This window comes from Electrophorus electricus, chromosome 12 (assembly GCF_013358815.1).
Source record: "Electrophorus electricus isolate fEleEle1 chromosome 12, fEleEle1.pri, whole genome shotgun sequence".
Classification (NCBI taxonomy): Eukaryota; Metazoa; Chordata; class Actinopteri; order Gymnotiformes; family Gymnotidae; genus Electrophorus; species Electrophorus electricus.
Genome location: NC_049546.1, coordinates 13709099 through 13820665, shown reverse-complemented (window position 1 = coordinate 13820665; position 111567 = coordinate 13709099). Strand labels below are relative to the sequence as shown.

General features: G+C 39.1%; 9 protein-coding genes and 1 long non-coding RNA gene across 22 annotated transcripts; 6 read left to right on the top strand and 4 right to left on the bottom strand.

Moving 5' to 3' along the window:
- Positions 1-12622: 12622 nt before the first annotated feature.
- ogt.1 (O-linked N-acetylglucosamine (GlcNAc) transferase, tandem duplicate 1) lies at positions 12623-27267 on the top strand. Of its 2 annotated transcripts, none has more exons than XM_027008614.2 (22): positions 12623-13070; positions 14794-14944; positions 15458-15701; positions 15783-15851; positions 19315-19431; positions 19541-19620; positions 19904-20099; positions 20257-20397; positions 20502-20602; positions 20725-20878; positions 20974-21075; positions 21328-21507; positions 21616-21774; positions 21873-21962; positions 22062-22187; positions 22333-22503; positions 22610-22726; positions 22822-22986; positions 25402-25554; positions 25687-25939; positions 26024-26147; positions 26244-27267. In XM_027008614.2, the coding sequence occupies exons 1-22, from the start codon at positions 13034-13036 to the stop codon at positions 26422-26424; spliced, it is 3111 nt and encodes a 1036-aa protein (XP_026864415.1). In that variant the 5' UTR covers positions 12623-13033; the 3' UTR covers positions 26425-27267. The 2 variants fall into 2 exon arrangements, with proteins under 2 accessions (XP_026864415.1, XP_026864414.1); XM_027008613.2 differs by having other exon boundaries at positions 14764-14944.
- A 612-nt stretch (positions 27268-27879) lies between these two features.
- gcna (germ cell nuclear acidic peptidase) lies at positions 27880-32668 on the top strand. The gene is made up of 14 exons (XM_027008662.2): positions 27880-27937; positions 28253-28348; positions 28488-28641; positions 28757-28820; positions 29153-29205; positions 29294-29360; positions 29441-29520; positions 29742-29879; positions 29996-30133; positions 30352-30511; positions 30756-30900; positions 30976-31111; positions 31679-31883; positions 32128-32668. The coding sequence occupies exons 2-14, from the start codon at positions 28259-28261 to the stop codon at positions 32357-32359; spliced, it is 1662 nt and encodes a 553-aa protein (XP_026864463.2). The 5' UTR covers positions 27880-27937; positions 28253-28258; the 3' UTR covers positions 32360-32668.
- A 539-nt stretch (positions 32669-33207) lies between these two features.
- cetn2 (centrin, EF-hand protein, 2) lies at positions 33208-35724 on the bottom strand. 2 transcript variants are annotated; one of them, XM_027008663.2, is made up of 5 exons: positions 35366-35724; positions 35002-35160; positions 34369-34497; positions 34148-34285; positions 33208-33971 (listed from the first exon to the last, which is right to left on the bottom strand). In XM_027008663.2, exons 1-5 carry the CDS (start codon positions 35366-35368, stop codon positions 33882-33884), a joined length of 519 nt encoding a protein of 172 aa, XP_026864464.1. In that variant the 5' UTR covers positions 35369-35724; the 3' UTR covers positions 33208-33881. The 2 variants fall into 2 exon arrangements, with proteins under 2 accessions (XP_026864464.1, XP_026864465.1); XM_027008664.2 differs by lacking the exon at positions 35002-35160.
- Positions 35725-36089: 365 nt separating this feature from the next.
- nsdhl (NAD(P) dependent steroid dehydrogenase-like) lies at positions 36090-46254 on the top strand. Of its 2 annotated transcripts, none has more exons than XM_027008671.2 (8): positions 36090-36162; positions 36385-36444; positions 36582-36743; positions 36825-36971; positions 37923-38051; positions 38296-38438; positions 43970-44072; positions 45370-46254. In XM_027008671.2, the coding sequence occupies exons 2-8, from the start codon at positions 36424-36426 to the stop codon at positions 45700-45702; spliced, it is 1038 nt and encodes a 345-aa protein (XP_026864472.1). In that variant the 5' UTR covers positions 36090-36162; positions 36385-36423; the 3' UTR covers positions 45703-46254. The 2 variants fall into 2 exon arrangements, with proteins under 2 accessions (XP_026864472.1, XP_026864473.1); XM_027008672.2 differs by lacking the exon at positions 36090-36162 and adding an exon at positions 36163-36188.
- Positions 46255-47664: 1410 nt separating this feature from the next.
- znf185 (zinc finger protein 185 with LIM domain) lies at positions 47665-74886 on the top strand. 9 transcript variants are annotated; one of them, XM_035532026.1, is made up of 48 exons: positions 47665-47751; positions 48973-49025; positions 50547-50661; positions 51272-51304; positions 51389-51448; positions 51606-51653; positions 51826-51906; positions 53075-53155; positions 53495-53551; positions 53663-53758; positions 55331-55441; positions 55638-55682; positions 55816-55914; positions 57015-57113; positions 57316-57402; positions 58766-58858; positions 59451-59543; positions 59807-59899; positions 60160-60252; positions 61229-61321; positions 61578-61670; positions 62323-62415; positions 62891-62953; positions 63249-63311; positions 63898-63981; positions 64142-64213; positions 64442-64534; positions 65019-65081; positions 65377-65439; positions 66032-66115; positions 66276-66347; positions 66430-66504; positions 66776-66859; positions 67070-67138; positions 67311-67394; positions 67559-67624; positions 67798-67881; positions 68010-68081; positions 68667-68702; positions 69454-69492; positions 69756-69824; positions 70626-70658; positions 71483-71554; positions 71646-71708; positions 72093-72149; positions 72818-72874; positions 73168-73270; positions 74191-74886. In XM_035532026.1, the coding sequence occupies exons 2-48, from the start codon at positions 49016-49018 to the stop codon at positions 74287-74289; spliced, it is 3492 nt and encodes a 1163-aa protein (XP_035387919.1). In that variant the 5' UTR covers positions 47665-47751; positions 48973-49015; the 3' UTR covers positions 74290-74886. The 9 variants fall into 9 exon arrangements, with proteins under 9 accessions (XP_035387919.1, XP_035387920.1, XP_035387917.1 ...); XM_035532027.1 differs by having other exon boundaries at positions 67556-67624; positions 71486-71554; XM_035532024.1 differs by having other exon boundaries at positions 67556-67624.
- Positions 74641-78810, bottom strand: fut11 (fucosyltransferase 11 (alpha (1,3) fucosyltransferase)). 2 transcript variants are annotated; one of them, XM_027008624.2, is made up of 5 exons: positions 78722-78810; positions 78369-78419; positions 76683-77363; positions 75671-76293; positions 74641-75524 (listed from the first exon to the last, which is right to left on the bottom strand). In XM_027008624.2, exons 3-5 carry the CDS (start codon positions 77361-77363, stop codon positions 75377-75379), a joined length of 1452 nt encoding a protein of 483 aa, XP_026864425.2. In that variant the 5' UTR covers positions 78369-78419; positions 78722-78810; the 3' UTR covers positions 74641-75376. The 2 variants fall into 2 exon arrangements, with proteins under 2 accessions (XP_026864425.2, XP_026864426.2); XM_027008625.2 differs by lacking the exons at positions 78369-78419; positions 78722-78810 and adding an exon at positions 77886-78322.
- On the top strand, positions 78757-82547 carry rab9b (RAB9B, member RAS oncogene family). Its single transcript, XM_027008626.2, has 2 exons — positions 78757-78842; positions 79860-82547. Exon 2 carries the CDS (start codon positions 79901-79903, stop codon positions 80507-80509), a length of 609 nt encoding a protein of 202 aa, XP_026864427.1. The 5' UTR covers positions 78757-78842; positions 79860-79900; the 3' UTR covers positions 80510-82547.
- Positions 80783-88565, bottom strand: plp1a (proteolipid protein 1a). The gene is made up of 7 exons (XM_027008623.2): positions 88558-88565; positions 86622-86808; positions 86105-86261; positions 85639-85807; positions 85212-85285; positions 85000-85065; positions 80783-84568 (listed from the first exon to the last, which is right to left on the bottom strand). The coding sequence occupies exons 1-7, from the start codon at positions 88559-88561 to the stop codon at positions 84488-84490; spliced, it is 738 nt and encodes a 245-aa protein (XP_026864424.1). The 5' UTR covers positions 88562-88565; the 3' UTR covers positions 80783-84487.
- A 10808-nt stretch (positions 88566-99373) lies between these two features.
- Positions 99374-102409, top strand: si:dkey-27i16.2 (regulator of cell cycle RGCC). Its single transcript, XM_027008646.2, has 5 exons — positions 99374-99545; positions 99800-99973; positions 100347-100427; positions 101214-101279; positions 101846-102409. The coding sequence occupies exons 1-5, from the start codon at positions 99524-99526 to the stop codon at positions 101851-101853; spliced, it is 351 nt and encodes a 116-aa protein (XP_026864447.2). The 5' UTR covers positions 99374-99523; the 3' UTR covers positions 101854-102409.
- On the bottom strand, positions 99994-100429 carry LOC113576534. The gene is made up of 3 exons (XR_003410523.2): positions 100340-100429; positions 100125-100191; positions 99994-100006 (listed from the first exon to the last, which is right to left on the bottom strand). It is a non-coding gene; the product is annotated as an uncharacterized LOC113576534 (long non-coding RNA).
- Positions 102410-111567: the final 9158 nt, after the last annotated feature.

The following is a 111567-nucleotide window of genomic DNA, read 5'->3' as shown; positions in this document are numbered from 1 at the left end:
GAAGACTACTTGTGTGGCAAGAGTGATCACACAGTTAAAATTCAAATGCCAGTGCCTCGTAAAGGAAGTCCTCTGAAGAAGCTGACAACGCCCATCTGACGCACAATAGAACATTGCTAAATGGCCTATGTATAAAGCAAAGAGAGGGAGGGCATTAGTAGTATGGTCGTGTATGCAGTCCTCGGGGACTTGTTTTACATAGATTACACCTCCTTTCCAGTAACCCCATCCTAACAACCTCCTTTGAAAGTGGTCAGAACAAAGCACAGATAACTGAAAAGTTGATATAACAAAGCCCAATAAAATGTTTTAGTAGTTAAAAAGTTGCATCTATGCTGATCATATCTGTACCTCATAATTCACTGATTCATTTAATTTCTCACTTTTTCCTGTAACCTTCTGGACTCCATCAGTAATAAAAGCACTAGTTTGGGCCTTCTTACTAAGTTTGGTGCTTCCAAAATGGAAAAATCAATATTAGGTACAGTGAATTGGGGAGAATACAAATGAGACAGAGATGATCTTTAAAATGCCATAGCACTGCACAGTTTGATCACTGCAAAGAACTTAATATTTAGTTGGTGAGCTGAATTATGTGTTAATACATGAAAACACTAACCATTGCATATCAGTATCATTCCTCACATTAGGCTTACATGAGCTTCACTAGACTTTAGTATGTTCATACTAAATTTGGTGGTGCTGTAAGGAAAACTACAAAAAAGGTGTTTGAAAAATGAAGATAAATATTGAAGATATTAATCCCAATTAATACACTTTAAAGGAAAGCCAAGCACATGCTTTGAAAGCCCTGGTAGATGCTTTTGAGGCAAGCTTGGAATCACAGAACCTTGAATGAATGCGTACAGCAGTGTTTCCCAGGTGTACATTTATGCTGGACTGCAGTTTAATGTTTCCACTAGTCTAATTTGCAGGTTGAAAATCTTTATCTGATTATACTTGATTATACTATAGTTGAAGAAAATCTGGGGCATTTGTGTGGTATATGGTCTGTCTACAATCTGTTAGTTCATAAAAAATCTTATGGAAGTTCATACAAATCCGCTTATCTTTTTAAAGTTTTTGTGTGATCTGCCAGGGGAGTATGTATTTCATGTTGGCCATATCGCTACTCTCACAAACTTCAAAATAGAGTAACACTATTCAATACAACCCTGCAAGAATAGAGGGGACAAATTTATGTGTTTTTTCATCACATAAAGCTTCATTCCTTTTTTATCTACCTCAGCTAACACACTAATTCACATTCTCCATACACAAGCTCTATTGCCTTACCATTTCCAATCAACTACCCATGCACGCCAAGTGGTGATGTCAGCCCTCATGAGGCTGTTGGCAAGATGCCTTGTTAAGGCAGGCATATTTGGGGGAGGGCATCCAACTAGGGGAACATAGCAGGGTGTTTTGGAATCAGTCTGCTCCCAAGCCTACAACATTGGAAAGGTTCATGATTTACCATCTCCACCTCAGGTAGTGCCACCATGTTTACGAGTTTATGGGAGATATGCAATAATCATGAGTCAGGCATAGAAGGCATTGATTCTGTGATGAATCTCCTTATCCAAGGCCCCCATTCATTAGCACTATACTGCTATGTAACAATACAGTCTGCCTTTTGCCTGGGTCATCATTCACACCTCTGTGACTGTGATTACGATACAGTTTTCCCCAATCTGCACTGGCACATTGGATATATATCGCATGTCACTGACATTCCACTGTAATAATAATCTTCATAATCTTCACTGATGCAAGAAAGATGCTGTGCCATGGCAACATCTATTTCAAATCCTGCAGTGATTGTTGCTTTCTTGATGACCACCCTGCAGTGATTGCCACTTTCTTGATGATCACCCTGTTGTAACCATAAGTTGCAATATTTTGTTCAGTGTGTCAAATGGCACAATTTAGCATTAAATACTGAAAGCAGGACATTAGAGGAGGAAATGAGTCCACAATAACATTCTGTTGCTTGAGTCAATAAAGTCAGTGACAGTGCCTGGGCGTGGGGGTTTGGGTCAAGCTATTTGGCTTTTGTGAGACTGTGTACACACACTCTCAGCAAAGAAAAAGAGCTCCAGCGTGCTTGGCATGACCAGAAAGGAAACATGCACAAAAGGAGGGGTAACCAGGGTGGGCAGGGTGGTGATGGCTAGTTCAGCGAAGTGGGCTAAAGCAAGCAAACTGGACATGCTGTTGCTAGGCTGCTTTGTTTAAGGCTGAGTAAATAAGAGACAAGCCTCTGTTTAACAACAGAAGAAACCCCTTTCTCACTAGCTAGCCCAAATTACACTTATTACCAACTATTAACACCCCCAACCTTGGTGCATACAGGACTGTGTTTTAAATTCAAGGCCATCACATCAACAATGAGATTAAAAAGGATCTCTGTAGTACTTCCAATCTTCTGTTGCACTATCAATCACACAAAGTTTCCTCAAGATACTCTGAGCACTGCAAATTGAGCTTAACATGAATCCAAACACAAAATGGTTCTTACAGAACAAAACAATTCCTCTGTATTTCAGTTTATCAGACAATAAAATCCAACAGCAAGTTTTAACTTAATGAGAGATAAGACAGTCAGTGTATGATATGTCTACTGCAGTGCTGTATCAGTTTTAAGCAAAGACCAACCAGCTGGTATCAGTTTAAATAGAGCCATGTGGCCATGATTAAACCTCATGTGCACCCATCAAACCCTCTTGACTCTCTGTCGTGAAAATTCAGTGCTGATCCTGTGAACCCAAATATGCAAAATATTATCTAGGCTTTAGCTTTGATCAAAGCTTATCTGAAGCAAAAAGGTTCAGGATGACCAGTCAAGTCAAATCCAGGGTCAGTTCCCTGCAGCTTTAAGTTATCACTGATAACTTAGATCACTGTTTGTCTGAATGGCTACTTTTCCTATGTAATCATTATCCTTGATACATTGCAGTGATAAACCAGCACAGGAGAGTTTGTCCCTACCCATCCCCCATCAGCCCAAAAGGGATGCTCTCTGGGCAGGTCAGTGGGAGGAAGTCAGCAGGGAGCAAGGGAGGTGTTGAGGCTTGTCATCCTGTTGTTGATGGTCCACACCTGTCTATTGATTCTAAAAGGAGACCGTGTGGGGAGTGTCTGTTTGGGATGTGACAAATGAATTGAGTCAAAGTTAAATGAACCATATTGGTAGTGCTTAAAGGAATCCTTCACACAAAAATGGTAACATCACAAAGAATGAATTTAAAGTTAATAGAAACCTGTCGTTCTGATTTGTCTTATTCTAATTGGCCAAAAAGATTTTCTTCATTTTCACTAGTTTACATTTTTGTAAATGCATGTACTTGTAATAACATTTTCTAGTTTCACTTTTTTGGTTCTTTACCTGTGGTAAAATACATAAAATGTATAAGGTTTTCCAATATATACAATTTTCTAAGATTGTCACTCTAAGCTTTTCAATGGCACACATATTAACATTTGTTAAAACACAGAGGTATGCTCTCTGATGTCATCACAGACTGGAGAAGGTGTTTGCACCCAGACTTCATTCAGTCAGTTTTGACTGTTGGTACTGGTCCATCTAAAATCAGTGCAGTAAATTGAACTAGGTAGAAACTGAAAACTAAAAAATGTATTTTAAATGGCCATAAGTCATTTATATGTACAAACCATGTTAGTCTTTACAGTCATAAAGAGATAGGATTGATGAATGAGAAGACACTGTCATCACAAACGCGGATAGGTCTAATGCCTTCACTTCATAGCGTGGCAATTTCAAACAGAGTAAAGAAGTTCCTTTGCTTGATTAGGTGATAAAATCTGTTTCTGCTGGCAAGCCTCAGTATCAAAGAGATTCAAAGAACATTCTAGTGTGCTTAGCATTGGGAAAGGACTTAGCTGAAAATTTCCTTTGTGTGTTGAGTTATGGTCAGTCACAATTAACTTCGGAGAACTGAAAAGGGGACCAAACTAAAGTTATGGCTTGTGCAACCATTTAGGTATTGAACAGGCCATGCTTGATAAACCCCTATAACAATGCATCCATTAGCATGGGACCTGGAAATACTGGATAAGGCCATATTGTCTGTCCTCAAGTGCTGTATAGACTCTTTAATCTTGGCAATCAAACCCAGCATGGTCAATCTCAAACATTTGTATTTAGGTTAAACCTTTGCTGCTGATGAGGTTTGCCAGTATGGCAGTGGTGCAATATACGTCACAATTACTTGCTGCATAATATAAACTATAATGCTACACCATAAACTATTTAGCATAGCTTGAAATTCCACTCGTAAATTGTAGGTTTACATATCACTTTGTAACTATTAGTGACAAATAGAGAATAAGATAAAAGAATGTCAGGTTCTTGCCAAATTCCTGCACTTCCTTTTTCATACAGCACACTGGACATGAAATAAGACCAGCAAATTATGTCAGTAGATGGATTCTATAATAATGTTCCACATCCCGCTTTTGGTGGTGTCTCTGTGATATAGCTATCCCACCAGGCTAATTCTTTCCAAATAGGCCAAGAAATGATCTTTGCACTAGAACTAAAACTAATTTATGGGTCTTTGATGAACAGCCTCAGTTGGTGTTAAAGACAAATGGACTGAGTTTGTTGCAGTGACAATGTAAATCACATGATTTTGATCATGACACTCTGATGAAATTTCAGATGATGTTGGAAAATGACTTATAGATCAAGCTAATTTTACTGAAAATACCCAAAATCAAATATCTTTTCTTGAGTCTTGGGCTTCTCTCTTTAGGAAAATGCCCTAGTTGCTCCTTATCAGACCAAAACATTCCTGGAAAGGCTGCAGCCAACAGCTTCATCTTGATTAATGTGGCTAGTAAAAGGCTCTTCCCCTGTTTGTAACTGCTTACATCAAAGGTACTCTGCCCAGCTTGCAAGGCCAGAATCATCAACTCCTTCACAATGGGACAGGTTCAGTTAACAAGTCCCGCAATGGCAAACGTGCTAGAGGGGTCTTTTCTGGTGAGTCACTTGTGCGTAGAAAACAAAATCTTCATGAGGGTAGTGTTTATGTGAACCTAGATGTCCTATAGGTGAGTGTGGGCATTGCAAAGTTGATCTGAAGACAATTCTAAAGACAGGAGAGTGGGATGTTAGACTTTGCCTGGATATACTTGTTATAACCTTAACACCTAAACCTAATCTTGACTTCCAACAAAACATTAACTCTCTCTGAGCTGTTTGATCTTTAAGGTTCTGAATGTCATTCTGGTTAGTCCAAACAATCACCTGGAACAAAGTTTAGAAGCTCATCACTCATATAACTCTGAAGCAACATTTATGTCCAATCACTGTCAGGTAGTCTTAATTAGATCTATGGCTTTTGCTTGGAAGATATAAAAATATTTGTAAGAGCTCTAAAATCATTCTGGTGTGAGTAATGAATAAATTGCTTAAGAAAGTTAATACCAGTTGGCGTCCATATTAACTACAGAACATCGGTACTGCTGTAATCCAGTTTGCTGTTAAACAGACAGATTTAATTGTTAATCAGCTTTCTTAATCAGTTTCCTATGAAGAAAAAAAAATGTAAAAATTAAATATTTCAGAGATCCAAGAATGCTGAAGCAACCAGCAATGGGAAATTGGTCAAGAAAATCACTTTCAATATTATTAGTGACTAGCAACTCATTTACAACAGCTAACTTGAGAGTGGCAAAGGTCCCTTATATCATAAAAAGGAAAGCCCCCATAGTTCTAACAAGAACACAATCGTCTAACTACTTGACTTTGTTTCACAGCTAAAACTAAAATATCTTCAGTTTGTTGATAAAAAAAAGTGATCAGCTTTATGCTCCAAGATGGAAAAAAATCAAAGAGATAGTCTCATTGTATTAGCATTCTTTAGATCAAACACAGTGCAGACCATTTTATCTGACAATCCCCAAGACATCAGTGATAGTGGAGTCTTCATAATCTTGCTTATCACAAACAAAGATAATAATATAACAATTCAACAGAGTAGAGACAAAACTGAATATTAAGGTCCCTTAACATTGTCTCCCACATAAGCTCTCATATCATCATTACTGTTATACCCATAAACAAGATAAAATAAACAAATATAAACAAGAGTAATCATGTAACTTTATGGCTAAACAAGAGTACAGTATGTAACAAACTGTTTTCATAATGAAATTATTACATCCAAAGTGTAATGGTTGAATGTAATAAGGACACTCGTGGATTATGGTGTTGAATAACGATTTACATATGGAAAGACAGGGGCAAGACATGATCCAAAATAGGGAGTAGTCAGAGGTGATGCAGATCCTGAATAAACATGCATCATTTTCCAAATCAAAGTCAGGTACAGTTGTGAGCTGAAACCAGAGTAACAATAAACATGAGATGTGTAGACAGGGAAAAACCAAAGTGTCATAATTTAAAAAAACAAAAACAAAAAAAAAAAAACAGTCCAGGTAGAAAACGTGAAAAAGGCAATCAAAGATAATGCTCAATAAGCATAACGAAATGGTAATACTTCATACCAAGGAATGGTTATAGCTTTACTTAAATCTTAAGTGGATAATTGTAATTGTAATCAGGTGTAATCAATATTCTGTAGAGGCTGGTTTCCGGTGTCCTCCTGAGGCCATTAAGCGTGACATTAAGCGCTTTAACATTTTTTAATTGAATTTGTTTGGCTGAATAAAAATATATGATTATTAATTTATAGACTCAGAACACTCTTTTCTAATGGTATTTAAATAATTTGACTAAATGGATGACCAGTATTGGGCTAGTTTTTAAACTGGGCAGTGAAAGTGGAAGTGACCCATCCCACCCCCCATCTCAGCTGCTGGCAGCTGTGCTATCACACATCTTGACAGTCTTAGAAAGCCCATTGTACAACCTGTGTCTCCTGCGCAGCCCGGGCCACACAACCTAAACCCCTATCCACAGAGTTTTACCTATCACTAAAGACCAATTATAACCCTAGACCACCAAAATTGGAGCAGTTGAGCTCAGCATGTAATAAGAGATATGGTGAACTAAATTGCATTCATAAAGACTGCTCAACCAATTTACTATAACAGATTTAGAAAGAGAGAGGTTAAATATTGTTTTGCAACAAACGTTTCATAGATTTCTTAAAATACTGCTTCAGATTTGATATCTTAGCTTTACTCTTCTATGAGCAAATAAGAACCTGTCTGCGGTAGTAATTGTACTCTGGTTGGTTGGCTGCTTGGCATGCTGTTTACACACCTTTTCCTGTAGCTTCCTCTATAGGCACTTCCAGGGCTGGCGTCAGTCAAGCCTGTTTCTGCTTCTCATGGGCACACAGGAGCGGGATGCACTGCCCCTAACACACCAACACACATACAGACACATTCATACATACACACAGACAAACACATACACACACACACACAAACACAAACACAAATTCAGCTTCTGAATGTCAACCAGACACCACAGGGACAATCCAAAACAAGCAGAAAAGAATGGAAAAGAGAAGGATTCGCAAATTGATTGGACTCCAAAATAAGATGTAAAGCTTACTATTGAATCTTAATACTGGAAGTGACACATTACAAGTTTTAATAATTTCTTTCTTTTAAACACATAATTAAGTGCATAAACACGGAACATGGAAACTGAATTATTCCCCACCCTTCATTTCAAAGTTTTGAGTAGAGTTGTGCAGTTTGTAAAAGGGGCATCTGATTTGAGATCATTTGAGACCATCGTCTCTGGTCTAACAGGTCTCCATAGGGTCAAGGGAAATTAAAAGGAAGGGTGATTTCTGCACTGCAGCAAGACAGTAATGATCCATGATCCACTTGTTGGACAAGCTGTTCTCACCCATGCTACCCATAAGATACACAAGGTGTCGTTACAACTGATGGGCCCCATTTGGTTTTTTATGGGCTTTTTTTCATCTGTAAGAGGAGTAAAGACCGATGACGTTGAGGGATAACGCAGGCCTCACTTCAAATGATGGATAACGCAGGCCTCTCTATACAAGGTTGGACATGAGTCAAATATGCTGTAATTGCTGCTGGCAAGGAACCTGACACTCTGACTAGAACCACCTAAGGCCAGATCAGTTATTAGGGTTTTATAATCTTTTCTCATCTAAGCCATTACAGAGAAACTAAATACAAACGTAATTATTACATGGTTATGATGAAAGGGAAGAACATTAACACACACCTGCCTTGGTACTATAGAAAGAATCACAGAAATTAAATGTACAGTCAGTCACGCAAAAACACAATTAGATGACAGTTTCATGATATCATGAAAAACATGTCCAGCATTACTCTTTACAACATCTTATGACCTCTTGTAATATCTTTTGCATATCAAATCATGTTTCTATGATATGTCTAATGCCACAACTGCTCTGGATTCTTTAATAAATACATGTCAAGTGACAAACAGGAAAACAAATAAAATAGAAATTTACACTGTACACATATATAGATTCAAAGGCACAAATATAACTTCTAATCCTCTCCCCTCGGCAGGTTTGCTTGCCTATACAGCTTTATACACTGCTCAACTGTTACATAAATTCAAAAGAGAAATGGTACAGCCAAGATTAGCAGGAGTTCCATCTGAAAGCATGTTGCATAAAACCAACAATCATCCCTAGTGCTTTGAGTTTGTGTTCCAGTGCAGATGTCATGAATGAATTCTAAAACACTTCTTAAAGTGGACTACAATAATAAGCCTCTGAATCTTCTGAAAGTTGAAACACGGGCATAAGAAGAATGAATACACTGAAGAGGGTTAGATGTTGGTTGAGTGCACTCTGCAAGCCCCAACGACATTATTCCAACTACTGCTGCTGCACCTACATCTGCTCCAGCAATGCTCTGCCAGTCAATAGTCACCTCGCTTTCCCACTTATCCCTCCAAAAATCACTATAAATACATCACAACATCCCACTTGTCTTTGCAACAGCTTGCCATAGCTTTATAAAGACAACTGCCCATGTTTCTACTTCTTGGTATTTTTGTACTTTTAGATTGAAGTGAATTTCTTTTTACATTGTCGTGCTTGTTCTGCTTTGTTTGTCAGTACAGCCCATTAAATGCCTTTTAGACTTGACTGATTAAAAAGTGTGTCTGGTTTGTGCACCCACCATGCACAGACAAGTAATGTCTTTACAGAGTAATGGTAAAAAAAATATATATATATATATATATATATATATAGCCCAATTAGAGAAATATGTGTAATTACTTATGAAACACATATTTGTCATTCAAATATGGCCACCATGAAAATCTATTAACCATCTATTAACCATTGTTCTCTACAAAGCAAAAAAAGGAGAACAACCACTTTTAGACTTTTTCAGCTTTTAAACAAAGATAAAAAGTCCATTTCCTACATACATAGTATTATAAATATATTTATTGTCTGGGCAAACTCAATCAAACTGCAAAATATAGAAAATGTATGTACCATTCTTTAAAATTAGAATTTATTAAAGCATACCACACTTTAATATTACACAATGGTATGTATTACACACTGATATTTAAGAGCTTGCAACTGCCAGTCACTGTATTTTCTCTCAGTGATTTTGTTCATTGCTAACCATTTTCTGCATAACATTATCCATTTGAAACTTTTTTTCAAGGTATTACCACACCCTAGAAACAGAGAAAGATGTGAATAGGGGTGCAGTGTCATGTTTGCCCCCTAGAGGACATATCACTCATAACAATAATATAATTATTGTATTATTTTTAGGCCCATCTTCAGCAATTATTTCCATCCCTATAACGTAACATGCTGCAGAAATGCAAAGTAGCATTTAGTGTAATCTCTAGTTATCTATATGTGCTGTAACAAAACAGCACTGATCACATGATCAACATTGTTTTCTATAGGAACTCTGTAGAGTGGGCCAAACTTTTCAATAGATCTGCTTTCAGTTACTCATGCACAGCATGAGGGTAATGGAAACCTTTCAAGGTTAATTGCAATGTTTTTAGATCCTTTATTTATTCAAAATTGCAAACATATATATCTAAGTTCAATCAATCATTTTAAGGCTGTTTGTCTGCAGTCCCAACTCATTCCTATGTACTGATGAAATAATAATGTTAAATAATATGAAATCTATGTAATTTTATGAAAAATAAAACCACACTGGGGAGAGGCACCAACACCTAAAGAACAATGGAATAATGTCAGTTTTACAGATTGTGCCTAATGGTGTAGCGTAGATAGTATAGTATACAACTTTTGCTGTAGTAGAATCGGGGAGTGTATGAACATTAGTAGACATGCAAACTTATCCAAAGCTATTGAAAAATCTCAAAATTTGCTGTTCTGCTCCCATTAATGAGCCCTCGCCAATAGATGAGGATAGCAATTAAAATATTAACCCCATTATATATTGTCTGTAAAACAACAACAACAAGAAGACTTACATAATCCAAATGTTTCATAATTCTGAGTGACGTGGGATTAGTTTGACTGTAGCTAGGTGGAATATCATGCTTGCTTTTCTAAGAGTGAGAGACAGTCACTATGTGATGTAAAGAGTAGTGAAAGTAATGTGACCAAGTAAAATGAGCCTAAGCAATCATTCTGGGTGAGTTGTTGTCATATATAAGAGACAAGATAGCCCAGTTTCATTAGCACTCACTTGCATTTATATATTCCAAAATGGAATATAAAGTGTCCTGGTCTGAAATAATTAGGACTATTGTTTCGTTGGTCCTAGTGGTTGATTAGACCTATAATATATGGGCCACTACTTCAGACTTGGGATAAGATCATTATAAATAATACAAGACTTGCAAAACTACTGAGTACTCTGCTCCATTAATTCCAGAGGGGCATGGTCAAAAGTCAGGTATCACCTTTTGGAAGCCATTTACATTCAGTTAAAAAAAAACAAAAAAAGACTGGCCTGCAGTGGGTACATGTACTGCCTAAAATATTTATGTGTGATAGATTAGTTGTGGTAGAAAAAAAAATGGTTCTGGCCTATCAAAAGAAAGTTGTATAACCTAGCCTGACTGAGAATAGACATGCACAAAGATAAAGCATGTCAGATGGGATCACCAGAGACATGGCTATGACATCACTCTTGGCACCAGCTTTTCCCAAAGCAACATCCAAACAGTGTGGTAGATTCTATCCACCAGGGAAGCCTGCATGTCCTAGGTACACACTGCTACACAATCAGGAGTGATGATGTCAACCTTTTCCCATACAGAGCTGACGAGTGGCAAACAGAGTGGCACTTAGGCTCCAGGACGAAAGAACACGGGAAGTTAATGAGTCCTTCACTTCATAGGGCTGAACTTCCAGAGACTCTTTTGACATGTCAATCAGTCCAAGAGCTTATAAAGGTGAATTGGTTTGGGTATGTTTGCTTTCTTTTTCTTTTCTCTCCCCTTCCCTTCCCGTCCTTTCCTTTCCTTTCCAAAAGTGAAGCCTTGTGAGTTGAAATGAAATGGTAAGGGAAGGAATGGACATGATTAGTTGCTGTCTTTCCAGTTGATGAGAAATAAGTAGGTGCCATTCAGTACTGAGAGAGCTAGTAAATAATTGTACATCTTAAGAGTTTCAAATAACCTTTAGACCAGTAATAATTGGTATTTGTACACACTGTAAAAATGAAATATCAGAAATACTTATATCCATTGGGTCTACAAATGACATTCTCATAAATCAATTCATTATTTTAATCTAAATATTGTTGGAAATACCGTATACCATGTGGTATATAACAGCTATAATTCCTAATTATTTGATTAGGTCAGTACAACATTATGCTGGTTGTAATGCACAATGGAACTAAAATGAGCTATGTACTATCATGAATAATATATATATATATATATACACACACACACACACACACACACACACACACACACACACACACACACACACACACACACACACACACACACACACACACACACACCCCTCTACTGGTCGTTTGCAGTACTACTCCCCTCATAATGTAGACAGGATAACCTTCAGTAGGCCAGGCACGCAGTAATACATACAGACAGGTTAAAAAAGACAAGGTTAATTAATTTATTAAATAAATAAATAGCCTTCGGCTTAGCTGCTTTGTGATTTTGCATGTTTCGTGTGTATTTCCTTATTCATTTTGTTTTTCAATATTCACGTTCCTTTCGGGGAGCATATAAACCTTTACTTATTAAATAAAACAGTATCTTAAACCTGATTTAAATTAATCTTTTATTAAAGCACATAAACCTCTCTCTCTTGTAAAATACTTATTACTAATTTATTACCAACGCTGAGCGGGTCATCCCCGTACATCTGCTGCTGGAACTTTCTTTTTTTTGCCGCAGTGGACCGCGCAATGATACCTCATACGTAGTAAATCTCAGTCCGACGGCAGTTTTACTAGGTTGCTCCGCCGCCGGAGAATGTATTACATTTTATTTTAAAAAGACAAAACAAGACCTACTGGTATATTTGCGTATCTCAGAATAACATATCCATACAGTTTAACGTAATAGAAAAACCCATTCTTATTGCTCTCACCAAATAAGTATTAAATTCGTTTACAGTAGGGTCTAGTTTTGTATCAAAAAAGAAGTTCTAGCCGTGGCCACCATTTCATCAGATGCTATTGTATGGTGAAAGTAGGCGTTAGCATGTCTGTTTTTCACAAACTGTGTAGCTATTTTTAAGACATTATTTTTTGTATGAGAAATCGAAATATATAAATCTTCTAACAACGGACAGATTTTAAACCGTTGGTTCGGTGCGCATGACTTCAGTGTAGTTAGCTAGGTTCTTTGATTAGCTTATCTAGCTAGTTAGCTACTTAACGTTAAATAGCTAAAATAGCTAGCAAGGAAGTAAGGATTGGTCACTTGAATGTGGGTCCGGATTTTAATTTGGATTATCTAAATAGTCTACTCACACAAAGTGTGACGGTTATATTACATCAGTAGTTTTACATTTCTATTGTCACACTGACGACCATTCTGCAAGACTCAAAGACAGAAGGGGAGATGGCGAGCTCAGTGGGAAACGTGGCTGACAGCACAGGTAATCAAGATAGCTAGCTATTGGCTAATTTAGCTAGATAGCTAACCTACCTGCCTACCGTAAAGGAGCATAACATTTTGAACAATAGATTCAGTGTATGACTTGGCTTTATTCGCTGGTATTGACGTGTTTTGTCAGATTTTAGTTCGCTAACCCTACTTAACTAGTTGATTAAGGTGACCAGTTACACAAAAGAAAGTTGCTAGCTATAGTTATCTTCTTGACAACTTAAGACTTGGGTAAATCAAGAACTGTAGCTATGAAAATGTTGACTATGATGGCTGTCTAGCCCAGAATGTTAAAAAATGTAAATGTAGCTAGTTATTATTAAATGTATTGTAAACACTTAGGTTATTTAGGTTAGCTTCGTAACAGCTATGTGAAGCAAGCTACCTAGTGTTAGTTAGAATTAGGTAAGCTATTTTACAGCGCCATTTTACTTGTATTCCTATTGTATTCATTTGGTGTAAGAAAATGTTAAATGCCATTGCGTTGTTAGCTTTATGCATTTTGGGTCGCTAATTATAATCACAAGGTGTGTCAGTGTATTTTACAAACAGTAGGTTAACTACAGTTATATCCTTTCTATAAAATGTATCCGCCAACTAGGCTGTGAGTCCACAGCTCAAGTCGTGCGAAGTCCATTACGTCTCCGTACATTAGGTTTCTTTAACTGATAATTCATATAGAGTTAGCTTACATACATTATTTACTTAGCTAGTTATTTAGTTATTAGATTTGCTGTTAATATTACGCTAAGAGGTGTCGGCGATAAAAGTGTTACATGCTAATAAACAGACCTCTTAAACATATTTACACCCGTGTTCGTTGACACACCCAATATACACACCTACATTTATCTTGGGGCTGGGGGTGTGATTAACAAATGTGAAAATTGAAGAGACAATTATGGGGTTTCTGCATTTGCAAAAAATGGCATGTCAAAAGCTGTAACTTGGAGTAAATAAGTCCTCTGGGTTCATAAATCATGCAACAGGATACTTTAAAAAATGTATTTTGCATCAGTATATATGGGATATATGTATCGTCATGCAGGAACATTTTAACTCGCCTTAATATCCCTTTTTTCCCTGCAAGGTTTGGCTCCTTTACAGTCATAAGGGTCTTGACTGTCAGATTTAATCACCTAACTTGGCAAGGCCGTAATTTTGTTTGGAATCATCTGTGTGTTGTGAGACACATTCTCATGTTTATTCCCCCACACTTGCTTTATTTCTTTTTTTGAGGAAGAGTTCAGATTTTTAAGCAAATTAAAGAGATTTTTTGTATCCTGTATTTAACGTAGGTTTAGAGATTTATTGTCTTTTCATATACAATCTTCCACAGTGGACATGGTCTGTTAGAACTATATTAATCTGCAGATATTTTGAGCTCATCCCATTACGTTGTTTTAAATAGACATTGATTATTCTACCTGCATGTGACTGTTTTAAAAAAAAAAAATTATACATTTTATAGAATTGGTCTTCTCTCTAAGTCCTCTAAAATTAGTGACCCCATGCTTCCCCAGTTTGAGAATATATACACTTTGACACTCATGGATCTAGTCTGCATGATAAAGATAATTAGGAAAAAAAAGAAATCTGTTTTTGTCATTTTTATTTTTCTCATTTCCATTTCTTCTAACATGTTGTTTTCCCCCCTCCTCCTTCGGATTGTGTTGGTGCCACAGAACCAACAAAACGTATGCTTTCCTTCCAAGGGTTGGCTGAGCTGGCCCACCGTGAGTATCAGTCAGGGGACTTTGAGGCAGCAGAACGCCACTGCATGCAGCTGTGGAGGCAGGAACCAGACAACACTGGCGTCCTGCTGCTGCTCTCTTCTATCCACTTCCAGTGCCGTAGGCTTGACAGGTGAGACAGTTGAGGAAAGCTTCTTTTCATTCAGGCTGCTGTGGGGCACAGCAGGCCAAGATCTCTTGTTTGTTGTGCAGCGAGACTTGTCTACTGCATCTTTCCTCATTGTAGTTGTTGTGTTTATTGCAGAAGGTAGTGACTCTTCATTTATGATTACATTACTTCTGAAGATTGTTATACTTTGTCTCTTTTGCCTTTTCTGTTGAATATGGCTGGGCTTTTCTCTAATATGTTACTGCTGGAAAGTTTATTTTGTGCTTTAACCACAAATGGTCATTTCTTTGAACAAGCGGATTAGATGTATATATTTTGTATGTAAAATATACATAAATAAACATTTATATCATATTTTGTATGTAAAATCAATTTAAAGTATGTACGATGTTGCATGATGAAGAAAAATTAGAGCTTTTGTGGGCTGAACAGCTGCGTCTGTTGGCTTGTAGTTGATAGCGTTTCAACATTATCCTTACTTGCTGGCAGTAGACTCATGTTCTGGGCTCCACGCAGGTCAGCCCACTTCAGCACGCTGGCCATAAAACAGAACCCCATGCTGGCGGAGGCCTATTCCAACCTCGGCAATGTCTACAAGGAGCGTGGTCAGCTGCAGGAGGCCATCGAGCACTACCGCCATGCGCTTCGCCTCAAGCCAGACTTCATTGATGGGTACATCAACCTGGCTGCAGCCCTGGTTGCAGCAGGAGACATGGAGGGAGCAGTGCAGGCTTATGTGTCCGCTCTTCAGTACAACCCGGTGAGTAATCACTGACTATAATTGCTGGGCATGACTTTATAGTTCAAAGTTTGTTGCTTATTTTTCTATTTCTTGCTGCAGGACCTGTATTGTGTGCGGAGTGACTTGGGCAACCTTCTTAAAGCTCTTGGTCGTCTGGAAGAGGCAAAGGTCTGTTTTGACATGTTGGCGTGTGCATGTTATATTGCGTTCTTTATTTTTATGTTTTAATTTTTTGTGTTCATTTGTTTTTATACCCCTTCTTAAGTCTTAGCCTTCTTTGGGAGTGAGTGCTTCCGCTCAACACTAAGTGCTGTTTCTGTTCTGTAGAGTGTGGTTCTTTTTAGTAATTTCCTCTCCCTACTTGTACCCAGCCCAATGTCACCACTCACTCTGCCTGGTCTTAGCCCCCTTGCATACATACATAGTCATAGAACCCTCAACTAGTCCCAATAGTTTCAAAAGGGCAAAAATGGACCTCCCAGGACCAACCATGTTGGTGTGGTTTTGCTGTTCTGATTTTTCTAGTCTGTCAGTGGGAAACAAATGTATTTCTTCTTGACCCTCCCTTCTCCCCTTTCCCAGGTATAATCCCAGTAACTTTCATGACACAGGGAACCCCAAACCTATTTCCAACTTTTTTCTCAATTTGTTTTCTTTTGTTAATTTAATAATGGCTACACTGGAGTTAACGCCCCCTCCCTCCCTTTACATTTCTTCTTTCTGCCCTATCTCACTCCTTCTGCTTTTCTTTGTTTAATTAAACACTGCCGGCCTGGCCTGGCCTCTCAGTCAGTGCTCCTCCATACACAAGAAGAAAGGCTGGGTCCTTTGATGACTCACCAATGGGGGAATCTTTAAATGCTCCGGTTCTAGCATGCTTTTCCTTTAATGTTACGGAGGGATTATGCTGGCTCGGTCTTTTTTTTTTATTATTCTTTTTTTTCCCCTTTTTTTTCCCTTTTTTTTTTTCAAAAAAAAGAAAGAAAAAAAACAATGGACTGCTTTGAAGTTAGTGATGAAGTTTGCTGTGCTAAAAATAAGATGGCTTCCAACCCTAACACGTTTCTTATTTGTTTGCCTAACTATTCATTCATGCCTCCGAAAAGGTGAAGAACACTTTGGCTGACACTGCATATTTGCATTTTGCACCCATGAATAAAGAGAGTCCCCACTTACCCAGGCCAGTATGGTCTTCTGCCCCATAATGGTGGATCTGTGGGAGATTGAGGTAGAGAACAGAGAGATCTCTCCTCACCGGTTAGAAGCCCTCTTATTTGATGCCACAGGGGGGAGGAGTGGGAAGGAGCCCCCCAGATCAGCTCCGTTGCTCTAACCCCCCGCGCGCTTGCTCAGGGCCCGTGGAGTGTGCGCGCTCAGAGCTGCCTACCTGATCCTCCAGCCAAGCCTACAGATGCTCTTTAGGGGCTCCACAGTGCTTTTGCTAATAACCAGCCCGCTGTAATTCACTAGTTACCCCCTGTTTATTTCTACTCTCCACCTTTGCATTTCACTACAGAAATAAATGCTAAATGGCACTGGGGAGGTTTTGGGTGATACTGTGCGTTGTATGTACTGTGACGTTAGCCCTGGGCTGTGCCAGGCAGGCAGCTCCCTATCTGCACTCCACTGCACGCGGCAGATGCGATTATAATAGACAGAAGGAAATGCACATGCGCAGCACAAGCATTGACCTCTTTATTTCAGAGCTGTGGAGGCTTCTAGATACAAATCATTAAACCACAGGCTTTTTTCTTTACCCATTGGCCAGGATTGAAGAAGGCAGGACAGGATAAAGCAAAGAATGTATTAAACCATGTAATCAAGCAATAAAAAATAAGAGTCGATGATTTTTTTTCACTTTTGTCTCTTCAAGTATGATTAATGTTATGATTAATGTATGCCCGAAGAAATGTGTTCAGTTCATTTGGGGAAGATCAAGCCAGTTAGCCTCCCTCCTTTTTCTACATTCTACATCATACAAATAAAATTAGAAAAATTTCTACATGAAATACAAAGCCTTTCTTCTCTCTCGTCCCCCTACAAGCATTTTTTAGCACTTTAAAAAATTGAGATCCTTTACATTGCATGAGTGAAGATTATGCAGAATATTTTTACAATTTTTTTTGTTTTTATGAATATATTTTTTACCCATATAAAAACAATGTATTGATTGCAAACCTTTACTAACGCTCTTGTTTTCTTATTTTGTCTCTTTTGGTTTTTTCCACCACTGATATTGTTATTTAGAAGGTTTCAGGTGGGTGACAGTATTCCTGCGTAGGTGCGGTCTGACGGAAAGGAGCACTAGGGCAGCATCAGTCCTCTCCTCTTCTTCCAGCTGTGGCCGCCCCCCCAGACAAAGTCCAAAAATATGGTAACGGGTTTGTAACTGCCAACAAAAGAAAAAAAATACTTCATGCCTGAGTTCCTGTGTCTTGTGGCTACCTTTTGAAGAACTAAAGAAAACAAAGGAAAAAAGTAATTGAAAAAAAGTGTTATTTAGAATTCCTTTGTACAACTTAACATCGGCAAAGCAAGTAATTAAATGAAACATGGATTTGGATTCAGTAAGCAAACAAAAACACAGTAAGAACCCTCTAACTCTCTTCTTACTTGTTAATTATTTTTTCCTGTTGCTTTGATTTTATCTTTTTTTTTTCCTCTTTGATTTGGAGTTGCAGCGTTCTGCTGAGCAGATGATGCGCTGTGAGTCTGCAGCGACGCAAGGGCTGCGCAGCGACAAAATACCCTTGAACGCAAAGCAAAAGAAGCGCTTGCGCGCAACACACGCCCCCCTCCCCCTCCCTCCCAGCCTGGGGACTGCAGAACTTCCTGCCAACTCTGCCAGCATGGCACCCAGTGGGCCCCCAGCCCAGTGCAGGACACCATTGGCAGATACTCGTAATATTATCTGGCTATATTACAGCTCTCATATTCCCCTCAAAATCAAGGGCAATTGGCAGTGGACCCTGTTGTGTTCCTGAAGGGTGGTGGGTTTCAAGGAGTGTGCCAGTCTGGTGGGGTCCAGAGCACCTGGGTCTTTAGGGCTGTGGTCCACGCTGTGAGCTGGAGTCAGCGCTGGCAAAAGCGACAAGCAAATGTGGCGCAAGCGGCGACTGCAGCACAATGACACAATGGCCGCCTGCCAGGCTTTTTGCGCTTGCATTACAGGGATCTGCATCTACACCCTGCACAGGCATTTAAGGTTGTGACTGTAACTGGGCTAGTTGTGGCAGGATTTTAAAATATGAATTTGTCATAGACCTTGTGTGCATAATGTTAAAAAAGTGTCACATAGTGGTTTTTTGATAATGTCTCATACTGTTTTTTGTTGTTGGTGAGACCGTAACTGAAGAATGTCAGTGGGAGTGTAGGTGCTGGTCGGATTTGCGCAGCGCAGGAAAAAGCGTGCAGCTTAGCGCGGCAGAACAGTGCGCTCGCGAGCCCACGCTGTAGACTCACTTTTTGCATTTTGGAGAACAGACTCTGACTGCTTTTCTCTGCTCTTTTCATTTTCTTCCTTTTTATTCAATCTCTTTATTTTCTTTTATGACCCCCATCACCCCTGTCTGTTCTACTGCTCCTCTCTGCCCCTCTTCCTCCTGTTGTTTTCATTGTTAACCCATTAAAGGCTTGCTACCTGAAGGCAATTGAGACTCAGCCAAACTTTGCTGTAGCATGGAGCAACTTGGGCTGTGTGTTTAATGCGCAGGGGGAGATCTGGCTGGCCATTCATCATTTTGAAAAGGTGAGCGGGGTGGTTAAAAAAATTAATACGTGTTGAAACAACTCATCCTTATCTCCTTTTCTTAGACTTGCATCATGATTGTCCATGTTTTTGTTGTCTTTTTTTGTAGGCAGTGACCTTGGATCCCAACTTTTTGGATGCTTACATTAACTTGGGCAACGTTCTTAAGGAAGCCCGCATTTTTGACAGGTGAACTTTTCCTGAGCTGGTGTTCATACTCCCCACACAGACTACAATGTTCAGCTAGTATCCACGCTTACTCTTCGCCTTATACTGCACTTTTATGTAATAACTGTATATACATGTCCCCCCATTTTTCCCCCCTTAATTTTGTACTTGAAATTTAAACAGCTGTAGAGCACATTACCCTCACACAAGCACTGTCTCTGACTTTTGTGCACATGACAAACTTGAACCTACTTATCTACTGCTTTAGCATGAAACCACTACTGTGTATGGTTTTCCTTTACAGAGCTGTTGCTGGTTATTTGCGAGCCCTTAGCCTGAGCCCCAACCATGCTGTTGTCCACGGTAACCTGGCCTGCGTCTACTATGAGCAGGGTCTAATCGACCTGGCCATCGACACCTACCGACGTGCCATCGAACTGCAGCCTCACTTCCCTGATGCCTACTGCAATCTTGCCAATGCCCTGAAGGAGAAGGGGAATGTAAGGAACTCCATTTCCCTTTAACACTATAGTATCTCTATGGATATGTATCATTGTGTAATTATAATTTACTTGGGCTCGGCTTGTCTTCCTTCATTGAGTCATGGTAGCACCTACCATGTTAAGCATGTTAAATTAAGTAACCATCTCCTCTCAGGTGTCTGAAGCTGAGGAGTGTTATAACACAGCTCTACGTCTGTGCCCCACGCATGCTGACTCCCTCAATAATCTGGCTAACATCAAACGGGAGCAAGGCAACATTGAAGAGGCTGTGCAGCTCTACAGGAAGGCTCTGGAGGTGAGAATCTTTTCAGTTTTATGGCCATTTTTGTAGGTTTAAATCCTGTAGGTTTGCGTATGTAAAGAGCACATGTTCATAAACACTTGTCTATTTTTAAACAGGTTTTCCCAGAGTTTGCAGCAGCCCACTCCAACCTTGCCAGTGTCCTTCAGCAGCAGGGCAAGCTTCAGGAAGCTCTCATGCACTACAAAGAAGCTATCAGGCACGTCATTGTTGCTTCGGTTTGACTTGAACAATAATCAGTGTTACATTTTTGGACAGCCAAAAGTGATTCCCTTAACCTGAAAGTAACATTTTTGATTATTACCTTCTTTCTTTGGACAGGATCAGCCCCACCTTTGCTGATGCCTATTCCAACATGGGGAACACGCTGAAAGAAATGCAGGATGTGCAGGGGGCTCTGCAGTGCTACACTCGCGCCATTCAGATCAATCCTGCCTTTGCAGATGCTCACAGCAACCTGGCCTCCATACACAAGGTATTTTCTAATACTGACCTTTTAACTGCACTATGTAATGTTTTTCTCAGTTTCTTTTTGAAAAATGTTTTGAATCTGTGCCCCTTAATCCACAGGACTCTGGAAACATTCCAGAAGCAATTGCATCTTACCGTACTGCTCTGAAGCTTAAACCAGACTTTCCTGATGCTTATTGCAACCTTGCTCACTGTCTGCAGGTGACAAAAACCATCCAAATCTTCAGGCTTGCATTTCTGCCTTGAGGCAGATGAATTTAATTATACGATTTTCCTGTTTGTAGGTAATGTTAACATTTGTGTAGTTATGTTATCTAGGTTGTCTTAAAAGGCTAGCTAAATACTGTAAATGTGTCTACTTTCTTAATATGTAAACTGTGGTTCTTAGTCCGTGGTTACAGAGCTAGTCACTCGTAAATCCTGAGTCATATTATAGCCAACTTTCTTTTGCAGATTGTATGTGACTGGACTGACTATGATGATCGCATGAAAAAGTTGGTGAGCATTGTGGCTGACCAACTGGAAAAGAACCGCCTACCCTCTGTGCACCCACACCACAGTATGCTCTATCCTCTTTCCCATGGATTCCGCAAAGCCATTGCTGAGAGGCATGGCAACCTCTGTTTGGATAAGGTACACAAATTGGGCGATATCTTGTTTAAAGCACTCTATTCTAGCTACTTGAGGAGATACAAATTGTGTGCAGCAAAAGTCTTATTGATCTTGTTGACTGCCTGACAGATCAATGCTCTTCATAAACCTGCCTATGAGCATCCTAAGGACTTGAAGGCCAGTGGAGGGCATTTGCGTGTTGGCTATGTCAGCTCAGACTTTGGCAACCACCCCACCTCCCACCTCATGCAGTCCATTCCTGGCATGCATAACTCTGAGAAGTTTGAAGTGAGTTCTCTTGAGAAGAAAGATCATCATAACTCGAAACTAAAAAGGTCTAATACATTAGACTACTGGTAATACCTGGTACCATTCTTTGTTCTTAGGTGTTCTGCTATGCCCTCAGTCCTGATGACAATACCAACTTCAGAGTCAAAGTGATGGCTGAGGCTCATCACTTTACTGACCTTTCTCAGGTGATAATATGTAGGGGCTAAAGCAAGTAGAATAGCTTTGGTCTGTCCTCTCTGTTACTGTTCCTCACATTTCTCTCTTACTGTGTACCTTTCACATAGATCCCTTGCAATGGTAAGGCTGCTGATAGGATCCACCAAGATGGAATTCACATCCTGGTCAACATGAATGGTTACACCAAGGGAGCCCGCAATGAGCTGTTTGCCTTGCGCCCAGCACCTATTCAAGTAACCAATTCAGAATTCATACATTTCTAACTATTGCATGAACATTTTCCATTGCTGAGCATCTAGCTGCAAAGCTTGACAAAGAGAATGAAATAGCTAAGACTAAACACTGATGAATAACATTAACATTAAAAAACTTTTTCAGGCAATGTGGCTTGGCTACCCAGGCACCAGTGGTGCTCCTTTTATGGATTACATCATTACTGATAAGGAGACCTCTCCAGTCGAGTTGGCTGAACAGTACTCTGAGAAGCTGGCGTACATGCCAAACACATTCTTTATTGGAGATCATGCAAACATGTTCCCCCACCTCAAGGCAAGTGACATCTATGAATTCTGAAATATGTCAACTGTTAAAGAATGAAACATTCCATTCCATGTTGCATTCCAAATTATTGAGCTTTTGCTATTGTGCTGTACAGAAAAAGGCAGTGATTGACTTCAAGTCCAATGGACACATTTTTGACAATCGCATTGTGCTGAATGGAATCGATCTCAAGGCATTCCTAGAGAGCCTGCCAGATGTCAAAGTAATCAAGGTAAATTAGAAAGTCCAGGAAGAGTTGCAACACTTCATTATATTGCAGGTTTAGATGTTTGGTTGTATACTGATGTTAAATTGGCTTACTTTTAGATGGAGTGTGATGGCCAGGAGGCCACAGACACTAATGGAACCCTCTCTATGCCAGTCATCCCTATGAACACAGCAGCTGAGGCTATTATAAACATGATCAACCAAGGTCAGATCCAGGTCACCATCAATGGCTTCACCGTCAGCAATGGCCTGGCTACCACTCAGGTATTGCCTACTAAACACCTGAAGAGTTGATTTTCCTTCTAGCATGTAGGGTGCTGTTACCGTTTTGTTTTGTTTGTTTGTTTTTTATCTGCCATCAGTGGTGTTTTGCTCCTTGGGTTAAAATGCTGTAACACTTCTAGGTCCTTTACTCCATAATTCTTTAAGATGCTCTGAAAAGAACTGGCTAATATTTGAAAATGTTTATTAATCACTTAGTCCTAATTGACCATTCTGTTTCTTGTGGTGATTCACTGTTGTTAATTGGCAGGGTAGCAAATAGTGTTTTCTCTCCCTTGGCATGATGATGCAAAGGGATACAGAGTTTTCCCACAAGGTGATGTTGAATCTATTCTAATCTGTTCCCACAGATGTGTGCTTAATTTGTGCTTGAATCAAACATGGAATGTCATTAATAAAGAGAAACCAGTCCTGTAAAAGTACAGTGATATTGTAAGCAATGAAATCACATTGTTTTTTCAGATTTTTATTACCAGGAAGGTTGTTGTATCTGGTAATGTAGCCTTGCAGGTTTGAACCATGATGGCTGGTTACGTTAAGGAGAGTACGCTCCAAGACAGAATGTGTTGTAGCAGCTCAGCCTCATTACTCTTGTTCACCTGGGTTTTAAAGACAGCTGAAGGTGGCAAACAACATATAGATGGAAGACTTGGATGGTTGGTGTAAAAACACCAAGGTCACAATCAGAATGGCATTTCTTATTTGTCATTTAAGATGGATGGTTTCTATTCTGTAATTAAATAGACTAGAAATAGGTTATTTATGCAGTTGTTCAATAACAAATGCAAGTGGCACAGTCCTTAGTGATTTAACAAATACCATCTGCATAACTGTTTTACTCTTTACCTGAAAGTGAAAAAAGTCGTGTGGAAGAACCCATTTTAGTTTTTTAAGAACAAGGGGTTCACAATACGTAGTTTGTTAAGCGTCATCAATTTGGCATTTGCAGTACTGATATAACAAAGTTGGAAAATCTGTAGAAGTTATTTAATATTTTTTTAACTAAATTAGGAGCCTGGGCGATATCAAGATATTTAGAAACCCAGATGTTATGGTTTTCAGTACCATCAAAAATACATATGCTATAATATAAAAGCTAATACAAAATTAATTTATTATAACTGCGAACTTGACCAACAATTATTTGGAGGTAGAGAAGAAATAATTGGCTTGTGGGGCCCATGCACACGCTGGACTAATATTTAAATATAATTTTTGCCCATGTTCTTATGTGTTTACATTTTCGTTGCTGTTCAGTAGATTGGTTAACTACGTTTCCTGTACACCCTAGGAGGAAGTGATGTTGAAATAAACAAAGAGCTAGGAATTTCAGTGATTCTAATGATGTGATTTCTAGACAGGTATGAGAAGTAAGACTTGGCTACCAAGCAAAGTTCACTGCTTACAGTTAATAGTTTACAGTTGAAAATGAGCAGGTACATGCAAACCTGAAAAGCCAGTTTAAACACTGCTCTGCATTTGGGTGCATGATTGATTGATGCTGTTTTTTGTGCATCTTTGTATCTCAGAGAAATAACTACTATAATGCTAATGTTTTCTTCCTGTTTGAGATGACTTTTGTGCTGTTCCAGTCCTAAAATTTAAAAACATGCTAATAAAATCTATGATTGCAGTAACAGTAAATAGTTATAGTATTTTATAGTAATAAACTAAATAGCTAACGATATGAAACCTACAGATCCGCATTTAGATTGTTAAATTACTTGTTCAGCAGAAAACTGGCAACTTCTGTCACATTGAAAACTTTGTTCCTCATCAGTGATTTACATCTAGAAAAGGCCACAACCCAGTGTCTGTTTGTTCTGCTGTTGTCTGTTCTAGTTTTGTTTTGCTTCATGTGTTTGCTTCTTTGACAGTAAACATTCAGCTTCCCTTACATTTTCTTGTGCTAAATAAGTATGACCCTCCATTTGTCCCAAATTTGGTTCTCAAGCTTCATAACACAAAAAGGTTAGACATAGTACTGGCAACAACTATTGATTCTTCTTTCTAGATCTTCCAAACCCTGCTAGATTCTAAGTTAACACACAACAACTTGTAGTTACAGGTGGTTAAACACTAATGAAAACATGGCTTATGATGTTATTCAATTTCTGCTAATAAATCTCCATAAATTTTGTACACTAATTTGTGCTCCATTAAGTCCAAAGCTAGGTGAATATTCAACTGAACATATAGTGTTTAGACTTTTGCTTTAGAGTGCGTAAATTAATTTCAAGTAAACTGACATGCACTTAATTGAGTCCACACTTGGCCAAATGTATGTGAATGTGATATAATCACACATCACATATAATCCATTTAACCATGGATACTTTTTTGACATCTTTTATTTGTTAAATTTTTAAAAATTTATTTGTTGTATTTATTTACAAGATCAATAACAAGGCTGCCACAGGAGAGGAGGTCCCAAGAACAATAGTGGTGACCACACGCTCTCAATATGGACTTCCTGAGGACTCCATTGTCTACTGTAACTTCAATCAGCTCTACAAAATTGACCCTCCAACTCTGCAGATGTGGGCTAATGTATGCACTGGCTAACTACGTTTTACATAGGATTGCTCTTTTATTGTTATTTTGCTTTAGATGTTTAGTGCATGAAGTAAAAAATTAAATGAACAAGCACCACAGCTCATCTCATGTATCTGTTTATTCCAGATTCTGAAACGAGTGCCCAACAGTGTACTCTGGCTTCTCCGCTTCCCAGCTGTGGGAGAGCCTAACATCCAGCAGTATGCCCAGAACATGGGCCTGCCTGCCAACCGCATCATCTTCTCCCCCGTGGCCCCTAAAGAAGAGCATGTTAGAAGAGGCCAACTAGCTGATGTATGCCTTGACACACCGCTTTGCAATGGTCACACCACTGGCATGGATGTATTGTGGGCCGGCACCCCTATGGTCACAATGCCAGGTTAGCAGCCAGTACATTTGCCTACATAAAATTGTATTTGCTGTTTCTTATAAACAACATGCTTAATGATAGATGGTTTTGTAGGTGAAACGCTAGCATCTCGAGTGGCTGCCTCTCAGCTGACTTGCCTTGGCTGTCCTGAGCTCATTGCCCAGAGTCGCCAGGAGTATGAAGATGTTGCTGTCAAGCTTGGCACCGACATGGAGTAGTAAGTCAACTTTACTTAACTATTTGTACTTCCTCACACACCAAGTAAATTTGCGTGTACTTAGTTATAGAAGAAAATCCCCCATCTGTTTTGCAGTCTAAAGAAGATTCGTTCCCGTGTATGGAAGCAACGCATCACTAGTCCGCTCTTCAACACCAAGCAGTACACCATGGACCTGGAACAACTTTATCTGCAGATGTGGGAGCATCATGCTAGTGGCACCAAGCCTGACCACTTGGTCAAGCTGCAGCCACTTGAAAGTAGTGAAAGCACCTGAACTGGCTTGCATGCCCTCCCCTCCCCATCTGTGCCATCATTTGACCCTCTGAATTGGCTACTTAATCCCTGTGCTACTACCAGTTATCTTCGGTAACAGAGACTCCATAGAGCCTGTAGTAAAGCAATGATCTGACCATCCAGCCAAAGCTTTTTGTTCCTATGTGACAGGAGAGCATGACAGTTGTGCTACTTCACTGAGACACTCCTCCCCAATGGTTCTCTTCTCTGCTCTTCTCTTCTACTACTTTGTAGAATCTGAAATGGACTTTGAGCACCGGTCCCTTTGTCAAATTGTGACCTTCATTTCTTTAGGTGAAAGTTGTTCTTTTTTCCAAGGGTCACAGCGTTGCACATTGGAGCTTCGATATGTTACTAAAATGAGTGATTGGCTTTAACATGCTAACATGAGCATTTTTTTTTTTGTTGTTGGGTTTTTTTTTTGGTTTTTTTTAGTTAGCAGATACGCTTCTTTATCTCTTTTAGCCTGTTTATCATGACCCTAAAGTGGATGTGTGGATGGAAATAATCATTTTCCCTTGTTATTTGCCAATGATTTGATTTCTTTCCCTGTGTTAATGATAAATGCTCTTAGTTGTACCAGTTCATCAAAAAAGCTCTGTATGGACAAGTTAGAACATCATAATACACAGTGAAAGTGGCCTGCAAACCCCAGTACTGACTCCACTTGTTAATTTTATTATTTTTACCAGGAAAGGTGTAGGTAAGTATTTTTCTGTTTTCATTTTGTACACTGTCTTCCTGTTTACCATTTTATTTATGCTCTCTCATTGAAGCTTTGCAAGGCTCTTAAACTGAAATAAATGTGGCAAACCTGAAGTACTAAGAGTTTCAAATACTTGACAACAATAAGCTAAAATAAACTTTCCTTATCTTCCAATGCTATCAAATAGTATTTGGTATTTTATGCACTGCCCTTAAACATAAAAGGGAAAACAGTTATTAAAAAAACAAACAAACATACATTTATTACATAAACATACATCAGACTATTCATCATTAATTCATGAAGGTTTTTTAGCTAAATCAATGGTGTATAGTGTATACCGTGCGTTGCACTTTTGAACTTATTACTTGTAAAATATCTGTCAACCACCAGATGTCAATGTTCCGCTCCAACGCTTCGACCCTTCTATCGGCACAATAAGGAAAGTCTCCAAAAGCTTCATGAGCTTTCGTCTACCCACCACTATAAATAATGGATTAACATGATATTAAATACATGTACGTGGGCCTGATCCAGGGTGTATGACTATATCTACCCATAAGTAAAACTAGAACTGCGTATTTAGGCAGGGTTCCGAGGTGAAACAGGAAAGTGACGTTCCCCTGAGTTGTGACAACTTCCGTTCAGGTAAATTTGAAAGTTGTTTCTTTGTTTTAAAGGCGATAATTCACTGAGGTTGTTTTGAAATAAACCTTTGATCTTAAAGAAGGTTTAAGAAACAAGATATTTTACTGTGCATGTGACGTGGATAGATTGCACTTTATTAGTGGGAACTGTTCTGTTTGTCGATATGCTTAACTACTAATAGTTAGCTAACAGCTAGCATACTAGCTTTTCTATTTTCGCTAGGACAGCTAACCTAGCTAGACAGCTAGTGATAACTTCGCTGGCGTTAACGTACATGTTGCCATCCGAGAAACTAGCTGGCTGGCTAACTTGTTAACTAATTATTTATCGTAACACAGTTCTGTAAAACTAACAAATACACCTGATTTAGAAATTATTTAGATATATAACGCTAGCTAAGTCACTACTAATAGGATAACACTAATGAGAGCATATCTGTTTTTCCCTTTTGTAGGGTGCAATGGATCCCAGCACTCAAAGGCTGTTTCAGAGAGTTGCGGAAAAACTCGGATGGGACAAACCTGAGGCTCTAGATCGAGCTGCGGAAGAGGTATATATTTTTTGGTGAAGTATACATAAGTGAATGCTAGCTAGCTATCCTACCTATTACTGTGTGTGTGTGTGTGTGTGTGTGTGTGTGTGTGTAAAGGAGAATTTACATATTAGGTTGTCTCCTTTTTTTGGCTCAGTTGAAAGAGAGCTTGAAAAGCAGACGACCTACTACTGGTAGCTATGGCGCAGAGGCTGCTTTGAGGAAAGATACTTCGCGTAAACCCCAACTTTCAGACAGCGACAGTTCGGGGAAGGAGAATCAATGTGGAAAGGGAAATCCTCGCTCAAATCGTGCGTCATTAGAGCCCAGTGATGATTGTAATCAAAGCAAGTTAAGTATTTAATGTTCTAACACAGCGGTCCAAAAATTAATAAATATAACTGGTCATGTCCGTTTTCCTTTCAGTTCTTGCAGATAAAGTTACTCCCAGACGTACTTGCAAACAAATTTCATCTGCTAAGAAAATAAGGTATGTAATGTTCAACTGACTGGTATCACTTTTTTTTTTATTAATGATATTAAGTTCTTAGTTTTTATATCTATATTAATAATGGCTCAATAGGTATAGTCATTTAACTACTAAATAAAGCTTGAAGCAGTGGGTGTTGTCTTTTGCTGTTTTAAAAAAGACCACTTTATAAACAAGCCATGTGGTTTTTTTTATTTTTATTTTTTATTGGAATTGAAACAGGTTTCAGGGATCATTAGGTTATTACATAGAAATCTCAAAGAACAGCATCAAACCTGTCTGAAGATGAGGGAATACTGATAGAGACCGATTTATCTGTATCTCTTTTCCAGGGAACCGATTCCTGTTTTCTCCTCAGACAGTGATGACGATGATTTTGAAATCTGTAAGTAATTTTTTTTGTTTAATTTCTGGAGGTATTGAAACTTTTGTTGTTAGTATTAGTATTAAACAGTTTCTGTTTTCTTTTGTAGTTTTGAGTTGTGTAAGAACACCAAAAACTCAACCCAGCCTGCAGTCTGTGAGTGGCAGTGATGACAGGTCAGGGCTAGTGTGTTATGCATGGCTCAATAAATGTATTAACATATGGTGGTGATTTCTAACTTCTCTTAATTCTACAGCCTTAAACATTTTATAGTGGATGACTTAACCTCTGAAGATGATTTTGTTGTTGGGGAGAAGAAGCCATCTGTTTCTAACGGTAACCTTTATTGCGAGAGCTTTTGTGCCAATGCAGTTTTGCATCACACGGAATGAATGGTTAAAACTGTGATATGCATGAACAAATTCACCAATATCCCATTTATCAATTTACTATTACTAGACTTAAATAAGTCTTATGAGAATGTATGCTAAAATTTATATTCTAAAATTGCAGATTGTTAACTATGATGTTAAATGTGGTTGTCTTTTCAAACGCAGACAAACAGAAGCACCCAAAACCCCCTGGGTTTGTCAAGAGGTGGCAGAGGAAGGCTCCCTCTCAATATGATTCCCCAGTCTTTCTCAGTGATGATGATGATGATGATGATGACAGAGACACCTGGAAGGCCCAGAAAGGTGTGTTCACATGCCAGCCCTCCAAGGACACCTGGGCTAAAGAAAACAAACTCAGAGGTGCCCTGCATTTTGTCTCCCCTCTCTCTCTACATACCATCCTTCTGAACCTTCCTCAGCCCTGACTACATGCAGTGGGAGGTGCAGTGACACAGGCAGCTCTGATGATGATGAGTTCCTGTCCTTGCTGGACCGAATCAAGAAGAACCAGAAATTGGGAAGCAGTAGCATGCAAGTTTCTCCTAAACTTCCTGAAGGTACTCTCATTGCAACTTTCATTACTCCTCATATAACTGAATAATAATTTCAAATTCATATAATTCTTATCAAATACATGTTCAAATTCATGTTGGAAGTCAGCTGATATACGTTGTATGGCGTTAATTGAAAATAAAGGAATACAGTTGGGGGGTGGTGTTAACTATTACACGTTTGGCTCATTTAATGTGTTTTTTCATTTGTGTGTGGGCTATAGAACCTAAAGTTACAACAGCCTGTTGGACTCCATCTGTTAAGGGCCAGAAAGGCAGTGACTGGGCACCAGTAACAGAATCTCTGTTGGACAGGACTCGAGAGCAGCTCCATATTAGTAGACCTGTGAGCCACAGTGAGCCACGAACAGCCCCCAGCAGCAGGTAGAGGGAGCATGTTGCCCTTGCTATAGTATAGTTTACTACCCTTTATAGCTCTTTAATATATGTAGCACTACAGTGCATCATACTGACATGTTTCAAATCAGGTTGTTGGACTATTTATTTTTTAAGAAATGTTAACTCAACTTTATAAATAGTTTTTTGTTCATAAAACTTCTCTAATTTCTTTTTGCCCCTCAAACTCATGAGACTGTGACACTGAACTGGTTTTATGTATCTGTGGCAGAGTGGCAGTATGTAAAATCCCAGGCTGCTTTTTGCAGTCTCTGTCCATCCCTGGCCCCATGTACTGCCGTAACTTCAAACAGAACAAGCAGGAGCTCACCAGCAAACTCTACCAACTTTATAACTCCAGCGTATTTGACAGCAAGGTCAGCATGTGCTCGCCTTATAATGATCATGCACATTTTAAATGGGTCCTAATTCAAACATTTTAATTCCACCAGCTACCCGCAGACATGACAGTCACCTGGAATAGAAAAATGAGGAAAACTGCAGGATATTGTATTACGGGACAAGAGCGAGGCACAAGCAAACGGTATGCCCGCATTGAACTGTCAGACAAAGTCTGTGATTCTGCAGGTAACTCTTACTTTGAAATTATTCTAATATCTGATCTAAGTCCATTTGAAATATCTAACCATAACATTCTAAGCAATAAACAACCACGCAGCATATCCAGTGATGTAGCTTACCTGTTAGAATAAGATGCTAGCAACATACAGATAGCATACATTATCCTGTAAATGTAAGCTAAGTTGCTTTGATTAAGAGTGTTAGCTAATGCTGTATCTGGCATTTTCAGCACATGGCAAACACCCCTTTTCGGATGTTTCGGACAGAGATCCTTTATCAGCTGTGCAAGCATACTGTTTCTGAATTTGTAGTAGGAGGAGCCAGTTTATATAACTGGAGTACACAGAGCTTCCAGAGAAAAAAGATGTTTCAGATAGAGGTCCTTGTGTCCCATTTCAAGCTCTTAAAAGCATTGCATCTCCCTTACAACGCAGCTGTGTGCCTTAGCTGACTAGCTACAAATCTCCTTACAGTAGCATAGTTCTCACATTGGAAGTTCGGAACAGGAGACACAGCACTGTTTTGTAATAACTTGATTTAGACTTTCCGTGACTGGCGACCTGTCCTTTGTAGATCGGTTAAGGGATACGCTAGTTCACGAGATGTGCCATGCAGCCACATGGCTGATAAACAATGTACGAGATGGGCACGGCCCTTTCTGGAAGCTCTATGCACGTAAAGCCATGCTGGCTCATCCTGAGTTACCAACGGTCACCCGTTGCCACAGCTACGACATCAACTACAAGTATCAGTACCAGTGTAGCCGCTGCAAAAACACGTAAGTGTTTCCCTCCTTTCATAGTTCTGTATTCAGGGCTCGAATGATAAAGCTAAAATTCTCTATAACAGAATCTTTTATACTTTTAAAATGTATAAAAGCATTTGATTGGCAGAATTTGTTATATACACCAAATGTTGTCACACTTCTGTCCTTTTTCCTGAAATACAAAGTTGTGAAGAGTACCAGTCATTTAGTTAGTTCCTGGGCATTAAACTAAACCTCTGCCTGTGATTATCCCCAGCATTGGTCGCCACTCCAAGTCACTTGACACACAGAAGTTCGTATGCGCCTTGTGTAAGGGGCAGCTGGTGCTTCTCACAACATCTAAGCCGCGGAGGCCCACGCCCTTTGCTGCATTTGTGAAGAACAACTACGTGTCAGTGCGACAAGAGCTCACTGGCCAGAGTCATGCTGAGGTCATGCGCAAGCTCAGCGCTGACTTTGCCAGCAAGACACACCTCAGCAACAACTGATATCAGAATTTTAGAACAATTCTGATGCTTTTCCTGTACTGAATGTGATAACGTGTCATGTGGTGCTTTGCTGCACTAGCTTTTTCTGTGGTTATTTACCTCACTGAATCCAGGCCATTGGTGTGGGCATTACATTTCCATCGTGTTTTGTAAAGACACTGGGTTGGCATGTCATAAGCACCTTTCAATGGCTGTGAAAGGCCCACTTTTACAGATTTAAGCATATGTAGTTATTGTGGCAGGGTTGGTATTGTCAGATTTTAATACTTTCATCTTTGTGTCCTGTTTGTGTCTCGATGTTCAATAAACTTTTTCATACATACTGATATGTTTATGAATACTTTTTGGGAAAAGCAAGTTGTACAGATATGTCTAATCATTTTATGCAAATACGACATGCAGAGCATGTTGGGTGAATCCCTCGCCTAATGAGTTCGGCTTGGGTGGGCCTACTCTGCTTTTCAAGGCAAAATTTGGGAAGGGAGTTTTACGTTGTCAGTTATGAACAAGTTGATTCCCGAAATGTATCTAAATAATGTATTTTGCTTATTGTGTGTGTTCATAATCATTGTTTCAGGATTTAGTTCATTTTATTTACTTAAGTATATGTGCTGTTGGGTGTATGCCTCCCCCTATTTGTGTCCTGGCCAGTGTCTTTTCTCAGCGCCCATCAGTTGCCATGGTTACACGTATGTACTATGCTGCATTAACCTACTTGCCAAGACTACCATGTTCAAGAAGACATTCCTAAGAGGGCCTGGACTTTTTGATTGTATTCCTACCACCTCAGACTAGTCTATGCTGTTCTGAAACATAGCAGATAAGGGAGAACATCTAAGCAAGAAAGCAACTGTTTTGATATTTTTTTTAATGCTATAAACAGTCATTGATATTTAGGTCTGTACAAAACATTGAATATCAGGTAAATAGGACAGGATTGCAAAGTGGAAAATGCACTTCACAGAACTGCTTCAGAAATAACAGGATATTAATTTCTCCTTTAAAAAGCTTTCACATATGACAGTCACCACAAAAAAAGCACAATGGGGTCAGCACACTCATGTAAAAAAAAATTTAAAAATTCCCAGACTGAACGGAATGGTTTGATGCTGACTGCAAAAATCAAAAGCTTCAAGTGAACTGGTCCCTTGGCTCTGTAGAAACATTTGTTTTATAACTTAAGTGAAACTTGTGTGATTTTGAGACAACCTAGAGTACTATAATTTGTTGTACATATCTTAGAATTTCTTAAAGCATTCAATGTGATTCACTTTTGTAAACAAAAATCCAAACACATTAGGTAATCATCCAAATACACTCAGTTTCCTAAAGGGCTTGTAGTGTTAAAATCTTAATTATTTGAGGTCAAAATGTTACTCACTGTTAGGATAATCATACCTGATCATTTTCATAGAATTGTGCATTTTGTGGTCCCTTTTAAAATCCTGCAAGCCTCTGAATGACATGCTTTTGGGTGAGGGTAAATTAATGGTATATCTCCTTTCCCCTTAATTCCACCAATTTAGTATAAACATGTTTTCTTCATAATGCGAAGAAACTCCTGCTGGTTCACTTCTCCATCACCATCCCGGTCTGCTTCATCAATCATCTCCTAATGATGAATACAGACAAAATTACATCAAAATAGTGAAGCTAAAAACTATATTTATTAAAGATTATGAATTGGAGACAACACAGCAAAACAACCAATAATGTGCAATAATACAGGTCAGTGTAATTTTTAACATTTTCTTCATTTAGCAGAGACTGTCAGGTAATTGCCCTCACCTGAAGCTCTTCATCAGTAAGATTCTCCCCCAGCTCTTTGGCTACTCGCTTTAGGTTACGAAAAGATATCTTGCCAGTCTCATCATCATCAAACAGTCTAAATGCCTTTAGAATTTCCTCTTTAGAATCCTTTTCAGCCTAAAACATAACCAACTGATAAAGAAACCTGTTGGGTATATAATATTGTTTTTGTTGTTTAATCACCAGAGCGCAGAGCTCACCATCTTTTGGGTCATGATTGTGAGAAAGTCACTGAAGGAAATCTTGCCAGTCCCATCCTTATCGACCTCTGCAATCATTTTCTTAATTTCCTCTTTTTTGGGCTCAAACCCAAGTGCCCTCATAGCCACCTAGTGCAAAAAAATATGAGTATCTTCACACACTCACCACTCACTTTATAAAAAGCATCCACACTTTTTTTTTTGATCATCATTGGCCAGCTTCAGACCACAGGACCCTTGCTGGCTGGATATTTTTGGGTGGCAGTCTTCTGTAAACTCGGCAGTGGGTTTATGTGTAAAAACCCCAGCAGCACTGTTGTACCTGTTAGCAGTTCAACACCCACTAGCATTTAATATACTGAGATTTAATATACTGAGATTGGTCTGCCAGTCAATGTACTGATCCTGTAGTCAGAATCTAACCAGTGATGAAAGAGGCGTGGGTGGCTAACAGATTTCTGCATGGAGACAGAAGAACTGCAGTTAGTAATCATGTATATAAATTCAACAATAATAAGGATGTATCTAATAAAGTGGCCAGTGAGTGTAGGTGCATGACAGGTGTTTCTGATAAAGTGATATTGAGTGTTGATGTATACATGAAATATTCTTGTACAGCTTTTAGAACCTTACCTTTAGCTCCTTCACCTCAATGAAGCCAGAGCCATCAGTATCAAACAGTTCAAAGGCTTCTCGTATCTCCTGCCTCATTTCCTCTGTCAATTCAGGCTTAGGACTAGCTTTCTTACGAGGAGCCACAGCCCCAAGTGACGGCCTCTTGGCATTAGTGGCCTTTAATAAATAAGCAGTGTGAAGGCTCATTATCTTTACTAATACTGTTCCTCTTTTGACAATGTTTCAAATTAAGACCAGATAAACCACAGAATTTACAGCATCCTAACTGGCAGTTTGTTAAGGAGCAGATCTGCACCCTCAAATAATTGCGCAGCTTGTTTTCACGGTTTTAAAAGACAACATCAATGTTGCGGTGACTCACCATTACAGTCGGGAGCACAACAAGAAGAAGAAAAGATCCTTGACACTTTGCAATTTTACAATCTGGTTGTCTATTGTGAAATGTAATCCTCCCGTTTTTTAACGAATCTGTCAAGATTTTGCAACTATAAATGTTTCAGAAGGATACATCACTCACTCTCACGACACCACCGCAATTACAGCATCATCTTTCCCTGTTTTTGTTGTACAGTAGTCTACGTACTCTGCGGTTGGATATGGTGGGCTTTGCAAACGCTGATTGGTCTTTCTTTGACGGTGATTTTTCAGAAACGTAATAAAGAACATTTGATTTGCTACATAAAATTAAGATGTATACTGAGGACGTGCTAGGCTGTGGTTAAAGTTTTTACATTGGTGTGCCAAATATTTAAACGTTTAATTTGCTTCACACATTCGCTAAACCCTAAAGTGCCTTCATGAATATAATAGGCTACTTCTGAAATCTTTAAACTGGTGCAAAGTTGCTACGTTGCTCCTTTCAAACCAGCTTAGTTTTTCATATGTAAAAAAACAACAACATATGTGCAAAAACAAAACAAAAAACCCAAACCTAAAGGCTACCTATAAACATTTGATCTCGTGTGAAAGAGGCGGTTACTTTGGTAGTGCTGTTCGAGGACTGGTTCTTGCAATGGCGTAATTTGACGTAAACTCGGCATCATTGGTCAGTCACATAAGTTACCTTCAGAGCAAGCAATCGTCTACCCAATGGCAGCGTCGTACACTCTCTGCTGATATGTTCATAGTATACGAGACTTTACGAGGCTGACAGTTCATGTGAGTTGGGGTGCATTATTGTCGAGGTTTGAATAGTGTGTTGTTGGTCTGTTGTCTTGCTTGTTTGTTGCATTTGGTTGCATTCTTTGAAGGGTTTCATATTCATCGTTAAGATTGTATAGAATAACAGAATCAGAAAAGTTGATAGCAGTGTAATATACCTCAAATTGTTGAACTTGTAGCTAACGTTAAACTAAGACCCAATACCGTTGTGCCTTCCAGGGTGGTAGCATACCTGCTTTAGGTGTTAACATCGTGAGTATGGCAACGCGTATCCGACCGGTGAGTAACTTCAATAGTAATTTTTGCGCGTTCATGTTCTGAAAATAATAGCTAGCGTTAGTTCGGTTATTGAGATGACACCAGAACTTGCTTATGCAGTGTTCATCTAGTTGCAGACTGTTGTTTACTTCCAACAGAGCACCAAGCGATGTGCTGTCATAGGTGGCTCTGGATTTTTGGGCAGGCACCTTGTTGAGCGGCTGGTGGAAAAGGGCTTTTCAGTGACTGTATTTGACATCACACAGAGCTATGAACTTCCTGGGGTTACCTTTCACCAAGGAGATCTTTGTGACAAACAGGTGACTAGCTTCACGTTATACTTCTTCAAGGCATTCCACGCTTAATGTCTCATTTCTTTACACCCTTATGTTTTCTTCCAGGCTTTAATCACGGCTCTCAAGGACGTATCATTAGTGTTTCACTGTGCGTCTCCGGCTCCCGCCAGTGATGATCGCGCTCTCTTCCAGAGGGTCAACATCGAGGGCACGCATACTGTTGTCGAAGCCTGCCAAGAGGTTGGGGTGCAGGTATAAAGTGCGCAGACACACTAAACATTGAAGAGGAAGAACTTCTGTCCATTAACTGTTTTGCTGATTCAGTTCAGTTTGACTGGTTGTGGGTACACTTTGAGCAAGTACCATGATCACACAGTTTTTCATGCAGAAAGGACATTTCTGAAGGAAGCATAGAATTGGATTTTGTTTTAAAGCTAAGAAAAATGCCCGTATTTGGAGACCTGCAGGTTTGCAAGCTAATATTAATCCACTTTGTGCTTTGCAACTGTACACATAGTTAACAGATGGTAGAGATGAAGCTGTTACTTGCACTTCTTGTTTATGCACACTTCAGTAATGGGGAGATGTATAAGAAGATATTATAACCTAGATTTTTTTTCTTACAAGTCCTGGACATAATTTTTAAATGTGATGGATATTTCCCAGGCTACTTTTAATAAATATGCCTAGTACCTTCCTAGTACCTTCGCATCTCATGTTTAAGTACTGAACAGTTAAAATAGTTGTTTTCATACTAGAAAAACAAAACACATCTTTTCATGAGCAATAACAGTAATTCACCATCTAAATGATGGACTAAATGTTAGTAAAATGGATAATGTTATTGAAATAATCACCTTTGGATTGGATAATTCATGCATTATAACTTACCTAATATGATTATTGGGAGAACAATAATCAGTCTTCCTTTATTCCCTTTTTCACTGCTAATTACTTTGTGTATAGTACAAACACATACCAGCCTACTAGCTAGTTACAGATCTGATGAGCCATCTTGGGTATGCATGTTTCTACAAATGGGCACAATCATTCAGTTGCAGTCAATCAGTGAGTGAGTGAAAATGGCTTTTGAAAGGTGGTCCTATGTGGTCCCACAAAAATGAATCAGTAAATGGTCATAGGAATGAATGGAGTCAATATATTGAATTGTCCAATATGTCATAACCTAATATTTTTTTATAGAAACTTGTTCTAACCAGCAGTGCCAGCGTGGTGTTTGAAGGAACTGACATTAAGAATGGAAAGGAAGATTTGCCTTATGCAAAAAGGCCAATTGATTATTATACAGAGACCAAAATCCAACAAGAGAAGGTAAATGTATTGTGCTTTCTTTTTGTAGTGACTTGTATTTTTCACTAGTGACTTGATGTACATTTTAATATAAAAGATATTGACCTTGTGAAATTCCACTTTTTCAACTATTCTGCAATCCCTTTACAGACTTTTTATTTAACACAGTATTGTCTTTTTTTTGTATTTTCAATTTCTTTCAACCACTGGTTCAAATATGAGGACAAATTCATTGTTTAAATGCCAAATTGTTTCTCACTGCTAGATAGTTTTGGAAGCCTGTAGTAAAAAAAAGGGTTTCTTCACTGTGGCAATTCGTCCTCATGGGATCTTTGGCCCACGAGACCCGCAGCTAGTGCCCATCCTTGTAGATATGGCCCGCCGGGGCAAGATGAAGTTCATCATTGGGTAAGTGAGAATGACTTTTGGGTGATTTAATAAGATACTGTAATGCTCCAGTATACACTGTATGCCCAAACGTATGTGGACACCTGACCATCACACCTATTTGAACTTGTTGGATATTCTATTACAAAACTATTAACATTAATACATAGTTGCATTCCAATTCATTCCAAAGATGAGATTAAGGTCAGAGGACTGTGCAGGCCACTAGAGTATATCCTAACCAAACTCTTCAACCATGACTTTATGGACTTTGCACTGTGTAGTCATGCTGGAATAGGAAAGGGCCTTCCCTAAAACTGTTGCCACAGTGTTGGATGCATATATTTCTCTAAATTGTCTTTGTAACTATAACTCTTGCATACTTCAACTAGGTCTTGTATCTCTCTTATCGGGTCATCTCAGTGTCATCAGGTTTGAAAAATATATATTATTAAAAATAACTTGATCTCAGAGACCTCAAACAGGTGCTTCATCCTTTGTTGCAATAAAGCATTGAGCCACTAGGTGACACCCTTTCCTCAGATACTTTGGCTGTTTAGGGTGAAGGCCTGGGGAGTTTTTCACTGGCTGCAGTCAAAAACCAGTATTAACGGGTGTTCCATTTCGATTATTTCTTCCTATGGGGGTACCTATGGAAGAAACTTTTACATTGCTTTAACAAAATGAAAAACCCTGCTTTAACCCGGCCATAGTTTTTGTCACACTGAATGGTTGCATATGCTTAGCAAAAATGTAATAAACCTGCGTAAACACATCACATTTTAAGTTATTGTTTTTCATTTAAGTAACGTTAATACCTATATCACAAGATGACTGTAAGAAGGACTGTATGTATGTAGCGGCTTTGCTCCGTTGGATTGTTGTGGTCTTTGTGTTGTGGTCATGCTTGTTACGTGTGTGTGGCGTCTAGCAAACATACATACAGCCGGAAAGCTCTCTTTAAAAATGTGAATGGCATGTGTAGCTCTACAACGGAAGTCCACTCAAGGACAGATACCAGGGGAGATTTCTCATTCAGCAGGGTCCTGGTGGATCATCTTACTAAGCGGTAGATGAATGAGGCGGCATGGAGCTACTGAGCAGGGCTGCCAAAGTGGAGTGTTAACAAGGCTAAGCCAGTACTACCTAGTATCTACCTCAAAAATGCTAGATCACTTTGCAACAAAATGGACAAGCTAGAGCTGATAATGTCAGCTCAAAGAAGAGTGTGAGAGAACTTGGTAATGTTCATCCCCAAGACCTGGCTACATATGGGTTTCCCCACCAAGGCTATCGAGCTAGCAGGTGGCACACTGTATCGGGGGGACAGGACGAAAGTCTCTTGTAAAAGAAAGGAGGTGGATTACACTAACAACCAGTGATGTAAGAATACAACCATCATCAACAGACACAGCTCACCTGACGTGGAGTACACAATGTTGAGATGTTGGCCTGAGACTTTAATACGGTGAACATAAAATCTGTACTTAAGTTTTATCGACATGTGAAATGTCCTATGAGAGGTCGGAACACACTGGATCATGTCGACAGTAACATTGGAGAAGAATATAGAGTCTCCACGCTTTGACATATAGGCCTGTCTGACCATCTAACTGTTTTTCACACCAGCATACAGACTTCTCATAAGAACATCATTACCAAGAATGAGAACCATAAATACATGGCCTGCAGGGGCTTCATCACAGTTACAGGACTGTTTGGATTGCATATACTGGGATTTATTTGCACAGCAGAATATAGATGAGTATACAGCTCTTGTCCTGTCTTACATTACATGCTGTATAGACTGCGCTACAGTGGATAAATACATTAAGTCCTTCCCCAATAAACTGGATGTCAAAGGATGTTGGACTCCTGCTACAAGAGCGTAACTCAGTTTTCAGATCAGGGAACAGTGACGTCTATAGTGCTGCCAGGTCCAATCTGAAAAGAACCAATCAGCAGAGCCAAGGTGGACTACAGGAAGAAGATAGAGGGACCTTTTAATGATGGAGACATGAGGCAAGCTTTGCAAGGTATTCAGCATCTCCTCAAGCACAAAGGCAACAAAAAGATACCCATAAACTACAACAGCTATCTAGCAGAGGATCTTAATCACTTCTATGCATGCTTTGAGGAGCACACAGACTGTGGATTAGTCATTACGAGCTACAGGCAATCAGACTCTCACCGTCAGAACAGAAGATGTCAGGAGGGAGCTATGTAGTGCAAAACCTAGGAAAGCTGGCCCTTATGGCATCCCGGGTAGGGTACTTGGAGACTGTGCAGACGAGCTGACTGAGTTATTCAGTAAAATCTTTAATCTCTCACTTTATCATGCACTGTTCCGAAAAACTTAAATGCATTAAATGTGTCACCATCATTCCTGTACCTAAGAAGCTATCTGTCAGCTGCCTCAACTATAGGCTGGTTGCTCTCACCACCACTGTCATGAAGTGCTTTGAGAAGTTGGTCCCGAGGCACATTAAAGCAGCTCTTCCCCTCACCATAGATCAGCACCAGTTCACCTACAGAGCAAATGGATCAATGGACAATGTAATCAACACAGCAGTACACACAGCTGTGCTCCATCTGGAGCACTTGGGGACATGTGAGGATGGTATTCCAAGACTTCAGCTTGGCCTTTAACACCATCATTCCCAGGAAAAAGGAGGCCAAATGAAAGCCTGGGCATAGACCATGATGTAAGAAGCTAGATTAAGAGCTTTAACAGACTCCTCACAGACAGTTAACGTGGAGGCTTACACCTCTCTCACTAACAATCAACACTGGAGCCCTGGAGGGGTGTGTGCTGAGTCCTGTTTTGCCTCCATACACAAGACTGCACACCCACCCTTAACACACATACCATAATAAAATTAGAAGATGATGAGATCGTGATTGGCTTGATACACAACAGAGACGATTCTGCCTACAGAAATGATATCTGCAGACAGATGCTCCTCTAACAACCTGGTACTCGGTGTCTCCAAAACAAAAGAGATGATCATTAATTTCAGGAGACAGGAGGTTGAGCCTGCTCCCTTGTATACCAATGGTAAGTCATTGGAGGGAGTGCTCTCCTTAGAGTACCTGGGCACGTACATCACACAGGACTTCACATGGACTGAGAACATCACAGCCCTTGTCAAGAAGTCACAGAAGCCTTGGATCACTTAAGAAAATGGACTTATCACAGCAGCTCCTCCTCTCCTTTTACCTCTGATCCAATGAAGCATATTGACCTGTGGCAACCTGGTTTGTTTTACAAGCTTCATGGCTACAAAGAAGGCCCTACAAAGAATCATCAGGTGTGCTCAAGTGATTAGAACATAGCCACACTTACTAGAGGACATTTACAACACCTGTTGTCTCTTCAGAATTAAGAACATTGTTAAAGACTTATCACACCCTGGCTACCACCTTTTCATCTTGCTGCCCTCTGGGAGGAGATATAGGTCTTTTAAAGACATGTACATCAAGATTTCTCAACAGTTTTTATCCTAGCGCCATTAGGGTACTTAATAACCAACTTTATGTGCCAGATAATTATCGTTTATTTCATCCAGAAATGTGAAAAGATATGCATTGTTTTTCTGCTCTTCTTTCTCTTGTAGTATTGATTTTGCTATAAATAAAGCTTGTCTTTTTATTTATATATTGTTTTCTATTTAGGTGTTTAATGCTTCTTATGTATTTTGTTTAAATGTAACTGGTATTCACCGGATAACATAATTTTGTTGCACATTGTGCAGTGACAACCAAATGGCATTTGATATTGTCCATGTGAAAAAGCAGTTTCCTCAGATGGGTCGGGACTCTTGCTTGGGACACTCCAGAAATTTTGTTTTTCTGCTCTTCACGTTTGTGCCAATTACTCTTCTGCCCATGGATAGATGATTTGCATGTTCTCCTTAAGAACTTTTCTAGTTTAGTGCAAAATTAATGATTCCTTGTAAATGATTACAGGTCCTCAGGTAGCAAAACATCCCCACATCCAAGTCCTAAGGCAGTAGACCATCCCCATGTCCCCTACCTGTGGTGTCTATAAAGTTCTATAAAGGTTTGACTTGACTCTCCATAGAACATTATCCAAATAAGCTTGGGGATCATCCTATTGCTGTGTTGCTAATGTGAGCTGAGCACTGATGTTTCTTTTGGTTACCAGTTGTTTCTAACTTGCTACTCTTTCATAAATCCTGTTTTGTTTTTTTTTGTTTTTTCCCCCAGTATTTTTTGCTTTTTGGAATTGTGAACACTGATCTTAGTTGAGATTAGACAGGTGTGTAGAAATTTTGTCAGGGCTGCTCCTTTTGGGAAGAATGATTTGGCTTTTGAAACTGTTCCATGTCTTCTTCATTATCCCCTAAAGGTCATGGTATCCAGTGGTATCCCAGAACATTAGAAATGCCTTTCTTACCTTTCTAAGACTTTTTGGATGACATTGTCATTTAATTTATTCAGAGAAAAAAGGTGTTGTATACTTGGGATTGTTTTGTTTGAAGATGTGAATCCATTTGGTGTGCCAAATAAGCAGTAATGGGGGAAATCTGGAAGCGGGCAAGTACTTGTTCACATTACTATACTGTAGTGCATAAGTGTGTATACACTTGTTAGCACTTTTGGGTAGGTGGTGATGGGACAATGTCAGATTTCTAAAAGGCTGTTTTCTGTCTCTTTATGTAGTGTTATTTACTGTTACTATTGCCTAAAATGAGTTGTGTATCAATTTTTTTTAAATACTTGTAATGCCCTCTAAGAATTAGTTCAATATTAATTATGTTTTGATTTTGATGAGTAAGATGTAGATTTTTCCTACTCACTAAATTGGACCTGTTACAGAGCAGGTGTACTGTTTTGAGTTATAATTCTCTGGTGTTGTGGGATTCCGTATTCAGGTGTGTTTTCAGTACACTGGCAGCAGCATTTTTAGTTCATGGTAAATTTGGAGTATAGCTTGTGGATAGGCCAGACAAAAAGACATTACAATAAGGTCGTCACTGGCTGTGGAGAGAATATCCTACATGTCCTAAACCAGTTTGAATTTTTGTGATTGGATTATTTACTGTATGCAATTTATGCGCACATTGTTTCTTTAACTTTTTTTACTCCCTCTCTCTCTTACTACTTATTCTGCTCCTTATTGTTTATATTGTGGCTAGTGTCCGTTCTCGACCAGAGGAGAATAGGTCCCACCCTTTCAGTCTTGGTTCCTTTCAAGCTTTGTTCCTCATGCTCTAGGGAGTTTTCCTTGTCACTGTTTCCCTTAGCATCCTTAATGCGGGCTTGGATTCAGACATTTGTAAAGCTGCTTTGTGACCCCAGCTGTTGTAAAAAGTGCTATATAAATAAATTTGTTTTTGAAATTTGACTGAGTCAGATGAGAGAATAAATCAGATTATTTGTTTTTAGATAAAGCAAAAGATAAAATCCGTATTTGACATGTGGTATCTTATTTAACTGCCTTCATCCATTAGACTGCATAGGGAGCTGTTTATGCATTGATGCATTTACCTGAAGAGATAATGTAGGTCTTTTGTTTGTCCTTGCAGAGATGGCTCTAACTTGGTGGATTTCACTTATGTGGAAAATGTAGTCCATGGTCACATCCTAGCTGCTGAACATCTGAAGCAAGACTCTCCACTTTGTGGAAAGGTGGGTATGGTGTGAGTGAGTGGGGTGGTTGAGTGTGAACAGCTGCAATAAAGTGCATTGATAAAAATGTATTTTGTTTAAATTATAGTGTTGTGAAATACCTAAAATTAGGTTTAGGAAAAGGTTTTTCTGGCATACCAAGCTTGTGTTAACAAAGCTCTAAATAGTGGAACAAATAACTCACATCTGAGTAATTATGAAATTAGATGAAAGCAGGTGCTTCAAAGCTAGTGTCTAATAGTTTACTGCACTTCCCCACTTGGTGTCTAGGCCCAATCCCATTTCACCCCTTGACCTTAGCCCTACCCATCCATTTTGCATGTTCACACCTGAGTTTAGGGTGTCCGATTCTTGTTGGAATAGAGGGATAAGGTAAAGTGTTAGGGCTACATGGCTGTCCAAACAAAGTCGGAACACCTTGCAAAACACTGGCAAGCTGTGCAAGTGATCAAAGAAACCCACAAATATAAAAATTCTGTTAATAAAATATACAAAAATTATACCATAACCACTGTATTATCTTAGTATTAAGTTTCAGTGTATTCTGATCCTTCATTAAAAGTATATAAGAATCGCTAGTAGTTTGCTGATGTTATTTCCTGATTTTGTGAATAAAACCTGCATATGATCCCCAAAATGCATTTAAAGCAGCAAGTTTGCCGAACTTTACCGTTTCTCTGATATCAATGCAGATAGGCAGGGCTGCTTACAAAGTACTGCTAGTAGCCTGGTAGTGAAGCAGTGTGCTTTTTAAAGATCACCACAGCTGAGGACAGCATATTGGAAATGTACACAAGTGTACACTTGTGTCTGTTTACATAGAAGCCATCGGTGATGACATATCAGGTTCTTTGAGGGTTGGGAAGATTGCAGCTACTACCACAGTTCCAAGGGAACACTCAAAAACAAAGGCTAAGGGTAAAAATAAAAAAATGGATTGGTCTTGGGCAATGAATATTAAAAGAAAGCAGTTTTAAACTTAAGATACCAAGTAATAGAAGTATATCTAGCTAGAGAGTTTTACATTACTGTCAACAAAACACCAAAATTCTCCTGAGAATTTGCTGGGTTGGGCTGAGAGTTGCTAATTTATTAAGTGCATCTATTTATTAGTTTGTTGAATATATAACATGTATACAATAGTTGCATTGAACTATTAATTATTATTGTTGTTGTTGTTATTTATTATTTACAGTAGTATTATATATTAAAAGTTTTGCCCTGGTTTTGATGGATGATTTTTATCACAAGTATTTTGCAGATTTGCCATTGTTCCATCAATATCTTGTCCCTACAGGCTTACCACATAACCAATGATGAGCCCATCCTCTTTTGGGATTTTATGTCCAAAGTACTAGTCAGTCTAGGCTATGACGCCCCTCGCTACCACCTGCCCTACATGCTGGTCTATGGAATTGCACTGCTGCTGTGGTTGTTAACTTTGCTCCTGGGCCCTCTGGTGACCATAAAGCCCATATTCACCCCGATGCGTGTGGCCCTGGCTGGCACACATCACTACTACAGCTGTGCCCAGGCTAAGCAGGACATGGGTTACCAACCACTGGTGGGTTTGCAGGAAGCTATTAGCCGAACTGTAACCAGCTACATGCATCTGCGGAAGGAAGCCTAGGATCTTATTGAGTTTTTGTTTGCGCTGGCAATGTGTGTGCTCGTTTTTAACTATACTCATAGGAGTGCTCATGCAAAATCAGTTTTATTCTAGTTAATCCTGATCTTGGTCAGTGTAGCCTAAATATAAGAACTCATCAAGAAGCAGTGATCGTGTTAAAATGCTCAGTGAGTACAGGCCCTAGACTTGGCTCAGTGACAATCATATTAACTGGGTTGATATTCCTAAAGTAATTACCTTAAGAAAATGCAGTCAGATTCTTGCCTGTGTATATCCAGGCTGAAGCACAAAACCGCAAGTAAAGCTCTTATAAATGCTTTCAGTTCTTCTCCTGGAGTACTTATTCATACTTTTTACATTGTTATATTGTTTAAATGGAACATCAATGAGCAGTTGTAAGCATTATGTTCAGCTGCATTTTTTTTTGGAATGATCGTGGATTTCACTCATGCTTATGAAAGATTAATTGAGGGCTCTATAATACACAGATCAAAGAATGGGAGCAATTCCATTTTTGTCAATATTTCTCAATAAAAATGATGTATTACATTTCTCTTTTGTTGTTGTGGATCTTTTATACTTAAATACAATTTTTGCAGTAGAACTGATTACTTTCAACTAAAATATGAATGTAAAGAAAGGTATTGAATGTTCTAGACTGTAGGGAAGGGCAAATAGTCTCTTGTGTCTTCTCGTTTGCATCCACATTTTGTGAGTGTTGAGCAACACAGCGTACATATTCCCTGAGCACACCCTGGATCACAAATGTCTTTCTATAGATGTGAGGAATCCTTTCACCTGATTTTCTGCACCAGCTCATACATCACAGTAACCACTCATGCAGTGCAGCCTGTCCTGTGGCATATTTTTGGCATTCCTGTTCTCGGTGTGGTGAAAGTTGGAGGATGGTGATGAGATACTTCACATTCTTGGAACAACATTACACACCGCTGACAGGCTTGTGACTCACGGCCGTTGGGCCAGTTTGCCTTACCTGTTTCTTAAGTTGTTGAGGCAGTAGCCAGGCTGAAACACTACTATGGAGCTGTTACTCATACTCCTTCTGCTCCCTAAACAATAATTGTGCATTAGTGGGTGCTGTTCGAATGACAGCCAGTTAATGAATATTCAAGAAAGTTGCAAAGCACATCCCTTGACTTGGAAGTGTAAGATGAATCAGTACTTTACATACAGGCCATGAGAGCCACACCTCTTCCCTTTGTATTGTGTTGCTACTGACAACATTGCATATCTCAAAGGTAAACAGGCTTATCATTACTCCTCTGTATACAGAGCTACTCTGAAGTCCATTCTGCTCTGCAAGCCACATGAATGTGACACAGCATGTATACTAATTATTGCATCTCATTTATATCTACACCATATTCATACTCAGAAAATACTGCCAAATACTGGTCCATTTCCACAGTGTTAGATGATCAATATATCACTGTATTCCCATGCTGCCATGATCCAATTAAGATAATGAATGCTGTGTACTTTACTCTTTCAGTGAACCTTTCACAAATAGTCCCATTGGAGCCCCTGGTAGGACATTCTACACCAGGTTACTGATATTTGAGCTGTGTTAATATCTTGGTTTTGGAAGGTCATGTTAGAGGTCAGTCAACTAAAACTGATCATAATCTGGCCAAGTGCTGAAGAATCTCAGATCTATGCTGACAGTGGAACTGTTTATCATACATATCTATATATTCTGCTTGACAAAAACTATGAGATTTAAGTATAAGGCACTCCTATTACACCCTAATGCACACACACACTCAGGCAAGCATACACGCCCACCATGGGCAGCCAAGCTTCTCTAACTGGCCGGTCTAGTCAGTCAGTGGCACGCCCTTACTTGATCTTTCCAGGAGACGGCTGTCAAGCAGGCAGCCTTCCCCAGAGTCTCTGTGTGTATGTAATAACTCAGAACAGACAGTCCTACAGTTCATTTGTTCTCATCTAGCAAGACCTCTGTTTAGCTATATCTGGGCCAAAGTAAGGTGTCCTGCACTACTTTGGATTTGTATTTTGTAAGTCAAGGTAAGTTAGTGGCTGTACCAGCAAAAGAGTATTTAGAATATTTAAGGTTCAAGTTGCGTTAAAGCAACTACTGAGCAATATTTTACCTGTCATGTAGTCATTTGCGGTTGAAGACAACACTACTTTTGACAATAGTATTAAATCATATGTCAGATCAGCTAAGCATGCTATCATTTTTGTTCTCATGGGGGCATATACACTATGGTTAATTGTAATAATTTAAAGAATGTGATATGTATACAGGGAGGTGATTGATATGTAGCCTTATCCTTTGACTGCGAGGTTTACTGTAATACTCTTTGCCTTTTTTGCCATTTCTATGTCACTTTGTTAACTTGCTCTGATTTACACTGTTAGTAATTCACGTCTCATCCAGTTTTGCCTGTTTGCCTTTGCGAGTTGATTTTTGTCCTGAGTTACAATATAAAAATATTGAATCTTACCATGCATTGCTCCGTGTTCAGTAGGTCAGACATTCAACCGAATCATGCCTCTATTTCTTCAAAAGACCAGTCATCTAGGTCATTTTCATTACTGGGAGAAAAAGAGCTACATCAGATTTCTAGTTATGCTAGTGGTGTTTGCCTTTAGTCTTGAAGGGGTGTGTCAATGCTGGGTTATTGGGAACAAAGCTTATGAACAAGCATTTAATGAGTTAAAGAGAGGAAAACATTGAACTATGCTGTACTGGAGCCTATGACCTCTCCAACAGGACCCCTTGGATTTAGAGTGTTCACCAGTTATATTTCAGGGCCTAATTTTCTGAATCTTACCATTCTTATTAAAAAGAATACAGATATATGTATTCTGAAATTGGCACATCAATGTTTAATTGTGTTGTTAATTGACAATAAATATAGCTAGAAAGGTGTGGATTACTTGTGTTTACAATTGCAAATATATTTGGACTACTATACTGAAACCCACTCATGGAAATAATCCTTAATATGTGCGTCAGAGAATGTTCTGAAAGTGGTGGGACAGGCTAGGCAGCATGGTTAAACAATGACTCAGAAATTCTAAATAAATGTGAAAAGGATGAAAAACAGACCTGAAAGGATGGGTGGCAGTTTACTTGGGTGGCCAGAAAACTGCCAAATAACATTAAACCCATCATGGTCTGTGTGGAAAACAGAAACTTTATATTTACTGAAACGTGTCTATTTTTGGCAAGTTAAATATAATACATAATACTGGCTCTTCTTTCTTAATTTGATCCAGATTTTCTCTGAAAGCAATCTTTGGATACAGTGAGCTGCCTACAATGTCTTCAGGTGAGCTACAAGGACAACTACTCTAACTTATATGTTCTCTGACACATAAGCGATAATAACTGAAACTTTGTACCAAGCCCAGATTTATGATGACTAATGGAAAACCTTCTGTATGCATGAATGACATTGCCATCATCTCTTTCCTCATTCAAAAGTGTATATAATATAAAAGACAAATATAAAAGACATTGTGCTTTTGTCAGTTACAATGTTATCCTGTGGCTGTATATATAAATATGTGTGTACATTTCATACTTACAATTTGGGTATGGGTAGAAGAGAATATACACTCAAAACAAACTGATGTGAAAAACACTGTACATTCTTCTCTAAGGATGTTTGTAAATATCAAACATTTTGGAAATTTGCACTTGAGAAATGACGGCTTTTCTCAAACAGTTAACACCCAATTAATATATAGCCTAAATATGTATTTTAGGTGAGATGTTTGTTGCCTTCTCATAAAAAATAGCAAATGAAAAGTTTTGCAGCGTGTGAAACTGATGTCACTGAGGTCAAAGCAAGGAAAAAATTCTGTTTGTTTTGATGCTGCTTTAGCTCAGAGTTAACCGATATGAAAATGTTTACAAAATGGCAACAAGTCACAGCAGCAGTGGCATGATCGTAGTTTGCAATCTCTTTACAAATAAGGAGAAATTTCTGTGCTATTTGAGTAGTACCAGGGCACATGCTGTGGCTATCATGTAGGCTTTCAGAAGATAGTACAAAAACTTTCTGCCTGTCACATCTGTCCAATGCTACTGGTGCTTCAGAAGGCCAATGATGTGCTCCACACCTGAACATGCAGCACATTGTAGTACCTCTGTGCACTGTGGGTTAGAGCTGAATTCACCCTGTTAGCTGAATGTGTGCAGTACAGTGCAGTCTATTAACTTATCATTGCTGCATATTCTACTTTCATGCTAGCCTGTTCTCCCAGCTTGTAAGGAAACCTCATTCATTCTTGAACATTCTTGTGCATGGTTTGTCTTGGCTGGTGTTTGTAATGCTTGTTCCAGTCTGGCACACAAGTCCACTACTCTAATTGGCTTATAAAGAAATATACATCATGGGCTAGAAAATGCAAGTGCTCTCTGAGAAGCTGGTCATTTATAAATCTTCCCTTCATATAATATTCCACTATGGCCATAGCAGCCACTGAACATCATTATACTTTGTAAGTGTAAGACTTTTATTACCATTTAAATGAAAACCTTAATTTTTGACAGTCAACCTAGCACTGTCTGTGGGGGAAAGCAATTAAATATCCATATAGTGAATGCAAATGATATATTTAACAGTACCACAGGCAATAATATGATTTACTAACACTATAAACATCATGGTGAAATATCTAACAGTTCAATACAGTTCAAATACCATTCACTACTCAGGCCTCTAAGGATGAGACCATTCACTACTGACACTATTCCTCATCTTTTGTATTGGAGATCCAAATGTAGGTCATAACTAGTTTGCACAATTGTTATTCTGCAATGCTTATTTTGCATGTCTGTGCAGAGAGGGACAGACAGTCTGTTTTGCGTACAACAAAGGTTCGTACTGCACTGAAGGGCGACAGCAGCTGGATTCAACGCTCCAAAGGGTTTGAACCAGAGGAGGATGAGAAGCCATGGTGAGTGTAATTAAGAATTCTGATGACACTGATAGTATGTGTGTGCATGCATGTGTATGTTTGTTCATGTTCTGCAGACTAAGGTATCTCTTGCAGCTGATATGCTGATCTTGAGAGATGCTAGTAGTGTGTTTGTGTGTGAGACAGAGATTGAAAGAAACTGCTCTTACAATAGTAATGGTAGTGTCTGCGAGTTTCCCAGAGCCAGAACCTAGACTAAGCCTAAACCTAGACTAAAAGGAGTTACCAATGATGATTCATTGGTACTGCGATTTAGTCCTTTTAGAGTAGGCTTAATACATGACCAGGAAACAAGCAATAAATGTCCTTGATTAATCAAGACTCTGCATGAATACACCACATTCAAACTTATGTTATCTGAAGGGTCTCAGAGGTGCAGGGCAGTCGTTTCAATGGAGCGTTCAGTGACCCTTTATTAGATCCCACTTCTACTGAACAAGAACCCAAGCCTTCACACAGCACAGACAAGTGAGATCTTGCATCGTGCGCGTTTCTGTTCTGTCACGTTTGTCACGTTGTTCAAATAGCCCGTTTTAAAGTTCTACTCAGAGTAAAGCCTTACACTGACATTTAGTTTACCTTTCAACAGTGCCAAAACACCATCATCTGGATACTTGATCAGGTAAGTCAGCATTTAGGTATATGCGGTGCTATAGACTACTACAAAATGCTTCCGTGTTATGAACCACAAAAAATTATTTCGCAGAGGAGTTTTCACAAAGACTGAAACCAAGTCAACTCAGCCGTCCTCTGCCAACGGTCACATGTAAGCAAGCGACTCGGTGATTACCTGAAATATTGGAAGTACACATAAAAGAGGGGATAAATACAAATGTTCATTAGTGGTACTGCAAATTATGTGGAAATTTAAGAGTGTCATAAAGGGTTCTATTTTTACCCGCCTCTACTCTGTTTATTTTTAGTGGAACATCTGGCTTCGTCAAAAAGGCTTCTGATGGGTACAAGAAAATGTAAGGGTTAATGAGTTTAGTAAACTGTGAATAATTTCCTGATGCAAAAAAAAAAAGCCTTTGTGTAGTAATGCACGCTTCCACTACAAGCCATATATATAGGTTCATAGATTAGTGGGTACGATTCATTTATATTCGTTAAAATCTGAATTGCTTTCGCATGTGTTCTCAGAGCCCCTCACACTGTTCGCTCGAACATAGAGACTACCGAACGGTCGGAGCCGTCTCTCAGCACAGAAGAACAGGACAAAAGGTGAGAGGAATAGGCACCTGCTTATTAACCACTGTTACTCACTACTTTTACATGCACACCAGTGGTTCGAACTACACGATATTTTTGTCTTTCACGCGGGTCAGTATGTCAGATTAGGCAATCATAAAAGCATACATTCTTGCCGTGTCCTGGTTGGGAGACTAGCAGTAATACTGGTTTGACGCTGCTCAACCACCATCCATGTTCTTGCACGAGTTAGTAGGTGATCTAATGATTGTCAAGAAGTTGTCAGTTATGGCTACCGAAGCGCTATGAGTGATGCCTGCAGTTTTGTTTTCGGAAAATATAAAACGCATATGCACCCGTTCCTTGGTTTGATGAAAAGGAAACTATTGACTATCTATCTTCAAAGAGAACTTGAGGCAGCCTAAGGAATAACATCAATGTAGCAATGGCTAGCTATCAAGTTCGCTGTATGTAAACAGAAGGTGGTGGGAAAATGATTTGGTTTTGGGAATGAAGACCTCTTAAGAGCTCTGAAAAATGATGATACAAAGATATGTTTTAATATCACGTGGTTTGACAATTACTGTAACGCTATATCTAACCGAAATCAACAGCAACAGCAGAGTCCCTCATCCTATTTGGCATGGTTAAGGAATGCGTCGTAGAAGTTGTCAGACTAGGCTAGAAGATACAGAACATAGTAGTCCGAACCAGGCATAAATTTAGTTGATGTAGGTTCAAACGTGCAAACCTTTGAACCACTCACGCAGTCTATTACACCCAAACACGCACGATACCACATTTAGGACACCCAAAACAAATGTTTTGCTCTGATACAAAAAACAAATTAGTAATAAAAGAAGTTGACGATGTGTCCTTTATGCTCAATATTATGAACTAAAACTCTTAAGAACTCTTAAGAAAGTCAAACTGTCCTTCTCTGCATGTAAGCGGAACTATGAACTGAGTAATCTTTCAGAACTATTGCAACCGTTTGGGGTTTTAGATTTTTTTAGACTGATTAAGAGCAACATTTCTTAGACTAGGTACTTGGGCTATTGTTTACATATAAACTTAGCATTGTTCACAGCGTTCCTCTCCCTGAAACCGGGCGTGTACGGTACTGTCTGACGCCGAGCTTGTGTGTGTGTGTGTGTGTGTGTGTGTGTGTGTGTGTGTGTGTGTGTGTTCTCGTGTTCAGGACAGAAGCAGCCAGCAGTTGCCTGAGGAACTCGGCAGCCAGACAGCGATCATACGTGCTTTCGGCTGCAAAGAAATATGAGTAGGTTTAACTTCTATTGACTCAGTGGTAGTCCCGTGAGGCATGACACTGCTCAGATCATCGCTTCCCAAATCCACAGGTGTTACATTTGGATAACGATAAATAAATAACTCGTTTTCAGGATGAGCATACATTTGTAAATCAATGATTATATATCTTCTTACTACCTGCAATTCGTAGCGTCATTCTATTATGATAGTGTTTAATAATATACGCAACGGTAGTTTATGTATTAAACCTTCGTTGTCTACACGGCTGCCCGTATGAATGTATATCAATTACATAAATTATTTTAGTTTTTGATATTTTTGTTTTTACTACTTTATGGCAAACATTTAGGTCTTCAGAGAAACCGGACGGTTCTGCTCCGACAGTTACATCTTTTGTTGCCAAGAGGTACACACTTTTTTGGCTAATTCACATATTCAGAAAACGTCATTTATCGCGTTATAACTGACACCACTGGTGTGTGTGTGTGTGTGTGTGTGTGTGTGTGTGTGTGTGTAGGGTAGTTATCAATGAAGATGAGGACAGCAACCCTGTTGAACCTAACGCAGAGACCCCAGTTTCGCCTTCCTCTTCTGGCCTTGTGGCTCAGCAGAGGTAAACCGTCACTTTATTGTGACGATTATGCTTGCCTATACGACAATCTCAGATCGTGAACGATTTCTTTGGTCGTGAGGTAAAATCTAGCGTCTGAACATGTAATGTGTCATGCTCCACGGCAGACAATTTAGTGCCTGTGCGACCAATGACAACCTTCAGTTACCCTCTTGTGTATAGTCGGCTGTAGACTGTAGTGTTGTAGTAAAGACCATTAGAACAGAGTCCACGTCAAGACCAAATATTGTTAGAAAAAGATTATCCAACCCACACTGGCTTCCTACATTTACCGTCGGATTCGGCTGGTTGATGTTCTGTTGTGAATGCAATAATACCATGTATCACACAAACTGTAACACGCCGAAAACCTACATTTGTGACTGAGGAAACGTATCACCGTGACGTTATATGCCTTTACCGTCATGTTAAACCTGGCAGTAGGTTTTATGAAATTAGTCCATTGTCTATTAAAATAAATATAGTATCAGTCCAGCTATTTTGAAAGGTTTGGAGGCACACGATAAGGTTTATAATGATAAAGACCTTACTCTCCATTTCTGTAAAGCATTTACTTCTATAAAGCACAAAATATCCCTTTGCTTCTCTAAAGCATTTCTCTCTTTGCTTCTATAAAGTTATTCAGAAGTTATAGCCTAGTCAATTTAATGTAATAATAATAATAATAATAATAATAATAATTATTATTATTATTATTAATAATAATCATCATAATAATAATAATCATAATAATAATAATAATAATTAAATGTTCACAGACTCAGTGTTATTATTAAATGAAAACATAACATTGCAAAGTGCTCTTATAGGTCCTGTTGGAATTTTGGAACCAATGAACATCAACAAACAATACCCAATTGAAAAGACTGATTAGATGTGGTCTGTTAGATAAAATTGAACTTGTTTTTATAAATGCATTGCTTTACATAGCTTGAGCTATATAATAAAATATATAATAATATTGGGAGATAAACTTGACAACCATACAAATCTATATAATAGAAACATGTATTAGTATTGGTAGTAGTAGTATGGTAGTAATAATACTTCTTCAAAAGTGTCATCTATTTTGACACATGCACATGAAATTAAACATAATAACATTTGAGAACTCAGATTATTTTAGTCTTTTAAAACAGTAAATGTGTTAGCAAATGTCTGTAGTTTTCAAAATACTATGCTACAGCAAAAGTAACAAATATCGTTTACATATAACTTTTCCTGATGGCCGAGGGAAAATTTCAAACTTACAAATTCTGCACAATCTGTTTCAGTTCAAGTTGTTAAAAAGTGGGTTTAGCTAATGGAAAAAGTATAGTTGTACTGTTTAAGCAAATTAATATGTTAGCAGCATGCAAGTCCTTACTCCAGGATGGAGACAGGATGTATTTCAAATGATGTTGAAACCAAGACAAGGCTATCAATTTATGGTGTGTACTACATCACTAATAGAATGGACCACATAATTTGATTTGGTTAATTCATACATTGAAACTTTTATTTTTGACACCACCATCAGTTATAATTACAGAACCTGTGTCCATATTAACCTAGCTACAGTGTGGAAATAAGTGTTGATGAACCAGCACCTCCAATTACTGCAGTCGGAAAGAAAGTCCCATCTCCAGCTCCTGAACTGAAACCAGAGGCCACTCCTACTAAAAGGTTGAATTATATTTGGGATCTTGTTATATATTAGGAGTTTAAATGTGCAGTGAAAAATGCATAGTGAGGAGAAACATCTACATACTAATTTACCTTGCGATATACTTCTGTGTACATAAATATAAATGAGTTTATCTCAACTTGTCTTTCAGTGAGTCTGCTTTCATTTAATCAGCTTTTTTTCTCCACTTTACAGTGATCACATCCTGTATGCCACCTATGACACTTCAGAACCCACTAGGTACTTAAACATTTCTGACCATAAATTGACAAAGTATCTGATACCTTTCAATTATTTTTTTAAACATAAAAGCATAGCGTCACATAAATTAATTTGTTATTTATTTTCTGTTGTGGTCTGTTTCTTTCACTAGTGTCTGGAAACCAGATGCTCAATTCACACCTGCTCCAGAGGCAAAAAATGTGTCATTCACAACGCCTGAAACCAAAACAGAACCCACTCTGAAAACAAGGTTCATTGTGTTTACATTATTGTAGATTAGGAATGGAGATTAATGTCAATACTAATATCTGTTATCTCATTTATCATTTCAGTCACTTTATTCTGCTATGTAGCACTGTTGCAACACATGGCTGACAATACATGGCTGACATGTATTGCAGAAATTTGCTTTTTTTGTCCTTTTGTTACTGAACTCTGCATTTATCTCTGTCTAATTTTCTGGACACCTGTTCTTGTTCAGTGTGACTAAGTATGTCAACCACATCTGTGCCAGTCAAAAATGAAACCCCATCCACAGTACACAAAGCAAAGCCTAAACCAGACCTCTCCTAGCTAAAGTTTATTCCTTATTTTACTTGAGTATTATAATTAAGTAAATGCATATGTATACTTAGTGGAGGTTAGCGGATTTGTGTACCATCTGCTGGGTATCCACTGCTCTGCAGTGCTCTCAGTTTTTTTCTGATTTAATACACCTGACTGAAAAGTGACTCATTCACAACCTGAATCAGATGTGTTTGAGGAGGGTGAACATGAATCTGTGCAGGACAGTGGGTCCTTAGGACTAGAAACCACTTGTTTAGATAGAAATCTCTCAGACAACATAAAATAATGTGTATTATGTGAGAAATTCTTCTACCTGTTTAATACTTTTGCAGCATAAAACAACTCATAGGAATAAATAATACATAGAATAAATAATCTATTGAATAGAATTATAAATATTTGCTGCTAAAATCTTATACTTGACTCATCATTCTTTTTTATCATCCTTATTTGTCTTTCTTCTAATTTCTAGTTGCTCATTTTCCTTTTTCAGTGTCACTAATTCAATTGGTCCAGTTGCTCAAAAAGCCAAATCTACAACACCAGAACTGAAACCAGAGCCTACTCCTAAACTAAGGTTTATTCCTTATTTTAGATGAGTAGCCTGATGTGAATATATTGTATGTATATGCAGATAGTATGTTTGTAAATGCAATATATATATGTATTTTTTCCACTAAATGTAATTTTGACATTTTTATATTTGAATATTAGTGCCATGCACTTTGCTCATAATGCCTTAGGCAATAACATTTTCCTTTCTTCCGTATTATTTTCTCTCAGTGTCACTGAAGGAAATGCTCAAGTCATAAAAGCTCCTGTGTTAAAGAAAGCTTCCTCTGCAACACCTGAACCCAAACCAGAGTCAGCTCCTAAACCAAGGTGCAATATAGTTACATTAGAAAAAGTTACACATAAAGATATAAATTATTTTTGTCTTCACTCATTGTTTTTATTTATCTACATGTTTCAAGCTTGAGTATCTCTATTTTTGCTCCTTCCATATTTTGCAAATTTCATATAACTAAATTATAATACCATAATAGCTTGAGATCAAATTTGTATACTGTTCTCCCTTCCACAGTGTCACTGAACCAGTCACTCCAATTGCTCCAGTTGCTCAGAAAGACACAACCAAAACACCAAAACCAGAGTCAACTCCTAAACAAAGGTGCATTATATTTACATTAGAAAAGGTTAGGTACACATAAAGATAATTTTTATATTCTGTCATTATTTTATGTACTTACAAGTGTCAAGCATTAGAGTTTTTTGTCATGCAGTTTTTTCTCCTTCCATATTTTGGAAATTTCATATGACTAAATTATAGTACGATAATAGCTTGAGATCAAAATGGTGAATCTTCATCATGATGACAGTCCCAGTCCCTTGAGGCAGATATCCATTTCCTAATTAGTGATTGCAGATGCCCATTTGTGAAAATATTTTCACCATCGTTGCATGACAGGATGCAGTACACCAAGATTATATTTTTAGTCGCGTACTGGAATACTTGGCTGGAGTAGTACGGATAACAATAGGGATGTTATCCAACAGTATATTATTAGTGATTGTGCATACAATGCATAATCAGCATTGTTATCCTACAGTGTTTTCTTGTTCTTTGTTCTTGTTCTTGTTCTTGTTCTTGTTCTTGTTCTTGTTCTTGTTCTTGTTCTTGTTCTTGTTCTTGTTCTTGTTCTTCTTCTTCTTCTTCTTCTTCTTCTTCTTCTGCCAGATTTCTGAGCGCTGACTTGTTGCACACTTTTCGAGATATCAGCTATGTTCAAAATAGCCTACTATATTCTACTGATTGGGCCCCAGATCAGTATTCCATTGGCATTATGCAAACAACATAAATGTTTCCAGTACACAAGAAGCCTGGATGATGCACTAAAATGTCAGAAAAAAAGTTGTACATATGGGTGAGACCTTCATGTGTTCAAGTGAACCGTAGTATGGTTTGTTTGTTGCATACTAGATACAATATTGCATACTACTATGGGGACCAGCATTATACAGTATATACTGAGTGCAGTATATAACATGTAGTAGGCTCCTTATGGGACCTTATGGGTAATCAATTGGGACTCCATGGCAACCACTTATTCACCTACTAACAACACAGCAACCCCTTGAGATGCCATAGCAACCACTTGGACCAGCTCTTTCCACTACTTAAAGACTGCATGGCAGTCACCTGCGATACCACAGAAACCACCCAACAAGGCCATAGCAACCATTTGGTTACACCCTAGAATGCTTGGTACTCCATAGCACCTGCCTAGCAATACCATAGCAACAACTTGGTAACACTCTACTAACTACCTGGAACACCATAGTTGCCACCTTGCAAGATCATAGCAACAACTTGGTAACACCCTAGCAATCATTTGGGACTCCATAGCAACCACATAGTAAGATCATAGCAACTACCAAGCAACTACCTAGGGGTTGCTTAAGATGCACAATCACTCTGTATTTTCTTCAGGAAATGCACTTTTCAAGTTTCTGTAATGTTCTCCTTTCCACAGTTTCACTGAATCAATCAATCCAACTGCTCCACTTGCACAGAAAGACTCATCCAAAACACTGGAACCCAAACCACAGCCAACTCCTAAACCAAGGTGCCTTATATTTACATTAGAAAAAAATTGCTTCACTAAAATAAATGCCGAAATAGCTTGAGATCATGGTGAACTGTTACTATGATAGCAGTCCTAGTCCCTTGAGGTAGGCATACATTTCCTAATTACTGATTGCGCATGTTGTTATCCAACAGTATATACTTCTTCTTTGTCGTCATCTTCTTTGTCTTCTTCTTATTTTTCTGATGGATTTTTGACTGCTTACTTGTCCTGAAGATTTGGAGGTATTGACAATGAAACCAACGACAATGGATTTTGTCTGAATGGGAAATATGTGCTTGTATTCCGTTTCTACATAGCAAACTTTTTTTCTCTTGATTTTTCCCATTATAATTGAATATTGGAATGTTTGAAACCTTCATACACATAATAACTACTTACACACCAGCAGTTACACTAGTTATCCTTCAATTGGGACTCCATAGCAACCACTTGGGACCTCATAACAACCACTTATTAACACCCTAGCAACCACATGGTATTCCACCTGGGAATCACTTAAGATATGCATCACTGCATTTTCTTCAGGAAACGCTCTTTTCTAATTTTTGTACTGTTCTTCCTTCTGCAGTGTCACTGAACCAGTTGCTCCAAGCACTCCTGTTGCACAGAAAGGCATATCCAAAATACCTGAACCCAAACCACAGCCAACTCCTAAACCAAGGTGCTTTATATTTACATTAGAAAAGGTTAGGTACACATAAAGACAGAAATCAGTTTTATCTTCTGTCATTTTTATGTACCTACATATGCCAAGCTTGAGTATCGCCATTTTTGCTCCTTCCATATTTTGCAAATTTCATATGACTAAATTATAGTACCATAATAGCTTGAGATAAAAATGATGAACTGTTACCATGATGGCAGTCCCAGTCCCTTGAGGGAAGCACCAATTTTCTAATTTATGTACTGTTCTCCCTTCCCCAGTGTCACTGAACCAATAATTCCAACTGTTCCAGTTGCACAAAAAGATATATCCAAAACACTTGAAACCAAACCAGAATCAACTCCTAAACCAAGGTGCATTATATTTACATTAGAAAAAGTTAGGAACACATAAAGATAGAAATGTTTGTCTTGTCATTGCGTTTATGTACCTACATATGCCAAGCTTGAATATCTCTATTTTTGCTCCTTCTATATCTTGCAAATTTCACATGACTAAATTATAGAATCATAATAGCTTGAGATCATATGGTGATCTGATACCATGATGGCAGTCCCAGTCCCTTGAGGGAAGTATCAAGTTCCTAATTTCTGTATTGTTTACCTTTTCACAGTGTCACTGAACCAACCATTCCAGCTGCTCCAGTTGCACAGAAAGACATCTCCAAAACACCTGAACCCAAACCACAGCCAACTCCTAAACCAAGGTGCCTTATATATATATATATTATAAAACATTAGCTACACATAAAGATAATTTTTCTACTGTCATTAATTGTATGTACCTACATGTGCCAAACATGAACATCTCTATTTTTGTTCCTTACATATTTTTCAAATTTTGTATAACTAAATAGAAATACCATAATAGCTTAAGATCATGGTGAACTGTTACCATGATGGCAATCCCAGTCCCTTGAGGTAGGCATACATTTCCTAATTAGTGATTGTGCATGCAATAGAATGCAATACGCAATCACTGTTTTTATCCAATGGTATATACTTCTTCTTTTTCTTCTTTGTCATCATTGTTTTCTGTGCCGCCTTCTTATTTTTTCTGACGGATTTTTGACTGCTTACTTGTCCCAGAGTTTTGGAGATATCGACAGCAGTACCAACTCCAGAATTTTTTTGTCTGATTAAGAAAGAAGTGCTTGTATTCAGCTTTTTGATTTGACATCTGGTTTCTACGTAGCAACTTTTTTTCTCTCAATTTTTTTCCCATGGGAATTGTATAGTGGAATCTTCATACACACACTCACCCAAATAATAACTGGTTGCACACTAATGGTTACACTAGTTATGCTCCAATTGGGAATCCATGGCAACCACTTAACCACCTAGCAACAACATAGCAACCACTTGAGGTACCATAGCAACCACCTAGCAAGATTGTAGCAACCACCTGGAATGGCAAAGGAACCACTTAGCAATTACATAGCAGTCACCTGGGATACCATAGAAACCATCTAGAAAAACCACAGAAACCAGCTTGCAACCAACTGGGTCTCAATAGCAACCACTTTGGACTTCATCGCAACCACTTTTTAACACCCCTGCAACCACCTGGTATACCATAGCAACCACCTAGCAAGTACCTGGGAATCACTTAAGATATGCAATCACTGCATTTTCTTCAGGAAACGCTCTTTTCTAATTTTTGTACTGGTCTTCCTTCTGCAGTGTCACTGAACCAGTTGCTCCAAGCACTCATGTTGCACAGAAAGACATATCCAAAAGACCTGAACCCAAACCACAGCCAACTCCGAAACCAAGGTGCTTTATATTTACATTAGAAAAAGTTAGGTACACATAAAGATAGAAATTAATTTGAATTTCTATCATTTTTATGTTCCTACATGTGCCAAGCTTGAGTATCATTATTTTTGGTCCTTCCATATTTTGCAAATTTCATATGATTAAATTATAGTAGCATAATAGCCTGATATCAAAATAATGAAACTTCACCATGATGACATCCATTGAGGTAGGCATCAGTTTTCTCATTTCTGTACTGTTCTCCCTTCCCCAGTCTCACTGAAGCAGTCACTCCAACTGTTCCAGTTGCACAGAAAGACATATTCAAAACACTTGAAACCAAACCAGAGTCAACTCCTAAACCAAGGTGCATTATATTTACATTAGAAAAATGTAATGCCATTTTTTGTCTTCTCTCATTATTTTTATGAACCTACATGTGCCAAGCTTGAGTATCTCTAATTTTGCTCTTTCTATATTTTGCAAATTTTATATAATTAAATTATAGTACCATAATAGCTTGAAATCAAAATAGTGAACTGTTACCATGATTGCAGTCCCAGTCCTTTGAGGTAGGTATCAATTTCCTAATTTCTGTACTGTTCAGTGTCACTGAACCAATCACTACAGCTGCACCAGTTGGTCAGAAAGACACATCCAAAGCATCTGAACCGAAACCGAAGGTTGCTTCTAAGCAAAGGTTCAGATTGACCTTTTTACATGAATGGTGTTGTGTATATACATGTGTATGTGTGTCATGTAATATTGCAGTAAATTTGTGTTTTTGTTGGTTTAACAAATCTGATTAGATTCAACTAGTGTGAAGCCTGGTTGAATTGGTTGCGGTAGAGGAAGATAAACATGAATCTGTATAGGGTTGGGTTGGGAACCCTGTAGGTTTAGGAACAAACAGTACATATAATATTTATTTATAGGTGTAGGAAATGCCAGTCTTATACATATTCAGCAATTCTTTGGCCCTTCGTAACAATACTAAAAATTGTTCTCTCTTTCCTCAGTGTCACTGAACTAATCACTCCAGCTACCCTGGTTGCTCAGAAAGGCCCATACAAAACATCTGAACCCAAACAAGAGATCACTCCTAAGAAAAGGTTCATCATCCTTTTTAGATGAGATATTAACATGAACCTATGTATATGTGGTTATAGTGCTGGTAGATAATCATAAATAATAATGCATGACAGACCTATTATATTATGGTACCTTTGAGGCAGTAAGCTGTTTATGAGACATAATAATGAAACCACATAAATATACTGCAGAAAAAATATACTGCCTTCTGCAACCATTGCCCAGTGATATTACAGCCATAGGTCTGCATGTGTTATTATTTCTCTTCCTTCAGTGTGACCAAACCATTCCTGGCAGCCTTTTATAAATAAGTTACAAATTAGTTACAATGGAATAGTTATCATCATAAATAGATAGATATATAACTGGATGCATAGAAGGATCATTCTTGTCAAAATGTTTGTCATGTTCATCAAGATGCAAATTCCATCTGAAAATGCTAATTCTGTCTTTTCCCTTTTTTTATTTTCTGTGTGGCTGCCTCTTTTTCCTCAGTGTAAAAACACTTCAGAAGACCAGTGACTTAAATGACATTGATCTTCTAGATCTAACTCAGAGGTCAGTTAAATTATCATTAGATTATCAGAGATTATCAGTAAAAATTGAAAATATGCCTACATCCATGATTGTCCTTTTATAGATAGCTGCTATATGCATTTAAAATTTCAGGAGCACCTATGTGCTGTTTGTAATAGAGGGAGGGAATTGAAACTCTTATAATGGCAAAGATTCAAAGGGAGATTCACACCTTGTACTGCCCCCTGTTTTATCTTATGTCATCATGTTCAAGCATTTCAATTCTATTTTACACATTGTTAATAAACATACCCCTCTCCCCTTGTCAATTGTTTAGTACTCTGCAGAAACAAGTGGACCTCAACCCTACCACCACAGACCTGCTGACAGGAATTGGCAGGTGATCAAATGGGGGGAGGGGGGGTCTCAGGTAAAAATAGCTATTGCTGCTACTTCTTTTTGTGAATGCAGACTATTCCTTAGTAGACTGGGATAGGATAACAGGCTGAACAGGATATTAAGGTGATCTGAGTGATCTGAGAAGGCCACTTCATGAAGTATGAAAGGGATGTCTCAGATCGCTCAGCATATATAATATGGTAAATCATACCCTTCAGAAAAAGAGGCTTATTGCTAAAGACATAACCAGGCCTAACATATTTTTATGTTGATACCATTGCAGATTTAGAGTACAGTTAACTTTGCAAGTGTCATTTATGTGTAATAAATGAAACAAACTGAAAAATACCTTTTTTTGGTCTTACTTGAGCCAAAGACCAAATATGTATATATATATATAATTTTTTTTTAAATTTTACCGGTAATTTCAAGCATGTTTTTTTTAAATATTAGCTTGGCTATCAGTTTCAGATGTATAGGTCCTTTCCCATTCAAATAGATAGGATAGTCTTGTACAGCTGGAAAAAATTCTTTTTGGGGGGCATTGCAAAGATTGGTTTTGAGTGCATTGTTGGCTGCTCCCACAGCTCTCTGCCCCAGTCAGAGAAGACCCGAGGCTCTCTTGACCTACTTGCCCTTGATGTCATCCCCATTGACACCAATTCTGACAAGTGAATTTTTTTGTTTCTTAAACTATGAGTTAATTGCATGGTGTTTCAGAAATGGAAATTTCAGAGATTCAAAAGCAAAACTAAAGTAATATATATTTGTGTTTCATTTATATGTGGACATCATGGACTCTTGAACTTTTGTTTCTTGCTACTACCTCAGGCTGAGCACTGATAAATTAAATACCAAAGATGAGACAACAAAAACCGTTGTATGGTCAAAGGACCCAAGAAGGTACAGCAAAACATTATCCCTTTGCCATTTAGAAGGATTCTTTATTTCCGCTTCCTGATTTGCTTACATAATGTCTCATCAGTTCAACAGAAATGGTCACCATCACAACCAACAAAACAGAGATAGTCAAGGGTAGTGCTTTACAGAGATAGTCAAGGGTAGTGCTATTCTTTGGCCTATTCTTTGGCCCTTCACAACAATACTAAAAATTGTTCTCTCTTTCCTCAGTGTCACTGAACTAATCACTCCAGCTACCCTGGTTGCTCAGAAAGGCCCATACAAAACATCTGAACCCAAACAAGAGATCACTCCTAAGAAAAGGTTCATCATCCTTTTTAGATGAGATATTAACATGAACCTATGTATATGTGGTTATAGTGCTGGTAGATAATCATAAATAATAATGCATGACAGACCTATTATATTATGGTACCTTTGAGGCATTAAGCTGTTTATGAGACATAATAATGAAACCACATAAATATACTGCAGAAAAAATATACTGCCTTCTGCAACCATTGCCCAGTGATATTATAGCCATAGGTCTGCATGTGTTATTATTTCTGTTGTTTCTCTTCCTTCAGTGTGACCGAACCATTCCTGGCAGCCTTTTATAAATAAGTTACAAATTAGTTACAATGGAATAGTTATCATCATAAATAGATAGATATATAACTGGATGCATAGAAGGATCATTCTTGTCAAAATGTTTGTCATGTTCATCAAGATGCAAATTCCATCTGAAAATGCTAATTCTGTCTTTTCCCTTTTTTTATTTTCTGTGTGGCTGCCTCTTTTTCCTCAGTGTAAAAACACTTCAGAAGACCAGTGACTTAAATGACATTGATCTTCTAGATCTAACTCAGAGGTCAGTCAAATTATCATTAGATTATCAGAGATTATCAGTAAAAATTGAAAATATGCCTACATCCATGATTGTCCTTTTATAGATAGCTGCTATATGCATTTAAAATTTCAGGAGCACCTATGTGCTGTTTGTAATAGAGGGAGGGAATTGAAACTCTTATAATGGCAAAGATTCAAAGGGAGATTCACACCTTGTACTGCCCCCTGTTTTATCTTATGTCATCATGTTCAAGCATTTCAATTCTATTTTACACATTGTTAATAAACATGCCCCTCTCCCCTTGTCAATTGTTTAGTACTCTGCAGAAACAAGTGGACCTCAACCCTACCACCACAGACCTGCTGACAGGAATTGGCAGGTGATCAAATGGGGGGAGGGGGGGGGTCTCAGGTAAAAATAGTTATTGCTGCTACTTCTTTTTGTGAATGCAGACTATTCCTTAGTAGACTGGGATAGGATAACAGGCTGAACAGGATATTAAGGTGATCTGAGTGATCTGAGAAGGCCACTTCATGAAGTATGAAAGGGATGTCTCAGATCGCTCAGCATATATAATATGGTAAATCATACCCTTCAGTAAAAAGAGGCTTATTGCTAAAGACATAACCAGGCCTAACATATTTTTATGTTGATACCATTGCAGATTTAGAGTACAGTTAACTTTGCAAGTGTCATCTATGTGTAATAAATGAAACAAACTGAAAAATACCTTTTTTTGGTCTTACTTGAGCCAAAGACCAAATATGTATATATATATATATATAATGTTTTTTTTATTTTACCGGTAATTTCAAGCATGTTTTTTTTAAATATTAGCTTGGCTATTAGTTTCAGATGTATAGGTCCTTTCCCATTCAAATAGATAGGATAGTCTTGTACAGCTGGAAAAAATTCTTTTTGGGGGGCATTGCAAAGATTGGTTTTGAGTGCAGTGTTGGCTGCTCCCACAGCTCTCTGCCCCAGTCAGAGAAGACCCGAGGCTCTCTTGACCTACTTGCCCTTGATGTCATCCCCATTGACACCAATTCTGACAAGTGAATTTTTTTGTTTCTTAAACTATGAGTTAATTGCATGGTGTTTCAGAAATGGAAATTTCAGAGATTCAAAAGCAAAACTAAAGTAATATATATTTGTGTTTCATTTATATGTGGACATCATGGACTCTTGAACTTTTGTTTCTTGCTACTACCTCAGGCTGAGCACTGATAAATTACATACCAAAGATGAGACAACAAAAACCGTTGTATGGTCAAAGGACCCAAGAAGGTACAGCAAAACATTATCCCTTTGCCATTTAGAAGGATTCTTTATTTCCGCTTCCTGATTTGCTTACATAATGTCTCATCAGTTCAACAGAAATGGTCACCATCACAACCAACAAAACAGAGATAGTCAAGGGTAGTGCTTTACGGAGTGAGTACAGGTATGTTTTAAGCATGGCTTTAATTCCTCTGGAGAGCATTCTTTCAGCCTAATTCCTCAAACTGTGGATATTTTATATGTTGGATTGGTTTTTAATTATTTTACCTGAAATCAGATTCAAAGTTTTTTGCAACATTAATTTTGAATGCCACCTTGTCTGTATCATTAATATCTAATATAAACATGGGCTTCACCTTGGAATATGTGGATGTAGAATAAATGTCACTAGTATTTTCATGGTGATCTGAACACGTGACTGGTTATGCTCTCAGCGCTGTGCCCCAGTCTGAGAAGACTTGGAAATCTCTGGACCTGCTTGCAAAAGATGTAATCCCCTTTGACACAGATATGGATGAGTGAGTTTTTTTTTCATAAAGGAGCCACACTTTTACTATTGCTTCGCAAATACATAATTGTTTGAGAAATACTACAAGCAAGGTGTTTTAAATGTTTAGAAAATATAAAGGACATAAAATATATAAAGGAAATAATATTTCAAGTCTGATTCAAGATTCTATAACATCATGCCTTACTATTCATCTTTTTTCCTGCCTTCAATGACTCAGCTATAACAAAACACAAAGCAAAATTGAGACATCTAAAACTGTAATGTATACAAAAAAAGATTCAGAGAGGTACAGAAACACTTTCCTTCAACAATTATTTAGTAATATTGTTTTCTGGAAGTAATGTGACATTTTTTTTCAACAAAACATAATTCTTAGGTTATTCAAAATATATGCATATAAGATCAACATAGCCAGTATTTAAATGGTGATTTGAGCATATAATTGATTACTTCCTCAGCTCTCTGCCCCAATCAGAGAAGACTCAAGAATCACTGGACCTGCTTACTTTTGATGTCATCCCCAGTAAAGAAAATACAGCCAAGTGAGTTTTTTCTTTTAAGGCCATGTTTTAGTGGTGTTTTACAAATACAATACATAACATTATAAATACTATAGGCAAAGCAGTTTGGACACTTTATAATTATAATTATAATTTTGCACTCTTTTCCAAATTTCTTGACCCTGCTCTCATCACATGCCCAGCAGCAACAAAATGCAAAGCAAAGTTGAGACATCTCAAACTATAATGTATACAAAGAATGATTCAAAGAGGTACAGAAACACTTTCCATCAACTATTAATTAGTAATATTGTCTGTGGAAGGAGTGTGAATTTTTTTTCAACATTTCAATGTCATTCTTAGGTTCTTCAAAATATATGGATATAAAATCAACATACCCAATATTTAAATAGTGATTTGAGCATATGATTGGTTACTTCCTCAGCTCTCTGCCCCAATCAGAGAAGACTCAAGAATCATTGGACCTGCTTGCATTTGATGTCATCCCTAATAAAGAAAATATAGACAAGTTAGCCTTTTCTTTTAAGGCCAAATACAATATATAACATTGTAAATACTAAAGGCAAAGCATTTTGGATACTTTAATTATAATCTTGCACTCTTTCCCCAAATTTCTTTTCTCTGCCCCTATCGCAGGCCCAAGAGCGACAAAACACAAAGTGAAGTTGAAACATCTCAAACTGTAATGCTGCCAAAGGACTCAAAGGGGTAAAGCAACATTTTCCCTCAATCATACATTTATTGATTTCTTTTTAGAAACAGTGTGGTGTAACTGGATTTGTGTCTCAGAAAAAGAGAGCATCAGTGTAGATTCACATCCTTTCAAAGTATGGATAAACAGCTGCTGAAGAATAAGCCTACATCTACCCACTTTGTAACCAAAGGTTTTGGTCCTATTGTTGTAATTCGTAATACTATTTAATTTATATTTTTAGTAGAACATTAGGAACTCACACTTTCACCACTGCATAAAAGTAAAAGGTACAGAGCCACAGATATTTATGAGTATTCAGTAGAGGCACCACTGATTCTCCAACTTACTCATTAGTTAGCTGGACTGGAGAACATTAGAATTCACTTTGTACATGACAAACTGTTCTCATCTCCCAGAGTGAAATAACCATGAATTTTTTTCAAGCTGTGCCGATCCATTTGATCCTATTCCCGTAGTGAATGTGTGCATAAAGAGCTGATGATTTGGATGTAAAGGTGATGAATTCCAGTGAAGACAATCATCTGTGTATACATTACACTTATTACAAATGCAGTTTCTTTTCTCTCTTTCTCTGACAGGACTATGGAGCGGTTTGATCCCATAATGTTAGACAGGTATGCCTGCAGGCAAAATGAATCAACATGCTGTTGGGGGGTGCTGATGATGATGATGATGAGAAGGAGAAGGGGATGATAGGATGGATTGATAGGCTTGTCAACAAATCCGTATGGAAAATGCCAAAACAATAATGCTCAGTGATGTTAATGGTGTCAGAGTTGAATGGAGGTGAGGTGTGAGATGAGGGACAGCTCCATTAGAATATGAATGATGATGATATTTTATTGAAAAAATATAATAGATCTTGTTTGGTGTGTTTTTGATTTGTTTTTGATGTAATGGCATTCTTTAGTGATGCATCCTAGCACTTTTAACCATATGTCTGAGAAAGTGCACTGCTTATTAAACTAAAATATATCTTCAGGTCTATCTGTATACATTTTAATACCTTTAAAAAAGTATTCTGGGAACTGTAGCATATGGACTAGATACATCAAGAGTTATTTATTTATTTCTATCTCAGTAAGAATATGGCTGGTGATGTCATGAGCACCTCAGATGATGATATTCCCAGTGACACGGATATCATGGGATTTGATTATCAAACGTGTTCTTTTGGCACATTTACCTGTCTAGGAAACACTAGTGCAGATCGGCGGTGCTGAAGGCACAAGCAGGTGTCAGTGCATTCTTTGTGTTCTAGCCTCAAAAGTGACACTTAGAGGAACACTGGGTATGCAGTGCGCATGTGCTGTATTGTGTTTGTGTCTGTCAGTGTGTGATGTGATTTTGGATGCTGTGTTTCAGTCAGAAGAGCAAGAAGCAGACTCTCACATATGAAACAAAGTGAGTCATCTCTGTCTTGCTTATTCCTTCTCACAGTCTTAATCTTTCTCATTGCTTGTATTACTATTGCCCACATTTGAAACATTTGGCTTAGTGAACAAGAACTAATTGTGAACCACTGATGTTATAGAAATAACCACTGTCTAGTCTTTACCAGATAGGGGAGCCTATTCTTTCCTTTACAAGTGTCATCAATGAACTCTTCAAAATATATTAGTAATTGTACGACACACTTAAAACCATCATTATATAATATGTCTTAGGGAATCTGACAGTGGGTCACCATGGGATGAGTGGACATCATCCACCGTATACACCACAATAAAGAAAAGGTAAAAAAAAAAAAAAAAAGAAAAGAAAAGAAAAAAAACTCTAAGGCTCTTACTTTAAAGGCAGCACAAAAAACACAGAAGGTTAGTATTAGACTCTGTAGTAGTGCAGTAGTGCCACATTTAAAGCTCATGGATGTAATAATGTTTAAGTGTTTACAAAAAAGCTATTCAAGCTAACAGGATGAAAAATAAAAATAACAAAATATGTTATTGGAATATATCCAATCACCTACTAGCTACTGTGCAATTTCAGTTGGATAGTGTGACACCAGTGTTTGTTGTCTGTAAGCAGTCTCTCTTATTTATTTAGTCAGTGTTTCTAGAAGTTCTGACAACCATAAGATAGGCATATTGTGACATAATCATGTTAACATGATAACATATAACATATTGCCCAACCCACCTGTTGGGTCTTCCTGTCCAAAAACTCTTATCTCCTTTGTCACAACTGATAGGAAAGCATGGAAGCATATTTGAAGTTTTATTTAAAATTGCTTCAGTGAGCCTTAAAAAAGAAAAAAAGGGATAAAGAGTAAAACAAAGAGGCATATAGTCTGTTGATGTAAGGGGTTAACATTGTTGGACTGGGCAGGGCAAATCCAACCTTATTAGGATTGCTGAAGGAGGCAGGATCAACCCAACACCATTGCTTCCACTGTAGTACTAGCGTTACCATGTTAGATCCAGGCTAAATATACTCAGCAAGTTTCATAGACCTCAAAAAGAACACCATTTGATTACTCTGGCTCATCATTTAAAGGGCTAGTGTGCGATTTGTGATTTCTTAACTTTTTTCCATAGTGATATGAAGGCTGACCCACAACCAATGGCAGAGTAAGTTCATTTTTCTACTGTAAAACATAGATACCAAACACAGTAATGTTAAATATAATCCACAGAATAGGCATTCATGTCATCTGTTTAAAATATGCTTACAGATTAAAGAGATCAGAGGTTGAACATGTTAAGTCACTTTAAATTTATTACAATGTTTATAATCTTTGCAATGACAGCATTCACTTCACTATATGTATTGCATAGGACATCAGTTCTTATTTAACACAACCATTGTAATGGCACAGTAGATTGCCTAGAGAAACCCTTAAAACCAATTAAGATTAGATGGATGTGGACATGTCCTAGATTTTGAATGAGTGGCAGGCTATTTTTAGAGCAAGAGCTTTGTTCCTACAGTCACGTCTTGATATGTAAGATCATGTAATCTTTCTGTACCTGTTCAATACTGGCATTCTGAAATAAGAGATGGACAGCTGAAGTACTGCATTTAGGGCAAGCTTTTAGAAGTTCAGCTCTTAACTCTGTCTTGGATTACTCAACTTCTTTGTCCATAGACAACACCTAACACTGTGTTTATGGACATGTGCTTTTAAGGATGGTGGGACTTTGTGCCCTAGTTCACTGGATCCTTAACACTCCCTTTTTCTGTTCCTTGAAAACATGCAGAACACCTTTTTGGTATCCCTTACTTGCTTTTCAAAAGAGAGGAGGTGCGTAATTCTGAGAAGGGTTATGGTAATACCATGCTGGCAAACCAAAGTCAAGTGCAGTTACAGGAGTTGAAATCTTCTATTATGTTGCCTGCAAAGCACTTCACTTCTCCAAGAGTTTAATGCTACCTGTTATCTGATCTTGAACAGCAGTTATACCTACTCCAGAGTGCAAGATAGTCCTGCCCAGGAGTCCAGGTCATTGGACGCTGACACTAAGAGGTATGTAGCCTTGTGGCAGATGAGTACCTGAAACCCACTGAATAAAAAACATGTCTAGGTTTTGCATCTTTTAACCTCTCCTCTTTTATAGGAGCTTTGTCTATGTCAAAGAGTATGTGAATTTGTCTGAACTGTCCACACAAAATGATGTCCGGTAAGATGCACTTCACTTAATTCTTAGACTAATGATTATAACTGTGGATCTCTGGTTAGACTCAACCCCAGTACTACTCTAACCATTGTTAGGGAAATCACTGAAAATACTGTCAGGTCAGTATAAAAGAAGTATTTCTAATAGCTGTATAATAAAGCGTCTTGTTGCTCCTTATGGCCAGACACACATAGAAACCTTCTAAATAGGCATAAGAATAAAACATGCTATTGTTTTAATAGTTTAACTGTTGTAATAGTATTGAAGCAAAGAAATTATAGCAGCTGTTCTGCTCAGAATGGCATTACAGTGATTCAGTGGGTTAAAATTTGGGACTTAATTTATGATCCTGTGTGAAAGATCTGATCTTTGTGTCCTCATGTACAGTGATGGGGATTATTTGTCTTCAACCACCTCTAGATATGCATACAGCAGTCCCTCCAGGTAATACTTCATCATCTAAAAACCTTTGTGGTAACCCTTTAAATACAAATTTTGCTTCCTCTAGCTTTGCTGGGTGTATGCTTAGCTGACCCACCTACAGATTTTATTTAAAGTTTTCCTTTTAGTGAAGAAAGCAATTTTACAATTGCTCAGTTTGCTCAGTGGACAAATCAGATATAAGTGTTTTTTCCAAGCTGCTAGAGTAAAAATAATCCATGATTGACAACTTCTCATATGAGACCATGAGGTAACATGCTTCCTTGGAGAGGCTTTCATGTCACTGGGCCCTGCCTCTCATCATGACTATGCTGAGAATGTTGTGTCAAAGCAGTCCAGGGTCGGATTCACTTATGAATGCAGAAGCCCTGGGTAGACTCCCCTCCAAATACTAATTAAAACCATTGTTAGGGAAACCAATGAAACTACTGTGGGGTCAGTGTAAAACAAGTATTTCTAATGGCTGTATAATTTAGCTTCTTGTGGCTCCTTATGGCCAGACACACTTCTAAGTAGGCATAAGAATAAAACATGCTATTGTACAAACTGTGGTAATAGTATTGAAGCAAAGAAATCAGAGCAGCTGTTATTTTCAATATGGCAGTACAGTGAGTCAATGGGATAAGTTATGATCTTGTGTAAAAAATTGATCTTTGTGTCCTTGCCTCCAGTGATGGGGACTATTTGACTTCAACCATCTCCAGATATGCATACAGCAGCCCCTCCAGGTAATACATGATACTAGGTAGGCTGATAAAGGCAAGTCTGAAGCCTGATGGGCAGTAATCAGAGAGGATGTTGGGCAGGATCTGGGTGACAGTGTCCAAGAATGTCATTTAGGAAACTCTGAAGAATAATAAGGTTAAGTGAGTCTTATTTGACTTACAGTGAACAACTACTACAACTAAAAAGCAGTTTAATTATTGTTCAAAGATCCTCACTTAGTGAATGTATGAAAGTGTTAATTATAACTTCACTCTTGAATGATGTTGGCAATAACCATTTCATTTCTGATTGCCAGTGTAAATGCGACTGCCTGCACGTATTGTGGAAGGCTTGTAGGGAATGATGCCAAGATCACAATTGAGCATCTTAACATCTCATGCCACCCTGATTGCTTTAAGGTATTTTACAGTATATGTTGCATCTTCACTTACTGGGCATCTTATTAGGCACACCTTGCTGCATTTTATGTGTATTTACAGACAGCAACCTCTGTTCCAGTTCATCAACCACCCTCTATCTAATTTTTCACTGGATATTTTCAACTGCTGGATGATAATATGGCACCCCATTAACACTGATATGGTAGTGGCATGTCTGTGGGTGTTGAGCAGGTATAAGTGTTTGTCAAGACACAGCAGAGGTGCTGGAGTTTTTACTTGTGCCAATGGCACTGCTGGGCTGACAGTGGTCCATCACCAAAGTGGTCCATCACCATTTACCAGAAACCATGTGGTCAAAAACTGATTAATGTTGAAGGGTTAGAGTATAGCCAACACCAACTGTGTATGGAAATAATTGGGCTATAGAATGAAACTGTAGATCTATTATGTAAAGTAGCATATAAAGTAGCATTTGTAGTAAAGTGATTGTTGAAAGTAGTATTTACATGAAATACATTTTTATTTTAATTATATTTTAATTGATTGTAAACATTTATCAAGATCTATATAATTTTGAGATGTTATATAGATAACTTGAAATCCAATTTCATTTTAGAATTCTGCGTAATATAAAAGAATCCTTTAGTGCATATGAACATGTTCATTTTACTGGCAAGCTTTCATATCAAGTATACCTGAAATCAGTTACAAATGTTAAACCAGGAATAGGTGCTTTTTGTATGCCAGGTTTTAGTAATTTAACTTAATTAAATTGAAAAGTAAATTAGTAAACTTCATTATAATTACAAACTATATCCATATAAAAATATACAAAATGTAATTTACTTTCTACTAGTAATTTCAGAGGTAACCCTGGAGGAGCTGCACTGCTGTTTTGCCAGCAACTTAACATAATTTTGCATTCTTCCCTCCCCCAGTGTGGTATCTGCAGTAAGCCAATGGGCGATTTTCTTGACAACATGTTTTTGCACCGTGGGACCGTCCATTGTGAGAGCTGCTATGCCAATGTACATTAGAGAGGGGTTGATTAGGCTTGTGCTTACTCTTTAATTATTGCAGAATGTTGGTTACCCTGAGAAAGTAATGCAGTATGTTATTATGAATTACTTTTGCATTCCTACTTCTGTTTTCCTGTTTTATATAGCCTTACTTAATCTTAATTGTGCAAAATGTGTTTGTTGGTAAAATTACAGTAATCTAATTTCAGGGTTGTCATGTTTAACATCTTATTGGACATCTTAGTTTCAGACTTGAAATTTTGTATGAGCATATCTGTATTTTCTGTTGCTAACCATCAGTTATTAGCAGTTTAATGTTTTAGAAGCTGAATATATTTTGGAAAAAATGTGAATACATTTTGACCCTTGAAATATCTACTTTTTTTACTTACTGCTACAAAACATTATCCACACTGGAATTAAAGGTTTGTGTATAACCCTTTTAATTTGTTATTCTCCTTTATAAAATATGAAAATAAGAAATATGAAAATATAAACATTCCAAGGCACTTATCGAACCCAAAAACCTCATTACAAAGAAATCTGCTGAATAAAAAAGCAGCTGCATTTAAATGTCTTGTTCAGCAACCTGACATTCATAAATCACAAAAAGACTTAACAGTTGCAGTGATAAGAGTAGATTCATTCTAATGCTTTGTTTATGTGGATTATTTATTAAAGTATATCCATATGAACAATGTCAAAAAACCTCTCGTGACTTGTAACACTGCAAACAATGCAACAATGAATATGTAAGTCAGTCATGCACAGGCCAAAATAGATGTAATATGCCATTCAATTACAAAAATTGCACATACACACCATCTTCAAATTCTATATACATAATGTGCATTATAAAAATTTCTGTGGTAACCCTTCAAATACAAATTTTGTTTCCTCTAGTTTTGCTAGCTGACCCACCTACAGAGGTTACTCACAGTTTTCCATTAAATGAAGAAAGCAATTTTACAATTGCTCAATGGACAAGTCAACCATAAGTGGCTCTTTTTTCCAAGTTGTTGGGCTTTGGCAGAATAAATAACGATTAAAACCTACTCATAGGTGAGTCCAAGAGGTAACATGCTTCCTTGGAGAGGCTTGCATATCACTGGCCCCTGCCTCTCCTCATGGCTATGCTGTGAATGTGGTGCCAGAGCAGTCCAGGGTCAGATTCATTGTGACTTATCAGTGACACCAGGCCCTCAGCTTGGTCTAGACTCTGCCAGTAGTCCTGTGGCCACATCTGAACCCAGCTGAACACAGACATGCAATATTTCAAAACACACATCTTCATATTACATGCTTTTGATCTCATTTAGACAATTGCTACTTATGACCATGGTGAAAAATTTTACTGCAATTCTTTCACTTGTGAAGATGTGAAACATGAAAAACTTACGTGTCGTTGGGGTCAATCTCATCTAAGGAGCCATAACTTGGACTAGGGAGAGGGCAGCCCATATGGCTGTTGTTGGCCATCCTTTGGTGGGGTGCAGGGTTTTTTTCCGGGTTTCGCCAGTGTGCTTTTTCTTCAACCAGACGTTTGTTCTCACCATCACACACAAAACACTCAAAGCCATTCAGGTAGTTTGGCTTGCTCATGTCATTGACACCCCACTCTCTGTTCTGAAGCCCTTCCAGGAGGCGCAGATTAGTGATCTTGCTGTGTGTCTTGTACTCCAAATACTGCATGTATGCAGTATCATCCTCATCCAGAGCCTTGATGAATTTGGCCAGCTCTCGGGGGGAGGAAAAGTCATCAATGAGGACAGCAGAATGGGGGTTGGGAAGCCAGTCAGCCACTGATGATGAGCCCAGGTAGATAGGTACACATCCCTGATGCATGGGTCGCCACAGTTTTTCAGTCATATAGTCAGGGCACCGGCCATTCTCCAGGGCAAGATGGAACTTGTAACGGGCCACAAAGCTCATGAACAGGCTGTCCTCACCTGTGGCGGTGCTAGTGTCCTCCAGGTGCTCAGGCAGATGCTTGTTGTTCAGACACTTTCCATATGAGTCCACCTAAAAAGAAATTAATAAAAAAAATGTCAGTGGTATCTCCGTCTACTACAATTTACCAATGACCTCAGTACTGGGTCAAACCAATGTGATTCAAGTTCTATACAGGAAAGAGAATGGAAATGTAGTCAGTCATTCTTCCTATATTTATAGCAAGGCTACCTCTATATACAGGTAGATTATTAACAAAAATATTGATCATTTAACAAAATTTTGCCGTAAATGAAATTACCAGCAACTATTGTTAACTCACAACTTAGACATAATTCTAAATTTCTCTCAGTTCCATAAAACCAATGGAATGTTTTGGAATTCTTGGCAATATCCACAATACTTTTAGAAAAATTGTATTGTTGCAAATTTTATTATAACTGCATATTGCCACATCTTACCTCTATGTATTTCATAAACTCCCGGACATAGCGGTCACGGTCAGAAGGCACATCGCAGTGTGACTGCATGTAGAGCACTGGGGCTAGCCCGGCCTGTCTCCAACGGTTCTTCTCCTGCAGAGAAACTGAAGGAGGCTGCAGGAGGTAGTCAAGTGATGGCAGCCACTGAAGCGTGAGGGGGTAGTCAGACTCCCGCCTGAATGTCGCTGTGTAGTTGAAGAGGCGAATTCCAGGGCTGTGAGAGAACATGTAGTTGTTCATGGGTGACTCCTCGTGGAACAGTGCCCATGTCTGGTGGGGCAGACGTGGCAGTGGTGCCTCATATGCACGGAAGTCTGTACCATAGAAAATAATGGAAGTAGTGCGGCGGTGCAGCTGTACTTTGCGGTTGTGTGTAACTAGGCAAGAGGAGCGGGGACAGTCCACGCGTTCCCTGTTACCAGGAAAGTGGGGGAAGAGGTTGGCGCTCCACCAAAGGAGAATGGGCAACTCTTTGTTACTGCGTGTGTCACTATTGCCCGGACCTCTGTAAGAACTTACAGTGACAAATTCCATGCCAGTAAGGGCACTCTGGGGCTGGAATGCTCCACTGTCCACAGTGTCTGCTGGCTCCAGGGACCTGCATGGTAGTGTACACAGCCCAAGCCACAAACAGAGCACAAGCCCACTTTCAACCTGCATCTAAAAGGCAAATTAGCATGGGTTAATTTTTCTGTATTAAAATGTTTACTTAAGCCACAGAACACCAGAATAAGAACATGTCAAGTGTTCTATTGCTTTTATTCAACAGTTCTACAATATAAAGTAACAAAATATAAATATAAAGCCCAAAACATAAATGTTTTAAATATTGGTAAATCACAGCACGGAGAGTCTATGGTCTTGAACAAAAAAAAAACCTAAGAAAAAATAAGATACATGCCTAACAGAGGCCTAACTACAAAGGTTTATATAGCACTGTCAAGTTACGAACAAAGGCAAAAAACTAAAAATACAATTTAAGAAGTAGAAGATAGAACTGAGTTATTTATTAGTTGTCATTAGAGCCTACACTTCCGTTCAGTTTGTGCAGATAGACAAAAAGGGCTGCTTAAGGGTTCGCAACAGACCAGCTCGCATCGCTGGCGGCTTCAGTGTGTTTAATTGCTCTACATTCACAGCAGTCGACTGTTTTCAAAGTTTTCAAAGTAATCGCAGATTTACCGTTTGAGGTGGTTCTACCTCTCCTTCAGAGTATAGTCAAGTGGGCTGCAGTCGTAAAGCTATGTTATAAAAGTCATTCAAGTTATGGGAACATTTTGTATACGCACAAATTAGCTAGATGGTTGGGTGCGTAAAGCTAGCCGTTACTCAATGCATCAGCGGGCTGAAAACAGTTATTAGGAATCTCCACGCGATTAGAACACATTTCAACCAATCAGATTGAGAGTTCGGAACTAACCGTTTTATTAAAAAAGGGCACAGGCTATTCTTGGCGATGAATATGAGAGTGGCCTAAATTTTAAAATTAAGAGCATATGGAATATTAGAAAAAAAGAATTCCTCGCACACTCCAAATATGCTAGGCTGCTATTTATTGTAGTGGGGGCGTCATGCAACGTCGGTTTACATCTGGTGCATCCCCCAGCGGTGCATCATTTTTAGTAATTGGTACAATTGATAAAAACTAGTCATATAGTTCCTTACCGTTCTTAGAGCAGTTGCATGCTATGAATATTCAGTTCCTTTGGTCTTCACCTAATTGTTTTTGAGAAACAGAATGGTATTCAGCTGATGCAGAAAGTGGAGGTTTGAATTACCTAAACCAGCTGCTTTCTTTCACGTCTACCCAAGGAAACGGAATTGTGGGCTTTATCACCACCTAGCGCGTTGGATGCCTTATCACAGTGTAAAACGAGAGCTAAAAGTAAAATATGTAAACAACCAGAAAATGTATATACAATCTTAAAATATTTTATATCATACCCTAGTAATGGCAAAATAACATGCTGTTGACCGACATTCTTTTTAAAACTATAATCTGTACGTATTGAATGGACCTTAGGACCATGGGCAGGGATTGGTGCTGGAAGGACGTCGCTTGACAAGTACATGCACGATGCACGGCAAATCTCAGCAGCAGGGCTGTTCAAGCCACTACTCGTCACCATAGAGAATGAGGTAATTTAGAGAACATCTCAACACAAGTAAATTAATTCAAAACTTCGGCAACCATTGTCTTTTAAGATATTTAGGTTAGCTGATGTAAATGATTTTTAGAAGCACAAATTGAACCGTTCTAGTAAAGAACGTTGCGGATTGAAATATAGGTTAGCTAGCTAGGATATCTAATTTTAGGTTAGCTAGCTTGGCTAACCTAGCTAGGATAATATTTACGATAGCATAGATGCTTTACTATTTTGTTTTGCACAATGCAGAATAAATAACTAGTAAAACAAAAAAAATTTGTGCTGATGTAATTCTAGGCCTACACACTGAGACAGAACGTAATATGGAAACGTAAGAATAGTTTTAGTAGTTGCAAGCCACGAATACGCTTGCGCGAAGTAGGAGGGTGTGGAAAAAGTGATGTTTCCTGTTTAGTGCCCTTATCTTACTGACTCACTGTTATTGCTCATTCAGAGCTCATAATGACGCTAGCATGTGATGTTATGTGATATGTCATAGCTGAGCAGTTAAATAGATAAACCCTTGACTAGAACAAAAATCATGTCAATTTCAGTGTTCATCTTATCCCGACCCCTTATTTAAGGCTTTTTCAGACGGTTGCTTATAGTGTGAATATCTTCTGTATCAACCAAAGTACTTGGGCTAATGTGTCTCGATTAGCCCAGCCCCCCCCCCCCCCCCCCCCCCCAAAAAAAACGCGTACATAACGACGTTCTTCCCCGAAATACAAAAGAGAACCGATCTCTCTGTGTTCTGAAAGGTTAACCAATCTCTCTGGCGTATACAAGAGGGAGTAACCCTGTTCAAAGTCTCAGTCATCCGCTTAGTTAAACACTTGTGCAACCACAACTATTTTGTATAAGAAATCACATTACTGGCTCAAATTTAGCATGCTTGGTGTCCACTTACAAAAAGGTTAGACCTTCTCATACATTTAGTTTATAACTGCATAATCCATGGCATTCATTTAATCAGTGTTTGTGTGTCTGTGCGTGTGTGTATGTGTAGGTTACGTTGAGGCTGTGGGTCACCCAGCCTTTGCTGGCGTCATGAGTGGGAAGAGCCTCCTTCTGAAGGTGATTCTGCTGGGGGATGGCGGTGTGGGTAAAAGTTCTCTCATGAACCGCTATGTGACTGACCGCTTCGACTCTCAGTCTTTCCACACTATCGGTGTGGAGTTCCTCAACCGTGACCTGGAGGTGGATGGACGACCAGTCACATTGCAAATCTGGGACACAGCGGGCCAAGAGCGATTCAAGTCCCTGCGCACACCCTTCTACCGTGGCGCCGACTGCTGCCTGCTCACATTTGCAGTGGACGACGTGCATAGCTTTCAGAACCTGGGTGCCTGGAAGAGGGAATTTGTGCGCTACTCAGATGTGCGTGATCCCGAATTCTTCCCATTTGTCGTGCTGGGCAACAAGGTGGACAAAGAGGAGCGAGAGGTGGGCGAGGAGGAGGCACGTGCCTGGTGCGAGGAAAATGGTCACTGCCCCTACTTTGAGACCAGTGCCAAGGATGATACTAATGTGAGCGCTGCCTTTGAGGCAGCTGTACGGGCGGTGCTGGCCTCCGATGATCATGTTGACCATGCCCTGCTCAGCAGCACCATCGACCTGCATGGTAATCGCAAGCCGGCCCGCTCCTCCTGCTGCTAAGGCGTAAATGGATACCAACACATCCACGTTTGCCCTGCATATGCACATGATAACCAATGGTACAACACAGGTTGGGGTGGGGTGGGTGAGGCAGCTTTGATTGAGTTCCCTTGGGTTCTTTAGTTACAGATGTAGCAGAATTATTGTACAGTGTCACTGGGACAGTCATTTTTTGTGTCTGCTTTCTGCAGTCTGGCACCGATGACTGCATGATATTTTCTGTCTTTCCTCACAAAGGCTCCTGTGGCTTGTTGGATTTTCTGCTTGTTTTGATTTTTTTTTTTTTTTTTTTTTTTTACAGTAGACTAACCTTAGAGAAATATATATAATCTTCAGTACTGTGTAGAAGTTAAGTCAGATTTGCTAAGCCTGTAACAAGGTTACACTGAGGTAAGTTTTGTGAATATGGCGGGGGGGAGATATGTGGCATTGACAGAGTACGAACAATGATTTTTGCTGTTACTATTTTTTTTTCTAGGTACATTGCCGTGGTACACATTTTATGTTAGCTTTCACTTGAGCATTTAAGGTGGTCTTACTTCTAAGATTCTCTGAGTTAGAGGGCTGTGTCTTGCTAATGCTCTAGTGCCCACTGACATTGGAAATAAGGGCTGACTCTTTGAGGAAGTGTGTTCAACAAAATACTTTTCTCTTTGATTTGCATCCAAATTCAGTCTTTTACATCAGTGTGTACTGACTGAGTTGGCACTTATTGGACTCTGCAGTGTTTAACTGCTTATTTGTTTTTCAAAAAATACTCATTTTTTTCTGGGTTTTATTTTTGTTGTTTCATAGCTACTAAATAAGTAGTGATTACCAGGTCTGTTTGTGTTCCCTTAGTTTAGTCTAATTTGAAGACGGGGGGGCACATTTGCCCAGGTATAACACATTTAACTCTTAATTGCATTTTTAGCATTTTATATAAGATTGACAAAAGAAACCTTTGGTTCTTAAGATTTTGATATTATTGAGGCATTTGCCATGTTTTCATATTTAAATATTGTTCCTTGGTCTTGCTAAATTATACTGGACTTTGACCTGGCTTGCGTGGCTAATGGTAAAATAATTTGATTCTTGCTAGCACTGCGAACATGAAGCAGCAGATGTAGCTGATATATCCTTCCACTCAAGATTACAGAAAACTTCAACTTCCAAGCCTGAAACACATTCTCTGTTGTAATCTGATGGATGGCTCTTATCTTTGGCCACTGTCAAAGCCATAATGTTTTATTTTATTCTGCTGTTTGTTTATATAGGGGCTGATGTGGGCCACCACATTTTATCGACAGTCTCCATCAACGTAAAATGCCTCCTTCAGTGTTTTAAAAAGAATAGTTCACTGTGAAACAGAATAATTTAAGGCACTGTGTTTTCACCTCTCATTTGCTGATGGCATTTTTAAGTCGAGGCACATAAGTTACAACAGTGTTCATTGTGATTCTGATATAGTTGTGTTGCATCTTGTTTTACAGTATTTTGTTACAGGTGATGCATTCCAAGGATGCTTAATGTTTATCTCCCTACTGCCCTCCCAAATTAGAAAGTAAAGTACTGCTGCCTATGTGGAAAGGGTCTATGTAAAGACATATTAAGATTTATAGACATGCATGTTGAATTCTTGGTGGTGTTTATTTATTTGTTGTTATTTTGTGTGATAAGCAAGAGAGTAAATATTAATCATTTGCATATTGTTTTCCATTTATGAAAGTATTGTTTTTTTAAATTTGTCACTGTCTCTTTTCCCAGAAATGTAGAGAGTCAAGTCTGTGGTTATAGGTAAAGGCATTTACTGCACTAAACATGAGCAGGGGCTTGGATAGATCATGTCACATGCTGTATGTACTGCACTGGGCATTCACTCACAAATACTGTTCTGACATGTTATGAAGTTGCTGTCTAGCGTTCCAAAGTATTTGCTCCATGTGCTTTGAACTGAGTTCAAGTTGTGTAATGGTACCTGGGAAAGGCTGAGTTCCTCAACTGTCCAACCCACTGTCTTGCATTACATGCCCCATGGCAATAAAGGAAGTCAAGATTGCTTCTGTTTACATACCAAACTAATTCGGTTTGCGATTATCCAATACCAGTAAGATGAATAAAAATGTCAGTTGACAATGTGTCATTAGTTTCCTTGATGAAAGTATCCTTAAACAGGAAAAATCAAAGATCAGCTGTGTTTGCAAAAACATGTAAACTGGAAATTCTTTAAGTGAAAATACATCATATAACTGCCACTTAATGTATCAAAAGCTCATTCTGAATCAGTGTGAACCTTGTAAAAAATATATTGCAATAGGATAATACAGAACATTTGATTCAATGCTCATCATCAATATCAACATCCGCAAAAATAGTACGTACTTTTAAAACTCTAGGTTTTCCCATAACTCATGCTTTATCGTTTTGCCTACTAGAAGCCTCTGCTTCTGTGTTGCATGTCATTGGAGTTGGAAGGAGAATGGAGAATGCAGCTGTGAATGTTCAGGGGTCTGCCAAACATAGTCGACTGTCTCCTCTTTGACCTGCCAACATTTGTACAAGGTGCCACATGGCCAGGTGCAGAGGACAGTGAACCTGTGGACAAACCTGGTAACCAAAGTCCCTTTTTCACACAGAAAACATTAAAGGGCCTTGATTTTCCTTTATTTAATCACCAAGATTCTCCCTCACCCTCTTGCCTGAAAGATGTATTAGACAGCCAACAGGTTAAAGAAAAAGCAACCTGTGTTGGATAAACCATTCACTTTTCAAACTAAAATTATAAATATTATTAGTGGCACAAAATCAAATTTTTGATAAATGAAATGTAAATCTTCAGTAGGATTAGTTAAAATCTAACTAAAGAGTGTTATACAATAACTACTACTTTTCTCCTGATAGTTACAGAGACAAAACAAATGCAGTTTTATAGCTGGAAAAGTTTGTATTTGAGATAAATATTCACCCAATGCTAGGGGGAGTCAAAGCCATCATCAGTAAGAGCTCAGAAGCCAATTGCCTCTGAAACATTAACTCCATTCCATTCCAGCACTGGCTCCATTATGTTCAAGACTGAAGGGGAGAAAGTGCTGTGGTCACTCTAAGTACTGGTGTGCCTGGCACCATGGTAACCAAATGTGAAAAATAATCAGCATAGTAAGAAGTCATCAGCAACATTATGGTGCTTTTTTGATGCACTCCAAGCAAAATTGAAAAAAAAGCAAAAGCTATTGTTTAATCAAACCTGATTAGTTTATACTAAAAGTCCTAAAAAGTCCAAAAGAAAAACAAAAAAAATTAAACCTACATTTTGGGGTGATAAAAACACTTCAGAAGTCTACCAAGCTACTTCATTTTTAATAGTAATAGTGTACAACACCTACTTTAGAAAGAATAAGGTATACTCCCACATTTAGTAAGGGATGTGGGCACTAAAACAAGACACGTGAATGCCATTTTGAATCTTAAATCACAAAAATAAATATAAACAGCTATCCCTTAAAAAATTATATAAAACAATAATAAAAAAGTAAACACAAATTGCAAAATCCAATTGGCACCAAATATGTGAACAGATTAGATTCAAAGCCTTGAAGTGAAAAACCAATGTTTGCGCTTTGAGCTTTCATCAGTTTGCTTCTTGTCACTATTTTTGTTCATCAGTAAAGAAACTGATGAAAAAATGATGAAAAAAAGGTTCCTGAAAATTGTAGTTATTGATGTGCACATTTTCATAATCAAGAAGTGTTACAATAAACAATTTGTTGACTAGCCATCAGAACTTTTAAAACATGCAATAGCCTGCATGGCTCAAAAATACAGTACCACCTGGTGGACAAAAAGCTGAGCTGCTTAAAAGGCGTCACCTCAGTTCAATTTGGAAGACAGATTCCTCAGATGTGTTCAACAGAAATGTAGGTGCTGTTAAACAGGTAGTTGAAATAATTTCTTCAGGTCACCTATAGGGTGCAGCATGGATGGTAGGAGAAAGCAGGGATCTTAAGACCTCGGACCTAAGCCTTTCCTCCCCAGATAGCGCAGTACAGCAAAATTATAGGTAGTGGACACCACATATGTGAGCTACAGCGAGAAAGAGAAACAGAGAATGAGGAAACAAAGCCTAGGAGTCATGACAGGGTAAGCTTAATTAATATCTTGTTTTACAAAATGAAAACTTGTTTATTGATGAAGAAAACTCCTTATATAGTTCCCACTGCCAAATCACCACTAACAAGCAACACTAAGAGAAGTCACATGCAGACACGTCATGTAGTCATGACATTCTCTGCAGAGAAAGCTCTCTAAATATTTGAGAAAAACATTTTAAAATGCTGCACTCACAATTTCTGCAATCAGTCTGAGCTAGTGCAAAGCAGAGACAATTACTCATTACTCATTACTAATGGAGGATCTGAATTCTTTTACACCTACAAATACTGTATGCCGTCACTGAGCCACATGACCAATTGTCCAGTGCACTGAAAACTAACATCTTAGAGCCTTCTACTCACAAGGGCCAATAAGGTGATTCCAGCTCCCGCAAATGCTGCGATATAGAGATCATAGGTCAGGAAAAACTGTAAATTAGAAAGACAGAATTTACAGAAGTCAGACACAAACCACAGTGCTGATGTTTGATATCAGTTCCATATCTGCCAAGCCTTTAGAGCCAGTCCTCTGAAGACAAAGGCATGGGATTGCACTTTGCCAGAGGGCAACATACCTCTCTTGTACTGCACACATTGGACAGGGTCATCCCACAAGCTTTTCCTGGGACAGTGTTCCATGGGAGCAAACCTGAAGGAAATGAGATGTCTTTGAACTTTTAGCGTGCAACATCAGAAGTCTAACAACACATCCTGAGTCAACCCCAGAGTATGAAAGCCTGTGAATCTAATGCTACAACCAGATTTAGGTCATATGGTTATGTACAACATTTCACTGCACAGTCATTTCAAAGAAGCCAAGAAAAGATGACCCAAAGATACATTTTTAAACATTGTCATTAAAAAATTGTACTCATGTTTACAAGTACATACTGCAACATTTTGCAGTAATTTATTTCATATTACAACAGCAGCAAAAGGAGCTGTCAGGAGGCAAAACAGGTGTGCAGAAGATATTAAGAATTGTGAGTGCAAGTTTATTACCATATTGTCTGGCATCCACACAGAGCTGGTTGATGCTGGAGGGTGTTTCAGAGAGCATATTGATGGTGTGACAGGTGGTCGCCATGTTGTAAAAGAAGTAAACGGGAAGGGCAGAGAGAGCAAAGACCAGCAGCCAGATGACAGCCAGGAAATATGTGATCACTATAAACTGTGAATGAGACAAATCATACAAGTGATTCTGCCACCCTTTAAAAGTGTTTTACCATGAAAAGGTTAAGCACCTAGCCTGACAGTTGAGGACACAACTCTGAGCAGCCAAACAAACTTGTTTTTTTCAACAGGGTGAGAAAAGGTACTACTGAGCAAAAACAATGCAAAAGGCCCCAAGACAGGTCCCAAGACAGGTCCCACTAAGTCGCAATTGACTGAATAAGAAGGAGAACAAAATATTTCTGACATTTCTTAAACATGCGCACACAAGTTTATAGTCAGATGCTGTCCTCACCATTGTACTGAGACAGCGGCCGCACACAGTGCTTCGGAACTCCCCAAATGTTTGCCTTGCCACACTGGTTGTGTAAAAGCCCTCAGCCAGTAGTGCAATACAGTACAGAAAGAAGAAGGTGGCCAGCCCATAGATAACATACTGGAAGTACTCAATACTGAGAGAGAGAGAGAGAGAGAGAGAGAGAGAGAGAGAGAGAGAGAGAGAGAGAGAGAGAGAGGTTGGTGAGGGAGATAATTATTATGCACAATAATTTAGTACATACATCGTGTCTCAAAAGTGTTGCTATTGGATCAATATTATCCAAATGAATATAATTGTGTGTTACTCTCAGATTTTGATACAAATGGGATGTGAGTTAAAATGATCTATAATGTTCTCTTTAGGAAATATCTTGGATGATCACCCCTCTTAGTAAAATGACTCCATGACTTTATCCTTGTGTGATTTGTTTAGCTACATTGTGGTTGTGGCTCTCACCATTTACAGATATGTGGTTGTAGCCCTCACCACTTACAGGTATGCCAGTGTGATGTAGTCCTGCAGGTTGCGAGCAAAGTAGGTCTCAATGAGCCTCTCAGTCTCTGTCAGTGCCTGATGCCCGCAGCCGCAGAACAGTGCAATGCCCGAGAAGCATAGGAGGGTGGCTACCAAGGAGGCATAGGGCACTCCTCCCAGACAACGCATGCAGCACTCGTAGAAACCTACAGGAGCCACATGAGCTTCATCATCATCATCATCATCATCATCATCTCCTTACACTGTGTCCATCATCCTGTCATTCTCCCTCCACTCCATCAATCCAACATTCCCTACATTGCCTGCACCAGCCAGGAGTTTTTTTTCCTTTTCTACGTTATTAAAGGTGAACAAATCTATCTTTAAAGCTCAGCTTCAGTGTGCTGGCAAACCATCACATTCTTTACTGCAGTTATTAAAAGATTCACAATAAAGCCCTCATACAAAGATTCCTAATATTGGTAAAGCTTTTCATATTTATTTATTTAAAACTTAGAAAACAGAGTCGCAGTGAACAGTTTACAAATAATAATTAAAACTTAATGAACATTACTACAAGTGGCTAAAAATGAAGCTGAGTTCTTCTATAGTGAGACTGGTATCATATCCATCAAACACAACACCACTGTTATCATGCACAACACACCATCCTCTGTCCCAATAATCATCAATTACTTTCTGACCACCAGTCTAAAGCTGACTGGCTATTATTTGTGTTGAGGAGCGACCCTGACTTGGTGGTGGCACAGTGGGTCTTGTATTCGTATGCTTAGAAGTTAGCTCAGTGCTGGCTTGTAAAAACAATAGCTATAAATAGTGACACAGGAAGGATTTGAAAATAGTGCAATGTCAATATCACAATGTCTCAGTGAGTGTATACATGTACCCTTGTTTCTAAGGTATTTTCACACAGCACTTCTTAGGGCAACCAGCTGGGGCCATAAAACTGTCTGGCTGACAGGATACAGGCGAGTGCCACCTACCACCTTCTGTGCAGTGTATGAGATGTAAGTAGTAGAGGACCAGGGAGTACCATGCCACACAAAGTGTGAGAAAAGAGGAAGGACTGAGGCGCAGAGGGAGAGCATCTCCTTTTGTAAATTCACTGACAATGGCCTTTGTCCCTAAGAAGCTTGTGAACACAAGGGCAGGCAATGTGAAATGAACAAAAGGCCACAGCTCTACTTTTGAAAGCTGAAGCTGGGGGTGGGGGTGGCTCATGACTTCAGCAGCAGGGATGGAAGACCTGACTTGGGAGATCATGTGGAAGGACTAGCAGCTAAAACCTTTCCCAGAATGTTAAAGGACGGGCACTGTTGATTTGGCTGACACCAGGAGCATGTAACAAGGTTTAGGGTTAGAATATCCATGTGAATGAGAAAGCCATAAAATCAAGGGCTTCAAAACCATTTTAAATTTAATTAATATGATATAATAAATATGGTGAATGGTCACATATTTTGCAATGATACAATTCTCTCATTTTTCCAGCTGAGTTAATATTTAGCTTCGACGCAGTGACCTGCATTACTGTAAACCATTAGTAAACAGGCTATAAATGTGAATTTAGCATTGAGTTATTTCAGAATACAAGAAAATAGATATGTGTTGAACTTTTGTTACGTACACTGAAGGGGAAGATTTGCACTTAACAATAATCAGAAACTAAAATATTCAGTATTAAACTGAAATTACCGAATAAAAACCATATGATATGATATGATATGATATGATATCATTTCCAAGACGTTTTGCCTCAAACCGGAGCACATTCCGGCCACATACAAGTTAGCCTATCAGGTGCCCATAAAAATAAACTAAATAACAGTCTGAAAAAATAAATATCACCATATAACGTTGCCTAAGACAAAACTCATCTTTCCTGAAAATATTCGACTCAGACAAACTAGTAGCATCAGCCGTAAATTACTCACCCATTCCTGAAAATCTTGGTTTGTGCTAGCTAGTGCGAAGATATGCCCGATTCGCCGAACAAGCTCAGTCGTCGCTGTTCTCGCTGCTCTGCCTCCCGAATCTCAAACAATGAACAGAGCCAGTTGATGGCTGAATGTAGCTTTTCAATGAACTGCATGCCCACACTAGAATAGGCTGGGTTCAAGACGGAGAATAATGACGAGGTCAAGATTCCCTCTGCCTTTAGAAATTTACTGGAATCGGGGGGGCATTAATTTGCATAGCATTATCCGCTTTTTAGATTTAACAATGTTCGTTAACAAAAAAGACTATATACCTTCTTGCCAGTACAAATTATAATTAGCAGCGACCCTACATTATTTCAAGACGTTGGCTTGTAGGCCACTCAAGTGAGCCATATGTGCAGGACAGACCTGCACCGATTTCATTCCACATGGAACGTCAGAACTTCACCTAAGATAGATCCATAGGAATAGAAATTGTGATAAAATTAGTCTAGTGTTTGTTCTCAGATTTATGTTGAAAATTTAATAATCTACACACTGCATCAAGAGTCTGTTGGGACTAGGTTGCGTCTCTGAAAGCCCCCCTCCCCCGAATGTCTCATGGAAGACACCGATATACTTAACCACCAGAAAGACTACCTCACCGTAACACAAACATGCTCATTCTGCTTCTCCAGTGAAAACCAGTATTTTCAATGTTGCAGACTCATTGATATCTGTTAGGTTGCTGCTGCTACAGTGAGGATGACAATTATTTCTGTGACTAAAACCAGCCTGAACCCTGTGCCTCAATTCTCTCCCATTCCAGCACTGCTTGAGGGAGAGAGCCACTACCCATATGACCTAAGACTGGGGATTCCCCCTCGGCTTTGAGGAGGTGTGGGGGGGGGGTCCCTCTATGGAATTTTTTTTTAGGAGGGCTAATGCACCACTGAACCCTGCTCTCCAGGTGTTGACCAATCCACACCTGACTGTTATGTGAGTCTGGAGGTCCACTCAGGGGTATGTTAACCTGTAGTGCATTGTGTATCTGCAGAGCATGGTGGCAGTCATCTGGCTGATAGAGGAGCATTGTTGATGAAAGGGGGTGCCAGCTCTGCACTGAGTCGACTAGTGAGGGGCTCTATCGACAAAGAGGGTTGACACTGCTGCACCCTGTCCAGTGAGGGCGTCTCAGGTTGTGAAAGGGGGCACCGTTTCTGCACCAATCTGCCAGAGGGGGTGCTGTCTTGTGCCTGATCAACAAGGAGTCCTGGAAAGCATTCATCGCGGCAACAGGACACCTTTACTGTGCCACCCTATCTGGTCGACATGGAAGACCCCATTGAAACAATAAGGCACATGCTTGTGCGCTTCCATCGATGAAAGATGAACCCATTAGAGAAGAGGGTGGCTTTCATGTTCTGGGGATGCGCATGCTTGCCATGCCTGGACTTGGGAGGCACGGTATCCTCCATGCCCCGAGCTACTGGTGGCATGACTCCCCGGGTCCGAGTGGGCACAGTACCTCCCCTACCTCCTCTGTTTACATGGTGGCGGCTTTGACTGTGGCTTTGTTTTCAACTTTTTTTGCATGTTTCTCCACTCATTGATTGCCACTCGTAGTGTGTTGTGACTCATTTGCCACACCACCTGAGGCAAAGAAGGGTTCAATTGTAGCTTTACTGACAAAGGGATATGGTGAGCATCAGGTTGCTTCCATCTTGAAAATTTCAAAAACTGTGGTTCATAAGAACAAGGTCAAGCAGCAAACACATGGGACAACAACAGCTACAGACTGACAGAGGTTGAAAATGACTCTATCGATGATGATCGTGATGATCACCACCTCATTCGGATGTCACTTAACAGTTCGGGTGAATTGCACAGTGAGGATGGTTCGAAACAGGCTTCTGGAGGCAGGGCTGAAGTCGTGTAAAGCTAGAAAAAAGCCCTTAATCAATGAGAAGCAAAGAAGAGCCAGACTGAAGTTTGCGAAAGACCATAAGGATTGGACCGTAGAGGATTAGAGTAAGGTCATCTTCTCTGATGAGTGCAACTTTCACCTTTGTTCAACACCTGGTCATGTAATGGTTAGACGGAGACAGAGTGTCTCGCACCCACAGTGAAATTTGGTGCAGGATTGGTGATGATCTAGGGGGTGTTTCAACAAGGCTGGAATCTGTCAGATTTGTCCTTGTGAAAGACACATGAATCAAGCCACTTACAAAACTGTGCTGGAAGAAAACTTGCTTCCTTCTGCTCTGACAATGTTTCCCAACTATGATGATTGTTTTTTTCAACAGGACAATTCTCCATGTTACACAGCCAGGTCAATCAAAATCAAGATCAAGACCCTATCATGGCCAGCCCAATCTCCAGACCTGAATCCAATTGAAAACCTCTGGAATGTGATCAAGAGGAAGATGGATGGTCACAAGCCATCAAACAAATCGAGCTCCTGGAATTTCTGTGCCAGGAGTTGTGTAAAGTTACCCAACAACAATGTGAAAGACTGGTAGAAAGCTGTAATTAAAAATCAGGGTTATTCCACTAAATATTGATTTCTTGACCTAAATTGAAATATGAGTACTGTGTTTTTTTATATATATATAAATGAATATGAGCTTGTTTTCTTTGCATTAATTGTGGTCTGTTTTATTTTGATCATTAGTCATTTTCATTAAATAACATGCTCTACAATACAATATTTTTATCTGGAATTTGGAAGAAGTGTTGCCAATAGTTTATAGAATAAAACAAAACTACTCAGCCTGGTCAAACACATACCCATCAATTGTAAAACTAGAGAAACTGATAATTTTATAGTGGTCACTTATTTTTCTCCAGAGCTGTAGCCAATCAACCTAACCTCAATCTTTTCAGACAGAAACTGGATACCCCAAAGGAAACCCACACAGATAAGGACTTGAACTCAAGACCCTAGTGCTGAGACAAACATGCTAACCACTAAGCCATCAAAATTTCACTAGAAGAGTCCTTTGCAGCTAACTTTGGCATTAGAGAATTATTCGACTTTCAAGTTGGATGGTCTGTCAGCTAATAGCATTTAACCCACACAATGCAAGTCTGCTCCTGTAATCACTGCCTGATCCTGGCTATGGTTCTTGATTATTTGAAAATCCTAACTAGAACAATTAAAGTTACTGACCTCTTGTGGTCTTATGTGCACTTTCAATCACTGAATTATAATAAGAAAGCTGTAAAATGAGCTTTTTACAAAAACTCACCTCAAAAAGGAAAGGGTAAGACTTCTGTATGAAGTTGTTGCAGGCAAAATAAACAATTTTTCAGAAAACAAATTTATGAGTGCACTCAGGCACATTCTTGCCCTAATAAGAAGTGCCATTGCTTCACACTTAATGACATTTCAGGAGGTCATAGTAACTGATACTAGATACTGCATCTTGCTGATGTTTGTTATATTGTTTGATGGCATGAAGAGTCATTTAAAACATGAAAGGCAAGGCAAGTTCATTTGTATAGCACTTTTGATACACAGTGGCAATTTAAAAGTACTTCACATAAGGTATATGTGACTGGAGGCACAGAGGGAGTGATGGTGAGCCAAAGGAGTCTTTATTCTCCATTATACAACTAGGTCAGTAAGCTGCAACACAGTGATAAAACAAAAAATAGTGAATGCATAGGCTTAGCACAATGCTGATGAGTGGCACATTGTTCTAAGGTCCACTATTGTGCAGCACTGACTTCAGGAACCTATGGGCTTAAATAAAGACAGGGTAAACAAGGCACCTTTGATCTGCCTTCCTTTCAAAGGGCACTATGGCAGAGCACAACCTCTGGTGCATCTCCTTCCACACCGATTCGCTGCACTGACACCACGTCTGGACTGCGGGCTGGTCAGACATAGGGGGTTCCAGGGATAAAACAGTGGCTGGTGTCCTAGGACACTTGAAGGGAGTAAGCCTCATTCCTGCATGGCAGAGAGAGTTTTGGGCATATTCTGCCCAGGAGAGGCAAGTACACCATGTCTTGGGGTGTTGCTGACAGTATAAGTGAAGGAATATCCAACTCCCAGTTGGCTCTCTCCTCCTGTGTTAGCCTGGGGGTGATAACTGGGCATTAGATTCACTATGATGTATTGTTTTCTTGCCATACCTGCGATGTTAACTGAACCCCCTTGTCAGACACGTATCCTCGGGAAGCCCAAACTGAAGATGTGGCAAAAGAGCAGATCAGCTGTCTCCAGAGTGGCGGGTAGTGCTTTGATGGGGCTTAGCCACCTCGATGCTGCGGTCCAGATCCCATCGCACAGCTGCCAAGAAGTAGGAGGGGGACAGCACTGGCTGATTGGTGGATTGCACCTCAGTGGTGTACTGCCTAGAGAGTGCATCCCCTCACGTTCTTCTCCCCCAGTCTGAAGGTGAACCAGAAAACAAACTGGGAGGAAAAAGAGACCACTGAGCCTGCCTAGAGTTCAAACGTTTTGCTGTCTGGAGTACTCTATGTTCTTGAGTCTTGTGGTTAGTGATCAGCATGAAGGGGTAGCACACTCCCTCCGGCCAGTGCCTCTACTCCTCAAATGCCAGCTTCGCGGCAAGGAGCTCCCGATCACATACTCCGTAATTACGCTCTGAAGGGCTCAGTTTATGGGAAAAGTAGGACTACTGGTCTTAGCTTGCCCTTCTTCCTGGTGTGTTGAGATCACACTGCATGTCCAAAGCGTCTACCTCAACAATGAAGGGCTTAGCGGAATCAGGTTGCTGCAGTACTGGAGTTAGAAAATGCAGTTTTGAGGCCCTCGAATGCCTTTTGCCTCAGAATTGCATCTTATCCGCTTCGCTTGTCCCCAGAGCAGGTCCGTGAGAGGCCTGGCCAGGGTGCTAAAGGACCTGATGAACAGCTCATAAAAGTTGGCAAACCCCAGGAACAGATGAAGCTCCCGTGCATCTAAGGTCTTGGCCATAGAGTCACCGCCTCCATCTTACATGGTTACATATGTGCAGAGCCACCCCAAGTGATGTGTCCCAGGAAATTCCACTCTAGCTCATTTAGACCTCTATAATCCATGCATGGCCTCAGCCCATCGTCTTCTTTACAAAGACACTAGTTGAGGCGGGTGAGGTATGTAACCCTGCTCCAAAGCCTCCCTGATGGCTCCCTGAAGCCTGCTCCTCCTTCTGGGAGAGTGGATAGATTTTGCACTGAGGTGGAAGAGCTCCTTCCCTTACATGAATAGTACAGTCCTATTCACAATGAGGGAGGTGAAAACCTCTGCCAGATAAGTCCTTGTTGGCTTCTGGCCTCTGTACAGATGTAGACTGGAGAGATACATCCTGGTCAGGGAAGCATTGCTCATCACAGGAGGGTACCCACTCTAGAGTATGTTTTTTCATCCAAGAAACGTGAGGGTTGTGTGAGCGTAGCCAGGAGACCTAATGTGATGGGCTGACAAGAGGAAAACAAAAAGATGTGCTCAATGTGTGCTTCAAGGACGACATGAGGAGTGACATAAGTAAGAAAACCTGAGCTCACAGGTCCTCCATCAAGCACATGTACATGTAAGGGAGAGGGTAAAGGGATTGACTTTATCCCCAGCTTCTTGGTGAAACTCTGATCCATGAGGTTTCCCCACTGTGCTGGAGTCCACTAATGCCTCAACAAGAGAAGAACGACCCTTGTGCAAGACACTCAGAAATGCAAAATATGAATGGTGTTTGAGTGTAACTCACTGGATTGCCCTTCCTCTTCAGCTCCTCTTGCTTGCGTTGAACTCCGACGCCGTCCAGCTGCATTGGTTCTGCAGGAGCCACAGCTTGTCCCGCTGGTGAAGTGGGCTCTCAGGAACATGATCTTCTGCGGAGATAACAGTGTCTCTCTTACAGCAGACGGTCGTATGTAAATGGCAAGATGCACAACCTCTTTCAGGGTCACCGATTCCTGCTTGCAGGTGAGTTCACCCTGCATCTCCAGGTCTCCGAGGAAAGCATCCACCAGCACTGGTTCATATCAACAGGTCCCAGCTGCTAGTGTCCAGACCTCCATAGCATAATCTACTGCCAACCATGGACCCTGCCTAAGACATAGCAGGGCCTGGCTGCAGATTCTACCCTGGTGTGGATGGTGCAAGACTGCCTTGAGTTCCTTAATGAACTGAGGGCCAGCAGCAGAGATGAGTTAGTCACCAGCGCAGCTCCCCAAGCACAAGCCCTCCCCATGAGTCGAGAAATTACGAAGGCCACCTTAGCATGGTTGGGCAGATGGGGCTGGTAGCTGAAATAAAGCCCACACAGAACCATGAACCCATCATAGCTTTTTGGGCTCTCCTCCTCTTTCGATTAGACACCACACCTGGAACTGGAGGAGTAGTAGGCCCCGCCATTCTGCTCTCGGGACTCATGGAGAGGCTTTGCATGCACTGTCTGACTTCACACACCATAGAACAGAGCTCACCAAGTTCCTGCCTTTGATGTTCCAGTGCCGCCATTTGAACAGCCAGAGGGCCTGGCCAGTTAGGGCTGCTCGCTTCACTCCCTGCAGTCTGCACATTCTGTGGCGGTGGCGACACAGAGGGAGTAAGAGGCGAGGGTGATGCAGAGGAGTCTTTATTCTCCATTATCGAACTAGGTCAATAAGCTGCAACACAGCGATAAAAAAAAAACAAAACCCAAAATGCATAGGCTTAGCATAGTGCTCTAAGGTCTGCTATTGTGCAGTGCCAACTTCAGGAACCTGTGGGCTTAAATAAAGATGGGGTAAACAAGGAACAGGTGAGTATGATCAGTAAACGTGTGACTGGGACCAGGGCAGGTGCTTTGCATGGTTCTGTGCAGCAGTGTGTGTGTCCCTCCTGCTGGATGACCAGCCTACCGTGACAGTATAGAAGAACAATAAAGCTTATTACATCCCAAGATCTATCACCTCTGGAAGGTTTTTGCCAAAAATAAAATAAAATATTACAAATACAATTTATTAAAGTTAAAATGAACTAAACTTAATTGAAATAAATAAAATTAAAGTTTAAAGTGCTAAAACCTGAATTAAAATAAACATGACATATTAAAGGTACAAAACGAATAAAATCAAATTAAACATGTAAAGAATAAATTAGGAATAAATTAGAAAAGTTAAAAGTGCAGTGCTACAGGACCTGAGGGAACAGTGTTTAACCTTAGCCAACAGCCTAGGCAAATAAATATGTATTCAATTTTGATTTAAAAACATCTAGTGCCCTGGCTTGTAATATCCGCTAACAAGTGGCTCCATTTAAAAACGGCATAACAGCTAAACACTGTCTTTCAATGCTTAGTTTTTACCTTAGGCAGGACTAGTTTCTAATGATCTGAGGGTTCTTCCTGGCGCATAATACTGCCGCATATCAGACAGATACACTGGTTCTACACCTTTAAGTGATTTATAGTAATAATACCTTAAAGTCAACTCTGTAGTATACTGGTAGCCAGAGTAAGGACTTAAGAATGGGGTGATGTATTATCTTTTTTTGCTCCTAATGAGAACTCTAGCAGCTGCATTTTGAATCAAGTGAAGCTTCTCAAGTCTATCTTATAAGAATGCTATCAAATACTGCACTGAGATCAAGCAGTATTAAAACTAATACCTTCCCAGTGTTTGAATTTAAAGGAATGTAATTCGATTACCTTAATTCAAGCAATCTCAATACTATGAGTAGGCTGAAATCCTGACTGAAATAGCTATTTGAAGACAGAAAACCAGTAGGTTGCTTGAAAATTATATTCTCAATGATTTTCCCAATGAACAGTAGATTTGAAATATGTCTGTAATTACTTTACACAGCTGCTTCCAGATTTTTCTTTTTAATAGAAGCTTCACCACTCCAGTTTTTAGTGAGTTAGGAAAAATGCCAGATAAGAATGTGGTTTTACCGTAACCAAGATCTCCTGTAACCAAGATCTCAAGCAGTGGATGAGCATAAACAGTATCTTGATCAGTTCCTCATCCACGATTAGGAACTTTGGCAAACTCTTTGTCTCCTCTCTCTCTTTTGAACCCCACATCAAGTCTATGGTCAAAAATGCCTTTTTTCACCTCTGTAATATTGGTAGGCCCATGCTTTCCACACATGATGCTGAGACCTTGGTTCACGCCTTCATCACCTCCCGTCTTGATTACTGTAACTCTCTCTTCATTGGCATCCCTAACAAAACCATCCACTCATTTCAATATATCCAAAACTCAGCCACAAGAATGCTCCTTCAAATAAAAAATCAGTCCACATTGCTCCTAGTCTACATCAGCTACACTGGCTTCCCATCCCTGAATGCAATCGGTTCAAAATCCTCCTCCTTACATACAAAGCTCTGCACGGTCTTGCACCTCCCTATCTAGCTCAACTCTTACACCCTTATTGCCACACCCGTACACTTCGATCCTCTAATGCAGGTCTCCTCTCCATCCCCAAATGTAGACTGGTGTCTGTAGGAGGCAGATCCTTTAGTGTCATGGACTCAAAACTATGGAACACGTTACCTCAAACTCTCTGTCTCTGCTCCACACTCTCCTCCTTCAAATCTCAATTTAAAACCTACCTCTTTTCATAAACTCTTTTCTTAGCCATATTTGTTGAGCTGTGGTAGCTCAGTTGTTAAGGTACTTGACTTGTAATTGGAAAGCTGCTTGTGCAAGGCCCTTAGCCCTCAATTGCTCAAATTTGACTCAATCGTAATTGTAAGTTGCTTTGGATAGAAAGTGTCAGCTAAATGTAAATTATTGTTTTGTGTCAAATGTATTTATTTTTATTTTTTCACTGTAAAGCAACCTTGTGTCTGTGAAAGGTGCTATATAAATCGAACTTATTATTATTATTATTATTATTATCTTAAGTGTTTACTATCTGAAGTATATCAGCTGCTATTGAGTGAAACACATTTCAGAAGTTAGTCAGAAAGGTGACAAGGCTGCAAGAAGATGATTTAATATAACATATTGAGTTGACTGTTCATTGTTAATAGCATTAAACTGGAACATTTTTATAATAAACACATGGTGACAGATAGGTCACAGGTTTTCTCTATTTTGAATTTGAACTGCATTTCTCCTTGGTGCATTCTGTTGGCTTTAACTTGAGTTATCTCATCCTTAACAACAACAAATTTTGAGTTGAAGGTGTCCAGCAGAGCATCACCAGACCCGGGTGGTTTGTATGGTGCCATGCACATTTTGCTCATGAAAAGTGTAGCTGTCCTGCCATTAAGAAATCTCTTCTTAATACTGATGCATCAGGTCTTAAGTTCTAGTAAGGCTCTCATATCAAAGGACACTGAGTAGTGATCAGAGATCCTTTGCCTAACTGTCCTTGGAATCATCAGCACATATAGCCGTCTCCAGGCTCAGCACTGCCTGCATGTACACGGTTACCTGTGCTTGTGCAGCTGGGCAATGTGGGCTATTTGCAATCACTCTCAGTACATGTTTCTCTGGGCTGTCCAAACTCTCATTTATGGCTAAGTTAATCCTTCCTATGATGCTATCTAGATGGAAAAGTATTTTTGCTCTGGTCTGAGATGTGAGGACTGAAGGACTGAGATGGTACAGTCCCCATCCTTCTGTGATGGACAAAAGGCTTCCTGATCAAGTTTCTGTTCAGTTGTGTACAAGTTCCCTGTTTCTTTGCTCACTCTCAAATATGAATTCCCAAGCAGCTGGTATGGAGGAGCGTAGAGTCTGCTCAGGGTGCCAGTCTTAATTCCTTCTGTCTGCTCCTCTAGTGCTGAGAAAGGCAACAGTGTGTGATCTGCCTGACAGACACTACAAGAAGCACACTCTACAAAAAAACCAATCACTCTCAACAAAAAAAAAACAAAAAACAAAAACAAAACAAAAAAAACAAAGCAGAAAAAATGTTTAGTAGGCTAAGAAAGCAACCTCTCACCATATAAAAGTTAAACTATTATGACCAAAAAATATGACTATTAACTATGAAAGCAGAAGCATGACAGTCCCGTTCTGTTGCATGAGTCACCGTAAGAGGGAAACTGCATCAATGAGACGTAAGACGTACGACCTGAGAGTTAATACTTGATTCAGTAATTAGTTCAGTAATAGTAACGGTTTTATATCAGATTTGTTTGAAAAAATGTGAAAAGGATTTTAAATCTTTAGCTTCGCTTGTTAAAAAGGTGCGCCCCCTACCCCGCCTCCTCATTTTCCCATAGCACTACATTCCGCATTCTTCAGTGCTAGTCCACAAAAGAAACATTGACTTTTATCTCGTCTTCTGCTCTGCTTAGAATTATTTGCAGATTAAAACAAATATTTGAAATAAAACGGTAAGAGCAATATAACCAATATGCTCAACTTGATCGAAAATAAAAATTATGCAATAATACCTGTAATAAACACAATTTTTCCGTGAGCCGCAACCGTCACTTCTATATGCAGACGTTAACAGTGCAGAAGGAAGTCCAAGTAAAACGAAATTTTCGGGGGGTGGGAACATTTAAGGTACACTGCAGGTATTTGATACACATCCCTGGGGAGATACTGATCTGTCAATGTTCTCTTTTTTTTCTCATTAAGTATTCGTCATGTAGGCTAACCGTTTTAACTCTCCTTAGGAAACGTCAGTACAGTAATCAGGGATGTTAATGAGCACATCAGTTAATGAACATATATTTAAATACACGGTGTGGCAGTTTCTCAACGCCTTATTAATTTTAGCCTAGTAAAATGACTGGATGGATATTGGACTTGATAAAAAGATAATGGACACTTCCAACCGCAGTTGTGATGGAATTAGAGTTCGAACGTTTACTCTATTCTTGTGTCGCCATCGTGTGGCATTGGACAGGCATCTGCGTGACCTGGAGACAGATAAGGCTCTAGTTTCGATCTGTCGCTGGAGTTTCGAAATATCAGTACAGTATATGTCGTTTCTCTTCCTCACAACGAATTTAAAAATAATTAATCTCAAACAACAAAATCAAATCAAAATTTTATATCAGCGTTATCTTAAAGGATGTCTACCACAAACGTTGCAGGTTAGTTTTCTCCTTTAATATGCCTAAGTAACCTAGTCAATAGAAAAGCATATTAAGTTAGAAAGTAGCCTTAAAATATATAGTAGTCTATATAAAATATAGACGTTGTTTTATATATGTTTATTAAATTAAAAAAACCCCTAAAATTCACATCAGAGGTTTTACATAAACCAAATTAGCATTGAAAAGTATCAGTAAATTACTGTTAACGATCTTAACTGAACTAGGTTTACGCACATATCAAATTGCTCTAGACTTCGAGATGGAACTCAGGGATCTTCTTCAGGAATTTAATGAGGTTGTTGAAGAACTGGCCGCTCCGTCGCAGAGCATGCCTTACGCCTTTGAAGAACAGCTCAGCGCGGCTAAACAGCGCTCTGCTCTCAACGATGGAGTGAGTGACAGCGGCATTGAAGACGCGGACGATGGTGAGTGCCCTCATATTTTTTTCATTGCATCACCTGTAGATGAATGTAAAATTGAAAATGGCTCACATTCGAAGATACTTCTCAATAGAAAACCTCCTTAAAGAACGCGCATTGTTTGAGATTACTTATTTTTGCCGTGCAAGTTTCTAACCTGGAGTTTCAATATCCAAGGCCATAGTTTTCCGACTGTCACGAGTTGAAGACTGATTTACGCTGCCCTGTGTAATATAAAGATAAAAAATGATCATAAAACAAAAATTAGATAAGACTATCTACATGTACATCTCCGACAAACATGAAATGATAGACAAGCCTCACATTTCTGTACATTGGAACACTTTTAACGCTTATTACTTGTGCTTTTACCTCTCAGGCAGCGAGGCATCCCACGGAAACATCTTAAATGCTAGTATGGAGGAGCTCAACACTGCAAGTATGACAGCTGCACAGAAAGGTATAGTCTATTACTGATGGCAAAGCTGCAGGCATTGATGTGCATTTAAATCTGTGCGTGCATTTTCATGTGCATGTGTTTGAAGGATGACTTCCCTCAATCATGCTTTGTCGCGTAGGGTCTTGATTTTTTGGTAATAAAGACGTTGACCAACATCTTAAATTCATCTGACGCTTTTTACCCAACGCGATTTACAATTATGACTGAGTACAACTTGAGCCATTGAGAGTTAAGGGTCTTGCTCAGGGGCCCAACAGTGGCAACTTGAACCAGCAACCTTCTGATTACAAGTCAAGTATCTTAACCACTAAGCTACCACATCCCTGGCATTTAACAACTAGATGCATGAGGAGTTTATAGAAGGTAATTTGAATTAACTAGTTGGCATGGAAGGGCCAGTATCTCACTTTTTGAGGAACTTATAAAAAGAAAATAAAACTGTTCCACTTTAAACCACAGATATTCTTAGCTACAAACAATGGCTAAGTCTGTTTCATGATAACAGTTAATCTCTTTGATATACACTGTGTTTTATGGGATGTTTATGATTTTCAAGCCACATTCAAAGCCATATGAACAGCTGTGAATTTGCTGCTTCTGATATAGATGTGAGATTTGATTTAAAACTCTCCCTGTCCAATCCCCTTATGTAGTTATGACTGTCAGAATGCATTTCCTATAATATAGAACATTCCAGAGGAAATTCCACAGCACTTAGTAGCTTTTCTCCACATTACCAGATTACAGAATACTTACTAAACCACACCCCCACCTTTTCCCTTACAGCTGCCAAGCTTGGGGACACATCAGAACTACAGAGCTTCATCGAGAACCTGGACAAAGAGATTTCTGGTAAGAAAATGTTCATTTTCTAAACATTTGGGAAGATTTTACAATCAACTTATTTATACATAATTAGAGCTGTGGGGTCTGAAAATATCAATTATTAATCCTATTAATATTTATCCAAAGCAACTTACAATTATGATGCTTTTTATCCAAAGCAACTTACAATTATGATTGAGTACAACTTGAGCCATTGAGGGTTAAGGGTCTTGCTCAGGGGGCCAACAGTGGCGGTGCTTGAACCAGCAACCTCCTGATTACAAGTCAAGTACCTTAAACACTGATTGAATTGGAATCCATCAGTCTCTGAGGGACACGTACAGTGAAAAGTGATATCCATTGGGATGATAACAGTCTTGCCACTAATTTACCCCAGTGGCAAACCCTCAACAAAAGGCCAGTGGTATTACATGGCCTGCTCCCAGCAGACCATGCTATCACTGGGCTGTAGAAATGAGTGTAGCTTGTGAATCATGACTCTCCAGACATCAGTGCATGGTTCAAGCATACTAATCCTCACTGCTTTACTCCTGTTCCATTCTGATTCATAACAACTTTATTTTTCCTGATAGAGATGTGAGCAGAAAAACTGGGAGCCTAGACTAATAGCATGCACACGAATACGTGACGAGAACCAAAAGAGCTTACTGACAACGGGTATCTGTGGTATCCTCACACAAGATAAGCCTGTGTTCCTGTTGGGCAGGAGGTTAAAGGAGTAGTTCACCCAAAAATGCTAATGTGGAATACAGGACCTGGCTAGGACCAGTTAGCATTACTTTATTTTAACAATGCTGACTTAATATGCTAACCATCCTAACTTTTTAGTTTTTAATTATTATTAGAATTAACTATATTACCATTTTTGAGTGAAAAGATCCTTATTGTGACTCTCAATATTGGCTTGGACAAGAGCACTCTTGAAATTGAGCTGAAGTTTTGTCTATGTTTAGCATATTTGACATTCAGAGTTTCGTAATGGAAGTAAATTTGTTGAGTCACAATTAACAGAATGAATATGGCCATTTGGAAGTATGCCAGCTCAAGGTCTCTCAAACAAAGGCCCCTCTTTTTTACCCATTCAACAACGATTCATGACTGAAAAAAGACACTTTTTCCAACAGTATTGTAGTTCCAATTGCATGAATACTTGTGGCAGTGCTCTCTTTCTCTCTCTCTCTCTCTCTCTCTCTCTCTCTCTCTCTCTCTCTCTCTCTCTCTCTCTCTCTCTATATATATATATATATATATATATATATATATATATATATATACTTTAAATATAATATAAAGATTTCTTACTGACATTTTTTGTTCTATATTTGCAAATAATTAATACATTTGTAATGAAATGCAATTTGTCATGTAATTAAAGTTTTTTTTATCCTATCCTCTGAACTATAAAATTTTTCCCCTTCATATTGTGTGAGTTGCTTAGTATCAGTTAAGAGATCATTTCAGTTTCTGGTTTAAACCATTTGCAAACAAGCAAGGAAATTGTGGTTTATCAACTGCCTTGACAGGAAGTGTATCACCCACCCTACTCTTAGTACAACCCAGTTTTTCAGAGCTCATCATATGATGGTTCATTAAAAACTGAAAACGTTTGCAGTGCTCTAAATGCTGTGCTGTTGTATAATGTAGCACCCCAAATATTTTTATTAAAAAGATAATAACCAGTTCAATAACCAGTTACTAATTTCTCTGATTTGGATTTTGCACTTTTCTTTTTTTTGCTCTCTGGAGAAACTGGCTACATAAAGATAAAGCAGGCCCCCAATCACCCGAGGTTACACTGTGCACAATTATTAGGCAAGAGAGCATTTTGACCATATAATTTATATGCATATTTTCCAATTCCAAGCTGTATAAACTCGAATGCTTATTGGATTTAAACATATCAGGTGATGTGTATTTGTGTATTTGTGTAATGAGGGAGGGTGTGGCCTAAGCAGATCAGCACCCTATATCAAGCTGTGCATAATTATTAGGCGGCTTCTTTTCCTCAGGCTAAATTGGCCAAAAAAGATATTTAACTGACTATGAAAAGTCAAAAATTGTAAAAAGTCTTTTGGAGAGATGCAGCACTCTTAAAATTGCTAAGATATTGGGGTGTGCTTACAGAACCATCAAACGTTTTGCTGCAAATAGTCAACAGGGTTGCAAGAAACTTGTTGAGAGAAAAAAAGATGCAAATGAACTGCCAAAGATTTTAGAAGAATCAAATGTGATGTGACCAGGAACCCATTATACTCCAGTGCTCTCAGAGACATGGCCAAGGTAAGGAAGGCTGAAACCTGACCACCACTACACAAGACACATAAGGTGAAACGTCAAGACTGGGTCAAGAAATATCTGAAGACAGATTTTTCAAAGGTTTTATGGACTGATGAGACAAGGGTGACTCTCGACAGCCCAGATGGATCAGCCCGTTGCTTGATTAGTAACGGACCCAGAGCTCCACTTCGACTCAGACGCCTGCAAGATGGAGGTGGGGTGCTGCTATGGGCTGGTATTATTAAAGATGAACATGTTGGACCTCTTTGGGTTGAAGGACTCAAAATCAACTCCCAAACCTACTTCCAGTTTTTAGAAGACACTTACTTCTGAAGCTTTCTGCAGCTTTCTGAATGGTGTCTGGGAGGCTGTGGTTGCTGTTGTACAAAAAGTCAAAACTCATGAAGGGTTGCTTTTTTTTTTTTCCAGAAATGTTCATTTGTAAATCGAGTTGTTTATTATTCTCACTAACAGATGAAAAACAAGTGAGATGGAAAAAGTTTCATTTAGTTGCATATTAATTCTGCACAATTGTAGTTACCCAATACTTATTCACACATTAAATATTCTCCCAAAAAAGCCAAAACCTACTTTCTTAAATACTCAGGTTTATTAACATTTTGGATTGACCGAGAGAACTATAGTTGTTAAATAATAAAATGAACTCTCAAAAATACAACTTGCCGCCTAATTGTGTAGTAGTAAGCAGGCTTGCCTCATCACTGCATGATCTGTTTAGTGATTAAAGACACTTGAAGCATATGCTCATATCCATGCAACTACATTCAGAGCCACAAAAAGCACTTTTGGAGATGGAATTTGTCATAAAGGCTGAAAGTCTGTGTACACAAATGTGTGAATGCACATTTGAATATGCAACCTTTCATTTAACCTACAAACATGCAGCCCGACTGATTTGTCATCACCCTCATTTGAAGAATGCTTAATACATTTATTGGTGAGCTGAAAGTGTTCCCCAAAGGAAGGAAAGATGGACCGTCATGCCATTTGTTTGTTTTGAGGCATTATGTAAAGTGTTCTAGCAGGCCTTCTTGGGGAAAGAGTACTGTTCATGGTACTTGACCCTAGCCTAAAGAGAGTCCAGCAATCCAGCAGCAGAATCAAAGTCAAATTTATTTATATATCACTTTTTACAACATGCATTGTCACAAAGTAGCTTTACAAAATGTTTTGGTCAAGATTCCTACTGAGAAACCCAATGGCAAACTGGGAAACTCCCTGACTGGATTAAGCAAGAAATCTTGGGAGGACCAAGACTCAAGAGATCCCATCATTTTTGGGCAGCCAAGCTTACAAACAGTTCATGATATTACATTATATATAGAGAGCTAGTTCAGTGTAGGTGTCTCATGGCTCTAGAGTGGATTTTGTAATGAAAATAAAGCTTTTGTTGAACTACCTGTATAACTATATAAGGGTTGAACATTTTCTGCCATCATTGCAAATTTGATCACCACCAATGAACAGGTCCAGTGTTATCTTGGGAGTAACACGCAGATAAAACAGCAAGATGTAGTTATACCTGTAAATATGGATAACAGATGAACAATCTATAAACAGAGGTTGTGCATGTGATCAGCTTGCAGTTCCAGCAGGCCTATGTAGCAGCATAAGTAAAAGGGACCAGAGAGTGACCAGTCCTAAGGGCTTTGAGACATTTCATCATCAAAAACCTGAGTGAACATATGAAACAGACAGACAACAGAATTCTCAGATTATCAGAAATCTTTATGATCAGAGGCCCTGCACCCTTATATACAGTGAGGTAAAAAGAGCTTCCTTTATGTAATCCTCAATTTTCTTAAGTGTATGGGCATCATCAGATACATACTGCTAAATAGCACCTGTGTAACAGTGGAAGCTAATGGCAAGCCTACAATTAATTGGGCATAACTTATAAAAGGGACCCAGTACTGAATGTGGGACACCCACTTATTTTGTAATACATCTGTAAGCTCAGTGTTAATTATGTACAAGAACAAACTGACATTGCTCTGTCAAATACAGTATAAACCAGGAGAGTGCTAGTGTTCTAATTCTAGTGAGTGTTTCCAACTGTCTAGGGACTGGATCTCCAGTTGTCTCATAGAAAGCAAATCTGCTACTGTCTGGGAGCTGACCATCTCTTTTTAGGGTAATGAATAGCAAAAAGGACAAGTGAAACATCTCAGTTCCCACTTTGCATTAAAAGAGAAACATGACAGTTTTCCCACAAACAATGGGCAAAACCTGTTCATTTATATACCATATTTATAATATGGAATTCTAAGCCATTAAAACAAATGTCAAGGCTTCAATTTCCAGGGAGCATACATAGTTACATTGATAAACATAAGAGTGGATAAGAGTTTGTCAAATTCTATTAAAGGTAAGTATAGTTGAGCCAACAGGATTGGAGGGATGAAATAGGCATTCCATTTATCATTTGAAATAGATAGACTGTGTTAATATTCTAATAGCCTAAATATAAAGATGTTAAATTGCAAAGACCTCTATGGTTTTTGTCCATGGTCAAGTGTTAGCTGCCATTGTCAAATGAACAGTACTCATCTTCCATTGTCTTCAGTCAGCATTATACCTGCCAACACATTTGTTAAATTTACTTCATTTAAAATCAAAGGTTGTTTTATTAGTCAGAAATAATTTAGCCTACATTAACAATGAAATGACCAGATTCATGTTCCACAAGTCAACAGGTTACTGCTGCCCTTTTATAGAATTGTTTTTAGTGTGGCCTTAATGTGAAGTGTCACTAGCACTTCAATGATCACCATTTCCCTTTTAAATTTATGTGCAACATTTCTTCATAATGACTTGGGGTGTTTGACCTAATTGAAAGGCAACAAGGAACCAACTGTAGGCTATTTAAAGACCTTTGTAAGAAGTGCTGTTGTAAAGTTGTACTACTTGGCCTCTTATATTGGTATTAAATAAGGGTCCATTAAAATCAAGACGTGAACTCTAGCGGTTAAGTAGAACAACCCTCTGTTGCACAATCACAAGCAAAGCTAAATCTCCAGTTTATCAAATAAGAAATTGTGCATTTAACACGAACGAATCAAAAGCACCGTCTATTTAAATCAGGTCAAGTACGCACACCAACTTTAGCGTCTCTAGGGAGACACGTTGTACTTATACCAATTTCCATTACAGTGTTTGTGTGACTCGTTTAGGCTTCTTTTCGCTCGCACCCCCCTCACCCGAGGGTGTATGCGTCAGAAATTATAGATTACTTATATAAATTATAGATTTGCGATAGCTGCATCGATTTTAGTCTGTTTGTAACGTTGATAGATTGAGGGAGCCCTATGAATAGTTAGGGAACAGAAAACCAGGATAAAAAAAATAAGTTTAATATAGATAAAACAACCAGAAATGCAAGACATCTAGAATATAACAGACTAACAGGCTAAAAGTGGCAGGGATGATTACAACAGGATACGAAGGAAGCTAAACACAAAGGAACGACTAACGATAGCGCAACGACGAAGCATAAACCTAAAATAAGCCATCATGATTACTGAGCATGACAAGAGAAAAGAAGGGGAATACGCAGAACCAGGATACGTAGCTGGACAAGAGACACTAGACAAACAGAAGACAATCGTAATCGTATTGACACGCGAAGACGAGGGGAAAACCGGACGATACTTGCCTATAACTGGGAGAGCGTAACTAAGAAAAAAACAACACGACAAGGAACAGCTAAATCAAGAGAGAATAACCACCCAACAAAAGACGAGGGAACAAAGTTTAAATGGGTGAACTAACACTAGCCAAAGAAGGAACAGCTGGAGACAATAAGAGGAAGCGGAAACAGGGAACCATAGAAACAGTTGATAGGGAAAACAAGGAACTGATTCATGTAGGTTAGCCAAAGAAAGGGGGGCCGCTCCGGTATGCGAACGTGACACAATTTCATTTTTAAATTCGAAACTAATCCATTAAATCAATGCAGCCATATCGTAAAACTGGTTAGTTATAAAACGATTCAAATTAATATCATTCACACGATAGCTAGCACCTTTAGTTTGAACTTTTAACAGGTGCCGCAATTTCGTGGCAACATAACACATTATTACAGAAATACTGCAGCTATTGTTTAAAGAAACATAAAAAATAATTACATTTATTTTAACTTTACATTTGTGTGGACACATAGACAGTATTGCCAATTGTCACGTTCGCCGCTATGTTTATTTACTTCCTGGTTTTGGTTCCGCCCACTAGTTAGTTCTATTACCTGATATTGTACTCACCTGTATTTGAATTACCCTTTTTGCCTATTCCCCGTCTCTTTGGTTTGCTTCTTTGACTGCTTTCTGGATTATTACCTTGCTTTATGTATTCTGGATTACCACTGTGGATTACTCATGTTCTCTAATAAACTGCATTCACTTTACTGCATGCGACTGCGTCTCTGCTCCTGCTCAGAGCGTTACACCAATGAACAATCGTTAACTGACTTAATTTGTACAATGAAGACAAATATATTCTATATCCATTAATTTACCCCAAGGTGTTTAAAACACTTTGATATATGACATTGAACTCAACAACAACAACAACAACAACAAAATTAAATGATTAATACTATTAGCAAGATGTTCAAATATGTGGCTAGAAGATACTTCTAAAAGTGATACTCTAACCATCTTTTTGTTATTCAAATAAATCTCACTGCTTTATGTTAGAATTGGAAAAAACACTCTAAAAGAACGAATTTTTTACTCCAGGTATAAATGGTCTAAAGAAGCTCATTGGTAGATAATCCATTTATCACACCTTGGAGGACAGACTTTTTTCCTCTTAAAAGGTATAATGCCAAGATGAGAAGGTGCTGAAAGTACAATACGGACCATCAAGGAAAAATATTTAAACAGTGTATTAACCAACCACCTGTAACATTGGGGAAGGCAGGATGCAAAGATGAGCCATGTCGACGTACAGAGATGTTCATTCTTATATATAGCATAACCGAAAACAAAACACGAACAGTGACACTACACAAAAACCAGGCAGGACTCAAAACATGACAGAATGTCTACTAACAGATTGCATGGGGCAAACACCAACTTAAATACAAACTTTAATGATGAACAACAAAGGAGAGGTGTAACACACAAACGACTAATAAGGGAAGGGAATGACACACACAAACATCCCCCCAGGTGGCATGACTCCTATCAAACACCCCCCCAGATGGCATGACTCCTATAAGGCCACAGCCCTCAAACTAACAGCAAATGGTGAGGCTGGAGGACTGAGTGACCCGACACAGGCTAGTGCAGACAGGCCAGGGGAGTATGACAAGCACAAAGACAATGACAGACACAGCTGGGCACACTGAGGGGAAGGGGAACAGACAGGCACAGTATATGTTACAGGAATTGGGAAAGTGACAGGAACAGACACATGAGAAATTTGTAATTTGACCACATAGAGGAAAATAAAAAAGTCCAGGAAAGTTGGGAGGAAGACCAGCCAATCATCCTGTCACCGGATGATACAAGGTCCAATGAGTCCAGGGGGAGGCGGTCGCTGCTGGCCTGGGAGGTGACAACATCTCTGCCTTTTGGGCACATTAGCCATGGAGTACACCAGATGAGGCACCTGTCTGCTTCCATCTTTCGCCATCTGGACTGATATACATGCACGTCTCAGAGTACTCGTCGTCTTCAGAGTTCCCTGACCCCATATCAGAATCTGACTTAGGATCCTTATGGATTGCCTCTTCCACCTCCATTGAAGGATTCTTGGAACCCTTGAACTCTGCTTCTGACCTGAGGCTGATGTCATTGCAGTCCTCACCCTGGTCATAATCCTCATAGCCATCCCATTCGTCCAATGAAAGAAGGATGACTATAGTAGTAGTATAGTAGTATCCCAGTGGTCCCAGGAGGGCAAATAGGACTTCACAGTGTCCAAGCCCAGACCACTAGAGCCCCTCAGAATTTCCCAGGGAATCTTTCCCCTTCTTTACCAGCATGGAACGTGCCCACTACCAAGAAGGGTTCCTCCACATGGGCTGGGATGGGACAGTTACGACATTTCTTCCCCTTCAACTTGGCGCATACCATCCCTCAGCAATCTGTGTTTCTGTAACGTCGGGGAGACGAGGCAGGATACAAAGATGAGCCATGTCGACACACAGATGTTTATTCTTATATGTAACAAGAACAAAAACAAAACATGAACAGTGACACTACATGACACAAGACAAAATCTAGTAAGCACTAAAACAGGACTCAAAACAAAATTGTAATGAATTCCAGGACACAGGTAGGTGAGGATCCAAATGGGAGAGGATCCAGATGGGTTTATTGAAACACAAGCAGGAAGGAGTTTCAAGGAGGGTTGGTAGGGTAATTATTAGCAATAGGGGAAATGTGAAGAGGAGAGTCGTAGGTACAGTCCAATGTCGAAACCAGCAGGCAGAGTCAGGAGTAATCCGAGGGCTAGGAGCGAGGCGTAGTCTAGGGAGGAAGCAGGGGTCAATAGACAGGGGAAGCAACAAGAAAAAGGAATGCTTAGTATTTCACATTTTCAGTAATTCACATTTAGTTTTCAGTAATTTCAGTAATTCACATTTAGCCAGATTTAGGGTTAAGGTGGATTCTTAGAACCAGAGGAATGCCTCACGGAGGGTGCGTATGTGATTTTCCCATGTATCTGAATACACAATAACATCGTCTAAATAGGCATCGCACCCTTCAATGCCAGCTAATACTCTGTTCATAAGGCGTTGAAACGTCGCTGGGGTGTTTTTTAAACCAAAAGGCATGACCTGATATTGTAGGAGCATGTCAGGGGTAGCAAAGCCAGAAATTTCAGAGGCTCTCTCCATTAACGGAACTTGCCAATATCCCCTTTAAGATGTCAAGTTTGGTTACAAATTGGGTGTTACCCACACGATCTACAGAGTCCTCTATCCTAGGAAGAGGGAAGGAATCGGACTTCGTCAATCAGTAAAAATGAAAGGTGCTTTCAGGTTTAGGTACCAACAAACAAGGCAAACACGAAAGGCTAACGTTAGGAGTAGCAAGACCATTTTTAAGGAGGCATTCAACTTCCTTTTTCATAAGTGCACGTTTGGCTGGGTTCACACAATAAGAATTTTGTTTCACTGGGTGGCTATCACCAATGTCCACATCGTGCCAAAGAACCGTAGTGTGAGAGGGAGTATCTGAAAACAACAACAAGTGTTGGTGGAAGAACTGTATAACATCAAGTCGAGATGACTCAGGAAGATGTCCTATTTTAGAGGGGAGATCATTAAGGGATTCGGAATTGGGTAGACGAGCAGAAGGACAAAAATTGTCAAGCAAATTTAAACCATCAACATCAGAGGACTGCTCGGATAAAGAGGCAGGGATTGGGGCTATGACTAAGGAAGGAACAGGTGCACATCTACTACCATCATTTGTGGAAGTGTCACATGAGACATAGTGTTTGAGCATGTTAATGTGACAGACACGCAACTTTTTCTTATGATTTTAATTTATGAATTTAGCATGAAGGGCAGGACCTGGCAAAGGCAATAAAGGTAACACTTTGTCTCCTTCCTGGAAGGATCTCTAAACAGCTTGCAAACCATACCTTCATAGTACACTGGGACTTGTTTATGGTTTTATGTGCTAGATCACAAAGGGAGTGTAAACACTCACAGAACTCACTAACATAATCAAGTATGTTAGTTGGGGAGGAGGGAGAAGGATCTGGAGACAACATCTGCTCCTGCAATATCTTTAACGGTCCTCGGACGGTGTGTCCGAACACTAACTTGGCTGCACTAAATCCGAGTGACTCCTGAGGAGTAGTACGAATAGCAAACAGAAGGAGGGGGAGGCCCATGTCCCAGTCCTTCCTGTGTGACAGACAAAACGTTCTCAAAATGGTCTTGGTGAAACTTTTCTAAAGCACCTTAGGATTTGGGATGGTAAGCACTAGATACAAGATGTTTTACCTGCACCTGGTGCATAGCTCAATGAAGATG

Coding starts and splice junctions, on each gene's coding strand:
- fut11 (XM_027008624.2), bottom strand. CDS start 77,363: ATGCAGGTTGAAAGTGGGCTTGTGCTCTGTTTGTGGCTTGGGCTGTGT. Junction 76,294..76,682: donor AGTTTATGAAATACATAGAG/GTAAGATGTGGC, acceptor ATTTCTTTTTAG/GTGGACTCATATGGAAAGTG. Junction 75,525..75,670: donor GAGATTGACCCCAACGACAC/GTAAGTTTTTCA, acceptor GTCTGTGTTCAG/CTGGGTTCAGATGTGGCCAC.
- nsdhl (XM_027008671.2), top strand. CDS start 36,424: ATGGCAACGCGTATCCGACCG. Junction 36,744..36,824: donor GAGATCTTTGTGACAAACAG/GTGACTAGCTTC, acceptor GTTTTCTTCCAG/GCTTTAATCACGGCTCTCAA. Junction 44,073..45,369: donor ACTCTCCACTTTGTGGAAAG/GTGGGTATGGTG, acceptor TTGTCCCTACAG/GCTTACCACATAACCAATGA.
- znf185 (XM_035532024.1), top strand. Junction 53,759..55,330: donor GGCCTTGTGGCTCAGCAGAG/GTAAACCGTCAC, acceptor ATATTAACCTAG/CTACAGTGTGGAAATAAGTG. Junction 65,082..65,376: donor CTTCTAGATCTAACTCAGAG/GTCAGTCAAATT, acceptor TCAATTGTTTAG/TACTCTGCAGAAACAAGTGG.
- rab9b (XM_027008626.2), top strand. CDS start 79,901: ATGAGTGGGAAGAGCCTCCTTCTGAAGGTGATTCTGCTGGGGGATGGC.
- cetn2 (XM_027008663.2), bottom strand. Junction 34,498..35,001: donor TTGAGGTGAAGGAGCTAAAG/GTAAGGTTCTAA, acceptor TTTTTGCACTAG/GTGGCTATGAGGGCACTTGG. Junction 34,286..34,368: donor CAATCATGACCCAAAAGATG/GTGAGCTCTGCG, acceptor GTTATGTTTTAG/GCTGAAAAGGATTCTAAAGA.
- si:dkey-27i16.2 (XM_027008646.2), top strand. CDS start 99,524: ATGTCTACCACAAACGTTGCAG. Junction 99,974..100,346: donor CATTGAAGACGCGGACGATG/GTGAGTGCCCTC, acceptor TTTACCTCTCAG/GCAGCGAGGCATCCCACGGA. Junction 100,428..101,213: donor TATGACAGCTGCACAGAAAG/GTATAGTCTATT, acceptor TTTCCCTTACAG/CTGCCAAGCTTGGGGACACA.
- gcna (XM_027008662.2), top strand. CDS start 28,259: ATGGATCCCAGCACTCAAAGGCTGTTTCAGAGAGTTGCGGAAAAACTC. Junction 28,642..28,756: donor GGGAAATCCTCGCTCAAATC/GTGCGTCATTAG, acceptor TTTTCCTTTCAG/TTCTTGCAGATAAAGTTACT. Junction 29,206..29,293: donor TGACGATGATTTTGAAATCT/GTAAGTAATTTT, acceptor TTTCTTTTGTAG/TTTTGAGTTGTGTAAGAACA.
- ogt.1 (XM_027008613.2), top strand. CDS start 13,034: ATGGCGAGCTCAGTGGGAAACGTGGCTGACAGCACAG. Junction 21,076..21,327: donor ACCTTGCTCACTGTCTGCAG/GTGACAAAAACC, acceptor TTTCTTTTGCAG/ATTGTATGTGACTGGACTGA. Junction 22,987..25,401: donor ATGGCCTGGCTACCACTCAG/GTATTGCCTACT, acceptor TTTATTTACAAG/ATCAATAACAAGGCTGCCAC.
- plp1a (XM_027008623.2), bottom strand. Junction 86,262..86,621: donor TACATCACACTGGCATACCT/GTAAGTGGTGAG, acceptor TCTCTCTCTCAG/TATTGAGTACTTCCAGTATG. Junction 85,286..85,638: donor TGTGGATGCCAGACAATATG/GTAATAAACTTG, acceptor CATTTCCTTCAG/GTTTGCTCCCATGGAACACT.